A 121,896-nucleotide genomic window follows, 5' to 3' on the forward strand; every position below is an offset into this window, starting at 1 on the left:
ATTTTTAATTTCATTTATGAATTGTGAGGTGTTTTTCTGTTGTTTTTTTACTCTTTTTGTTTCATCAAATATACACTAAGAAAAGTTATGTATTGAAAATTATGAGAATACTGATTTCCATTATTTTGAACATTTAAATATATATATATAAACACATTTAATAATTGTTCGTTCACATGTACACAGCAGCTTCTACAAATTTCATTGTCTCATTTATTTATTTATGGTGAAGTCAGAATTAAAAGCCACTTGATAGGCCCTGGCCCTCAAAGGGCTGTTGTGCCATGGAGCTTAGCTACTTAATTTATGGTACAGAGGAACCTCAATATAAGTCAGACTAACCAATAGTGTGTACATTGAATATGTTCACCATCGGAAACATTTCTTTCCTTTATTTCAATTCATACATGCATACTGTATATAAAGTATACATTGAGGTAGGTTAATAACCCAATGAAAGTGTTAGAATTGTCCTGCTTTGTGTTTGTAAAAATTGTTTGTTTTAATGTGAATTTCATAGTATATTTCCTAAATATGATTTAGCAGTTACAATAAATGATACTATTATTGTACAATAAAATATATTGCACACCTATAAATTAATATATTTTAGTTTGTCTGGAACATATCTCTGTGATGTCCATTAAGCATAATTTTGTTATTTCATGCTTTTTAGAACAAAACTAGTACGTATCATGGACCCTGTACAAATTACATACCGTGTTTTGTACTTCACTGTGTACTCAAGCTGTAATGTATGTGTAGTTTTATACTTCCCTTTGCATGATTTCTATTTTACTATACGTAATCCCAAGTAATGACCTCAGTTTGTTTTATCCACTGCATTTAACCATAATGCCCTTTAAAAAATTGAGGTTTGGGTATAGAAATATTTGTGTAGGCTGAAACTTTTGTTATGTCAAAGGGATATTTTATTTGTTGTACATTAGCATTATTTTAGAGAAAAAAATCATTTTTTCTTATTTAATTTCTTTAGATATATATTAGGGATGGACTGATATGAAATTGTTGCCAATACTAATATAAAATATAAGAATATCGATAAGAGATATTTTACACAATCCAATATAAAATTGCAACTGTTCCATGAAGAACCTCCTTAATTAATGTGTGTAATGAGGTGAATTCATTGTATTTATCTTAGAAAGTCTGCTTATTGAGGCATTCATTTCACAATAGGTATGTGTATGTATGTATACCCCCCCCCCACACACACACAAAAGAACATATGAAGAATATCTGATGGGTAAAATTATTGGCAATTATACTGATATGTTGATGTGCCCATCATGGTCAATTTTGATATATATATTGATATGGTACCACCCTATATATATATATTATATATATATATATATATATATATATATATATATATATATATACACACACACACACACACACTTAGGATCAGAATGTGGCAAATAAAGCTTGTAAGAGAGATGAAAAATCAAAAGGTGGAATATCTTCAGTGATCTGAAAATACATTTGTAAGAATATAAATTTCAGATCAGTTTGTGCTTGATACTACATTTGAAAATCTGCCACATGAATTTCAGATACAAGCAGAAGGTAAATTTTGTTGAATCCATTGATATTCCCTGACTAACAAGCAGTTAAAATGCATACATACTCCGTATGTATGCTGAATTTATTTGTTCAAAGTATTATTTATTTTGGGGGGAGAGAAATAACTGAGAATCAAAAAAATAATAATTTTAGCTGCTGTCTCAAGAGTAGTGAATTGCATTTATTTGTTTGCAGTAGCCTATGTGCATTATTGAGCATAAGAAATGAATTGTTGTTTGCTGTGCATTTTCTCTCATAGAAATGAGTATGTGATATTACCTGGTTCCTTTGATTTGCTGTAGTGGGTCAACATAAATTATTAATACATATGTAAGTGAAAAACAAAGCAACTAACAGGTGTCTTAAGGAAGTGCACCAATTCCCCTAAATTGACTGCTGGTTGGTCATCTTTGATTGTTGGATGGTGTACTGAAAATAAAGAGAACAGTATTATATATATTTTAAAAGTTTGTAAATATTTGAAAGAATATATTTTCAGGTATAGAGAGGTAAGTTGAGCATATTCTATGTTAATAATACATGTGTTAATTGTTAGAAGTTTACATGCTGCGTGGATTGATAACGTGTTGTTATTTTTAAAAAAATGTGTGTACATACACTTTTTTTTCATAACATACATTGGAAATTATTTTGTACTTAGTTCTTCTTAAGTTGAAATATATATATATTTTTTCCTTATGGAACATGTACTGGATTTGAAAAGTGGGATATGTGAAGTTAATGGATTTACCATGCTGGAAATTGATATGTTTTTTGGTGGCTCTTTCAGTTGAGAAGTTGTGCTTGGCTCATTGTTGATGGGTATGCTGTTTTACTTTGTGCTCCCTTGTTCTCAGTAATTTTTGACAATTTGATGTTTAAAATGCAATATATGGAAAGAATTTCAAATAACCTGAACTTCTTAATATTTTGTATAATATGTGGAATGTGGTATAACACAGATCCCTATGGAGAGGTGCACCACACTTTGAATGCAAAACCCTGAGCATCGTCTAGAGTTTCTTCTTCTTCTTTTTTTTTTACTCCTTTGGGAACTCTCAAGCAACAGTGACTGAGCACATTAAGTAGTTGCTTTTCAATAAGTTCCCAGGCTCGAGTTGCAGCCTGGGCATGGGTGTTATTTATGAGTGTCATTTCATCAATTTCATCTAATCATCACTCATCTTCATCATTGTGGTTAGCCATAAGTGGCAGAAAATAATGCTAAATATAAAAAATACAAACAACACATGAGAGTCACTCACTCGCATGGCACTTGAGAATAAACCAATCAATAGCATCATTTCACACTGCAGTGACATAAGCCTAGATTCAATTGGTCAGTCTTCAAGTGATATGGGACATGTATCAGTGGCCCTTGATCATGATAATCCAGATGTCCATGTATTTTAATTTGCCACGTTGTCCACCAAATTAGCAAGAAAAGTGAAACACCCTGAAAAATCAAATCCTTTGCAGAACATGTAAAGTACAGTCACAGATACTTCTGGGTTGTAACAATTGTATTGAAGGTCTCAGGAGTTCAACATGGTAAGTGACATTTTGGTTATTGTTGAGTTCATTAAGCAGAAAGGTTATTAGAAGCTCCACTAGATAAATTGTGTTTACCAATTTCAGAAGGGTGCAATGAGTCCAATGCAAAATTGCATGATATGGCAATTACACATAACAATTTAAGGATGGATCCTTTTATTTTGTACCTCTGTAATTATCAAAATGTAACTTACCATGTTTTACTCCTGAGCTCTTCAATTCTATCCTTACAAACCAGAAGTGTCCGTGACTGTACAATGTGAATAAATAAACCTCAATGGTGTTGGATATCAAGTCTCGGTAATCATAGGTTAGCTGGATGTACAGTGGTGGAAAATAAGTTCTTACCCCACAAGGTTTCAGTGACTGTAAGTAATGCGGAAGGATAGGCAGCAACACATTGCACCTTTCAATAATTGGGTGATTCCGTCTGTCTTGATAGCAACTTGTCTTCCATGCAAAAGCCAACAGGACAGGGAATGTAGAAAGGTCACATGACTTATTGTCAAGTGTAGTGTTGTGCTTCTGAACAATGCCTGTTTCTAAGGATAAGTTTCAGAAGCAGCAAGAACTACACATGCTATATTCAAAAATTGTTGACTGAAAACATGTTGAACGAAATGCTAGGATAATTATTCCTTATTACCAAGGCTACGTCTCTATTTGGTCGTGACAGCACTTTCTTTCTACGTACTGACAATTTGTATACATTATAGATAGTTTTAACTTTCTCAAGAGTGAACATTCTAGCTATTTACACATGGAAGATGGTGGTGTTATAAATATTTCTGATGCCAGACAAAGGTTGATCATGAAGAAAAAGTCATGTAAGCGTAGCAGGCAATAACAAGGAGGTAGAAGTCAAAGGAAACCGAAATGAAAATGTTGGAAAAACGAGGTCACTGTAAGCAAAAACTGGAGACATTATCTCAAAATGTAGGTCAGGAATGCATTTGCAGTAAATATAATAGGTTACTAGGAGATGTTAGCAGATATCTTCATGTTTTCAGTACAGAAATTATTTTTAAATTAATTCTTGTGTAAGAAGTTCTGAAAGTACTAATCAACATAATCAATTGCACTGCCATATATTCAATTGGGGGGTATGCAGGACAACATTTTCGGTCTCAATGGGATAAGGTAGGGGGAAATCCAGACATTTGGTGACTGAAATGTTGAAGCTTTCCACACGCTGGGAAAATCCTGAATTCTGTGCACTATTTTGCAATTTCTGGAAAAACTGTCACTTCCAACAAATTGAAGTGTGTCAAATGAAGCATTTTTATTACATGATTATTCAAAATATCCCGACTTCAGGGTCATGAAAATTGAGAAGTGATTTTGAAGTCAGGATTGGGATGGACATTTTTTTTTTTCCTCCAGTAACAACCATGTGCACTCCGTAGTTTGAAGCATACTTCTGCAAAGAGTCACGTTTTGCCAGACTTCTGTCTGGTGAATATCATTTAATCAATTCAGAACCAAAAATGCACCCTGTATATGTCTGATACTACTTCATGCAGAATGAATGGAATGCCTGCACCTGCCTAGTCATTTGATTAATTGATTCCAAGTGAGTTTAATTAATAATAATAATAATTACATGTGGCGTAACAGCCTACCTACTGACTGCCGACCTCTCGCATCAGACGTGAGAGATCATCCAACCTGTTATGGAGTGATGTGATGTGTATGATGAACCAGTCAATCTTGTAGGTTTTCTATGATCGGGTTATGCTACTCATTCGTATCTCCCTAATGATGGTGGTGGCCACTGGTCTCATACAAAGACTGAAATCTCAGGAAAAGTTGTTTCGCTTCCCCCAGGAGACTCAAACCTGCATGTATCTTGTAGCCGGAGCCCAAAGCTGTCCTTTTTTTTTCAAATTTGTTAGCTTGTGATGATGATGTAAACCGTCATTTCAGTGAACCTTTTTGACATGGACTCTAACATTGGTCAATAAAACATTTCCTTACAAGGAGATCTTTTTAGAGAAACCAATTCCTGGAGTTTTTTCTTATGGTGGCCTCATAGTGCCCAGGTGTTGTTCTTTTGTGACTGAGCATAACTCATGCTATCAATCTTTTCTGAGAACCTAGGCCCTCCAGACAAATGAAAGTGATGATTTTGTTATTTGGGTAGACAACAGGCTTTGACACCCAGTGGAGTCACATAGTGGTTTGGATACCACTTTAAACTGTAGATCCAGCCTCGATTTGCCTTTCTGTGCATTTCTCAAAAACAACGCAAGTGCACTTCCAATCCATCAACAATGTGTTAAGTCATACCATTATATCTTAAGCTACTTTGATTGCAGAACTCGTAGTGTAGGATATGTTTCATAAATAGAAGAAGGTGGAATTTAAGAAATTGATACCAAGTGTTCACAGATATCTCCAAGCCTGAAATATAACCAAGGCTACATTTTTAGTTAAATGTAATATGGCAATACTCGCATAATAATAATCCAAAGTGAAGCATTGTGCAATTTAGATTCTATGGTACAAGTTATATTATGTAATACTATAGGATTTTTTCCTCATTTTAAATAATGGTGCTATGAAACAAAATGTCTGATATCGTTTGTTTATTTGTTTTCATTTTTCATAGTAAAAAAACTCATAAACAGGGTAAAAATATGTAAACATTTACAATATTAATTCATTTATCCTCTGTTGAAAATATAATTGTGGTATTTTTTGTGTTGTCAACTTTAAATGTGCACTGCAGTATAAGAAATGAACTGTGTAATAAAGAAAGAAAAATATGTAATAATTTTATTATTCTGCATTTATGTTTTCCTCAGGAATTTCATATTGCATTTTACATGCATGAGATTATATATGTAACCATAGATTTTGAAAAATTAAATGAGTCTCAGTGTAGCAGCTAAGCCTAAAACAAAATGGTAAAAATTGTTCCACAGAAGTTTACGCTCTTGAAAATGGGTGTAGAAGTGTTCCAGGTGAGAAAAGTAATTGAGGAATCCAGTTTATAGATGTAGACTGTAAATTGGAAAATCTCTTTAATATAGTAAATCTTTTAATGATTTATTGAGAAAAAATGCAGTGCATTGCTTTTTGTAGAAGTGAGATAATTACATATAGTTTGAAAGCAGGAAATGCCCAAAAAAAAGGAGTGTCTGAAGCATGGTGTGTGCATTAGAATGGGGGTATGTATAAGCCAAAGTTCAGATTCTACTCTGATATTTGCCTCAAGTGGTTGAATGAAGGAATGTGTCAGCATAGGTCAACTACTGTATAAACATTTTGAATGCAGTTGTGAATAGAAAAAAATTGAGCAAATTAATTAGTATATTCTATTTGATTGAGCAAAAGTAGGTCCAAAAGTCTCTCCCACTATTGAGATATATAAAACCATATTTAATTGCATTTATATGTCTTTCACTTCCTAGATGTGTAGCAAGTTACGATCCTGCGCTCCCATTTTCATCCCAGTGATGATAAAAACAGAGAGGCTAATTTTATATCTACACCAAATTAACCCTTTGTATCCTGAAAGGAGTTTTGCAATTGCAAATAAGGAATACAAGGCAACTATTTCCCATTAAGTAAGGTAGCTAATCATAAAAATCACCATCTATTTACTACCCAAGTTCACTTTCCATGATTAAGATAGCATGTGACACCTTGTATAAAAGCACAATTATAATTGATGATAAGTACTCTTTAGACAAGCTTAAGAATATATAGTGTGTTTATCTGTTGTAATTATCAAGATATGATAAAGATATAATCCTCAAAAGCTACAAAAATTGTGTCAGTTGTTGATGGATGATTTCTTAAAACTGGCATAGAATTACATGAATTGCAGCATTTTAATATATAACAAGCATGAAAAGATAAGACAAATCCAGATAAATAGATGCTGATCGTAATAGGTAGCTATTGAGGAAGTAGGTCTTATATTTCAAATACTCTTCAGATAACCCAGTTATAACTAACTTGAGGTTTCTAAACTGCAATTTCTAAAATCTATAGTTAATTTGAAAGCAAATATTGTACACTTCTCGCAAAAAGTTTGGAATATTGTTATATTAGACAGCTTTGGAATGCAACAACATATGGTATCTCTGTCTGCTGGACGTTCCTGTGTTTTTGCTGTTATGTCTCCATGCCTATCACCTATTGCCTAATGTAACAATATTCCAAATTTTTGTGCCTAATATAACAATATTCCAAACTTTTTGTGAGGAGTGTATATTAGGCACTCAAGTGGTGTATTTGTTTGTAAAATCGCAGCGCTGAACAACCATTACGAGGACAATTGGAGATTTGCTTGAATTTAATGCAGTGTACCCCCAGTCTAGAATGCCACATAAGGGAACAATTCCAGGGTGTTCAGAGAAATAAGTCACAACTGCGATTTTCTGTTGCTTTTAAGTCTCACCGACTCAATTAAAGAGCATGTTGTGAGTGTAGTTTTATATTGGGCACATGTAAAATTCTAAACAGTGATGATCCAACATGCATATCATGTCTACAATGTTTGCTATTAAAAGAGAAACCAAAAAAACTACCTACTATAAAATTGCATTTTCCCCGAACACCCTAGATTTCCTGTTGGTATGCCAGCCTTGCAAATTCCAATGAATAGCAGCTTTATATGGCTCTCAACTTCGACTTGTATCTTAGTTGTGCAATAAATTTAAGGGCCTGCCTAGTGGCATCTTGTATCATCTTGTAATCAAGGGGCCCAGGTTTGAAACCCGGTGGAGGCCCACAGTGATTTGTATCCCACTTTAAACTGTAGGTCCAGTCCTGATTAGCCTGTATGTGCATAAAGTGGACCTAAAATATATTTAATTGCTAATTAACGTAGCTACTTGCAGTTTGGAGAGAACGAAATATGTTGATGTGACCCTTAATAAGCAAGCATGCACTTGTGCCAAAAAATATTCTAAGGAAGATAGACTAGCAACAAATTTTATCTTGATTGCTGCTTTAATTTGCAGATCTGAAGTTTCTTCTATAGTTGATGGTGAGATGGGAATGTGTAATCTTACGCATTGTTCAAGCTCACCTATAAATTGGGTCATTCTTTCCCGTGTATTGAAATGGTTGATAGCATGATCACAAGTTAACACTAGGACCTCCCCGATTGTGTAGTGGTAATGCTGTTGGTGCCCTAGGGATCGATCACCAGTGGAGGAACATTGCACAGTGGTTTGGATCCCATTTTAAACTGTAGGTCCAATACCGAGCATAAAGTGGGCAAACCTCAACTTTTTGTTAAGTAACCATTTATTTCACAATACAGAGTTTAGAAAGAGAATTGTTATTGTTGTGTACAAATGCTCTCGCGTAAAATACTAATTGTTTAACTATTTGGGTTATGAATAACAAGGCTGTGAAAAAGAATGTTCTGTATTGCCAAAAGTGAAGTAGCTGCAACGTAAAGTGTGCAGTAGTGTGATCATTAATGAAGAACTTGTGTAGGTAGCAATGAGCACACAATGTGAAATATGATATGGTAAATGGAGGAGAAGATAGAATGTATCTTGTCTCTGGAAATGGTCAAAATAAATTTTCTTGAACTCTGATTGTCTTTCCTTTACAACATTTTTTAGTGATATGTGAAATTATCCCTTTACATCTAAAGTTTGTATACCAGGTGTTTCAGAATTAATTGAGGGGTTACAAAAATTTATTGCAAGTAAAGTAAAGTCTGGTGATCTTGGAGATCACCAGACCTTACACTGTGAATTCTTTTTGTGTACACTGTGAATTCTTTTTGTGGGGTGTCATCAAAGACAGGATGGTCATCTTACCAATGCCACATGATATCGCAGACCTAATGGAGAATATCATTGCAGTGATGGACATTATTGACAGGCCCATGTTGATGCGAGTGTGGCAAGAACTGACTATCATGTTGATGTGTGCCATGCAGTGATCAGAACGCTACATTTTTAAAAGTAGCTTCGCTACAGCTAAAGTTACTCTTCCAAAGTGTAGCTTCGCTACAGCTACAGCTACATTTACCAAAAAGTAGCTCGCTACGCTATTCCTGTTCGCTACTCGCTATTTCGCTACTTTTTGCGCTACTTCTGCATAAAAAAAAAAAAATCAACCATATGGGTATTAAAAATTCTCCTACTACTGGTAAATAGATTCTGTTATTTATTATCATGATTCCAGTCATTCAATAATTTTGATAGCAGTGTTATTCAGTTACTTATTTTTACTATAGTTTTTGAGAATACCATACCTATGCAAGTGGCATATCAATTCAAATTTGATATATGAATATTGCAATTAGGGTGTTACCCAAATTAATGATTACAACTATACACAAATCAAATTTATTTGGTAGGATTACGTATTTATGTTCACATCAACATATTTTTCTCGAGAATAAATATTTCATTTATTATAGACTGATATGAAGAAGCATTTTGAATGAAAAGTACCTGAAGCCCTTTGAGTACAAAAGGGCCCCAGGTTCGATTCCCAGCGGAGGCACATAGTGGTTCGGATCCAGTCTCGATCAGCTTATCTATGCATAAAATGGACTCAAAACAAAAACTAGGAAAGACACAAAGTTGGGAGGATTAGATCCTCCTGCTCCTCCATTCCCCACACTGCTCATCATTCATCATTCTTCCTTGTTCTCACAATTAGCCAAAAGTGGCAGAAAGCGACTATAGATAAGAGAATATTTAAATAAACCATTCATCCTCATTGTCATGATTGAGAGAAGTTGAAGAATAGATGAGGAGGTAAGCAGAAGAGGGAAAATGGGTGGTGGACTATATCAAAGCGTTCGAAGATTAATATGGAACAGGGATTTACCTATGAAACACATACTATATGCCAGTGGCGTCTCGTCCCTTGGGGCTTCCGGGGCTCAGCCCCTAAAGGAAAACGGACGTATTCACGTAATTATCAATCACCATAATGCATAACTATCACACAGTCTTTTAAAAGGCGATTTTTACCCACGTAAATTCATCGTCTGTTGCAATGGATACGACAGCGCTCCTAGCGGCATTGATGTCAATTATCGTTTTTCGGGGCACATCTCAAAGGAAGGCGTGGCCGACACCCACCTATGCTACAGTGAAGGTCACATGCTAGCAGAGATAGGAGGGGAGAGTGCAATGGATTTGAGTGCTGATTCGGGGCTAATTCCGGTGCGTCGCGTTCGATTTCGCATGTTGTTCTGTAGTGTTTTGGTGGCTTTCATTCGCTATGTTTGAGTGAGTTTGGCAGGGTTGATGTTCGAACACAAATTGATGAAGGACATAGGCTGTCAATTACAAGACACAATGAATTTGTCCTGAAAAATAGGCATATATTAAATAGAATTATCGATTGCTTAAAATTCTGTGGTCGACATGAACTTGCTCTACAAGGACATAATGAAAGAGAACAATCTTTAAACAGAGGCATCTTCCCAGATTTATTATCCCTTCATAGAAGAGGGAAAACTAAAGAGGGAACTTTGTGTTCTTTATTGTAGTGAAGAGTTGAAAAACATAAACTCTATCAGTAGATTACATTCATTTTTTATTTAAAATTATTTAGAGGGTACCTTTTCAGAAACAGTAAGAATGACAAACATAGTTTTAATAACTCCAGTGGCAACAGCTGAATCTGAACGATGTTTCAGCACATTGAAGCGTATTAAAACCTGCTTAAGCAATGCAATGGGACAAGACAGACCAAATGCCTTGGCACTTGCTTACAATAGAGATAGAATACATTTCAAACATAGAGGGCTTCAACGAAAAAGTAATAACAAAATTTGCTGAGCAGAAGAACAGATTGATTGATTTAGTTTATTTTACTTTGCGTTTTGTGCCTCTTGGCTAATTTGCGAAGATGGGGATGAGTGATGAAATGATGAAATTGATGAATGGACATTCACAAACAACCAAGCCCGACCGGGATTCGAACCCGGGACCCTTGACATCGTAGCACGATGTGCTAACCACTCGGCCACAGGGTCGTGCAAGCAGAAGAACAGGAGTCAACGTTCGTAGAAAGGTATGTTTCACAACAATACCTGTTTCTTTTGTAATCATGTGAATTGTCATTATATTTTAAATTCTTTAAAAAAATAAGTCCAGTTTTGTAGTTTAGAAGAAGATAAATACCCATTTTTTTGTAATTCATGTAATTTGTCATTACATTTTAAATTCTTTAAAAAAAGTAAGTCCAGTTTTGTAGTATAGAAGAAAAATATACCTATTTTTTGTAATTCATGTGAATTGTCATTATATTTTAAATTCTTTAAAAAATAAGCCCCGGCCAAATTTGAGGCCACGAGATGCCACTGCTATGTGCCAATAATTATGTAAGGAGCAGAGACTTTGACAATGACAGAGCGAGACAAAAGAAAGATGCAGGCAGTGGAGATAATTTTTTTAAGGAGTATATTGGGAAAGACTAGAAGGGATAGAATAAGGAATGAGGAGATCCAACAGACAGTGGGGGTGGTGAAGCTTCAGGACAGAATAGATCAGGCACAGATGAGATGGTTCGGACACATGAAGAGGATGGATGCAGAAAGACTACCAGTAAGAGCTTACCATACACAAGGAGTGGGAATAAGGTCAAGGGAGACCAAGATGTGGGTGGAAAGAGCAGATAGCAGAGAGTGTTAGGAGAAGAGGACAAGATTGGAACACTGTGGAAAGAGAGGAAGTGTGGAAGACCAGGAAAAAATGGAGAGGCTTGACTTGTATGCTGACCCAGCCAAAGGCAGGAAACGGCAAGGGATGATGATGATGTCATGATTAGCAAAAGTTACAGAAAAGTGACGCAAAAGTAGGAGAAATACATAAATTTGAAAACTATGTATACGTATTAACTAAAGAAAATTGTCGTTTCTGTAGGAAAGTCAATAACTCATACATACTTTTTGCAATATGATAAAATTATTGAGGAAACTGTCGTGTGAACCTGACTACTCTAAACATATTGTAATTTTAAAAGTTGTGAACAAATACTATCGCAAAAGTAATTGTAATTCCAGAAACTCTATCATTCTTGTAACAATAATTTCCTGCTGGTGAGATCCTATATACTGACGATGATCAATGCTGTTACTGTACTGAGCCATTTATTGCTGGCACTATTCCCTTGCAGTGGAAAATCCATCACTCGTTTTTGCACTGTGAGTTGTGTCTTACACAGCAATTAATGACATTTTGGTGTCTCTTACACCATGAATATCCACAGGATTTGTTCCAGGGGTGATACAAATAAGGCACTTTTTTCCAGTGGTGCAGCAAACGAGGCATGTTTCTTCCCAAAATAGTGATGCAGCTAAAAATACGTAGCTGTTAGCGTCAGTTAGTTATCTGGATATCTGAATTCTTCAGCTACTAATTAAATGAATTACTCAGATATCTATAATCTACAATCTAGATAATCTGTATTTCAATGTCTTTATGAACCTCCTGCAAAATTAAAGGTTATTGTCGATTTTTTCTGACGCTGTTACCACATTCAAAATTCACCTCAAAATGCTGAGAAGAAATGTAGCTGTAGCGAAATTTTCGCTACAACTACAGGAATTTTGTAGCTTCGCTACCGCTACAACTACAATTTTCAAAATGTAGCATCACTACAGCTACAAATTTTGTAGCTAGCTACAGTAGCAATGCTACAAGTAGTTCACTACTTCTGACCACTGGTGCCATGTCACCCATGGTGCAACATTTGTAGGTGTCAAAGAAAACCTGTTTGAGTTCCTCGTTTGTTCTGGACTGGTTTCATTAATGTAAGTTCAATACTTTACTTGCAATAAATTTTTGTAACCCCTCAATTAATTCTGAAACACCTGGTACATAGTCTATTTTAAATTCCATATTTCTGTATTGTATGATTAATCCAGGGTGGCTACTCTCCAGGAATTCCTTGAATTCCAGGAATTATGCATGAATTATTGACTGGGAATTATGCATGAATTCTGTGTGATTTTTTTCTCTGACGTGAAAAATTGCAACTTTATTATTCCAAATCCCATTGAATTTATACATATTTGTAAATGCAGTGGGGCAAGTTTTTCACAGTTTAGCTTTCAATTTTATCGAGGAAGCAAATGAAAGCTGTGTGGTAAATAAAACAGAATCCTCTCAGTCCATTAACTTGTTAGTGTCCTTTGCAGAACAATCTATCTGAGAGATGGAAGATTATTGCAAGATAAGACACCTTAAGGTTGATTAGGTAAATTTGAGTTTGAAATTCTCATATAATTAACAATTTTTTGTAGATTAGTATATCCCGTAACAATAGTGACTTGTGTTTGGAGATGTATTTCGAGTCTGTGTGTGTGAAATGCACCTTCAATTAAATATTTTAAATATATGTACCATTTAATTGAACTAAATTAGAATTTTTGGATAGATTGGCATCACACAGATCCTTTGTATTGTTAATATATTTGTGTGTGGGTGGTGAGAGGTGGTCAGGCCCGTAGCTAGAACTGATCTCCAGAGGGGGGCTCATGGGTTATCAGGTGGGGCTTTGTAAACCAAGTCCATTTTTCAAAGGTTTAACAGTATTAAATGAAGGTAAATTATGTGTGTTAATTTAAGATATAAAACGTAGAAATATCATATAAATACTACAGTTTTTTTCTATATCTTCCAGTGGCGTAGCGTGGACATTTCGGGTGGGAACGCCAAGTCCGAAGGAAGGGTCGGCCCTTTCTTGCTTAATAACTTACTTATGGTATTAGTCGCCACAGGTATTGTTTATTTGCCTGAAGTCAGCTGGGTTTTCAATAAAACATCATCCATGCATGTTTTAGCTAGACAATTAGATGCCTCACTATGCCACAAATGTTTTGAACTCTGGTGTTTTATACCTTTCTGCATGACGCAAGTCATTAGAAAACCTACCTGAATCACAAGCGCCTTTGAACAACAGCAGACGTCATTGTTGTGGTTGATCCAACTACTCATTGATTTGGTTTATTTTACTTCGCTTTTCTACCATTTTGGTTAATCGCGAATATGAATATGAGTGATGATATTGATGAAGGGACACTGACAAAGAACACCCGTGCTCACGCTGGAATTTGAACTAGGGACCTCTGTCGTCTTGGCACACTGTGCAAAGCAGAGTGGATGATCCAAATATCGTACACTCTACTGACGTAACAGTGCCGATTAGTAATTCAGACCACTGTTTATTACATCTTGAGAATGCTGATAAACATTTTAAAATAATTTTGTCCAGAGATCATTCGATGTTAAGAGTTTTCAAATGAATGCTAAACATTTCCATTGACACAATATTAAGCAGTTAGATAATAACGAAAAAATACAATAAAAAAAATTAATAGTTTTGCGGGTTAAGTGGTAGAGCAGCAACACGCTGAATTTCTACCACGAGGACTTCACCAACTTACTTCACAAAAACTGTGTTGATCTTTTAGTTTCTAATGCACATCGCTGTTCGTGCGATAAATCATACAATGCAGTGACCATTAAGAAGCAGTATATTTGAGATTGGTAAAGTTACGTCAGTCAATATTGCGTATTGTAGCATCACATAGCACGAGTTGCATGAGAGCAAAGAACCGGGTAGGTGCTACCGCTGTCGTCTGCTTCAGAAGGCAGGAAGGGTCACATGAACCAATCACGGTAGACCTCTCGTACGCCAGCGTAAGATAGCCCATTTACGCGCGTGCTGTAGAAATGGAAGCTTTCTCTCCATAAAGGCAGCAAGGAATGTAGAGTTCTGTACGCCGAACCTGCTCGGCGTCCAGCCGGGAAAGGCATTGAAAAGAGATGCTAGAACGAGTGTTGAGAGTGGAGCGTTGCAAGCGGATCGCGAAAAATAGCTATTATAATGCCATGAAGGTCAAACATATTTGAAATTAGTCACGTTTTACTTTATAATCACAGCATTTTAGCATTTTTGAAATTTTAAATCTGGAAACGCCGGGCGTACGGGCGTACTATAACGCTACGCCACTGATATCTTCTAAAACATCTCTTGAAGTGTTAATGATCTCTACTGACACCATCACTTAATACCTACTCCATACTATTTTTGATGATACAGATATTTATATCATACATGTTAAAATGTACGATATTCATTTCAATCATAGTGCTTATCGTACATTCTACCCCCAGCCGAAGCAATAAAACTCCCTTTCGTTCCCAAAACTTGGGAGCTGTTGACATTTGACGCAGATATGGAAGGAATGTGGATGACGACGTCAAAGTCACAGATTTCTGTCAAACGAGGCAGGGAAGGTACAGATAAAAAAGGCTCCCCATGAAGAACTTTCTAAAGTCTATAGAATCTTCTAAACACTTGCCGCTGCTTAGACTTCTGCTCATAAACAAGATCAACGAACTAAGTTGGGAACAAAATAATATATTCTGTCTACATTTTCACTCTTCACCTCAAACAAATTAGAATACAAAATAATTTTACCTAATGTCAAGAGAGCTGGCTGCAGTGTCAGGGGGGCTCAGCCCCCCCCCCCCCCCCCTGGCTACAATCCTGGAGGTGGTAATATGAAAGGTTGAAATAGAGAAAATATCTCTTGTGCTTGAATTTTTGGAAAATTCACCTTCCATATATATGTTTCTTCCCTCATATGGTCTAAATGTTTTCCAGTTGTTGTTTTTTTCAACAATTTGCTGCTGTTTTTCAGTTTTCTTCTTTAATATCCATATTTTGCATACATATGTAACATGATTTTTATTAAATAATTATAAGGTTTTTACTTCAAATTTGTAGTTCTTAATTTTCTAGCAGGTTTTTGTGTGTATAAAAGTCTGTTTCATACTGCTACTCTTTCTTTAATTTTGTCTTCCATTGTGTTACTTATATTTACTACAGAATCAAACTTTTTCAATTTTATTTCTTCTAATGCAAGATACTTTTCAACTGTATAATTTCTAGAAATTTTCATACATTTTCTTTAGTTGTGTTCATTATCAAGCTTCCTGAAGTTTCATTATTTATTCTTAACTGTATTTGTGATATGTAGGGTCATTTCAATTAGCTGAATTAATTCATTGGTAGCTTATGTGTTATTGAGCTGTGGTACGTGTAGCTCAGTTTTTAGGGAATTTGACTACCTTGCAAAAGACCCAGGTTCAATCTCTGGTGGGAGAGAACCAGGATTTTTTCAACCTGTTCAAGCGGCTCTGGTGCCCACCCAGCATCGTAAAAAGTGGGTACCTGGAGGAAAGTCGGGGGGGGTAAAGGTAGCCATGGGCATGGTGCTGATCACATCACCCCCACCTTTGGCTGTGATCAAGAAAGTGTGGGGCCCTAACTCCTCACCCCCTATATTATATATATATAATTATCGAGGCAAGACGGAGAATGTTCCGTAACCCTGTTATTGATAATAGATCCAAGATGGGGGCACAGGTGGCTCGACCCTCTCCACAGGAAATTTTTCAGTTTACGTTAGATAAAATTAGGTTTTTGGCTTCTTGAATAATGTGAAAATAGTGTAAGGAGAGAAATAATTATCGAGACAAGTCGAAGCATGTTTTATACCCCTGTTATTGTTAATAGCACGTATCCAAGGTGGGGATGAGGTGGCTCGAGCCCCCCCCCCAGGAAATTTTTCATTTTACACTAGATAAAATTATATTTTTGGCATCTTGAATAATGTGAAGATAATAAATTCATAAATCTGAGAGATATATTTATCGAGACAAGACGGAGAGTGTTCTATAAGATTATTATTGTCAATAGCACGTATCCAAGGTGGGAATCAGGAGGCTCGAGCCCCCTTCAGGAATTTTTTCTGATTACACTAGATAAAATTAGGATTTTGGCTTCTTGAATAATGTGATTATAATTTGGGAGAAATAATTATCGAGACAAGACTGAGAATGTTCTATAACCCTGTTATTGGTAATAGCATGTATCCAAGGTGGGGTTGAGTTGGCTCGAGGCCCCCCAGGATTTTTTTTTATTTTACACTAGATAAAATTAGGTTTTTGGCTTTTTGAATAATGTGACGATGATTTAAGGAGATAGACAATTATCGAGGCAAGACAGAGAAGCATTTGGAAGCTGCACACGTAGGGCAATTCGTTGTAATTTCTAATCTCTGGACAGCGGGAGAGGGTGTTCTTGAATGAGAGAAGGAGTCAACTACTGACAATATTAACAAATTGTTTTATCTGCGGAACGTTCTAGAATATAATGAGGATATAAATACGCGGATTCAATTTTTCGGTTGATCTGTACAAAGAATCGGTTAATGATATTTCAGAGGTAAGTGTGACAATTCATACAGTCGATTGGTGATCAGATCAGTCAGCGTCCTCTGGTTGCTTTATAAGATATAGTGATTCGAAAATTAAGACATTGACGACAGCAGAACTTCCGGGGCTTCTGTGTAGTGCTAGTTCTGCCCCCTCCCTCTCTCTCTCTCTCTCTCTCTCTCTCTCTCTCTCTCTCTCTCTCTCTCTCTCTCTCTCTCTCTGTCTGTCTGTCTGTCTCTAAAGTGAATATTTCAGCAGTACCGGATATTGGAGTGGTTTATTAAAACAGAAATAAGCTGCATAGATCAACTGAATATCAAAGTTTTGAGTGATGATTTAGTTTTGCCAGAACTAAATTTCGTATATGCATTCCGAGAATTTCATGGTATAAAATAGGGATGGCCAAACGGATCCGGATCCGAAAAATCCGGATCTATTCGGATCCGGATCCGGATCCAAAAGTTACGGATCTGGATCCGGATCCGAAAATTCCGGATCCGGGTCTGAAAGTTTCGGATCTGGACCCGGATCCGAGAGTTTCGTATCTCAATCCCATTATAATATTACCACACCTTAAAAGGTATTATGATCTTCGATTACAAAGAAATTTTTCGTTAGTCCTAGAAGAATTTTTTTCAAGTGTTGTTCCTAAAATACTTTGCTACGCATCGGCTAACACACTCGTGCACACATGTCAGAGGTGTAAATGCCTTTGAAACTAATATGTATTCATTCGAATGTATTGGAAATGAAAACACACATAAATGTGAGACATTCCATTCCAGGATGAAACCTTTAACATATATAACAAGATAGAAATGTTATACAAAAATTATACAATTGTTCTACAGTTACAGTTTTACAAACTAAAATAAAACATTATAATACAGGTATATGCAGTGTTAAATAATTACAAAGTGTAAGACTAACAAGGGAGGTTATCTAAGTGTCCCCCTCCGATTTCCATGAAATTTGGCAGTATAGTGGGGCCCAAAGGAAGAATTACGTGTTTTTTTTGTTTCAGCTAAAATACGGTTTTAGGGGGCAAAATCCCCTCAAATGTCAAGATGAGGACAAACTGAAGTGAGGATCTGACCCCTGTTTCCCCCTCTGATTTCCATGATACTTGGCAGGTGTGTGTATAAACGGGCCCAAATGAAGAAATAGTGTTTTTTTTTTGTTTCAGCTAAAAAAACGGTTTTATGGGGCAAAACCCCCTCAAATGTCAAGATGAGGACAAATTGAAGTGAGGATCTGACCCCTGTGTCCCTCCGATTTCCATAAAACTTGGCAGGTGTATAGTGGGGCCCAATGGAAGAAATGCGTGTTTTATTTTTTCAGCTAAAAAAAACTGTTTTAGGGGCAAAATCCACTCAAATGTCAAGATGAGGACAAATTGAAGTAAGAATCGGACCCCTGTGTCCCCCTCCGATTTCCATGATACTTGTGTTTTTTTGTTTCAGCTAAAAAACTGTTTTAGGGGCAACCCCCCCCCCCCCAAATGTCAATATGAGGACAAATTTAAGTGTGCATTTGACTTATGTGTCCCCCTCCGATTTCCATGAAACTTGGCAGATGTATAGTGGGGCCCAAATGAAGAAATACGTGTTTCTTTGTTTCGGCAAAAAAGTTGTTCTAGGGGGCAACCTCCTCTCAAATGTCAAGATGAGGACAAATTGAAGTGGGGATCTGACCCCTGTGTTCCCCTCCAATTTCCATGAAACGTGGCAGGTGTATAGAGGGGCCCAAAGGAAGAATTACATGTTTTTTTGTTTCAGCTAAAAACTGTTTTAGGGGGCAAAATCCCCGCAAATGTCAAGATGAGGACAAATTGAAGTAAGAATCTGACCCCTGTGTCCTCATCCGATTTTCATGAAACTTGGCAGGTGTATAGAGAGGCCCTATGCCCCCTGTTTCTTCCTATGCCATATTTACGTAGTTTCGGGGTCAGATCCCCACTTCAATTTCTCCTCATCTTGACATTTGAGGGTTGGGGCCTCTATACACCTGCCAAGTTTCATGGAAATCGGAGGGGGAGACTTAAGACCTCCATTGTAAGTGTATTAATTAATTACAAATCGCGCACGCGCGCGCACACTATATATATATATATATATATATATATATATGTGTGTATGTATTATATATATATATATATATATATATATATATATATATATATATTAGCAGGTAACAATAGGCCTATGTTATAAGCACATTCTTACTTTCCAAAGAAGCGCATGTGGGATGGCAAAACGGATCCGGATCCGGATCCAAAAGTACTGGATCCGGATCCGAAAGTACCGGATCCGGATCCGGTTCTGAAAATTCCGGATCCGCGGATCCGGATACGAAAAATGTTAGGATCCGGATCCTAAGGATCCGGAACCAACCGGATCCGGATCTGGCCATCCCTAGTATAAAAAATACTTTTGTTTAAGCCTACTGGGTTCGAAACACATTCAAACACTTAACTACCATAAAGAGACAGCCGAAAATGTTATGAATGTCGAGAAGAGAAAGCAAGAAGATGTTGCATATATAGACATTTTAGGCGGAAATTGCAGGCGGAATCAAAATCCGGGACCAAAATCAGGGCTCTACCAACTGAGCCACCTAGCCATCCTTGACTTCAACCGATTTTTCGTTAAAATGTCTACATAGTACATGTCCTGTGTATATCAAATCGTAAGGTGTTGCCTGTGTAGTGAACAAGCACAGAAAATATAGGAGAGAGAAGAAAACTAAGGAGCATTCCCACCGGTTGAGAAGTTTTTTTTCTGTGGTCAACAAGAGCTACTACTTCTAGGTGACAATGACAGTGACCTATTAAGGGAGATTTCACACCGTGTTGCCTGAAGATTAGGTTTGTGCAGCCTTTTGTGAAACGTTGCTGTTGATTGGCCCATTCCAATTGACATGTATTGTGTGTCCCTTCGGTCTGAAACCTTGAAAATCCAAGTCACAAGGATGGAAAATTAGGGCCTTGTTAAGGTTAGGTGTGAAGGCAGGCAGACGACAGCACCCTAAAGGATCATATCCAAACCTGCAGGAAGAACGCATGTTACTTCAGTAGTGGTGTTCAGGCTCGAATCAGAGATAAATATTCGATAGCTGTCTGCTTCCAGTTCGCAGCCCACAATTTGAATCTCGCGTTGTCAAGTGGATTTTCCATCCCGTGCATGTGTTACAGCTAAAAACACTCAAAGACACCATAGATGTTTTTATGCCTGATGAGAAGAAATGGACAAACACACATACTGAGGTGGTTCCGGCACACAATGTTAATGCATGGAAACAGAGGAGTTGAGTGGTAAAAAATGTTCCAATTTCACGTTCTGATAAAAATGGCAGCCTTACAGTGGCGACGATTTAAGGGATAGTTGCTCCCCATTTTTTTGGCTCAACATTATGGCCTCTTAATGTTAAGCCTTGTCTACCAAGAGAAAGTAAACTTTCCTTGCAACGCCCCCCCCCCCCCGTTTTGGAACCCAATTGCCACCACTGGTCTTGAACATACAGTTGTGAGGTTCTTACTATACCCCTTTAGAAAAATGGTGTTGAGCCCCCCCCCCCCGAAAGGAATTCCTGGATACGTGCCTGACTACACTCGTAATCTATATCAATTTTCTCCATGGATTTTTGCTCATACGAGTCAAACATGTCACGAAGAGAAGTTATAAAGTTCGCAAGTGATTCAAATAAATCATGTACTATTGTTAAATCTATGTTGACACTTTGTAATTTCACGGTGACACGCTGGAATCTCTGCAGTATATCCTTCCAAATAGTGATCATGAAAGCTGTCTCCAGCCTGTCAAGTTGATTCAAGAGGGATAAGGCCTCATTTCGAACTAGTGGTTTCTCAAAAGGATCATCACTTACATGAGTAAGGGCTTTCATTACACTATCCCAATTTTCGTATATACATGTACAAGCCTCCTCTCGTGCTGACCAACGTGTCTGTGATAAGGATTTTAGTGTTTTGCTTCCTGGATACATGAAAGAAGCAAGTAAGTTCCAGCATTTTGTTGAACTGGAAAAAGAAATTGTAAATATTTTGAAGCATAATGAAAAAAGAACATGCTTCCCTACAACTGCTTGCTGCACTACTTCCGACTAAATTTAAAGAATGAGCTGCGCAGGGCACATAATATGCTTTAGAATTTATTCCTTTAATTCGAGCCTGTAAACCTGTATATGCCCCCGACATATTGCTGGCATTGTCGTACGACTGACCTCTGCAATTAGTAAGGTCAATAGAATGTCTGGTCAAAATATCTATTACAGCTTCGGCTAGATTTTCAGACTTGTGACCTGGATTTGACAGAAACGAAAGAAACCTTTCAACAGGTTTACCATCTTCATTCACATATCTTAACACAAAAGCTAGCTGATCAGTATGCAAAATATCTGGAGTTGAATCAACAATTATGGAGAAATATTTGCTTTGTTTTATTTCATTAATAATTTCTTTTCTCACTCTATCAGCAAGCAGTTCAATAACTTCATCACAAATTGTAGAAGACAAGTAGCTTGTATGACCTTTCCCCGGATTTCCATACCATTCAATGTGTTCTGCAAGAAATGGACCAAACTCGGCAATAAGCTCTAGAGACATCATGTATTGCTCGTTGTGCAGAGAATGGAATTTTTCTTCGTGACCACGTAAGGGAAGCCTGCGACTTGTCAACTTCTTTACGACAGCAAAAATTCTTCTTAAGATACTGACCCAGTACGTAAGTTCCATCTGAATATGTGATTGAAAATGGTTCTCCAAGGTCCCAACAGATTTCTGCCTTGTTAAGAGGTTAAGAGTGCCAACTCGCAGTTTTTGTGTTCTTCAGAATTTTCGTGTGATGCTAGAATATTTGAAATGTTTTCCAGTCTGAAATGCCGTGAGTTGCGATGTTTGTCTTGCCCTTGAACAACCTGCATGATGCACAATAAACGGCACCAGTGCTGCACGAATATACCAAATAATTCCGCAAAATTGATTCACCATTTATAAGTTTACAAAAAAAAAAACACTATTATTTAAAAATCTTGTCTTACCTGCTATGAGTCTTTGCGATTTAGAAAAATAGTTTTCAGCATTCTGATTAATTCCACATCTTAGAAGAATGTCAATTGTAGACTCATTCAGACACCACTCGGCAGGATCGTCAGTAACGAAATTTGCACTCTCACTGTCACAATCAGGAACTCCTTCGAAATGAGGGGACACTACCTCAGGTGCACTTTCTTCCTCCACTAAACCCACAATATTTTCAACATTTTGTGTTTCACAGAGTTCACTCGATGTAGCTGCTTCCACTTCAATTTTTGAACTGCTTTTGGAAATCACTTGTTCCTTTCGCCTAAAAAACGTGTCCACTGTACCAAGCTTTTTCTGTAATGTTGCTTCTCTTTCACGCTTTTCGTTTGCAAGCTTACGATAAGCTGCCCCACTTAACTTTGTTCACTTCATGCTGCCTGTTGCATAAAAAAAAAACTCTGGCGTCCATACCCTGGGCCAATCGTTCATATTTCCATTTTCAGTGTATCACTGGAGAGTGTGATACATGAACGCTTTGAGATTTGAAGCTTCTGGGGAAGTTTGAAAATCTCACCTGCTGCTTTCCCTACCTTACGTAGTGCAATGACAGCCACTCGATTTTCATACTCGCCCCATTCCATCCTGCCCTGTATCACAATCACCTTATCCCATCCGCAGCTCACCACACAATGACTCTGGTCTTAACAGCCCCCTGTGGGCAGGTGCTGCCTTTGCCCTGAGGGTGTCCAGCCAGCCTCCAAAGCTGCGACAGTATTTATGATATGACTAGGTATATTTTCTGTACCCCAGCTACCAGCATGACTATTGAAAAGAATATAGAAGGCCCAGATGAAAGACTTGGTAGATATGATATTAGTAAGCATGTGGGGAAGTTCTAGGGGATATATTATAGGATGGGATCATTATCAGTCAAGAAATTTCCTGCAGGTATGGCAGTCAGGATTTTGGAAAGGTGCATGTGGGGGTACGCATGTAGTTCAGGCTTGTCAGTGCTATATTCCCCACCCTACCCTTTTTATTTGTAAATCCAATGTTAATTTTTTTATAGTATGAGAGGTCATTGTAGTTGATATAGTACCATGATTTTAGGGATGTACTAGATGTTCAGAAAGTTAATTGTTTGGTGGCTGTGGCCAAATCTAGAACTAACGATGATATGAGAAATTATTTGCAACATGTAACAATGCCAATTCGCATTTACAATACATGATATATGTCACATTAAAGTAGATGGGAGAGAATAAGTTACCACAGAAGCATAGTTTCAAGTTGCAGACCTCAAGTCTATCCCAGCTTGTAAAAATTAACTAGTGAGAAACAGTAGGTATGTTAACAAAGTTTGCAAGATTGCTGACGACTCTGAAGACAATATTTCAACTTGGTGTGATCGAGTGATAAAATGAGAAAGTGGTAAAGAGCCGACCTAGTTGTCTGGAGATCACAGGTTCAAATCTCTTGTAGAACAGACTATTATTTAGGATTATTACTTTTGGACATTTATAAGAATGAGAATATGAAAACTCTTCTTCTGTTAAATCTAATTACTGGTTGACACCACTTGGGATGTGTTTTTCCATGTAGCTTCTCGTGAACTAAATTACTTCCTACATGAAACAATAGGGTGGACAGAGATATTGGTGAAAATTTTAACCCTTTTTGGCCCAACTGCGAGGTAAAACATGAGTTGATTTTTTTAAAAAAATTAGAAACAACCATGACAACCCATATACCTCTTTTACAAATAACTGGGCACGCTGCTGCAAATCAACCAAGGATGACTTCAAACTGCTGAGAGAATCTTCACGTTGACTGAATTGTGGTCTCGGGCAGAGGTTACGAAGCTTGCCAATCTTATAACTGCACATGCTCAGCTCACAGTCTTCTGTAGGTAACACTGTTGAATCCTGCATGACATGGGCTACCATGTCTGTAACCAAATTCTAAATTCCCTCGTTTTCAATATTTAGAGTTAACAAGGAAACATTGTTTCGTAGTTTCGAAAAACACCAATTTAATTGTAATATTCTGTTTGAAATACTTTCTATGAATAGCAGATAAAATATTTCAATATGGTTTCAACATATGGGTAGGAGCATGTAAGCAATAGATCAAGAAGGACGGTGTGATCCAGTCACTATGATACTCACTTGCCACATGAAGAGTCCCCGGTTTGATTCTCCCCCACAGCTTTTTTTAAATGATAGAATGCCAACTAATGTAAGTCTGCAAATATATTCTTTCGTATTTCTAAAAATTAAAAATTCAAAAATATTTATTACTTACGTAAAATGAGTATTTTATACACCGACAACGTATTTGGGAACCACTGTTCTCTTCTTCAGGTCCTATATTTCAGCTATCCGAAAATTGCCATAGCCTCGTTGTCGGTGTACAAAATAGATACTCATTTTACGTATGTAATAAATATTTGTGTATTTGTAATTTTTAGAAATACGAAAGAATATATATAAAAGTGAGTAAGTCACACAAACCTGAAGTATGAAATAAATTGCAAATAGTTTTGAAACTGCTCAATACAAAACTACTTTAATAAAATTGAAACCATAAAATAAAACACAAATAAAATAAATGTAATAATAAAAACAATAAACAGCATATTATTTAAAACTATTGTTTGCTTGGAATTTATGGAACTATATTATTTGCTTAGGGCATCATTGGTTTACTGATGTAGCTATGCTATTAAATATTGCATCTGAATCCATACACAGATGCAAATGTCAATGCTGGAATTGTTAGTAACCCAGTGTCAAGCGGTCATTTCATAATATGATGTTTCTTGCAGTTTACCATATCACTGCACCAGAGGCGTGGCGTGGGATTTTTAAAAGTGTTACCGGTTATCAGTAGGGCATTAAAGGGAGGAGCCATAAGTCTTGGGCATCTCCCCACCTCATGCCCCCCCCCCCTACCATGTCTTCCAAGTAGCTCATATAATATTATTCTGGTAAGACTGCAATTCGATACTAGATTTTGGTAAAGTTATTAATCAGGAAAAAAAATGTTGGCTTAAGCACTGAAGTGAAATCTCAAACATTGGTTGTTGACATAATAAACATTAGCCTAATAAAGAAATACGTAATTTGATACTTACAGAAATATCTTCTATCGCACAATTACACACACTGTTCAGATAGGACGAACCCGCCACCTCGGAACTCTGAGCAAGCTCCATTCCGCTTGTTAATTACTTGATAATGCCCGAAAACAACACAAAGATGAAAACACCACTCACAAAACTCGCACTGCACAGTCCCTCCTGCCAACCGTTGTTTACTTCTGTAACACTTGAAGCACACCCCATCTTCCTTGCCCCCTCCCTTCTCAGCATCGGCGCTTCCCCAATAGCCAATATTTCCTTCGGAACCTTACACTGCAAGAAGTCCAGTTGTACTACTGTTGCCATTTTGGTTCTTTTGAAACCAGATTTGCCCAAATTCCGAAATTTTTCGTTTCAAATAAGACGTATGTAGAGTAGATGTAGTCTTCATCTGTTTCCTAACTACTCCCACTCCCAAGTTTCGCTATATCCACTACTATTTCATATATTTTACGTCCCTTGCTACCTTTCAGGCTTTCACTTTATAGGATAATCGTGACGATGAGTATGCATGGTGAATTATTGAAATAAAATTATTATTTCTTTGTGTATGTAATTATTAATTTTTATAATTATGTAAGTAAAATAATAACAACAAACATTGAAATAACCATTTCTTGCTGAGGATTCGAACCTGCGACACCTGACACTTCAGAGCGTGCTAAGATAACAATCGGGAGATTATGCTTGTAAGTAATGTTTTCACTCAAGAACAGTTCTGCTATCTCAAAAACATTGCTTCAATCCGAAATTATCGCATTATTGCGACAACGTATGTCAATCTCAATCGGCCCTTTAAACAGTTATCACAAATTCCTGTAACCGAAATAATAATATATGTGTGAAATATAGAATTTTAGGTTGACATTTTTAGAAGAACAGCGGCGGACCCCTTGACCATCCACATCCCTCTCCTCTCCTTCTCGCCCATGATGTCGAAAAAGGACAAAGTGGACTTTCGTAATCACTGATATTTAGTGTAAATACAAAATATCACTTGGTAGTTTGCTTTTCCCCAGTGTGATTAGACATTTTTTTAAATTTTGATTTGGTGTTTTAAGTCCACTTCATGCACAGTAAGGCTAATCGGGACTGGACCTACAGTTTAAAGTGGGATCCGAAACACTTGTGCCTCCACCGGGACCCCTTGATTACAAGGCAACAACGCTACCACTGCGCCATCGTTCCCCAGTGTGAGTGGATACCTTCAGAGTAAGATAGACCTGATTAGGCGACTTAGCTCTCTTCTGTCAATTGAATATGGCAACACTGATCTGTATCCGGTAAGGATCACCGGAAACTGTGGCGGAACAGGCATGGCAATAACCCGCCTCCTCCTCCTGCCGTAACAGTATTTGCCGTGACACAAAGTCTTCCTTGCGTGGGCTCAGGAGGGCCCTTTCCTCATGTTGCCTCATGAGGGTACCGGAACAGTCCTGCTCTTCGCTTTTGCCGGCGTCAGAGAAAAGTCAGTCTGCAATATTTACTTTACGACAATATTACCAGTTTATGTATGTAATAATATTTTAAGACAGGTTCTTCAATTCTTTATATTTTGCTGTTACCTGTGGTAACAGCGGTTACATGCACGCCACGCCTCTGCACTGCACTTATCAGTCCCTTATTACATACAAACATTCCTTAAAAACTAGGAGGACATCACCTACCCACTCCTCTTTATACAGCCATATCCCATGCCTACAAAATTACTTGTCTTCCCACTGTGCAGAGCATAGGCGCCGACTCCATGGGGCTTGGGGGGGCTCGAGTCCCCCCAATGTTAATGATGTGGGGGCAGAGCCCCCAAATAATTTTGCTTAAGAGGATCTAATGTATTATTTTGCTTCTCTTGTAGTTCACTCTGAATTGTGCCACATGAACTTAAATTTAAATACACATTTGAAATGTTCTACACAGGGGTTTCCAACTGGCGGCCCGCGGGCTGCATGCGGCCCGCGATGCCTTTTTTTGCGGCCCGCGAAGCCAGTTTGCAAAGTACATTAATTTTATGTATTTCTATTAAAATACGTTCTATTTTTACTGAAGAACAGTTTCAGAGTACGGACTTTCTTAAACAACTGGCATTTATAACAGATATCACAGGTCATCTGAACGAACTGAACTTGAAACTGCAGGAAAGAAACCAGCTGGTGTCAGATTTAATGGGAAACACAGATGGGTTTCGTAATAAACTGAAGATTTTCAACGTTACTTTGGAGAGGAATAACCTGGTCCATTTTCCAAGCTGTCGGCGGCTAGCAGGTGATGAAGAAACACTGGACATTTTTTAATTCAGTGCAAATATTAAAGAAATAATGGATGAGTTTGACTCCAGATTAAAGATTTTGAAGAACTTAAAGCAGCATCCAGCTATTTAGCAATCCTCTTGGCGTTAACATCGAAGAACAAGAAGCTTCTCTCCAACTTGAATTGTGTGATTTGCAAGGCGATATGTTCCTTCAAACTGGCCAAGAAAAGGGGCCAGAGTTTTTCAAATACCTTTCAAACGAACGCTTTCCAAACCTTCGTAGTTTTGGACAAAGAATGACATGTATGTTCGGCAGCACATACACGTGTGAAAGGGTTTTCTTTAATGAAGTTCATCAAGAACCGCTACAGAAATCGATTGGTAGATTCTTCACTGCTTCACCTTCTGAGACTTTCAAATACAGACATTGAAGTGGACATTCCAACTTTAATAAAAGAAGCAGATTTTCACATTGAACACTTACTATGAAGGATTCTTATTTGTATGGTGTGTTTTTCATTTCTTTCAATTCATCCATAAGTATTGGGTTTTTGTGAAATAAATTGTAATTATACAATTTTGATTTGTGATTCCATTGTTTTTAATGCCTCATTTTAGAAATTTAGGTCATGAGAAGTAAGTACTACATTCCCAGTTCAGTACTTACAATTTTTGTAATTTTTAATCCCCCGATCCCCCCCCACCCCCCCAAAAAAATGCTGCCCGCCAATCAACTGCTGGATATAATTTTGGCCCTCGGAAATTTTGAAGTTGGAAACCACTGTTCTAGACCATCAAATTTAGGGGCTGAGACCGCTAAACCATTAACTTTGGGGGAGGGGGGGATTATGAACGGAGACAGAAAAACACATGACTTATTACTATATACTAAGTATATAATTATGAGTATTGTTAACATTTTTACTAAAAAGAGTTTCAAAATAACGAGGTGATATGACAATTATACCAGTATGTTGTTTAGTGAATTTTCAACAATTTGAGGTCGAAAACACGACTTTCAGGCAATATTGATATGTACGATATTTAGTTATCCTCGAAATCTCTTCCTCTAGTCCAAAGAATAAGGGGAAAATAATTCTAAAATCTTTTAGTTTATTCAACACTGGCTTGCAGTAAAGTACGCAAGGAAAACTTATGAAAAGTATGTATTGCGAAAGTGGGAACGGCTATGATCAAAGGCATTATTGCTAAAGCATGGCGTGCTGTGTTTATTTATTATTGCAAAATTAAATTTAAAAAGCAAAATATTTTTGTTTCAAGAACAAGAAAGTAAAACTATTTGCCTGCAATTTGTGTTAGCATTTATGTAAATAATTAAATAAAACTTAAATATTGTAAATATTCGCTATTTTTATGGGTACGTCAACACTAAGGTTCTTTGCACCCGTCACATGTCCTTTCTTTACAAGTCTGTTGCGGACATTAAAACACACCCATGCCCTCACCGGGACTCGAACCCGAGACCTCCGGATCAAAGCGAGTTGAGCCGACCACCCAACATGCTCGGCTACTGAGGCAGGCATAAAACTGTTATGTTGACCTCTTAATGTAAATACATAGCCTATTTTTAAATAAAAATGTTAATTGTTATCTAAACAACAAATGGGCACACACGTTTTTCATGTTACATTTCATTTGCATGAGGAATATAATAGTTGTTTAAGAACTGCTATACGAAGACGTAATTTTTATTTTTAAAAAAGGGAGGGAGTGAGTCATTCATTCATTTATTTCAGTGATCAGAGCTACCCCAATAATTTTGACAAGTCGGCGCCCCTGGTGCAGAGGTTTCGTTAGTGGAACCACATGATTAAACTAAGGGGTGATGTCATATATTGTGGAGAGACTGTTGAGACAGAGAAGAACTAACTTCCTGTGAGACTTGTATCTGACAAAATAGGCTTTTCCTTGCATGATCCCCACTTCCCTACTCTTCCCTTTAATACTGAAATTTGCATGTTTGGTCGAAGAACAGATAGTGTTATATTTTTTTTTCTACGGAAGCTTAGTGGGCAAATAAAATGATCTGTGGCTTTGACATTGTAGTCAAGTTCGTTTGATAACTTCCTAACATACCAATGGTCCTGGGTTCGCTTATCATCAAAGGCAGACCTCTTATTTTTTTTTTACTGTACAGTGCCAACTAGTGTATACCTAGGATGAAATTAATTACACATGTAATGGCATTAATTTTTAATAAAAATTTAATTGCTTTGAGAGTAAATACTTGATATTAAACCTCTTATAAAATGTGGAAAGGCATGTGAACAAGACCTACAGTTCTTGCTTTTTATCACACAAGATCAAGAAAACAGTGGAATGTTAATATAGAAAACTTAACAACCATGTCAAAAATTCGAGTTATTGAAAACAATATTCAGTCATGAATAGAATTAACAGTGTATAGATTTTGATTTTTTAAATTAAAAATATAGTAGCTGAGAACATATTAGGTTATATATGTCAACTGAATTAGTACAGATCTTAGCATTATAATTGTGTTTTAAAATCTGTAGCTATACATAAGAATATCGAATATTATGTTCTGAAGACTGCATTTAGCACATAGTTTTTTTGGCCAATCAGTATTGTCTCGATACATATTTGTAGTATCCATATGCTGTGTAAAAGTATAAGCATCTGACTCATCCATATTCTAGGATTTCAGAACAATATCTCTTTTCATATAAACTAAACATATTTGTAGGTGACAATGCAAACTTGTGTCAACAAACTTGAAATCATCTTTACTTTAAAATATAGAGGCATGTAATTTGTAGTCCCAGTGAAAGTAGGCATGATCTGACAGCTCTATGTTTGGTCCACTTTGTTAAGAGGGTAAAATCTAAGGTGTTTCGAAATTAGCAGGTGAAATCTTGGATTAAAAATGCATGTGGTATGCACTTCCCATATCCCATGTATTGAAGAATCCACGGTTACACAAAAAAAAATTAAAAGTTTCACTGTTTAAATGCAGATTCGAGCACACTCACTTCCCTAACCACTTGAACATGCATCATTCAGAATGTGAAGCCATAACACTAACCATTCACCTACAGCTTCTACTTTTAGGTGATTATTTACTTATATCTTAGTTTTTAATTGTTTCAACACTGGCTATGCGTATTTCTTTCAAATGTAGTTTTTCCAGATCGCTACAATTTACCACCTTCTGTCACCCATGGTAGGCTCCCTACGGCCTATCCATCGTTGAGGAAGCTAGCTCATTGTTAAGAAATGAATGAACATCCAGGTGGCAGTGGTGGTGCTCCATCCTGTTGGAATATGAAAGGGAGCCTACCAATTTGGCTTCACACCATTGGCCACCGAGGTCGCCAGATCTCACTGTCTGTGATTTTTCTTGTGGCAGATTCATGAAAGACCCCGTATATGTCTCCCCCCTCCCTTTAAGAAGAGTGGATGAGCTGTGAAACCACATAACAACAGCAGTGACTGCAATAACGCCAGACATGCCCCCTCAAGTATGGGATGAATTTCACTATTGTGTGGTTGTATGCTGTGCATCCAGAGGTAGACATATAGAGCAATTGTAAACATTATGTAAATAAAACTTTATATTCCAACATGTATTTTACAATTTACAGCAAGGTTCTATGTTCATTGGTTTCCTAAATATAGCCTTTTGAAATCGGATGATTCTTTTTGATACACCCTGTATTATTGGGACGTAACTCCCAGAAAAGAGAATATATTGCTTCCAAACAATTTGAAGTGGGAATCTTGTGTTTAGTCACATATTTGAATTTTTGCTTGCAATGCCACCATCAACCGAGCATTTACTATCTGGACAAGTAATACATGCAATGAAAATACTAGGGCTGAGCCAATACGAATGCTGATTTATTGGTATTGGAAAATATATATAAAATGTCAGTTGGATTTTATTCACTGATACTGATACATTTACATACTTTTCCAGCATTTTGGTCTTTTTTAAAGGTAATTCTGGGAACCCAGGATGAAACGTCTCAGATAAAATTATTTTCCATCTACAAAAGTGGTTATGCAAACCTTTAAGAAGAACTGGACATGATGCAACAAAAACAGAAATTTGTTTGCTTGAAAGCTGATAAATTTAGAATGCGAAACTAGAATGGACATCTTCAATTTTTTTTTTTTTTTTTTTTTTTTTTACTATCCCTCCACTTCATAAGAACACCAAGTCAGTCCCTGACTGTAGCAGTTTCACAAAGTCACCAAGGGCCAAAGTAAAATAAGGATATGCAAAAGGATACATTCAATTAGTATGTAAATTTATCTTATTTCTTATTTCACATTTAAACATATCCATGAACATTTTTTCACATATTTTTTCACTACAAACTAAAATCACAGTAATATTAAGAATTAGCATACAAAAATAAGTAACCACATGTGTTTGACTACTTTAAAATTTGGACACATGTTAAAAACAGGTACATAAAACTTTGTATTTGAAATATATTTAATAATACTGCCATTTACATCAAAGATGCAATTACATCAGCCGCAACTGTATGGAACACTTAATAAAAAAAAACAACTTAAAATATCCATTTAGTTATAAAATACACACGATGTGTAAATATTACTTGTTGAAAATCAATAACAATGCCTTTCTGGAATAGTATAAAAATACAATTTAGTACTTTTTACATTCACAGTATTCCTCCTCATAGTTTGCAATTGTGGTGTTAAAAGAACAAGCACACTAATTAAAAGTAGTGGCTATAGCATAAAATTTCAATTATTTTTTTTCTGTTCATTCATGTCTTATGTAGTAATGACCTAACCATAATAGTAGTAAAAGCACTGGTGAGAATTCTGTTATGGTTCCTGCTGAGCTGCCAGTGGAAGTGTCTTGGCACATATTAATTGACGATCCAATACATGATGCATAAGCAACAACATAAGCTATGTGATTCTGTTCATAAACACCACTGAACAAATGAGAGTATGGACCTGAAATGAACAAATGAGAAATTAAAAAAACATTAAAAATAGAGAATTTTATTGTGCATTTTTCTATGCACTGTTGCATTGTAATTTCATGCGAGAGTTTGAGCACATACATTTGTTTTAGTTTACATGACATTGAATTTGATGCTGCCTGCCCAAGGAGTGGCACTACTCCTCCTTTCACCACATGCAGTCATGACAGTGCATTGCGCAGGAGATAATTTTACCACTAAGGCAGCTAAAATAACATTCGGTGACTTGATTCATTCTAGCAACAGATTATTTCCAAGAAAATTTATATTTATACTAGGGTTATACTGCGCGACATTTTCTTGGAGTCTCATTATTCTGAAAATGTTGCAAAATTCAAAGTTTCTTTTTATTTTGCACCAATTTTGCATGAAAAACTGTATTTTGCGATTACATCCCTGCTGGAAATTTCTACTGTTTTCAGTAGACAGAATCTACTGTTATCAACTGTACTCTACTGTGTGTCTTGGATATCTACTGAAACTCCATGGTTTCCTACTGTACAAGTTCAGTAGGCATACTGTACATGTACAGTAGAAGAAATACAAGTGAAATATTCTCTTCAGTATTACATGTAATGTTTATACAGTGTATGCAACTCTACATGTTGGCTGTAAATATAACTTTTCATTCCTCCAGATTTAAAATTTGTTTCTATATCTATTTGAAAATCTAAACACAGTAGATGTTTCAAAACACCTATAGATCTACTGAAAACAGTACAGTAGAGAAATTACAAGTGAAAATAACTTCTTCAGTATTATATTTAATATGTATGTAGTGTTTTTAGCTTAAAATGGTGGCTATAAGTATTACATTTCATTCATCCTTATTAACAATTTTTATTTATATCGGTTTGAAAATCTAAACACAGTAGATGTTTCAAAACACCTATAGATCACTGAAAACAGTAGACAAAATTTTCAGCAGGAATAACATCTAATTTAATATTCTGATGTAATTCTTGAACATTCTAAAGCAATTTCTTGGTTAATTGATGCATATAATTGGAGAAGAATATTTACATACCAACGTTGATCAATATTTTGAACAAATTTTAATTATTGTAATTTTCAAGTATCAGTATTGGTGGGAATCAGTAAGATCATCGATATCTGTTCAAAGTGGTATCAGCTCAGCCTTAATTTATACCATACTACAGTATGTTTGATGTGAAATACACAGCAAGTAATATTCAATGCACAATATCTACATCATCTCTGCTCTGCAGGTAATGTGGTGAAATTATTCAACGTAAAGTCAGATTCAGTTGCTCTGATGCTCTGTGGTAGAAACTGTGAATGTGATATGCCTCAGATTCAGGTTCAAGCACTCATCAAACCACATTTTCCACTCTGGGTTATTGAAAAGAGTTCCTTTAAAGTATGGAAATGGCTCATCACAGTTCATAACCAACACTTGAATCAAAGCAAGATCTTCAGCAAATTCTCTATGCTGTTGACTACAAATCATGATGCTGGTTTCAGGTTTATTAGCTCATCCACCAGTGTGTTGATTTACACATTCCAAAGTAGTTCCGATTTTGTTGTGAGTGTTTGCTGTTGAAATTTCCTCTATCTTTTTTTAGCGTTGTTTTTGGAAGGGACAATAATAATAATATTAATATTAATAATGTTAATAATAATAATATTAATAATAATAATATATCTTTATTGAGGGGGCAGGGTTCAGCGTACGCTGTTCTCCCACCTAACCCTTGTCAGAATACAGTCTACAGTTACAAACGGTATATATATATATATATATATATATATATATATATATATATATATATATATACAGGAATAGGGTTAGAAATGGTGCCAGAAGGGCGGATAAATACAAATAATGAAGGAGACAGTAAACACTTACCACACGAATAGAAATAATTCAATATTTCGCGATCTGAGTCGCATTTTCAAGACGGTAGATAAAAGATCGACGACACTTTGAGTAGAGGCACAGAATACTGAGCGTAGCGGTCAGTGTTGCCAGAAACAGTTGAAAGGAAACACGAAATACTTTAGCCAGTGTTTACTGTCAGGTGGGTGGGTAGTTTCGGGGAGGAGAGGAAAGAGTTACTGGTTGGCTAGGTTGAGTCCGGGGGGTATAGTGGCGTGCATGCCTGCTATATAGGCCCTTTCCCATCGCCTGCGGAAAGATGTGTCAGAGCGGGGGGGTAAAAGGTGGATGATGGCAACACGGAAGCAGTTATTGAAGGTGGTGTTATGGCTGTTGGTGTGGATGGCAACTGTGAAATCGGAGTTTTGGGTGGAGGAACGGTGATTATTTATCCTTAGATTCAAGGGGGTGGAGGTTTCGCCTAGGTAGAAGTTGCCGCAGATTTGACAGATGAGGGTGTAAATTAGGTTAGATGAGTGGCAGGTGCCCTTAGGGTGAAGGGTGAACTTACCTGCCTCTGTAGGAATCAGGAGGGTGGGGGAGGTGATGAGTATGGGGCAGGTCTTGCATCTGGGTTTATTGCACCTGTGGGCTGGGGGAAGGGGTGCGGAAGGGGTGGGGGTGTTTCGGACCAAGATGTTTTGGAGGTTGGGGGGGCGACGGAAGACGACCCTGGGTTTTTCCCGAAAGATGTCTCTGGTCTCGGGATCGCTGTGCAGGATGGGGAGGAGGGAGTGGAGGGTATGTCTGATTTTCGTAATGTGAGGGTGGTATTGGGTGATCAGAGTTGGAGGGTTGGTTTTGGGTTGTTTGGTGCGGTTGTGGGAGTTAGCTCTAGTGATTTGTTTGTTGATGAGGGTGGAGGGGTAGCCACGGTTGGTTAGGGCTTGGTGCAGGCGTAGGTTGTAGTTTTGGCGGGATGAGGGGGATGAGTTGAGGCGCTGGCCTCTGAGGGCTAGGGAAAATGGGATGGCTTTTTTGGTGTGGTAGGGGTGTGAGCTGGAGTAGTGGAGATACTGGAGGTGGTTGGTTGGTTTGATATGTATGGATGTTTCCAAGTGGTCTCCCACAATGTGGATGTCCACATCGAGGAAGGTCACTTGGTCTTTGGAGTGGAACCAGGTGAATTTGAGGGTGCTGAACTCATTGAGTCTGTTTAGGAATGTTGTGAGGGAGGGTTCGCCATGTGTCCAGAGGAGAAAAATGTCATCAATGAATCTTAGCCAGAGGAGTGGTTTCAGTTGCTGGGAGTCAAGGAATTCCTGTTCCAGCCTGCCCATGAACAGGTTGGCATAAGAGGGGGCCATGCGGGTACCCATAGCTGTGCCACGTATCTGCAGGTAATGTTGGTCACCGAAGCAGAAGTTGTTGCAGGTAAGTACAAGGTTGGCTAGTTGAATCAGGAAGTGAGTGCTGGGATTGTGGGGTTTGGGTCGGCTGTTAAGGAATGATTCCGTGGCACGGAGGCCATGGGCATGGGGAATATTGGTGTAAAGGGATGTGACATCAACTGTTGTGAGGATGGTGTTGGGTGGTAGGGATGGTAAGTTTTGGATGATGTTGAGGAGGTGGTTGGTGTCACGGAGGTAGGAGGGCAGGGCTTGGACGAGGGGTTGGAGGTGAGAGTCTAGGAAGGCTGAAATGCGTTCAGTGGGTGAATTGTAGCTGGACACAATGGGTCTCCCGGGGTTGTTAGGTTTGTGAATTTTCGGGAGGAGGTAGAAAGTGGGGGTGCGGGGGTTGTCAGGTATGAGTGAGGAGATGGTGGAATTGGATAGGCCTTCAGGGGGTCCTCGGGAGAGGACAAAATCCCGAATTTTGTCTAGGTGTGTGGTAGATGAATCAACCGTGGTGGGCTTGTAGGTCGATGAATCAGAGAGTTGACGGGAGGCTTCCGCCACGTAGTCAGAGGAGTTCATGACTACTGTGGTGGACCCTTTATCAGCGGGGAGGATTTTGATGTCTGGGTTGTTGCGGAGGGACCGGAGGGCTTGGTGCTGGGCTGGGGTTAGATTGTGGTGGGAAGAGGGGTTTTGGAGGTATGTACTGTCGGAAACATTGTTGACAACAGAGGTGATGTATCTTTCGAGGGGGTGGTTGTTGGGGAGGGAGGGGGGATCATGGGGGGAAGGGGGGCAGAATTGGAGGAGACTGGGATGTATGTCAGAAGGATTAGCTTTGGAGGGGGGATTCTTGGCCCAAAAGTATGTCCACCTAAGTCTGCGGGCGAAAGTTTGTATGTCAAATAATAGCCGGAAATTGTTAGGGGTGGAGGCTGGGGAGAAGGTAAGACCTTTGGAAAGTACGTCAATTTCGGTGGTGGTGAGGTTGTGGTTGGAAAGGTTCAAGATGGAGGTGCAGTCAGTGGGTGGTTGGGGGTGAGGAATGTCAGTATGCTGGGGGGATCTTTTGTCCGAGGACTGGTGCTCTGCTGTGGTGTGGTGGGAGGGAGGGGCAGGGTTAGAGATGGTAGGTTGGGGTGGAGTGGGTAGCGGCAAGGGTGGGTCTGGAAGTAAGTGTTCAGTGGGTGAATTGTAGCTGGACACAATGGGTCTCCCGGGGTTGTTAGGTTTGTGAATTTTCGGGAGGAGGTAGAAAGTGGGGGTGCGGGGGTTGTCAGGTATGAGTGAGGAGATGGTGGAATTGGATGGTTCAGTGGGTGAATTGTAGCTGGACACAATGGGTCTCCCGGGGTTGTTAGGTTTGTGAATTTTCGGGAGGAGGTAGAAAGTGGGGGTGCGGGGGTTGTCAGGTATGAGTGAGGAGATGTGCCTCTACTCAAAGTGTCGTCGATCTTTTATCTACCGTCTTGAAAATGCGACTCAGATCGCGAAATATTGAATTATTTCTATTCGTGTGGTAAGTGTTTACTGTCTCCTTCATTATTTGTATATATATATATATATATATATATATATATATATATATATATATATATATATATATATATATATATATATATATATATATATATATATATCCAATAAGAAAAAAGAAAAGAAAACAAAAATAATAATAATAATAATAGTAAATAAGTAAGAAAGATGAAAAAATGCATGAGCAATTTGAAATCAAATAAGAACTGTAAAGAGATACAATTCATGAGTATATGTATACACATAAAAATACATAAAACTAAATTCTAAATACAATTCTATATAGGCACACACACATGTACACATAAATGCATATTTGTTAATGTTTGATGGTGCAAGAATAGAAATATTTGACATTGAAGTAATATCAAATTTTTAATCAAAGTGACCACAATAAGAGCTCAATGAGCTTCAGTTTAACTTTTTCTGTTAGATAATTTTGAGACCTATATACATTTCTGAGAATGTAGAATGATTTTCTACACAGTCCATTGATGTGTTCTGTCCAAGTAAGAGAACTATCAGTCATGAAACCCAGGTTTTTAGATGTTGTTTTATGCGGTATGCACGTCCCACGTATCTTCAAGACTATGCCGTTCGTAATTGTTTGTCTGTTCGCCAGTAACATGTATGTGGATTTTTTGGGATTTAATATCAGTGCATTGGAGTCACACCAGGTGGAAATTCTTTTTAATTCATCGTTGAGGACCATAACATCACGTCTAACTGTAATTGGCGTGGTGGTAGGTATATCTGTGTGTCATCAGCATAGAAATGATATGTACATGTTTGTATTGCTCTCGATAAGTCTGCTGTGTATAAGTAAACAGTAGTGGCCCCAATATTGATGCCTGAGGCACCCCAGTTTTTATTGGCACAGATTTTGAAAATGATAGTGGAGTGCCAGGCATTTGTACTTTCTGGTGTCTGTCTGTAAGATACGAGTTGAACCACTTGATTGCTAATGAGCTGAAGTTATAATATCCGAGTTTAGCTAAAAGTAGATCATGCCGTACACTATCGAAGGCTTTGCTGAGGTCTAAGAGGACTAGTATGACTGCACTCCGTTCAACCATGAAATGAAGGAAGTCATCTACTACTTTGTGAGTGCAGTGGCTGTACTATGTTTACTGCGAAAACCTGACTGTAATTTTGGTAAAATATTGTTCGCATCAACAAATTTGGTGAGTTGCTGACATACTACTTTTTCAATAATTTTGGAGAAGCTTATTGGTCCGAGGTCATCAAGACTTTGAATATTCTTCTTCTTTGCTAGTGGGATTACATGAGCTTCCTTCTATATGGAGGGAAATTCTCCAGTGCAAATAGAGAAATTGATGATTTGTGTTAGTTAAAATGTTAAAGTTATCGCTTCCCTTTGTACTGCCTGCACTGTGATTTTATTAGCTCCAGCTGCATTTGAGTGTATACTATGTATTGCCTTATATATGTCAAGTTTTGTTATTGTTTTAATTGTGAAACATAAATCTGTGGTATTCTCATTCTTGTTTGTCTTTAAGTAATTGTACTGTTCTTGGATAAGTGTTTCAGAAAGGTTTGTAGTTTTATCAACAATACCTAAATCTTTTAATTTTTGCCAGGTACCACATGTGTTCATATTTCTGCTGTTTATATGGGATGTGAAATATGCTTTCTTTTCCTGCCTTGTAATTGATGTTGTGAAGTTACGGAGATCCTTGTATTGTAGCCAATCGTGTGGGTTATTTGTTCGTTTAAATTTACGTAAGGCATTATCCCTGAGTTTCATTACTAGTTTTACATTATCTGTGATCCATGGAGTATATTTTTTACCTACCCTTGCCATTTTAGTAGGTGCATGAATTTCAAAAATGCTGATGATTTTTGAATTAATAGTTTATTTTGTCTTCAATATCATGGATAGGTTTCAGCAATTCCCAATCTACGGCTTTCATATCATTTTCGAATTTATCACTATCAAAATTAGAAAAGTCACGATATGTAACATATTTCATCTGCTTTATGGGCTTCTCACAAATCAACGATACATATGTGAGACAGTGGTCAGAGGTACCTATAGGGTTTTCAATATTCGACCCGTGAACAAGCTCAGTATTATCTATTGCTATGAAGTCTAAGAGTGTCCTACTATTTGCTGTGATTCGAGTGGGTTTGTCGATTATTTGAGTCAGGCCAAATGTGTTAAAAATTGCGTTTAAATACATAGTGTCCGATTCGTGTTTTAAGAAGTCACAGTTTGCGTCACCCAGCAGCAAGAGGGTGTCTACACAAGGGTATAGCTCAGAGAGTAGATTTTCTACAATGGAGAGTTTTGTGTATGCTATGTGTGGTGCTCTATATATAATACACACACCTATTCTTTTACTATTATTATTTACAATAATACTGATATATTTAACATCACTGCCATTGTCCAAGTCGTTATAATCTACAATGCGAAAGTTCAGTTCTGTTTTCATGTAAATAGCAAAGCCCCCTCCGGTTGTATACATCTGATTATTTTTCACGATCTGATACCCTGGTAGGTTGATAGATGCCATTGGCGTGTAGGCATCAGTCCAGGTTTCAGAGATTGCGACAATATCAAAATCATGCAGTAATGTAACACACTGTAGTTCATCAATTTTTGGTACAAGAGACCGCACATTACAATGAGCGATACTAAAATTGCCACTTGGCTGCTTTAGACACACTGGATTTGTAGTTTTACCTTTTAGATTGAAGAAGCATTTGCTTTCTTTAGTAGTTTCTCTTTCACTTTTGTTACGACTTACCATAAAAAATCTTCATTCCATTTTTGGGGCACACTCTTTACCCTTTCTGAGGATCTTAATGTATGAGGTGTATTATCTTTGAACTCTGAATTTTTTCTACATCACTACCACCATTAACACTATTGCATGCATTTGGCACTTTATGATATATTTCCATATAACTATCATCACCACTGCCTGCATCTGGCATTTCTTGAAACATTTCTGTATCACTATCACCACTGTTGCATGTAATGCATGTAATTAGCACTGTGTTGTATTCCACGTTCACTGTAGAGGGGGTTTGTTTCCAAGGGAGAGGGATGGTAGAACAGTCTGTATGATCTTCATTAACTATATCCATGATCCTTTGACAAATGTGATTTTTTCCTCTTCTGTTAAAATGCAAGCCGTGCTGCGTGTGGAGTGCCCTGTCCATCGAGTTTAGATCCAAAAGTTTGATATTTTTGAAGGCTTTACATACTTTCTCTAATTTAGGGTTTACTTTGGTAATTTCTGAATTTACACACGAGCTTTTCATTAAGTCATGGCGGTGGGGAATATTTGCAATGATTATGTTAGTGTGATTTAGCCTTCGTAAAGTATTTAACAGATTTGGGATGATGGCATCTGCGTTGTTTCTTGAGACATCATTTGTACCACTTATTATGACCACATTATCCTTTGTACCCAGCGTTTTTGCATCTTCAACTACTGTTTTTGTGACCTCTTCAGTCCTTGCACTAGGTTTCACAATAGCAATGCAGCGCATGTTTGGTGTAAGTCCATGTATTTGTGGAGCTAAATTGCGCCCATGACTGTCTGCGTATATGACAATGTTCCTTATGTTGTTAGTATCATTGCCTTTCACACGTTTTGATCCATTGTTACATACTTGCACTTTGTAGCTGCATGCCCTCTTTGTGACTGATTTCTTTATTGCTCCAGATTCTTTGTCGTTGTTGGAAGTTTTTTCTTCTGTAAAGTCTTGTAACACTGAAAACTGATTTTTGTGTACCGGTATTTCATGTGGGAAATTTTTTCCACAATAAGTTCCGCTCGGCAGACAGGGGTTTTTGCAATGCGACGAACGTGATTTAACTACATCACTCCATTTTTCTTGATAAGCACACACTGTTTCTTCACACACTTAATTTTCTTTGAGCAGTAAGAGATCGGCTTCTAGAATCCTTATAATTTCGTTTTTGCTGGCAAGTTCAGCTTGCAGATCTTCGCAGTTTGTACATGGCAACATTTTTGCTATTTACTTTTCTTGCTTCAGTTTGCTGGGCTCTTCAAATATTTTATTACTTATCGCTGCTCTTCATATACCGTATATTCTATAAGATGATGATACTTTTAACCTTATTACCACTAAAACTACAAAATAATTACGAGCTCTCTAGGTAGACATCCAATATTTTTTCTAGCTGGGAGATAATATGCCCCGGAACACCCCCTCACTTCGAGCACTGCATACAACTCGTTTTTAGGGTGAAATATCTCTGTTATTTGTGGTTTCCGCGCCCTTGCACAAATTTTATGTTACATTGAAATCAATCGATTAAAACACTTGATGCAATTCTCGAGGGGTACAGTCGGTCAAAGGCCCTGGACACATTTTTATTTGTTGTGACAACTAAAAATTATTTATTGAGTTTATATAACAATATACCAGCCTCTGAATCAAAACAATTAGGTCTTGCCAAAGATTTCCAAACTTAGCCTGCTAAATTAAAAGCTCATTAACAACGTTGTTAATCAACCGTGATTTGAAAAATATACACTTGTACCCTTTTTGCCTAATAGAAATGTGGTTGTTGGTCGACTTTTACAGAAAACGCTATCATTTCAGCCCAACACAAACAGTGGTCTTTGTCTTATGCTGGTGTTGGCATGTACTGCCTGCACATATACTAGATCTTTTAGAAGTATATAAGAGTATAGCTTGCCCCTACACTGTCTGCAGGAGTAGAGACAATGTTTACGTTCCATTGACAACTTTTATGCCAGGATTTTCCACTAGAACGAAGAGCTGTATTACTAGTTCTAATAACATAACCCATGGTGCAACACCCCTTGAGGGCCAGAGCCTACGTACCGACTATCGGCCTCACTCCCACCAGAAGGGAGAGATCACCCAACCAGTTATGGGGTGATGTGTGGTCAGTACGACAAACCCCCAGTTGTTGTTGTAGGTTTTCCATGACAGGGTTATGCTACTCATTTGTAGCTCCCCAAACCAGGGGTGCCAGGTTCGAATCCCAGCCTGGGGATGGGTGTTTCTTGCGAGTGTCCCTTCATCAATTTCATCATGTCATCATTCATCCTCATTTTAACGATTAGCCAAAAGTGGCAGAAATGTGAAGTAAAATAAACCAAATCAATAAAACAATTGTAACTCCCAAATTTCTTCATGGTGGTGGGTTGACACTGGTCCCATACACTGGCCAAAATCTCGGGAGAAAAGTTGTTATGCTTCCTCCTAAGGAGACTCAAACCAGCTCACATCCCATAGCTCGACACCTGTGGCCATGGTGTGGGCCATGATCTCTAATAGTGTTCATGAAAAATCTACATTCATCAGATCTTATATTACAGTAAATTTTTTGTGCAAATATGAATGACATGAAATATCTGCAGATACCAAAAGTACCAATATAAAATTGTATGGTTCTTGAAGAACTTACTAGTTCCTTTTCCTCATTAATTATTGTATGTAATACAGAAGGTTGTTTGGAATATATCCGAACTACTTTGTGATGCCACTGCCATCTGTGGGATTGAGATGGAGTGACTGTGCACCTGCTGTTATCAGTCATGTGTCGCAGCTTGCAGATGCCAGAGGGTCATGTGCGTAGCTGTCAAATAGTGCCAAAAGTGAAGTACATCATGGCTCTTTTCCATGCACATTTCTAGTGTGACCAAATAGTAAAACAGTGTTGAGAGAATGGTTTGACAGCCAGGAAAACCACTGTGAAAGACAGTGTCCCGGTGCACACAGCAGGGACCCTTTGGTAAACATTCGCCCACAAAACGCATCCATAAGAGGACACCAGTGAAAATTTCCCCTGTTATGCTCAGAGAGATTCAGAGAATGGCATGCCAGGAAAATCCACCAACCCAACGTGCCATGCCACTCCTATGGATTTATCTGCATTCGAACTCTTGAAATGACATCTGAAATATTCCGATCCATGCACCCTCCCTGGTCTTTGGAAAGCCTGCAGAAAGAAATGGGATAGGATTCCCATACTAGTTCTCCAACATAGTTTGCTACAATGGAAACTCCGATGTAATATGATAGTCCACAATGCTGGTGGTCTGATAGAACATGACCTGTGGTGACGGCATGTCATTTCATGAGGTCAGTACACCTTGAAATTAGTTTGAGTATATCCTGAACAACCTTATGTAAGTTTTGTTTTATAAATAAAAAATTAAATATTACAAACAAAGATTATACAGGGTGTTTCAAAATGATCTGAATTGTAAAAACACGTTCCATGAGCAATACAACAATCACCAATCGAATATCCCATGAAATACAATCAAAGCCATCCTTAAGTTGTCTTTTTTGGAATGATCCCAGTAGTTCTAAATTCTGCCGCTAGGTGCCAGGCTGGCCAGTTGTAAAATGGCTGCCAGTAGTAAGGAGAAAACATTTTGCAAGAGTAGGTTAGTCGTGAGCAACGTCAGTTTCGTTCATCATTTCATAAAGATCCACCAGCAAAGAACTCTTATTAGATCCACCACATTAGCGCAGCGGTGCAAATTATTGATGAGAATATTCTGAAACATGGTGAAACATGTCTGGATGGAGCTAGATTACCGTATTGACATGTGCAGAGTAACAAAGGGTGCTCACACTGAGCATTTGTGAGCTAACTTCACTATAACCATTGCCACTTAAACTTGGACATGGGTGTTCTTTGTGAGTCAGTTCATCATGTCATCACTCAGTTAGCCAAAAGCAGCAAAAAAAAGCGAAGAAAAATAAACCAAACCAAACCAAAACATGGGATCACTCGAGCGCAAGCGAAGGTGAAGTGAGAGGAGAAAACAAATTGCTATCCACTTAAGTTTATGGGTTTGGATCAGCTCTAATTAATTTGTTAAAATTGTAAGCAGCGACATTAAAATATAAGTACTTACATTAATTTTAAATCTGCGATTCACCTTGTAATCAAGGGGTCCCAGGTTTGACACCAGATGGAGGCACATAGTTGTTCGGATCCCACTTTAAACTGTAGGTCTAGTCCTGATTAGCCTTTATGTGCATAAAGTGGACCAAATCAAAACAAAGTATAACCTTTCAACAACCTTTTGTGTAACACTTACCTTGAGCATACACAGCAACATCCTCACCTCCATGAGTTTCATAAGACAAAGGAATAGGTGAAAAATGCCTGTAGTTTATGGTTTTTGTTACTTCACTCAAATTTTTCCAAGTGACATTTGGTGACTCATTATCCAACACACGATGTTGATAGTAGGAAGGACCATTAGCATATGTTAATGTCTCATATGGCATATTCTGATCACTCATTCCTCCAAACCCTGAAAACAATAGGCACAATCTGAAGCAAATTTGTACAATGTCTGAACATAACTTGAACCATCAGAAATAATAGAAGAAAGTAAACAACTTCGCAACTTTCACTCATTACTTTGTTATTAAATTGAAGATACATTTGTTTCACCTTCATTACATATTCACTGTAAAATATAGATATACTTTGATAACATCAGTGTTAAGAAATATTGGAATAGCATTGAATATATTTACATAATCAGCTTTTATTTTGATCAGGGCTGAGCCAATACCACTTTGAACCAATAACAATGCCTATACTCTCACCAATCCGCACAAAAACCAATACTTGAAAATTGTAATATTAAGATCCACTCAGCCTTAGTTTTGATATGTAATCTTATGAATTAGATTGCATTCTAAATAATAAATATATTCCACAAACACTATATTTTGAGAGATTCACTCTATTCTATTCACTTGAAATAATTTATACTGATCATAAAGATTCATTAAGAAATTGACAAAAGTTGGATCATAGAAAGGGAGAAAACTACAGTAGATGGCATTTAATTAGGCTATACCTATTTATAAAATCAATTACTTCCATGTTTTGATAGAAAATACCTTGGAAGGTGAGCCTACTTTTAAACAGTGAGTCTTCCAACAATTAAATATTCATTCCAAGAATTCTAACTTCATATTTTTTCTATAATGGTATACACTTCTTTTACCTAAAATGTCGTTGCCTCGACTTGGATATCCATTGACTGTTAATGTGTGGGAATGATCAGCTGTAACAATTATAAGTGTGTCCTGAGGATTAGTCATTTCAGCTGCAGCCCCTACTGCTGAATCAAATTCAACTGCTTCTTGAAGGGCTAACTCTGCCAGGTTTTCATGATGGGCATGATCAATTCGACCACCCTCTACCTGAAAAAAGCAGTTTTATATATTTATTCAAATTTTCAAAATAAATGTTCCACAAGCATGCAGAAATCACAGGGCATGCCTTGGGGAATAGAACAGCATTACATGGATTTATTCTATGTAACATCTATCATACAGTATGAATATACCCAGGTTTCTAATGTGTGCATGCATATGTGTGTGAATATCTACAATCATTATATTTTATTAATTTTAACATTGATTGCTGAAGCAAGTATCTGACAAAATTTGGTGTTTGAAGAGTTAAAATGTTATAACACCAAAACAGGAAATTACAGTAGGTATATAAACAATTATTTTCATATACAGGGTGCACGAGTAGAATTGGTGCGAGTTTATACAGGAAATTACAGATAATACAAGATTTTTCTTGATCCATGTTTTCCATTCCAGATTATCAGTTATCAGTAAGACTTCAATGAATGCAGAATGAGTGGCCTGAGGGGTGGAGAAGGAAGGTGATAGTCTACTCTATCTGCACCGGGATGACCAACGATGACATCATAAACAATTTGAAGTTGCCATTGAGAACAATTCAGAGAACTAGGATGCAGTTGGTGGATTCAGACTTTGATGTGGAGGCCGTGGCTGTCAGAAAGACACAAAATCGAGCTGAACAGAGGGTGAGAAGTAACATTTTCATTTTAAATGTGCAGCAACTCAATGACAACGACCCCTTCATCTCAATCCAAGAGATTTCTCGACGTCTGGGCCGTTCTGAGAGCACTGTGAGACTATGTTTGAAAGAAGATCTTTGCTATAAGTCCTACAAGATGCTGAGTGGACAGCTTCTTACTGAAAAGATGAAAATAACACATCTCATGAAGAGCAAGAAACTTTTGCACAAATCAAGCATCCTCTGGAGCCAAACATGACTTTTTTGACCATGTTACCCCTGATATGTGACCTCCAAACTCACCTGACTGCAATCCTCTATTATGTGTAAGGTGCGGTTGAAAGTATCACTAATAAGACTGCCTGTAACAATAAAGGTGAGCTGAGGAAGATAATCTGCCAGGTATTTCAAGATTTGTCTCCTGAGGTTGTAAAATGTGCCTGTTCTCGCTTCTGGGGTTGTCTGGAGGCCATGATTGAAGCTGAAGATGGCTTCATTGAAAAAGTGCATCTATAAAGCATCACTTTGCTCTTGTTTCTGGAATTTTCAATAAATGTTTAAAATTGGAACTCTAAGAGGTGTTTTCCCCTTCATATATTTTCCACGCCAATTCTACTTGTGCATCCTGTATATGTTAAAAGTCTAATTGGAACAAAAACATGGAAATAGAATGAGGACAATAGCAAGAAGGGCGGATAAACAAAAATATGTATGTAGGAGACAGTAAACACCAAACACAGGAAGAAAAGTTATATATTTCATGGCCTGGCCACATGTTCACAGAAGAAAAAAAGAGATCTGTTTGTAAACAGAAAGTGTTTACTGTCTCCTACACACATTTTTGTTAAAATTCTAATTTATGCACAAGAATCATGTTGTAAAGTGGATATTTACAAATTGTGATTTTATTTTAAAGAACTTAGAAGAATTTATAAGAAAAGAAGAAGAACTTGGTAGATTGTCTGAATTACCAATGTATAGAAGAAATTAAATATTGTTATATTTTAGAGGAGTGCATTTCATGAATTAATGAAGGATAGAACATTATGATATGATATGAATAATACAAGGACATACATGATCATACGAGATTCCTGAACTTTGAATTTTACATAGACATGGTCCACAATTTTTAACATATCATTAATATAATACTTACCATAAGAACAAATCCTTTCTTATTCTTTTGTAACATTCTGATTGCCTGAGTTGTCATGTTGACCAGGGAGGGTTGTCCCATGGCACTTCTATTGCGCTGGGAATTGTATGGCATGTGCCCAGGGCTGAACAAACCTTGGAAAACAAGACATCTTTTTAGTAAATAAAAAATACAAAATTTGTGACTTAACATTCTAACTTGTGATATTCCATTAATTATGTATGAAGTTGCTTTTCTGAGATTAATAGCTTTATAAGTCTTACAACAAAACTTTCTTTCTAGATCCCTCTCTACATGTTATATGAAACCATATATTTCTCAATTATTTGTGTTAGATAAATAGAAATAATCCTTCATATTCAAGTTTACGAGTACAACATGTTTTACAAAAAAACTCCATTCACGAGGCAAAAGAGTAACTTATTGTATTAGTTTCTAATTTAATTTAAAAAACACATAAGAGAACCAATTTATTTTTTTCTGTTTTTTTTGCTTAAGACTTGTTCACAAGATTGTATGTTTTATGATACAATTAGAAATTATTCAAAAGGAGTGTATCAAATTGAATTAGGCTTTGTTCTTGGGTACAAAAAAATAAGTTCCAATATAGAATAAATACAATTGCATTCTGTAAGGAACATCTGTGGAGCATAAGTGATATTACTAATGAAACTCAAGTGGGTCCACTGCCCAATGTATATCTATAGAATTTAGCGTATGATCATGAAACTCTCCATGGACAGTCCACAAAAGCATCACTCAGTGGCAGCACTGCATGTGCGTGCAGAATTTGAAGTGAGGGAGACAAAGAATTAGAGTGGCAGATTGTGTGGGTTTGAGGGTTGTGTGTGTGAGAGAGAGAGAGAGAGAGGTAGGGAGAATGTGTGTTAATGAAACCCAATTTCATATCATTTATTTTTAGCTTACCAAGAAGGTATTCCACTTTCTTCGTGTCAACACTCATTAGTTCCACTGTTGAGTTGACATATTTGTAGGTGGATAACCTATTAACTTTGTCTTTCATCCAAATATCAACAAGGTTTCTGCCATCACTTCGGACACATGATGAATCCTTTGAACTTGAAGGAGCACCAAATTGCTGTTGGCCACCACCCAGTATTACCTTTAAAAATCAATGCAAGGTTACCACAAAATTTAAAAAAAATTAAGGTTGTTCATGTACATGAACGTAAATAAAATATTGAATAATAAACTAACTACTGCATTTGCAAGCATACTGCAAGCTCTTATTGAACCTGCCAATTTAAGTTTCTTTTACATCATTTTGTATGTAGGCTATCCATGGTTCCGTTTCTCCAATTTTTACAGATTGTTTTGCTTGAACTTTTATTTCTCAATCAATTCGCCAATTAGTATCACATCTGAAATTAGTCACATCACATACAGATATACCAGACATCCTCTTTTTCCTGGACATGCCCTACACCTTAGTCTTATGTCTGACATCCAGGATGAATTTTAAAAAAAGAATGTAAATATCTTATATTTTGAGCATCACTTAATTTTCATCTAGAGCATTCCCTGACATTCGCTACGAGACTCGGCGGCAAGCGCCCCGGCGTCAGCGCTTGTCTTTCCCGGTGAACGGGGTCCGCAACAGTCGCACGCTACAGTGTTTTTTTTTTTCGCTCTCCCTGCCTTCGCTCTCTCTCCCTTTCTGTTGACGTTGCAGACTGACGCCAGTATAATCCTCCCTCGGAAGATGTGTTTTGTTGTGTCGTGTCCGTGTGTTGAAGATTGTGGCTTAATATGGCACCACAAAAGATTACATTACAACAAAGGATTTATCTTGTCGAGTGTTACTTCGGGTTCGGAAAGAGGAATTGTGAAGTGCGACGACGTTTTGCAACGAAATTTCCTGGTGTTCCCGTTCCACATAGGACCACTATATTAAACCTCGTAAGAAAGTTTAGAGTAACAGGGTCAGTTCTGAATAAAAGTGGGAAGAAAAATGGAGAAATCTAAAAAAATAAAGTATACAAAGACAATCCGCACACCATCCGTGAGTTAAAAATTAGTATTGTACGAGAAATCGGGAGAATTACAGTAGACGAACTTGCACGTGTAAATGCCAATTTCCTTCGGAGATGCCAGGAATGTGTTGCAGCAGAGGGACATCATTTTCAACACCTTCTGTAGTCAAGGTTAGTACGCAATATGAAAACTGTAATTTTAATAGCCGACTCTAGCGACTGTCGCGGACCCGTTCACTGGGAAAGACAAGCGCTGATGCCGGACCGCTTGCCGCAGACTCTCGTAGCGAATGTCAGGGAATGCTCTTAAAAAATGTGTCTTTCTGTTGGACATTCAGAAAATCACAGGGGAATTGTTTATTTCCTGCGGACTTTGTAACTGTACTATAAATTTATTGAGTAAAAGTATCCAGGGACGTCGGAACTTATTTTGGCGTGGGGGGGGGGGGGGGGGGGGCTGGTTTTCAAATCCGTCAACCACAGATACAAACTCTCCCCCCTACCCCATTGTTCCGGGAGGAAGCTGCAATACTTTGGGAACTGGTAGTACGGGCGATTCTAAGCAAAAAAGTTCATATGAACATGGGTCCGATTTTGAACGATAACCGAGATATGAACAGAAATAAAAATGATGTAGGAAAACTTAAACAAAAACCGTAACAAGTAAAACATGGCAATGTAATGGTAATTGTGTAAGTAAATACGAGAAGGGACATGCTGATACTAATCTTTATTGCATGAATTTGTGGTGTAGCAGTAATTAGTACACGATAATTAAGTAATGAAGCAAGTAATAAATGTAGACCTTCTCATTCCAGTCGGTTGATCATTCAACATCTGAATTCCACCTACTCTAATCGATGGATTGGTCGTTGTCGTCGTCGTCGTAGTGGTCTGGTTTCGTGGCCACCTCGTTCTCCCGACCTAACCCCTCTTTATTTCTGTTTATGGGGGTGGATGAAGCAGGAGGTTTACCGGGAAAGGGTGAATGGTGTTCATATAAACTTTTTTGCTTAGAATCACCCATACTACCAGTTTCCAAAGTATTGCAGCTTCCTCCCGGAACACTATATGTGTGTGTGTCATATTATATATATTATAAAATTAGTTATTTACTATACGAATATCCACAGTGACTCATAGGAGATAAGAAGAGGTCGAGATGCCTTTATTAAGGATTATTTTATTACTTATAATTCCATTAAACTGTGCTTAATGCAAGAAAACAAATATTATGTCTTACGATAATTACCGCAAATTTCCATCTCTGCCTGGTACTTGATCTTCGCATGCAGTAAGGCATGATGGTATTTATTGATTTGATTTGTTGTTTTAAGTCCACTTTATGCACAGGGAGGCTAATCGGGACTGGACCTACAATTTAAAGTGGGATCCGAACCACTGTGTCAGGATATAGACCCTGGGACACCGTGATTACAAAGAGACAACGTTACCACCACGTCATCGGGGAGGCTCTTACATGATTGTATTGAGGCATTCCTTTAATGATTACTAACATAACTGAAAACATACTTTTTAAAGGGGATGAAGTACACGTGCAAACATATTGAGAAAATCCATGTTTCTGCAACTTTCTGATCGATGTGCTGCAAAGAAAGTTGCCCGTGTTCTCATTTACCATTTCATCATTTCATAAATCGTAGAATAATTTTAACTAAAACGTCGCATACTAAGGAAGAATTACATGATGAAGGAGTTAGAAAGAAATAATAGATTTAGTTTATTGTACTTCACTTTTCTGCCAGTTTTGGCTAATCGCGAAGGCAGTCTATGAGATTGAGGCAATATAGTACTGGGTGAGTCTGTTAAAAGAGGCCCCTTAGAAAATGTGATCCTTGCATGTAGGCAACCCTGGTACACCGAAGAGAAGAGCGGAGTAGAGAACAGATTAGGAAATCTGTGCCAAGCCGTTTCGACAACATGACATAGAGGGGGATTGAAAAGAACACAATGTCCAGTAGTGACATTGAGGCAGGCAGTGTGCAGGTCAGTTGAGTGCAGTTGAGCAGCGAGGAAAGTTGTGAGTGTGCTTCGGTGGGTCAGCATGGTGTTAACGGAGCAGCAGCGTATCTTTGTTGTCGAGACGTATGCACGCCTCGGTTCTTGGAAACAGTGTGTAGATTTTTTTACGACGGAGTTCGCGGTGAATGGACTTCCAGCGAAGGCCCCAACCAAATCAATAATGCAACAACTGATTGCGAAATGGCGGGAAACCGGGTCCGTGCTGAATAGGCAAAAAGTGCGTCCAAAGACAGTCCGCACTGAGGCAAAGGTGGGCGACGCAGCGCAGCTAATGATACGCAGTCCACGAAAATCATCTCTGCGTTTGGCACAACAGTTGCAGGTGTTCCAGTCAACCGCTATGCGGATCCTGAAGCAGGACTTGAACTTGCACGCATTCAAAGTTACCGTGATGCATCAGGTGCGGGATGTGGACTACGCAGCTCGCGTGCAGTTGTGCGAGTGGTTTCTGTCGAAAATTCCTCCGGAGGTTCAGAAGGATGGTTACTTGTTCATTTCCGATGAAGCATGGTTCCATATGTCAGGTTACATAAACTCCCAGAACACGCGACACTGGTCAGGTGAAAATCCACACGTGTTCATGGAGGTTCCACTGCACGCCCAGAAACTCAGTGTCTGGTGTGCCGTGTCGTCACGTGGCATCATCCCCGTGTTCATCCATGAGACTGAACTCGGCTCGTTACATCAGTAACATATTGAACGTGTTTGTTGAACAACTGACTCAGGATGAGCGAAGGAACGCGTACTTTCAGCAGGATGGAGCCACGGCGCATACAGCATGTGCAACGATCACGCGCATTGAGTCAGTGTTCCCGCCTGATCGCGTCATCAGCTATGGCACGAACCAACCTTGGCCACCTCCTTCTCCAGATTTATCACCCTGTGATTTCTTCTTGTGGGGAGCTCTAAAGGGACAGGTGCAGAGGCGTCTCGTGAACTCATGCGGTGCATGCTGCACATTCGTCAATTGTGGGAAAAAGGACAGCTTGCTCTGCGACGACATTCATGAGCATTTCTACATTCTAATTTCTTCATATAGGAGAAGTATTTTTTTTTTTTTTTGCACGAGAGCTCTGAACTAAGCTTATATTACATTTCTTGGATCTGAAGCGACTCATGCGTCAATTTTCGAAAAGAATTATTACTTTCTTTCACTTCAGATCCAAAAAAAATGTAATATAAGCTTAGTTGACCGCTCTCGTGTAAAGTAAATACTTCTATATGAAGAAATTAGAATGTACAAATGCTCATGAATGTCGTCGCAGAGCCAGCTGTCCTTTTCACCACAATTGACGCATGCGGAGCATGCACCGCATGCGTTCACGAGACGCCTCTGGACAGGTGTATAGCAACAACCCTCACACACTCGAATAACTCCAGAATTATCACAGCTATGCAGGCCATCCCGCAGGATGTCCTCGCCCGTGCTATTCAGAACATGTAGTATCGTCTGCACACGTACCTCGAGGTCAACGGAGGACATTTCCAGCACCTCCTCTAGGTAGGTTGTTGTCATACTGTACTGTATTTACAGAAAAAATGTTCCATTCATTTACGTTTATGTCAAGTTGTCTAAACTGTTTGGCACCGATATTCTGGACTGTTCTCTACCCCGCTCTTCTCTTCGGTGTGCCAGGGTTGCCTACATGCAAGGAGCACATTTTCCATGGTGCCTCTTTCAACAGACTCACCCAGTATATTTTATTTTGTAGGCGCTATATTTTTAAAATTTTAAAATATAAAAGATTTCTGCTTCTAAAAAGGCGTAAGAAATGGTGCAAGATGGCGAAAGAAAAACCTATTTGCAAATCTCAGACTGCTATTCAGAGGTTGAGATTAAAAAATGAAACTCTCAGTAATTTTAGAGCATTTGCTAGGCTAAAGTTTTCCAACGAAGACTTTCAAATGTAGTGCATGGTTGAAGAGTGCCGAGGTATCAAATATGGGTCTAAAATATCGATCATGCCACCTAAAGCTAAACAATTACTACTCCCAACGTAAAAATAAATCACCTGCTAACATAAGAATAAATGGTGTTACCTCTCTCTGAAGTCTAAAACTAAGTCATCAGTCCTGAACATGACGTTTAAAACAAACAGTAGCTAAACTTTTAATAAAAATGTCCAGGAATAAAAGATCCTCCCTTCACACGAGAGAAGGTGACTCATACACTCCAAAGTTTGCAGCGTTAAAACCGGAAAGGGCAGATGGTATATCGAGACTATACTTGTCTGTTTCTAGTCTCGTCTTTTTCTGCCCTTTCACACAGAAAATATAAATTAGTAAAAAAAACGTAAGGAGCGAAGTAAAACTTACAGGTGATTGATTAAGTGCAGTGCAGCGATCTTCCGACGCGACTTTGCAGTCGGTGTACTTTCTGCAAATGATTTACACGTATACATGTAGTTACATCGCTTGGTGCGGAAAGAAATCCAAACTACAATCTACTACAATTTTCAGAGTAAAATCCGAAACACGCCTTCTGCAGTTGTTCTACTCTGAACAATAACTGTGTCGTCTGACCAAGTCTAAATTTGGGAAGGGAAGCGGAGATTAGCGTAGACTTGAATTTCCAGGAACTTGTAAGGTGGACGTTTTCTATGGTCGATGACCTTATTGACAGCAAGCTCTTGTTCGGAAAGTGCATCGGAAGATTTAAAGTTAGCTGTCCTCTGTCCCTCTATTCCGATGCGATGCATTGTTATCTGCGAGCTTCAAAGCAAAACTGGAAACAGAAGCAGCGAATTCGTATGGGGATACTTGATTGCAGAGACCTGACCGCGATGTCACGTGCTTCTTGCTGTTAACGGAAACTTGAGTGCACGTTCACAAATCTAGTGCAAAAACATGTTTCCAAATATTCTTGAAAACCAAGATAAGTTTAAATAGATGTAGGTAGTCTCGTTTTTAGGAGTGACTGGGGGTGAGGGGTGTGGTGGGAAGGGGAGAAAAAATACAATCTTGCTCCTCCTCTGTGGTTTCATCACATCAGGCAATAACGAAAGCATGTGTGTGTAGAGGGGGAACAACCAAGGAAGGAACGTTTGTTTCTTGTCCATTTAGAGTTAATAAAAGTTTACTGTTTGTTTTAAACGTCACGTTCATTGCTGATGGCTTAGTTTTAGACCTCAGAGTAACTCCATTTATTCTTATGTTCACTTGTGAGTTTTTTTACTCGTGCATATAGCACCGTTCCATGAAGACAGATTTACGAAATGTGGGGGTAAGGCCCATACATTCTCGATCTCTGACATTTTGGAGGTGATTTGATCAGCACCACGCTCCAGCCGCCTTTACCCCCCCCCCTCAAGGTTGCTCCCAGGTACGCATTCCTTTAAGGCTGGGTGGGCCCCGGAGCCGCTTTATGATTGGAAAAAGGCTGAGAAAATTCCGACCTTAGATCATCCACCCCAGGAATTGAACCAGACTCTCCACGTGACAGTCTGCCCCCCCCCCCTTGTTGGGAGTCCTTGCATCCATGCAATATACTGTAGTTCAGTAGCGGCTCGTGCCTAAAATAACAGGTGAAGAAGTATATTTATAGGCAATGAAAAACAAATAGTAAGTGCCAGTGCCCCCCCCCCCAATTTAAAACGTCTTTTTTGTCTTCATCCGTCCATCTGGAAAATGGTGTCTGCAACAAATTACACACTAAGTCATTTACTGGGTTCATTGTAGAAACCACAGCTCAACACATGAACACAACACACAATAGGAAACGCGAAACACACACGCGGAACAAGATCTCGCGAGAACGCAAAGATTTTGCCACAACCGCTGGATGCAATGTTTTCTCCGACGAGAGAACTGCTTCATCTGAAGGCGACACTCGTTCAAGGCCAACGCTAGGTGACGTCACCATTGCCATGACAACCGCCTAAGTTTTCCGCACCCTGGCGGTGTTTGCTCTTGGGTTGGGACGAACTCTTCACGTGCGTAGCGCCGAGCGGCGTGTTATTTGAGTATTATCGTGTGCGTTCTGCTGGGAAATAGTTTAATTTAACAAGCAAATGAAAAATGTCAATATTAATTTGAAAATTAGGTGAAAACATCTGCACTTGTTGCACTTGGCCAGCCGCCACTGCTGTAGTTGTAGATTGAAAAGAATAGATTTAAAATTAAGCTGTTCTCTGAACCCCCCTCCCTTCTCATCGGGGTACGCTGGGTTTATTGTTTCACACCGACCGCACCTCATACAAAACCTGGCAGATACGAAGGAAAACTGGAAACCGAAGCTGCGAGTTCCTAGGTGGATAATTCCCCCTTATGCTTGATTTTCGGAAACGTGGCTGTGATTCTTATCTGCACGTAGATTTTTCTGTCACATACTTCTTGCTAGTAGCTAAAACGTTTATTTAACATGTGCATGTTTTCCCCATTTTTTCAAAACGAAACATAAGTTGGAAAAAGATAGTCACATTTTTAGCACGCGACAGTGGAGGCAAAACGACTATCTTGCCCCCCTCGATGATAAGTGGGGGACAAGTCCCCCCCGGTTCCGGCGTCCCTGAAAGTATCTATAGTAGGATAAAAACTATAATTTTCTTAATTTCTGTAAATGGTTTGATATTGGTTTGTAACAGTTTCAAAGATTTTTAGCCAATGAAAGTTTTGTAAATGCGTGGGTTGGAAATTTAATAGTGGCAACACTGCTGCATATACGACATGAAACTGAACCGGTGCTCCTCACTTATACCACCTAAGCTACCTCCCAGTAAATGGACTCTTCCTTCCAACACTAGGCGCATGCGCAGTGACGAGAGGAATAGAGTATCGTTGGAGTTGGCGGTCTAAAGTTGTGTAGTCAGAATCCTACTAACGTGAAAGTTCTGGTGTTTTTCGCCGTACCTCCTTGACAGACCGTCAATGCGCAGTATTACTGTTCATTTTTGGGACATAACCTGCGACCTGCATTGCGAAAGAGGGAATATTTTTTGCTGAATCCCCCCATCATTTTGCAGGACAATGCTCGGGTGCATGTAGTGCAACCTGTGGCTAATTTGTTAGCTCGATGGGGCTGGCAGATGCTCTACCAGCCCCTGTTGCTTTGATTTGATCCCTAAGATGAAGCTTCCGAACTGTTCCCGAGATTCTTCAGGCAATAGACCGCTCCATTCAAACCAACAGAACAGGCACTGCTACATGATTTGCTGTTTTAAGTCCACTTTATACACAGTAAGGCTAATCGGGACTGGACCTACAGTTTAAAGTGGAATCCGAACCATTATATGCCTCCATTGATTACAAGGCAACGACGCTACCACTGCACCATCCGGGAAGCCCAGGCACTGCTACAGAAATATTGGCAATAGGTTGTATACAATTCTGGTGACTACATCGAATGGCTGTAAAAGTTTCACAGTTCATATCATTTGAGGATAAATAGTTGCCACTATTAAATTTCCAACCCACGTATTTTTCACCAAAACTGAAATTATAAGAAAAATTGGCTTGGAAAATACACAGTCATGTTATTGATTCTAAATGTGAGAATGTAGTACAAGAGTTCATTTCAACATTCATTAATTTTTAAATTGAAAATGTGTAAATTTCACATTATTACGAGTATTTGATAACATTTTTTCCCAAGAAGGAGCAAAATAAGGCATTTCCCCTTTAAAAATACTTCTTCAGTTACTGCATTCCTGTAACGATCTGTAGCAATCCTACTTGTAATTAATTGTCAGTCCTTTATGATAATTAACGCAATGAAATAAAATAATACGTGTGAAATATATAATTTTAGACTGACATTCATTGTTCCAGGAGGGGCAACAGTCCGTCCACCCTTTAACACCCACTCTTTCGGACGCCAGTGAGTACTTTTCGTTTATATAAATCTGATAGCATTACATGTAAAGCAGGGCGAATATTTTGAATTGTACGAAGTACATGCAATAGTTATGTAGGCTTGACAGTGCATTAGACACTAACTTTGAATCTCTTCCCTGGCTCATCTTCGACTAGCTGCCTTGCGATGTCCTTGCATTTGGTTCTATATTGCTCCGGAATTTTACCGTCGCATTCCCAATCCCTGTTGTTGCTGTGGCAATACAAAGCACCTGGCGTGGCATGCGTCACCCTTGTTGTTGTAACCAAACCTAAAATGAAGTAAAATGTTATTCCATACAAGATACACTTTCGTTTGAAAAACACCAAATGTTAGAAGTTGGGTTACCCTCCAAACATACCATTGGGCTCGAGAAGCGCGAGACGCTGAAACAGTTACCAACCTGGGCATCAAAACGAGGATGACGATTCAGGGTCCACCCAGAATTAGAAGGGCCCAGCAAGGGGCCCAACATATTGAATACAATGTCCGATTCTTCTTTCTCTACCTCAAATTTTACAAATGCTTTGTAACGATTTTCGAAAAATTATCACCACGAACTTGGTAGAGCAATTATTTACTACATTAGCTATGAATGTCTGGAATGAAGGCTGCCCCCTGGATGGGTGACTTTTGAAACACACTGTACTTTTATAAAACACTGCATTAGCAAATAAAGGGTGGCGCAAAAGTAATCATCCTATTTGACCTGATCATTATTTTGACATCTTGTTTATATCAGTAGTGTATTGTCAGTTAAATAGAAGATAATCACGAAATTTATTGTGTGCGAAAATGAATAAGTATACCCCACAAGAACGTGGGGTATGGCCAGCCAGGTCCCCCGATTTGACCACTCCAGATTTTTTTCTATATTTGAAGTCATTGGTTTATGTGCACAAGCCAGAGACGTTACAGCAACTAAAGGACAATATTCAGCATGAAATTGAAAACATTTCCCCGCAGATTCACCATGGAAGACGCAATAAAAAGAGCCCAAATTTGCATCAATTCGAATGGTGGTCATTTATTGGATGTTATCTTTAAAAATTGAGGACATAAAACTTACAAGTATCAATAAGAGTTTAACACAAAAAAAACAACCTACTTTGTTTAATTTAAAAACCAAGCTATAGGCTAAGAAAATTCTTTTGCGCCACCTTGTATATGTATAGCTACATATTTTGGTACTGTGTTGGTTGTCGAATTATTTTGAACATAATTTCAGAAAAATATGTTCTTTCACTGGTTGATATTTATAAAATTTTATAGATGTCTTGACTTATTGTCACCTAACGCATTGACAGGTATGTGGGTTCGGTCATGAGAATGACTTCTACTCGATAAATGTTTATTGATACCAGATACAGAAACTTCTCCAATGAATTGCGTGAACTTGTCAGTGCTCAAAGTGGGAAACGCGGAAGGGCTAACACCCCCCCCCGTTAAATTTCCATAAATCTTCCCACTAAACTAGCATAATTTGCATGACCTACTACAATGTATTCATGCTGATCCATGCAAGCATCCCCTTACACGTATACCCAAACTCGACCAAGCATCCCCCAGCTAGGAATTTCCCCTTCGAGCTTAGTCTTGTAGCATAGTTTCTGTAAAACGTGAGCTTCCTCAAGTTATGTAAGAAGCAAAACGTACTTAACAGTGATTTAACAACAGAGAGCGCGTGCTGCTATTGACTAGCAAGTGCTGAAATCATTGCATTTTTCTAACTTCCATACCTTCTCTCTTGTTGATGATCCCGTATTTTTTTTCATTTCTAGTCCGAGTTTGTTCTTACGAGTTTGTTTCTTTAAGTTCACTGTATGCACAGAAAGGCTAATTGAGACTCGACCTATAGTTTAAAGTGAGATCCGAACCACGTTTTTGTACTTCCACCGGGAATTGAACCCGGGACTCCTTGATTACAAGGCGACGACGTTACCGCTACACTGTCGGAGAGGCCCATTCCTAGTCCCAAAGCCCTGATTATCGAGCTGTGGTGCCAGGCATAATTTCGCAGGTAAAATAAAAAAAACTTGAAATTCAATGTAATAATTGCACGTCCAAAAGATAATTCTTTATGTATTTAAATGAGAGAACAGATTCTTGTCGAATGCTCATGGACAACTTACGTGCTGCCATCTGCAATTAGGTTTGCCTGAACAGCCCCAATTTCCCTAAAGCCTCTTCCCCACCTATCCCCAAGGCTACTTCTACTGTATATCCTTCATTATGGTGAATTTTCTCAGCCTCACCTGTATCTTTGCCGGCCAGTTGTGCCCAGTCCATGATTGATGACAGTTTGCTTTGTTCATTAAGGGTAGAATCACACACATTGTAAAGTGCTTGAGCATCCAATCCAAGCATTGAGTACTTGTTCTTCACACCAGTAAACATTGCTGTTGCGGTTCCTGCTGAGTCTGGGACCTGCTTGTCAACGTTGTAAGTCTGCATGAAGATAGAACACATTACATTATCTACTACGTCATAGCATCTTAATATTAGACACACACAAACTAAACTAAATTTTTAAAAATGATTACATATTATCAACATAAAACTCAAAGCGGTTAAACCTCAGGTTATAAGAATATGAGAAAGATCAACATTTTTTACTTTTGAACAACTCAAAAAGACAAGTAAATGTTGTTGAACTGCTACCCATTCTTCCTGGTAGTCTATCTATAAAAAATGTCAACTTGACAAGTACTAAATTTAAGTTGGAAACTATTTTATTTTTTTGGTTAAATTTGATTCAATTTCAACATTAAAATTTTTTATAAGTAATTGTGCCAAATATCATCATATATTTGAAAATTAACGCAGTAAATTTACCCCTTTAAAATAAATAAATTTTTCGAAAAACATTTCAAAATATAGTGAAAAAATTGGTAAGATACATTTACTTGCATAATAAGGTCATTAAAAGTATGAATCTATGACCAAGGATTATAGATAGATTTGTTGTACACAGTAAAGTGTGACAGTCATATTTACGAAATACACGTATATGTACGAGTATGTATGTAAAAGAGTTGAAGCAGATCAGAAACATTGAAGAGAGAATTAAGAGACATTTATAAGGTGAACGCCTTCAAAAGATTAATTAACAAGAGAGAAATCACAAATTAGTATAACTGTAACTGCATTGCACCCGGAAAAAAAAATCCACCAGAGATCACCCTCCCGAGAATTTAATCCAGGTCTCCATGTAGCAACAATTGAAATAATGTACGTATATAAATATCGGGTTGGTAAACTATTGCAGATAAATCTTGCCTCGAGGGAGGGGAGGTGTTATAGGGTAGAAATTATGCAAATTTAATTTTTTCATTAGGTCTACTCGCATGAAAACCTGTACTTTTACATTGTAGGAAAATAACCTAGTCTTCTTTCTCTTCTTGTTAATTGTAGTGTTTACAACTTGCCCATATGCACGGCAGAGAATGGAAGATAACACCTTCCTACTATTCGGTAACCTTGAAATGCCTATTACAAATCGGGTTGTTGCGTTACCACTATATTTCGACACGAAAGTACGATACCATCAGAGACAAAAAAAAAAAAAAGAATGTCTAAACGGTAAGCTACAAGCAGAGCTTGCTTAACGTTGGCATTCAGTTCTTACATCCGGCATTTTGAACAGTGAGAGTTCAATTTTTGCTTTCGGAAGTGAACAAGGAGTTCAGAAATAAGTTCTCTCCTCTACGATTCAAAGGTTTCATTGCTCGCAATGAGCGGGTTTAATTACAGAATTTTAAGTGGCGTAGATAATTTTTGGGGGTGTAAATCACAGATTCAAAGCACCCATCAGGACTAACCCTGGCCCTTTATTACGAAGCGATAATAATGATTACACGATAAGACGACCATTATGTATTAAACTGTTGTATGCTGTTTTTCAGCAGTATAAGCCAATTACTTCAATAGCGAATTTAAAGGCTCGAGTGTGACATTTTGATCATCATTGAGTTTAATAAGCAGAAAGAAAGCTACACTGTAGTGTTCAGAACTGTTCAATGAGGCCAATGCAAATTGCTTGACATGGCAATTACATCCGAAAATTGAAGGATGGCTCTTTTTACTTTGTAATTAAAAATGACCAAAACCTCACCTTGTTTTACCCCCGAGCCCTTCATTTATAATAATAATAATAATAATAATACGCGAAATGTAGTACCGAAACCCGGTTATTTTCTTACGTAGAATCCGATTCTACAATACAAAATGGGGTTTCCATTTCAAATTTCACAGTTGTGAATATCTCTAGGGGGTGATATCATTGAATAGCTTTCTTTCACTTATTAAACACGTATATTTTAGTTTTCCGCTTCGATGTGTATTTCTCAGGATATTTGACCGTTCCGGGACTTTTGGACCACCCGGTATCGGTCAGACTTGGTCACATGCAACTAATATTTAGAGTCAAGTAATAAAAGTTTTCAAATATTTATTGCTACTATAAATATTTAAATTGTTACTAACCTTAAGCAAGCCTACATGAGGAAACTTTTCGAAGTTCAGATACCCCTCCTCCCCCGTGTGTCCCATTCGTTGCTCCTTGTAGATCCTGGAGGCCGTGATCGTCGTGATTCCCATGCCGTCCCCAACGAAGATTATTACATTGCGTGCATTTTTCACATTCACCTTCCTTTCCAGAGAATGGCGCAACTGACTCTCCCCGAGCGATCTCCAAAATTTGGCATCTGAAATTATAAACTTTCAAGAATCAAGAAGTATCAAATTAGAACATGCTTAGATTTTGATTAACCCGAGTGACCAACGTCGTTTTAGAGTTCTCTAGATGAAGTGACTTTTGTCATGACTTTTCATGTCTGCATTTGTGGATGTTCATGAAGCAATGGAGACAAACCCCTGAAAATATATATTACAAGTTAGTAGCAAGTCTTCTAAAATCTTTTGCCGGCCCCAGTGGCGGAGTGATTAGCACATTGCGCTACGAAGCCAGGGGTCCCGGGTTCGAATCCTGGCCTGGGCATTGGTATTTGTGAGTGTTCATTCATGAATTTCATCTTATCACTCATCCCCATCTTCGCAAATTAGCCAAAAGTGGCACAAAAAGCAACTCACTCACTCAAAAAATATTTTGTGGACGCAGAAACAAACTTAAAAAGAAACAAGCGATTAACCAAAAGTGGCTAAAAAAGTAACGCAAAAAGAGAAATGGAAATCTCGTAAATGCTCCTGAGATGTGTGTAGCTTCAGTGCTTCTAGTTTTAACGCAACCGAGTAATTTTTCACATAGAGGACAATCTGGGTGGTGACACAGCAGTTTTCCAGTCCTCGTGTACATGAAAATACACACTGGTTCTGCACACAGAAAACTAAATGAACCAAATCTATTTGATGCACTAAACAGTGGTTCTCAACCTTTTTCTCATTGTACCCTTTAGTCCCAACTAAACGACTAATATACCCTCATCATAGGTTTTCTCCGAATAGTGGATTTTGGGGAATTTTTGGAGCTGCCTGATTGGATATGTTGGAGGCATGTATCTGCAATAGGGCAAAATGGAATTCGGGCTGTATGTGGAAAGATTAAAAACAAATAAACACTAGAATCCTACGTATATTATTTTATTTGGTGTTCCTACCTTTACAATCTTTTTCATTGATTGCAAGAATAAAAATGTGAAACACATGTATGCAAAGATGTAAATAAAAAAATAATTTTCATAAATTTTTAGAGTTGTTGAAAAAAAGTAAAGAACACAAATAAGTTTGTAAACGAAGTGTGAAGCAAAATTTTGGAGTTTTTATTGTAAATCCTCAGAGTTTCTATTGAGAAGGATGTGCCTGCATAGCCTGACACAGCTTCTTGATGTCTTGTTGTGCACTTGAAACTTTCAAGCGGACATTCGGCTCCAAAACGAAATCAACCTTATTTTCCTGTTTAGTGTTAAAATGTTGCCGTGTGGGTATTCTCGACGTTTCTCTTCCGAGCTGATCGCGTACTCCATTCAATTCCTTCATGTACCCTGGGGGTCCGCGTACCACAGTTTGAGAACCAGACGAAGTGTGATTTTGGCCTTTGCCACGAATCAGGTTTACTGTTTGTGATGCAGTTGAGTTTTTCTATCGATGTCCAGCTGTATTTTAATGCATCGATTGATGTGGTTTTTGATGTACCTTTCTTCATCTTTCTCTATGATGCACTTAAAGGAAAGACATAAGGAGCGAGACATATGTATATATATTTTTGTTTCAAATAATGCATTTACTTTCGATCCCAGACTGTACAACTGTGTCTCTTTTTAGAACTACTTTTGAAAGGAGCATTTTATTGCCATAGCAACACATGCAACCAGCGCAAGAGTTATACTTATGAAATAGAGAAAAGCAGTCCGTCGGGTGCAAAGTTAGTGATAAAGCATGTTCTAAAGATGGCGTTACTTTACTAACAAGTCCTGTTCCATAATTCGTGACTTATTTCGACTTTGTGTCCAGATTACTAACACTGAACGAAGAGCCTGTGGCACCATTAACCTAGGTTCTTCCCCTTTAGTTCCAAGTTAAATAACCATTGTGGAGGTATGAATAGAAGTGTGTTGTAGTTGATAGAAAACTGGACTTTATTTTGAATTAACCATGCAACTCAGTGGCGTATTTTTAAAGTGTCTTTATCGAGCTTGAATCGACCTGGCCGCAATGTAATCGTCCAACAGCCACACAATGAAATATAAAAAAACGAATCAACATATTTTACATGCTAGGGTGTGTGTCACTGGCTATCAGCCTATCTCCGTGGTCCGCTTGACGCGCTGCGTAAGCAGAGGTTCCAGGTGGGAAAGAAACAGAGAGGGAGAAGTAAAGAGACAGAGGGGGAATGAGAAAGATAGAGAGACACTAGGAAATAGATAAAGGGACCGAGATAAAAGGAAAGACAGAAGGACCGAGATAAAGAAGGAAAGACAGAAGGACCGAGATAAAGAAGGAAAGACAGAAAGAATGAGATATAAAGAAGGAAAGGCATAAGGAATCAGATATAAAGGAGGAAAGGCATAAGGAGTGAGATATAAAGAAGGAAAGACAGAAGGAATGACAGAGAAAGAAGAAATGAGAGAAGAGGGAGAGTGAAGACAAGAAAGAGGAGAGAGAGAGAGAGAAGGGAAGAGAAAAAGCGAGAAGGAAGAGCAAGGATAACAATAAAGTGGAAACTTATGTGGCAAATTTACCCTATAACCCCGACACACACAATTTGGCTTCCACGACCGTTCCTTTGAACGAAACTTCTATTTCAGCTAGTAAATTGGCTGTTAATAGCTCAGAAACATGCTTCTGAAGGTGGAATTAAAATAATTATTAAGTCCGTGGAATATATGACTTGTGGGGTTTGCTATTATTGCAAGCTAGCAACTAATATAATTTTTATCTTACTCGACAAAATGAATAACATTAACCTGAGTAGTGTAAAATATATATGAAAATAAATGCAGGGCATAGCTACTTTCCAGTTCGTTATTAATAAGTAGCTATGCTGACTGGGCCTTTGATAAATATTTCCAGTCATGAAATATAAATTTCAGTTTAAATATTGCGAAGCAAAATAAGCAAATATTATGGGTATTATCCCCAAAGGTTCATCAAGCACCTATGACCATTGAAATTATCTATAAAGTTCTAATCCTACGTTCAAATAGTCCGGGATTTCTAATAAATTAACAATTTGGAAAATATTGGAGTGTAGTCGTCACATGTTTCATTGTACAACAGATTATCCCCCCCCAAAATACTTTCAAAAATCCGGAACCAAATTCCAAAATTTATATTCCATTTCACCACGGATCAACATTTCTTATGCAAAAATGTGCTTAATATTCTTTTTCAAGAGAGAATGCTGGTATGTCTCCAAGGCGAAGCAGCTCAAGATGTAAACAGGATTATTGCAGCAATGTTTTACGTTGAAAATCTTTGAAATCTTGAAAATTTGTGGAGTAAGGCCGCACATAATGATAAAGAAGTAAATAAAGTGAGTGGACGAAGCAAAGCAGTGCGCGCTGCTGCAAACGGTTGCAGCCGCGTTTTTGCCTCTCACGCGTTCATTACCAGAGACCTCTCGAGATACCGAGATACTACTTGCGCAGAGACTTGTTTTCGTTCGTTCGCTCCAGAGATTCCCGGGACAGAGTGTAGATGTCTAGCTAACCTACAAAAACTTAGCTTCAAAATAAGAGGACGAGACATGTGTTAGAAAAAAATGAAGAGGAAAGACAAGAGGTAGGAAAGGAGACAAGGGGAGAAAGAGTGAGGAGCAGGGCGAGAAAAATGCATTGAAAGAAATAGTAAGAGGAGGGGAGAGAGAGAGAGAGTGGGTGAGAGAGAGTGGGTGAGAGAGAGAGAGAGAGAGAGAGAGAGAGAGAGAGGGTGTGTGTGTGAGAGAGAGAGAGAGTGAGAGAGAGTGGGTGAGAGAGAGAGAGAGAGAGAGAGAGAGGGTGAGAGAGAGAGAGAGAGAGAGAGAGAGAGAGAGAGAGAGAGAGAGAGAGAGAGAGAGAGAGAGAGAGAGAGAGAAATAAATTAATGAGAAGATTGAATACAAAACAAAGTGAAGAGAAGTGAGTGAGAGGGGAGAGTGCTGTGCTTGACCATCGTCAACGGCGTCGCCATGTCTAAAATGAAGAAACATTTAAGAGTCCTCGCATGTTGTTTTCTTCAATATTGAAAGAAATAAAGCCAGAACAGTTTCCAGTTAGTTTGAGAAAGAAAGACGCAGCCCTTTAAGCTCTTAAATGGATACAGAAAATATTCGACTTGCAAAGTGAAAACAAGTTAGGAAATCCTGTCCTTTAGTTTTCAAGTGGCTGGTCGTGAGTAAAATTTGGAGGTTGGGAAGCTTCATCAAACATGTTTCAAAAGGTGACATAAATGCAATAATTAGTGTTAATTAGTTATATAATTTTCTTAAACTTGTAAATATTTCTGAATGAAACACTATTAAAACTATATCAAACATAGGCTTACCTTCCAGCCTTACGACGGGTGTTTGAGCAGCCACAAAGTGAAGAAAAAGTAAATGTGAAACGAGGACTGTGAAGAAGTGCATTGTAGTTCCTGAAATCAAGAAGGAAGATTAAATTGTTATTTTGCACTTATTTGAAGCAACAATATCATTTTATTAAATTATGCTTTTCAAATTACGTCTATTTCTAAGTTTCCACATTTAAAACATCTAAGTTGCTGACCAAGGCAATTTATTAAGATTTAAAAACAATTAACATGTAACGTTTCTACCCTGTATCAGGGTATATTTAGTCTAGTTCTTCGTCTGAGGAAGACCCTGATAAAGGGTAGATTTAAATAGTTTTTAAATCTTAATAAACTGCCTTGATAAGCAATTTCAGTGGTTTTTAATATGGAAACAAGGCTTATTATATTACTAAATCAAGTATTTCTAATGGTAACAGTATTTTAATATCCTACCAGAATATATATTTATCTAAGAAAATTTCCCATATCCTCATATATTACAATGCAAGATCACTAATTTACGAGGAAACTGGAGTATGCACTATTCTTCCATTTCCATCTTCTCTTGCCACTTCATCTTAACAGCTGTCAAATCATCCGTTACAAGAATACATCCATGCCTCAAACAGGGTTTGAACCTGGGACCTCTGGCTTCGCAGTGTTTTATGCTGACCACTCCACTACTTTTATGCACAGATAGGCTTATTGGGACTGGACCTACAGTTTAAAGTGGAATCCGAATCACTATGTGCCTCCACCGGGTATCGAACCCGGAACCCCTTGATTACAAGGCGACGGCCAGAAAATGAAGATGGTTGGGTTGCAACATTGAACCAAATGACTGCCAAACAGACAACACTGGAAACAGTGCGCGCCTCTTTAGCATGGAAAAAGTATAAATGGACAATGAGCTGGCTAATCACAAGAGAGGAGATATTTGGTTTTTACCGGATTATCTACTAACGACAGTTTTAATGACCTTAGGTACACTGCCTTCAGGCAGTTTTGATTGTACATTCTTTCCCACTGTTTTTTTTCAAGCTTGAAGGTCATGCTAAGTGATTTAACTTCGTAGGTGCCTTCTCAGCTTTTCTTTCTCTGTGTGTACTTTTCTATCTTTGCACACATTCTTCTCTCTACTACATTTATCTCTCACATGTATAGTTCTCATATGAATCCTGAGTAGAAATAACTGATGAGTTAGGCTCTAGAAACCACTTTAAATCCCACGCATGGCGACCCAGAATGAGAGATTTTCTGTGGTTGTCCTCGACTTTGAGTTTTTAAGTCCAGTCTATATACAGATAGACTAATCGGTCTAAAGTTTAAAGTGGGACCTGAACTACTATGTGCTCCCATTGAGTATCGAACCCGGGACCCCTTGACCCGACATTGTCACCATGCCATGGTGAAGCTCTAATTTTTCTAAAGCCACTGTGAAGGATTGGCTCTCCCTTGCCGTGGTTAACCTAAAGGTTTAAGCACAGATAAGGGTACTAATAATACCCTTACCTGTGGTATAAGTAAGCAGTGTTAAATTCAACACAAATACCCAAGGGGTCCTCTGATTCGATACTCTGTGAAGGCAAATAGTGGCCTTTCTGTGCATAAAGTGGACTTAAAAAACTAAAAACCGGCCAAACTCAACACTAATACCACCCTGTATGCTTTCAATTATCAACGTAATGCCGATATTTCGCGATGTATCGTGGGGAAACACTCCTCCATTCCCCGCACACATGCAAGGAAGAGCTGCATGTGGTTGGGAAAACTTCACTCATCTTCACTGCAAGGTGACAATCATTATTTAATTGCTTCAGATGCTTTGTCAACAAAACAGTTTCAAATGTTTTTAACATGAATTTCGTAAGCACCACCTCAGAGGTCCCCTCCACTCTGCTAACAATATAGTCAAGGACAAGTGCCCTTGAAAACTCTAGCCTGGAGATTCAGACAAGAGGAGAAAATCATGACGAAAGCATCCTTTGTTTGCCTCTTCCTCCACATGGCTGGTGAGAAGCGCAACTACGTCGAAGGGCAAAATTTATAGTCACGAATTTATTTGAAGCGGAAAGATCTTTGCTGCTCTGTATTCTACCATGCACTCTTCGCTGCAAAACTTAGGTTCTCTATTTTCAACAATGTTATTTCTAGAGTCCTTGTTATTATTGCATATTATGATGTTCCATTTCGTTCTTACCCTTAACTATACTTGTATTTTTTTCTAAAATTTCCGTCGCTTTTCTGGAACTTTTGGCTAAACGCGACGACGAGTTATTAGATGGAACTGATGCCACCCTCGCGAGAAAAAAAACGCACTTTGTCTCACAAGCGGCATTGTCTAATGTCCTTTTTACCCTAATTATATGTGCTGAATTCTCTTTTGCAAACCACAGTACACACTTTTTGTTCTCCACTTACATGATGATCTACATTTTGTGTATGCTTGAAAATTTGCACCGTCTTGTACAGTCACGGACACTTCTGTGTTGTAATGAATACATTGACTTTCAATGGAATAGTTACAACCCAGTAATGTTCGTGACTGTACATCAGTCCTTGGGTACCAGAGGGGAGGGGAATTTTCAACAGCTTGTTTTTCAACATAAGATTTCCAAGAATGACCTTTAAAGAAAAAATAAATATAGCTATTGAGCCTCTAGTAAGATTATCACCATTAGTAATAGCCTAATTCTTATCAATCAACACATTTATCTGGTATTACTATGTAGTGATTCATTCTATCTTCTACAGGATAAATTTTACAAATCGGCGTTTCCTTTCTTTCGTCTTTCTATCTGGCAATTCTATTTGTTGAAAAGTTTACCGTGTGTTTTCAATTCTTGTTTTGAAAAGTATCTCGTGTTGGATTGAAAATTTGTAAAATTACGATAATTGATAGTGTGTAGTAGCATTATGTTTTTCCCTAGAGTTTCTATATACCACAATCAATGCTACAGATACTTGTAATATGAAAATTTTGGTACTATTTAGTAGTTTTTATAAAGGAAGGGGAAGTTTTGCTTCTGTAACAGTCTTACGTTCAAAAGTTTTGGGTTCTAGGCAACTACAGTGTGTTTCAAAAGTCGCGCTACCCAAACTTTGAAAATTTATATCATGAAAACTGTAACAGATATTTACACCGAGTTTTCTGCATTATAAAGCCTCGTCCATTGAGATATTTTTCAATGCTTAACATTATCACTTTACTTCATACAAAAAATCGATAAATTAATAACTGGCTGAAGGCAGCGTTAATTGTTTTTCTAGGAATACAGTTTTGAGTGAGAAAAAGATAAGAAATTATCAAAGGGCCAGAAATTTTGACTTTTAAATGTGAATTTCTATGCACCTGGCAACCCTGTCATTCCAACACGGATGACAGCTTGTTACGAAATGGTAAGGGGGATTCATAAATGTGGAGCGAAGAGAATTCAAGGTAGCCAGGAGCAGCCTACGATACTCTCAAGAGTTCAATTTTGGTACAAAATCATGATTTATGATTTTTCATGCAAATGTAGAGCCAATAAAAGGAGCATATGTAGATGTGTACTGATACAGGACATAAAACTTTGAGTTCATCTATCTATTATTGTCAACAGTTTATTTGTATCTTCATTAGATTCTAATTTATTAATAATTGAAATGTTTTGATTGATTTGCTTTATTTTACTTCGTTTTGGCTAATTTGCGAAGCTGGGGACAAGTGATGACATGATGAAATTGATGAATGGACATTCACAAACATCCATGCCCAGGCTGGGATTCAAACCAGAGACCCCTGGCGTCGTAGCGTGATGTGCTAACCACTCCGCCACGGGTGCCGGCAATAATTGAAATGTGCCATGCACTTTGTGTACACCGTGTAGTACTTTACCCAGGACTCGAGTGTGGGACACAGATTCGTAGTGTACATGAAATAAGTACATTCCTAGTAACCACACAACCCTCTAAAAGAACAGATTCCAGCCAAATTGAAAAAAGAAATCATGGACAGGCGATGGCCTTGTGGATTTTTACGCACGATCTGTCAAAAGCTGCAATCGAGCGGGTTTGATCCCCCCCTTTTTTTTTTTGCTCAGTGACTTGGAACATGCAATGTGTGTCCACTGTCCAGGTAAAAACAGAACGTTACAAGTAATCTCAACATCGTCATTCTCGTAAGTGGATTCAGATTTTATTCAGAGGGCCATAGGATATGTTGCAAATACATGATAGGATGTAACATTACAAATTATCATTGTGTGTGTGCTAATTATTCCACATATTAAACGAGCCCCATTCCCACATACACACACACCACCTCTCTCTCTCTCTCTCTCACACACACACCCACACACTTACATACATAAAGAGCACTGTTTCATAAAGACAATTATAAAGACGAAACAAATTTTGCATCAACTAATAAGTTTCAATGAACGCAACCGTATTCAATTTTGGCAACCCTACATCTCTATGTATTCATAAGTATTCACATGCCCAAGCCGAGATTCGAACCCGGGAACTTCGGTGGCGAGATAAACGCGCTGGGCCAACGGCCGACCTCTACATACATCGTATTTTAAGGTGTTCATGTCAGAGTAACCGAAATTGTTGAGAGTAAACTACTTTAAGCACATCCGTCCCTGTCACCTATTAGTATCACAAAATCTGCTGCAGCTAGAAAAAGAATATTCGGTGGACAGATAGACCTATCAAAAATAATAGCTAAATGCAACATCATCCGAACTTCCATCCAGCTAGGAGAGGCAATAATCTGGCATGTTGATATCTAAAACTTAATATCTTCGCATTGGACACAGCCGTCTGTCATATGATCATTTGATGCAAGGACTGGATCCTTCAAAATGTCGTGTCTGTAATGTTCTTATATAAGTCATTATCGAATGTGCAGATTTAAATGTCCTCAGAAACTATTAATCTTCCCAACTTCTTATCATCCATGTTGGACCAATTACACTGTATCCGAGGAAGATTTCAGTGTCTCCTTTCCCTTTTAACGTGTTATGTATGTCCCTTTACAACTTTGCGCCTTTAACCTTGCGCTTTTTACACCCCCCTTTTATAACTTTCCTCATATACTTTGAAGGGTAAAAAATATCCACGTGTGCCAATATGTTCCAATTGATATATTGTGTGTGCTTGCGTGTGTGTGTGTGTGTGTGTTATCACTAGGGACCAGTATTTCGTGTAATTGAATTTGTACGTAGCGAAGTAAAAATCACACGTAGTCGAATCAGGAAGTATGGGATTATATACATGTTACATATTTTTACATATTTTGAGGTATATTACAGTTCCTTCCTAGAGTACATACTTTTACATAAAATTCTGTTTCCAAAGTGTATTGCAGAAATATTTGTGGCGAAAACATTCAAAATATGTTTAAAAAATTTGATAATTTTTATCTGATGTGAGAGACCAGTCACCTTACATTCACACAAGGAAATTAAGATTCCGTGTGTACTTTATTCTTCACTGCTGCCACATTTCGCAAACAATCCCTGCCCAATCCGGGAATAGTGGCTGCAGACAGGCAGGCAACAATACAACTAACTGCTCTCTTGGAATTCCAGAGAAATCCATTCCGACCTAAAAAGGACCCAAACTGTAAAAATAGAATCTAGGCCAATTTCAATGGCGGACAATTGCGATGAAGCCAAAATCACGGACAATTGCGATGATTTTGACGGTGAAGGTCTTTTACAAATTAATGGTAGGACAATTGCTACGATCAGGACCTAACCTAACCAAAGGCGCCACAGAACTAATAATGCTGTAGAAGGTTGGAACAAAATAAATAGGTGGCTTGTCTCAAGAGACAAGCAGAAGACACCAACATCAAGTACATGCGGATGGAACATAATCTAGGTCAAAAAAGGAAGAAGCGTGACATTAAAATCAACGACAGAGTCTGAAAGTGTGTTCGCACATATGAGGAAACGGGTCACTTCAAAAGGTATCTGTTGGCTCTAGCTCATGTTCAGAAATTTGATTGAACCAAATTCCCAGCCGAAAATATCAATATTTTACATAATTCTCTTGTAAGAGGTATTGTATTGTAGGGGGTGTTAAGTCACCCTTCAACTTAATACAAGATTTAAAATGTCATCGCAATTATTCGGCTACCGTAAAAATAGTACTTTATATTTTAATGTACTTACATATTTTTACATATTTACTGATTTATTCTGCATATTTATGTACATATTTAGCATTGTTCGGCTACATAAAAATCCGGGCCTTCGTGATCACAACTCTAAATTTCTTCTGGTCATTCACGTTCTTTATTAGTTTAGGGAGAAGCATTTAGTGATACCCTCGTAAAAGTATGATTAAAGGAACAGATATACTTTTTGTTTGTTCCTCCGTCAAAATGAAAATTCATAAAATTTCCACAAATTTTATTTAGCAGTAAAGGGAAGGTATATATATACAGGTGGTGTTGAAAATTTCTATATCGGGTCATAGCGCAGGTGATGTAATCAGCATCACGCTCCGGCGGTCTTTACCTTACAGGAAAATTCCCAGCCTGCTAACTCTTGTCTCCGGCGTGGCAGTTAGATGCCCTATACCGACAATTAGCTTCGGTGGGTTAGTGGTTTGCTCAAGACAGTGCTGGCTAGTACCCAGCTATATCTTTGTATTATGTATTCCATTATCCACTTTCATCGTCGAGTTTAACTGAGGACGAAGAGGTACGAATTAATTGCTGAATCACTGCCTTAGAGACAATACATACAGAATCACCAATGAAGCTTGTTTTTGTTAACTTTCAATGATAAATGTCGCTTCCGTGTCGATTAGTTTTTGACAAGAGGAAAACAATTTAATGTTAGGTTAACTTGAAAGGAACAAAGAAGTAACTAATCGTTATTTCCTTCAATGTCCTCGTTGCTTGTTCACGTAAGACTCAAGATTTACTCAAAGACAATTACATAATGTGAAAATCGAAACTGTGTGAAATTTTGAAACAATCTTCATATCTTCAACACCAAAAACCCTCAGATGACAAAATAATAGAGATTAATGGCTTCTAGGTTTTTTTAGAGCTTGAATCACTGGTAAATTCTTCAATATAATTAATTTCGTTGTGGGTTGCGAAATTATTCGCGAGGAATTTCAAAGATAAAATTAACTTTAACTTCTCGGCCTTGAGAATGTATTGCTCTAAAATGTTTTACAACTAACTTACATAATAGATTTTGGCTGGCCCGTACTTGTTCTAGGCAGAATACATAAAAAAAGCGCAAGCCTTCAAGAAATGAATGTTCAAAATCTTCGTGTTCTATGGTATGAAAAAATTGTAAAGAAATTAATTTTTAATCGGGACAGGACCTACTGAGATCAGAGCAACATCCATCGGGAATCGAACCCAAGATTCTAGGTTTCTATCTAATACATATTTTTTAATTTTCACAAAACTAGTCGGGAGTGCGTAGAAACTTTATGTTTACGAAAACTCCATTTGTACGTTATCAGTTTGTCGGTTTTACGTTACATATTTATAGTATATTAGCAAGTGCATCAACTTTTGAAAAACATTGGGTGGGCTCAAACACTAGTTATAAATTTACAAAAATATCTCGCAAATCTTCCCTTCCTAACACTAGGCGAGAGTATTCTTTGCGACACTGGGAGGTTTCATAGGAAGTGAATTTTCGTAAAGCATGTTTCCAGTTGGAAAAGCCAGAAGAAATTAAACAAGGGTCCCTTTGATGGATAAACTTAGTAGTTCTTTTATCATTAGCTTCCTTGCATGCTTTACATAACACCACTTTATTTATTTCATCGTAAAACATCCACAGATTTGCCCTGCCATGAATTTTGAAAATATCATCCATAATCATTCTTTTGTTTCCTGTTCACTTGTTACGACCCCAAGAACTATTTGAAGACGAAATCTAACACTGTCTGTCGGTTGATTAAGGATTACAAACTTGTCTATGATGAATAACACTAAGAAAACCACATCGCACCAATGTTCACGCAAACCGAAACTATACTATGTGTCCCCACCGGGTATCGAACCTGGGACCCCTTGATTGCAAGGCGACGACGATACCACTGCGCCATCGGGGAGGCCTTCCCCCCTCACCTAAGAAAATCGGCACTTCTTCAATGTTGCCGGGCGCCAGATCAACAGGGCCGACAGTCTCGCTTTTCGAAAACAAGCTACTTAGCTAGAAGTCTCTTTGGCGTACGCATATTATTTTTTTTCAGTGAGGTCTGGAATTGTAAAGGTACACTTCTCCAAATGTTACTTGACCGCCCTGAAAGATTTCTAAGTCCATAAATCGTTAATTTGGCAACATAGCTCTGGAGAACCAGCAGAGAGTAGCCAACTCTACTCCAGGTCCTTCTCCTAGGCAGGAAACCCTGTGGTGAAAGATTTACAGTCTTGTTTATAACAAGAAGTCTGAAACTATAGTCGCCCAACATATTAATAGAGAACAAAATTGAAAACTCAAGTATGAGGAATAATTTAAAAGAATACTTGCGATTCGGCATGTTAAAATTGGGATCAGAGAAACTGTTGAGAGGTTGGAAACACTGCACTCGCTCGTGCTCCACTTGAAGTAAATCGCTGTCAAGTTTGAACAAAAAAGGGCATAATTTCCAATAGTTTATGCAAATTGTATAACACCACCTTTGCAAAGTACTGTGCAATGAGCGAAAAGTAACAATTCTCGCAATTTCGAGTGAAAATATGTTCGTCGGATAGAAAAGTGGTAGTTTGAGCAGTCAACACGTTTAAAGGCATTTGCTACAAGCGAAGTTGTAGAGTGTTGGTAAAGTACTCCCGCCTCAGATATCTTTTTCCTAGAAATTAATGGTCGCGGGTTCAAATCCTGAACCCTCCATATTGTTTCAAACTTTTTTTTTTGTAAGTATGGTGGTATTCAGATACATTGAGTATGAAATTCAGTAGTTATATAATTCAGAGATGAGATTTATTTCAAAGCACTAAATTCCCACTCAATCTAGGCATGCTATATGTGAAAAGTCTGGCATTATTTTGAAAATATTTACATAACATATCCTCGATTTTTATTACCATTCATTTTAAGTAATTATTCTTATTATTCTTTGAAAAGCAATAGGAACATTCATCAATTTGGATGGAACAATACATAAACTGTTGTATTCCAACAGAAAGTATTTGGCCAAACAATGAATGTGCTGACTAGGGCTCGGAAGTTAATGAAGAATTCTGAGCCTTCGAAACAACGCTAAACCTGATATCAGTCAGTTTCCCTTCAGCTAGAACAAAAAAAAAAAACATTTATTTTGCCTTTTTCTTGCTTTTAGGTCATTTTCAATATTTGTTTGCTTTTTTGTTACATTTTTCTTAAGTTTAAACCTTATTTTTCTCTTTCCCTGTTGTTTCGTGAAGTTTAAATGCATTTGCTAGCATAACTTATAGACTTAAATTTCCTGATATGGTCCTTTTAGCAAGTTTACCATTAAACGAATATATGGTCAATGGAAAAGCACAACTGTTATATTCAAGTGAAATATTTGGCAATGCATTAAATAATTAATTGTGGTAAATTTATTTTTCCTGTAACAAACTTAAGATGCTTTGTGTGAAGCCTACTTTAAGATTCCCTTGCTAGCCTCTGTTATCGCTTTAATCTGTGCTTTAAAATTAGGCACAATATTAAAAAATATAGTATAATCTTATGTTCGTCAAACAAATTTATCGTGGAAGATTCATTATCAATGGAGGTGAATGATTTATACAAAAAAAGTTGCAGCGTATGTTATGTAACCTTGACTAAATTAACACATAACTGCTTTTATCCCTTTGCTTCAGTAGTTAGTTGTTTAAACCTCTAAACAGCGGGTTTTATCGAATTATTTAACGACTCTCTTATCATTTATTAAAAAAAATGAAGCTTTCATTTTCAGTGCGCAAAATATTTTAGACCATTGTAAATAAATTTTAAGGTTATTCTACAGTCATCAACTTCCGAGCACTAGCGATAACTAAGCTATGCTTCCTATGTGGTTTCTGCACCTGTCAAGTGCTATCAGAGTGTGCTTCAATTGAGATAGCTGTCTGGAATTTAAGGTTTCCAAGTCTTGGAAGAAATCAACGTTATATCCATGAATCTGAAGAAATATTTCGTCAAATGCTTCTCGCCTTCTGAAAAAATATCTGCTGTGGTTGGGGACCGATCTTACGACCCCTGTCACACACGTCGAGCACGATACCACTACACCACAGGTACCGCTTTCTTCTTGTGCTACTAGTACTAAACATGTAGTTTAAAAAATGACAGTACACTATTTAGGTCCTTTCATTTGACATCTCCTATCCGTATTTCTCAAATCACACAAAAAGAAATTGTAAATACCCAGCTGAGATTGTAAGGTGTATTTCTCTCTCTCTCTCTCTCTCTCTCTCTCTCTCTATATATATATATATATATATATATATATGGACATAATTTCACTTTTGCCACTTGGTCGTTCTTCTTTCTACAACATTTATCAGTACTTCGAACTTCTGAACACACGAACGCAGTAATTGCACATGTATGAGTAATTCCCCGCATGTTTCATATAACTAATGGTGAATACGAATAAGAGATTTTGTTAAAACTAAAAGATCTAAATAGTGGACTGTCACTTTTTAAACTATATGTTTAGTACTAGTGGCACCTGTGGGGGAGCGGTATTGTGCTTGACGTGTGTGAGGGGTCGTAAGACTTTTCACATGTTGCAGATATTTGATATGTAGCATGCCTAGATTGAGTGGAAAGTTAGTGCTTTGAAATAAATCTTATCTCTGAATTGTATACCTTACTGCAAAAAGAAAAACATGCTGGAAACATTCGTCAAATTCCAAACTGAATTACATTTTGCGAACATTCTGAAACTAAATTATTCAACTTAATTACTAAACTCCATACTCAATGTATCTGAATGCCATACTTAGAAGAAAAAAAAAAGTTTTTAAAAAATATGGAGGGTTCTGGATTTGAACCCGCGACCATTAATGTCTTGGGAAAAATATATCTTTACCAACACTCTACAACTTCGCTTGTAGCAAATGCCTTCAAACTTGTTGATGACTGCGCGAACTACCACTTTTCTATCCGACGAACACATTTTCACTCGAAATTGCGAGAATTGCTACTTTTCGCTCATTGCACAATACTTTGCAAAGGTGTTATACAATTTGCATAAACTATTGGAAATTATGCCCTTTTTTGTTCAAACTTGACAGCGATTTACTCCAGGTGGACCACGAGCGAGTGCAGTGTTTCCAACCTCACAACAGTTTCTCTGATCCCAATTTTAACATGCCGAATCGCAAGTATTCTTTTAAGTTATTCCTCATACTTGAGTTTTCAATCTTGTTCTCTATTAATATGTTGGGCGACTATAGTTTCTGACTTCTTGTTATAAACAATAATGTAAATCTTTCACACAGGGTTTCCTGCCTAGTAGAAGGACCTGCAGTAGAGTTGGCTATCCTCTGCTGGTTCTCCAGAGCTATGTTGCCAAATTAACGATTTCTGGACTTTGAATCCATTCAGGGCGGTCAAATAACATTTGGAGAAGTGTACATAGCTGCTTTTCACGGCACATACAACAAGTCATTTCGTATATTTAAAACTTTTCACTCCCTAAAATGGAAATCGGGGTTATTTTAAAGGGTTTTGTATATCCCACTCTGTCTTTTCCCGAATTCTTCACTGCTTTCATTCGAAAATTTTGTTTTCTCAAAATTTCGGAGATGGCTGTAGCCCCATCAGCACCCCTCTCTGCGTACGCCAGTGCTAGCAGTAGGAGTTTTTTTATTTAGTTTTTAAAAACACTAAGTTGCTGACCAAGGCAGTTTATTAAGATAAAAAACACTTAACAGGTAACGTTCCAACCCTGTTTCAGGGTCTTCCTCAGACGAAGAACTAAACTAAAATGAACTTGGTCAGCAACTTAGTGTTTTTAATATGGAAACAAGAATTAATTATATTAGTTTTTAAGTCCACTTTATGCATAGATAGGCTAATCGGGACTGGACTTGCAGGTTAAAGTGGGATTCCTTCATGCGAAAATGAAAATCTAAACTTTCCTAGATCTTGAACATGAATTGTGATAATGGTACATTGATCGTGCAAGTAGAAGTGTACAATAACTACACATTTGATCGAAGTGCCCTCTAGTTCAATACTGTGAATACATACTGCATGTGCTACCATTACACAAAACTTTTCCAATTAACTTGAGCACAAAGTAGTCATTAAGAGTACATTAATTTGTCATTTAACTCGTTGTCGCAGGAGAGAAGCCGTTATAGCCTGCAGTAAGAGATTTGTTCGTTCAGCGAAACGGAAGTTGTTCTTTAATAAGATTTGTAAAATGTCCGAAGAGAAAGAACTCCTAAACCTGTATCTTGAACTTGTCTTTGAACTTCTGCTCTGTGTTTGTTTACTTGTATTTTAAGAAATCTAATTAAGGTCGAACAGTTTTACCGGTAAATTAATCGGCATAAGAAAAGGGATAGGAAGGGAGATGCTACAGTAATTATTTAATCCATGCATTAGACTATCAAGTGTTTTAAAATAAAGAATTTTGAGAGGTAAATCAACTTCCTTTCCAAAATCTTGTGTTGATTACACCAAATACTCCAGCTATTTTTTTTTGGCAGTACATTTTCAATTAGTTGAACGGCATTAACAATGTATCTGCATATTTACGGATCAGTGATAGCACCAAAAGAAAAGTGAGTTGTAGGTGGGAGGGAGCGGTGGCAGTCACATTTTGTATGAATCTTAACACCATATAAAAATACAGTCCTAAAAAAATGTTGCATAATGTAATATTTACATAAGAGAATGGGGTTGCCAGGAAATTAGGCAGAAAGCCAAAAAATATTATTTGACGGTAAAGACGAAGTGTTTTACACAGGGTTGTTAAAGGTCCAGGAATTTTAAATAGATTCAATTGCGATCTAGGAGAAAATCAGCAAGCGTAAATGGGTTCTCGACCGTAAAGAATCTTTTTATCTATGAAGTATTTCAATTCGGTCGAGTAACCTTCTTCGGATCAATTTAAATACGGTCCAGGAACCTTTTTTCCGGATGAATTTAAATTCGATCCAGGAACTTTTTTCCGGAAGAATTTCAATTCGGTCCAGGAATTTTTTTTCCCGCATCAATTTAAATACGGTCCAGGAACTTTTTTTCAGGAACAATTAAAATACGGTCCAGGAACCTTTTTTCAATGTAACAATACGCAACTGGACCGAATTTAAATTGGGCGAGAAAAAAGGTTTTACATGAAACAAGGGGAGGAAAGTATACAGTAGCACTGTTACAAAACTAATCCAAACCGAGGTGTATAATCAGTGTTCAAATTAACGCGGGGGGATATCCCCCACAACATTTTTTATCCCCGGCAGAATATTTTTTTTAGTTCGCCAACGGCTTATGGCAACCACTCGCCTTTTTCTACCGGAATCTCGCCACCAAGCAGACTGAGTGGTCACCGTACTACCGCTGTATTGAAGAAATTCAGGTATTTATCCATTCACACACTTGTTAATGATGAACATGGATGAAACAATGCCGAAATGAGTGACAGAGAAAATGCCCCTCTTTGTCCAAACTTAGGGTTTAGGAATGTCAGAGTTGGTTGTCCAGGAATAGAACCTCTGAACACTAGAGTTTCAGAAACATATACAGCACGGAAGCTGGCATAGATCACGTCTATTCAAAGAAGAGTTAACTCCGGACCCATTACAGAAAGGTTTGAAGGCCTTTCGTTTAAGTGCCCCATAGACAATGGATCTCCTCGTAGGTAGAACAGATCCAGGGGAAGCTTCACATAATGAACGCTGAAGGTAAAACTGGTAACGATGCAATGACATACTTGAGAAGAACTTCACAATGTAAAAAGATTTTCAATAACTCGTGATAATTGTTGAGGCAATTTTTACGGCTTTGTGATGTGAAGCATTCCTCGCACTACATGCCTTGGGCTTGCCAGTGCTCGTTTGAAGATTAAAAGAACCTTACATCACCGTTTACAGGCACTAGCTAATAGCAGTTTTATGAATTAGTCAGAAGTCTTTCACTGCTCTTGGCAGCGTTATGAAACTTGCCAAGTTCACTCAGGCTCGTAGCCCCCCCCCCCCCCCCACCCTCAGCTTCTACGTTTGCCTATTAGAACATGAAATAAAGTGTTATATCATCTGTTCACTGATAGAGAATAATGAATAATTCAGATCCACATTATCATATAAGGAAGCCGGCCTTAAGGAGGGGCAACTCTGGCACTTATTATGCTACTAGTAATTATTATTAGTCATTGTGCTACTCTTTGCATAAATGTTTTATAAAAACCTAGAAGATAGCATTCGTCCATTGCTGAATATTTATTTTCAGTCTCTTCCCATGTCATTTTTGATGCAAGAAAGATTATCTTCAAATGTTAGATAACTTCTTTAAAACTTCAACAGTTAATTAAGAGGAAGAATAACAGTTTCACGTAAAAAAATAAAAAAAAAAAACAGTAACCGTATGGTCCATGATACCCAGAAATTAATGGATGAGCTATAAAGCTCCACGTGTGTTTTGTGGGCATACGTGCTAAATATCTGTATTTACAACAGACTTTCGGCTTGACGACAGAGTCCATTACATTATCACAGCATCTCGACTAGAATGTGTGTATCCTCAACACTCCTCTTGTATCTAAGTGTTACGATGGTAGACATAACAAAGATATCATCCTAGTGTTAATCTAGAGAAACTAAACCTAAAAATCAGAAAAGCCTTGATTTTGGTTTTTCGCTATTTAGCGTCGCTTTTCTGTCACTTTTGGCGACGATGAGGATGAGTGACGATATAATGGAATTAATGAAGGGACACTCACAAAGAACACCCATGCGCAGTACTGAATTCGAACGAGGACCTCTGACGTCATAACGCGCTGCTAACCACTCCACCACGAAGTCACGTCCACTCGAATGAACATCCAGTACACTACTGTAATCACTGGCGCAAGTTGTCAAATAATTAACAACTGTCTAAATGAACAGAAGGAAACAATCTTGCAGAATCACATTGCAAAATATTAGGTTAGTCAAAAAGTAAATGCAATGTTGTTTTTTTCTTCTGCGCTCGCAAGCCGATAGATAGTATCGTTATCTTCGCCTGTGGCAGGTTAGAGCGTCATCACTTCAGTTCGCTCTGCAGTGTTGCCAAGTAAACATGGCTGCGCCACTGTCCGTGTGCATCACAGAAGAACAGCGTTCTGTAATCCGTTTTTTGTGGTCTGAAGGTGTACCAGGAGCTGAAATCCAAAGAAGACTTTCAGCATAATACGGTGACAATGTTTTATCGCTGCTAAGTGTTTACCAGTGGATTGAAAAGTTCAAAAGCAGTCGAACAAGTGTGAAGGACGAGGAAAGAGCAGGTTGTCCAGCCACATCCACTACTGATGACAACATTGAGCAAGTCCGTGAGCTGGTTCTGAATAACCGACGAGTGACTGTTGATGAAGTGGCAAACCATATGCACATTAGTCATGGTTCTGCATATTAAATTTTTCATAACAGGTTCAACTTTCATAAAGTCTGTGCGAGATGGGTCCCTAAAGAACTCGCTGACGAGAACAAGCGAAATCGTGTGAGTATCTGTCAGCAATTATTGGACAGACATGCTAACGAAAGTGAAGCCTTTTTGAAACGAATCATCACTGGAGATGAAACATGGATCCATCACTTCGAACCTGAGAGCAAACGCCAGAGCATGGAATGGAAACACCCTGAATGTCCAGTGAAAAAAAAAGGTCAACACTCTGCAGGAAAAGTGATGCTCACACTTTTTTGGGACTCAGAAGGGGTAATTATGGAACATTATGTGGAAAAGGGGACAACAATAAACAGTAAACGATACAGTGATATGCTTTCGAACAAGTTGAAGCCTGCAATTCGAAGCAAACGACAAGGTCGGATTACCATCTGTTCGGTCCACTTAAATATGCTTTAAGAGCCGTCGATTCGACACAGATCAACAGGTGAAGGAAGCTGTGCATACGTGGCTTGCTGCTCAACCGAAAATTTTTTTTTCTCAGGGTATCGGAAAGCTTGTGGAACGTTGGACCAAGTGTATTGAAGTGCAGGGGGACTATGTTGGAAAATTATATCATTGTAAGTTTTCTATTTTTGCTGTGAAAAGTAAAAAAAAAGTGATTGCATTTACTTTTTGACTGACCTAATATATCATCAAGCAAAGGATAAAGGCAAAGCAATATCCTTCATTCATAAAGCCAACTTTATGCTCAGATAAGCTAATCGGGACTAGAGCTACAGTTTAAAGTGGGTACAGTAGCATGAAAGAGGAACATGAATTGCGAGTATTTGAAAATAAGATCCTTAGGAAAATATTTGGACCTAAAAGGGATGAGGAGACAGGTGAGAGGAGAAGGTTACATAATTTAGAACTGCATAATTTGTATTCATGTCCACATATTATTAGAATGATTAAATCAAGAAGACTTCGGTGGGCAGGCCATGTGTCACGAATGGGAGAGGACAGATGGAAGGCCTGTGTTGTTGCAGCCATGAACCTTTGGGTTCAAGAAGGTTAGAGAGTTAGTTTACAGAAGCATGAAGGCAATCTCTGTTATGTAAGTTTTTTTTATCAGCAATAAAGCTCCTATAGCTTGTCTCTGCAAGAGAGGCTGGGAGGGCTTCCGATCCGTTGATTGATTTTGTGTTTTAAGTCCACCTTATTCACAGTAAGGCTAATCGGGACTGGACCTACAGTTTAAAGTGGAATCCGAACCACTGTGACTCCACCGGGTCTCCGATCCGTTGAAACTGATGACAATTCTTGTACTTCACTCCCATGGTAGCCAGGCACCCTGCGGCTAATCATTAAGTGCATTGGCATGATATTTCCATATACACAACAAGACTATCCCTTACGTAAATCTTACCAACGTCATTGTCGCCTGCTCGAAGAGAAACCTGTTGTCAGATGGGGATTCCCTGCTGTGAAAGCTACATAACAGAGAGTTTGAATGAGGCGGGGAACAACCGAAGCAATGAGGAAATATCATATCCCACCCGCATGTTCCCGTGCAAGATTTCCTTACTTTCGTACTGATCAATTGAAACAAATTAACTTTAATCATGACAAAAGTTGCATTGAAAATTTGTCAAGGTATAGGAAATATTGAGAAATGGCCCCAGTGCGTTGGTGAGGAGGAAAAGTAGCAGATACTGTGTTACGTAAACTTGACAGCCAGTGACGTGTAAAGCATTTCCCTGTCAGGTGAAGGCCTTCGTGACCCAACGACTTCTTTCACTCGGATAAGTCAACGAAGATACGTCAGCTAAGTTGTCATTAGTTGCTGAGTAGCGTTGACAATTATTCATCACCAAGGCAGCCATGTTTTTTAAGAACAAGTAACTAGAGAGTATTTTTCGAAGAGCGTCCGCATATATTTTTTTCATCAAATAACACTTCTTTTGCACACATATAGAGTCAGCGAAGTTAGTAATCAGGTGTGTTTTATACAATGTATATTGATACACTTGTAGGTTGAATTGTATCTTCTGCAAATATGTTTTGCAAAGAAACATACTGCCGGAGTACTAAGTGAGGTGTGCATCTCAAAATTTCATGTATTTAGCACAAGGGTGAACATATTTCCTGCATTCCTAGGTATCATTATACTTGAGTTGACGAATTCAAACTAGGATGTTGGTTAATATGCAAAATAATTTCCCACCAGAAACTAACTGTACTAACATTTCTCATTCAATTTAATTGCGTTATTATAATTAGACACAAGTCATATTGCCTTATCGAAGTGGGTAACATATTAATCCACTTTCTTATTGATTCGTTAATTGATTGTTTCACATTGCCTCGCTCTTCTGCCACTTTTGACTAATTGCAAAGATGAAGATAAACAATGACGAGATGAAATGCACGAGGACAATCACACACACATATGGACAGGACAACACAAGCCTCACACAGGATTATAGTGGCTGAGAGTCAAGACGTCAGCCTCATTAGTCTGCAACAATGTAGTCCATGGTTAATCCACTTTTGAAAGTGCACAATACTCCTCTCCTCCGTAGTCCAACAGCCTTGCGAGATAAGAACTCATACGTGGCTTTCGTTGGGTATTTTCCGACTTTCGGGACCGAAGCCCACTACTGCTTCTTTTCAAGTAGCTCCCCAATTATCCTCACGATGCTGCGTTAACAATGCATTTTTGGAGGGATCCTACCGGTAATCGAACCCGGGACCGCTCGCACCAAAGGCGAGAGCGCTAATCGTTTGGCTACGCTGGAGCTTTAAAGTGCATAACAAAGTTACAGGAAAATATTCGTTATTCTTGCATTCAATCTGCACTTATTGAAGAAAGTGGCAGATCATTTGGAAAGTTTACGTTCATGGTAAATGGCATTCAATGGACAAACTTCGTGGGCAGAGAAAGATGTGGCCTTCATTGTCACTTGTTGAGACATTTCCAAGAAAAAGCAAGATCATGCAGCTACGTCCGCATTCGATAAACGTCAACTTCTAATTATCTGCTCGAGACACCGTGGAAATGAATGACGAAGCAGAAAGAAGTAAGAAGGTCGCCAATACATCCAGTTGTAAGGAGTATACAGTGGAACCTCAATTTTACGCTTTACGCCCAACGTTAGAAAACTTAAAATATGGGAAAATGTAAAATCTGAAAAAAATTGTTGCCATTTTGGCAGCCTGAAGATTGGATATAAATAAAGCGGGAAAATTTAAAATCCTGGAACCTTAGATACTTTATAGTTCTGCTCCAGTCCCAAATAGTATTCCCAATAGAAATATTTGGTTACAGCAGAGGCGATGTAAGTATTCAGAGGATCATACCTTTAACCCCTACTTCTTAAAACCAGATTTTTGTCGCATTAACAAGTCTTTCACCAGATCCCATAGGTAAGAACAATCTATTCTTAAGTAAGTCATTTTGGTACATTTTCTTGGTATATCATTTCGTCTTCGTCTTTGACAGGTTTCCCAACAAGCAGTGCTCGAAGTGCCAAGCTAGCAAAATTTTAGCAAAGCACCCCCTTGCCTTAGCTCCCTCATTGTCACGAAGTTAAACCATAGGAGCACACCCCCTTACCCCAGCTACCCCCATAGCTCGACCAAACATCCTCCAGCTAACATTTTCCACTTCAGACACTGCCAACACGAACACACTGCAAACTCCTCATTCTCTCGCCTGCATGCTACATTGTCTTGATTTGAATATGAACATAGAACTTGCAGCTCCAAATCATGTAACCTTCTTGGTCAACTGATTCGTCCCTTTTACCCTCAAATATGATCCTAAGGTTTCCATTAAAAAAAGAAAAACTCAACTCATATTACACCCATTCATCTGATAGGAGGCAAATACTCAAAGCATTTGAGGCTGACGTCACTTTCAAGTAAAGATTCTGAACATTGCATTCAAGATTGTGCGGTTGTGGTATTTGATACAAAAGAAACAGTCAGGTACACTCCTACCACCGATAAGGCTGTGCCTCTACTGTACTGATTATACAACGGCAATGACCGCAATCTTTGTTAGCAGGATGTGATGCCAATGCTGTACAGAGTCTAATAATTATGCCAAATTTCTTTCATAAAACTGCAAAAGTGAAGTTTGTTACAAAAAATATTCTCCTGAACTGAAAATATCATGCTATCTAACAGAACTTTTGCTATTTGATTGTGGCCTTCCAAGATGGGATATGAAAGAAAATATGGCACTATTAGAATTTGAAAGTTTTGCTATTCCAGCCAGTTAAATGTATGCTTTCAGAGGATCGAGCCCAGAATCATATACTCTATCCCTGGAATCTCTGGAACAAGCGAACGAGAACAAGATTACAAGACTCTACCCAAGTAGTGACTCGAGAGGGCTCGACCAATGAACGCGTGAGAGGGGAAGCGAGTGTATGAAGAGGAAAATGTGGCTGTGAAGCTACTATATGTTCCTATTCTGACAAGTTCCAGACTCATGACGCGCAACATGCGCCGGCGCCAGCAATTCGGAAGGAGCCTATAACTCCATATTGTCCACAAAAACACTCGCGAACAACTACACTCAAATAACAGGACGGTGTGTCGTGAGGCCGCTTCAGTCCGAACAGCGAGCACATGGTTGTAGTCAGCGTTGCCAGGTCAGATTTTCAAAAATCGGGAGATCGTGCCCTGAAAAATCAGGAGATCTGCTTAAAAAATCAGAAGAACTAATAATAGCGGATTATCAACGTTCTGGGGGGGGGGTAGAGTGGGAAAAGCTTTCCACTATCATTATTGAACGTTAATTATTAATTTTAGATGTCAAAGATAAATTTATTACTGTTATGTCAATAGAAATTTTATTATGAATTTGCACTTCAAAGGGTACGATCTGTGGGTATGATAACCCCACCCCCTTAATTGACCTAAGGTAAAGGTACAGTTTCCCCCAACCAGTGGCGACGATCGGGTACCAAAACTGAGGTGAGGTGCAAGGATTGCCCACCCCCTAATCGCCGGCATTGCCCCAACACTTTGCAAAAAGCTGTGACATTACTGGAAAAAATCCGACCTCCATTTTCTGTTCATTTCTCAGAAATATTCGAAAATAAATGGTTTTGACTGTGCGTGGATTTATGTACTTGACGTTTAAAACTTTATGGAAACATTTCGTGATTTTTGTGTTAACTAAGATTTAGAGCTTCAGCCACTACGCATTCGGGGATACATATTTTCAAATACTCTACCTGATAAAACCTTAGATTGCTTATATTTAAAACTAGCCAAAGTTACAGAATGTAATTTTTTTAACAACACATTCAAAGCATACTCACATTAATGGTAATGGAGGAGGGCTATCATGCCTGAACCCCCGAAATATCCTCGAATTAAAACTTTTATTTCAATCACGGAAGGTAACCAACCAGTATTGGACAGATTGGTTAATTGATTTGGTTCTATTTTACTTCGAATCTGCCACTTTCGTCTAATCGTAAAGATGTGAAATCGATGAAGGGACACTCACAAAGAGCTCCCATGCCCAGTCCGGGATTCGAACCCGTGTCCCAGTATTAGACAAGTCGCAGGTTTTTCTTCAACTTTTTCCCCAGTTACTCCAGTCAATGTAAATTTTAATTAAATCAGCTTTTTGCATTCGAGGATTACCTAGTATAAAATCGGGAAAGAGAATTTCTACCGTCACAGTATTGATTGTGTATAAAGGGACATAAGAGCAATTGTAGTGGTAGTTACGCTCAGAAATAGCAACGCTCTAAAAACATGAACTATTATTTCTAAGTTAAGAGATGATTAAGAAGAAATAAAACTGCGACATATAAGTTTGCAACAGCAGTTTACTAAGCCGACCTCCGTGGCTGAGTGGTTAACACAATGCTATGATATCAGGGATCCCGTCTCGGGATCGAATCTCGGCCTGGGCATGGTTGTCCCTTCATTAATTTCATCTTATCATCAGTCATCCTTGTCTTCGCGATTAGCCAAAAGTGTAAGAAATGCGCAGAAAAATAAACCAAATCAATCAATCGACAGTTTACTAAGAGCTCTTATAACCATAAACTTTGGCTGCATTTGTAATGTGGACTTCCTTTTTTATCAGAGTTAAAAAACTGAACCTGTATCTAGCATTTGCTTGCAATAAACACTACTATAAAACTGAATACTTGTTCGTATGTGTGGGTGGCAACATTGGCATTTAGTTGTAACCAGTTTTCAGTTGCCTCCCCTTTGACAAAAACCGCACCAGGGGGAAAGTTTGGACACCGTCTTCTTGGAGTCACAATGCACGAAGCCGTGCGTCTTTCCCAATATCATCAAGCCTGGTATGACCCTCCTGCCCAACCTCTCTTCCTCCCTCTCTCTCTCTCTCTCTCTCTATCTCTCTCTCTCTGCGGAATATTCATGGGTCTTTGCATTCCACCAGCTGAATATGTAAATTTTTAATCAACTTTCGATTTTTTTTAAATAATTGTTCATTATAAATATTTAAGAAAGCAAAAAATCAGGAGATTTCCACATTTTCTTGAAACTTGTCAGGAGATCAGTAGATCCTGCTGAAAATCAGGAAATCTCCTGCGAAATCAGTAGACCTGGCAACACTGGTTGTAGTCGCGTCGTCTGTTTCTACTCTTGTGCGCATGCCCGTGCCCCAGGAACATGCTGCAGGCTGTTTCCATTGTCCGCGGCGCATGACGCGACGCACGTTCTGCGTCAAAATCGTTTGGGGCAATTTTGTACCCGGCACTTGCGCCGTGGCATGTTGCAGACAGTTTCCATTTCAACAAATGCTTGGCACATGCCGCGCGTCATGTTGCGCGGCAAATTTGTGGTAATGGAAACGGGGCTTAAGGGGATGAGGGACAATTTCGCACCAGTTGTGCATTTATTTCCATATCGTCCGAATGGGTAATGCTACTGAAAAAAAGCTGGTGTTCAATAGATTATGAATTTCTCCACATGTTGCAAGTGAAAGTGTTTTTCAAAGTTCATTATTAAGCTAGATACGATATTTGAACAATATGATGAATAAGAATTTTCGGAATCCCATGTATTCCTTATGGGGAATCAACTTTAAAGTTCCGGCTAATCAAATTGAAGTTTCGACATTTCCGCCTGCAAATTACTACTTCAGTCTGTCCTTTTTCCGTTGATATATTTTTCTATGCCATCGGAAGTTTGATATTTCCAGAGAAATAAAAGTAACCTTCCATAAGAGCAATGTATTTCTCCTTACCTCCTACGGCCATCCTGGCAGTGTTGCCAAACCTGATGCACATAAAAGAGCTAAATTTCACAGTAAACTGAGTAAAAACTTTCAAGGAGCTAGATTTACGAAACTGGATAAAGTGCCTCCTGGGGTAATTTTAGGTGTCAAATGAGTGGGGGTGTGGGTGAGGGGCGCTGTTATTACCGTTAGCTTTAAAGTGATGGCAATTTATTCTTAGTTTTCACCGTCTAGATCCGGCGGCATCACCCATCTCAATAATCCACCGATGGTCGAATGAAATCGATAATATAGTATTCCCGGATAACAATATTACGTCCTCTTCACGTCAGCCAATGCGATATAAAGAAAAGTAGCTGGGGATTTAAGAGGGGGTGGGCGACGCAGCCAATATAACAATATCACGTCACGTATACTTATAAAATGTATACTTATGACAAAAGTTGTCTATGTAAGCCGGAACCAGTGATAGCATCATAGTGGAGCAGGGGGCGGGTGCCATAGTTCACAGCAAACGAGTGCACGAAAGAGCCAGATCTGGCTCCAAAACAGCGAAGCTGGCAACAGTGATAGGCAGCTGCCGAAGAGAGAAGTGCCCAGGGGAAATTGTCCCTCTCCCCCTTAACTACCATCTGTTAGGAGCTGGGTGTACTGATTCGCTCCACCCACTCGCTTTCTCCCCCTATATGCGCGGCTTTGCTCCACAGATTCCCGGGACAGAGTATAAGTATTCGTTATTAGAGATACCAAAATTTGAAAATGGCAAAAAATGTCAAAGCTTGTTTCAAATCAATCTGATTCTCGCAGAGTCTAATCGGGAATCTATCTCGCAACACACAAATTTGAAAATGAAGCAAGAATAATCAACTGCTGTAAGACAGACAATAGCAAATATTTGGAATGCCTTGATCTTAGTTATCTACCTAGTACCAGCATGGGAACACGGAAGTATACACCACCCTCATATAAGAACAAATGTATGGCGCTCTTTTAGCTATAGCACAAAAGACGTCAAGTGTAAGGGGAAAAAGATGTCATCCATTTTCCATACAAATTTTAATTCCTCGGCAATAAGTATCGATTTAAGCTTCAAAACATCCTCGAAACCCGGTTAGTGGTTTTCGAGGTTAAGTACAAGGACAGGCGGGCGGATATGACCAGCCTCACATGTGTTTATTTCCTGTTGTTGTTCAGGAAGGATTTGGCTCACATGGGAATACCATTAATTTTTTCAAAGCACTACTTCCCTTCTTGTACATGGACAACTTTGTACGACGTGCGTGTGACTGGAATATTCGATCCTGGCCAATGGTTATGTTCTCGGCTGATCATGTTAGACTCAAATCGCTCAAGCTTGAAGTTAAAATGCTTTCTTGAGGCAATTTTGTTTCGTTCCATGTTCTTCGCAGTGTGCTAAAAACTGAAAGCAGTTTCTGAAAGGGCTTTGTCGCTTCAAATATGTCCTGGTAAATATTACAGAAATTACCCGTTATGCCGACGTTTTTTTCTGTAGTTGACACAGTTTCTCACATGTTCCTTTAATGACAATTGCTACCTCAGTGGGCTAGTGGATATCCTATCTTACGAAGCTGTGACAATCACTTATTTATCTCGGGCACATATCTAGAAATATATTTCGCGGGAGAAGGGGGGTCCGATCCAAGTGTCTGAAATAATAACAACGTTTAAATTAAAATATTTACATTATAATTATATTAAACTAGTATGTAAACTAATTAATATTCTATTGTTATAGTTACATGAATAGGTTAAAAGACGGTAAAGGAATAGATATATAACAGTACGCATGCATTATCTAGTTTAGTGTAGTTTAGATAGCCAAAATTTGTATAAAAGCAACTGCCCTAGCAAGTAAATAATGTCAAAGAGACAAGGAATTGAATATTGCAATAAATGCTCAACAAGTAAATTTTCATTATATAATTTTAGTACTTAGTAAGACTTTTGGGGAAGATTGTCCGGACCTCTGGACCCCTCCCCTAAATACATCCTTGCCCAACACCCTCTAAAGTTTTAACAAAACTCAATTTCAGGTCATTTTGGTATGAAATTTAATTCTAAATAAAAGCCAGGCGATAATTAGAGCATCGAGTTTAGATTCTCTTTGGTAAAATGTTCTTATATCATTTTTTAGTGTATAGCTATCTGTTTCTAATCCTCGTAGCCAGCCTCGGTAGGGTAGTGGTTATCACAGCGTGCTAGGACACCAGTGATCCCGGGTTCGAATCCCGGCCTGGATATGAGTGTTCTTTGGGAGTTTCCCTTCATCAATTTCATCATATCATCACTCATCCTCATCTTCGCGATTAACCAAAAGTGTCAGAAAAGCAAAGTTTGATTGATTTATTGAATTAATTTTTTTGGGTGCATCAACATTTGGATTATTAGCACCCGTCACATACGAGGCACAGCCCCTTATCGTAACTAAAATAAAATTGTCTGAGAACAAGAATATCCTTATTTAGATTAAAAGCTGAGGCTTTAAAGGGGCACTCAGCACACATGACAAAACAAGTCCTACGGATTACAAGGACTGGCTGTAGGTCCAGACGCCAGAGCCTCGTTGGCCTGTAACATTGCAGTTACCGGGGTGTACTACGTGGAAGGGAGGTTGACATATGTGCCTTCTCAAAAAGGTCACCCCTTACACCCCAGAAAGCGAAGTAAAATAAACCAAATCACTCAATCCATTCTCGTACAATCACAATATGTACATCACTACCTTTCTTGTACTGCAGATTGGAACAGCCATATCAAATCAAAGTTATGCAAGTTTAATCTTGGGAAGGTCATATTTAAAATATTTTAAAAAGTCTTGCAGGGACAAGATGTTATGGTGCAAAGCCTATACACAATACACGGACAGCACAAAGGGAATTTGACTTTTGTCACACTGGTCTTGCCATAGTTAAGGCCTACTGACAAAAGTGACCTTCGTTTTCTCTGTATTTAATTATACAGTTAAGGGCAGCTAGTTGCATAAACAGGAAGAAATCCGTCAGTCATTGTTGCTATTGTAGAAAACGTGTGTCGATTCATATTTACACTCTGGTAGTCCTTTTCATTAATCTTCTCGTACTGTTTGCACGTGACCGTCAAAGGTTTGCTTGGTTTGCTTTAACCATTGATGGACGCCTATTGTAACTGAAGGCGTTACTTGTTATGCAATAGGAGCGAAAGGAAGTGCTGTTGCGTGTTTGACAGTTTACAGTACATTTGTATTATTATTGAGCATCCTATTACATATAAGTTCCTTAGTTCCAAGTATGGCGATGATACAAAACAACTAAATGCTGAATGCACCTATAGTGGCTCACCAAATTGAACCAACATCAACTTTATAACGTAACACAAAGGAACCACTAAGCAGCAAATGCATATTTTACCTAATAACAAGGTTTATAGAGTTGAGTTTTGTGTCAAGTCCATTTTATGTAGATAGGCTAATCGATTGATTGATTTGGTGGTTTAAGTCCACTTTATCCACAGTAAGGCTAATCGGGACTGGAGCTACAGTTTATAGTGGGATCCGAGCTACTATGTGCCTCCACCGGGTATCCCTGTACCCTTTGATTACAAGCCACTACGCCATCGGGTTGTGCAGATTGAATTAGCCTAGAACCACATTTTAACTTTTATACAAAACTAATCATAAGATAAAGCACGCAAAATTGAACAGAGTTGATAAAACTATAAAATGTGCTGATATATTAAAAAAAACATATGTAATAATAACAAATTGCTTTATTAAGCGGGCGAGGTTCAGCCTGTGGTTGTTCTGCCACCTAGCCCTTGTCAGTGTAATAGTACATATGTAAGCTGCACATAAAAGCTACATAAATTAACATACACACAACAATACACAAAATTATATGAGCTCATAAACTATTTAAATACAGATACAAAATATATTAAAATAATAAAATTCCACATAGGGCTTGTTGATATCTTCAGTATGTACCGTGACTCTGCATGTATAAACAACCCTAGACGTTTCAGAATACAAGTACAAGATTTACTGTTAATGGAACAATATCAATGCAGGTGATGCATTCCATGCTGTAGGCAGTGGTTGAATTTTGGGGTAAATCGAAATTATATCCCTTGCGGATAACACATGAATGGACGTCCTTTGGAGAATGCATTTTTATAAACTGTTACTGCGGTTTGCCTTCTGCTAATATACCGCGGATGAAACAGAGATAGTGCAACTTCCTTCTGTCTGCCATAGTAAGAATATGATTGATTGATTACCGTTTTAAACAGAACATGGTCAGACCTTTTATGTTGGAAAATGTATCTAATACATGCATTTTGCACCATTTGTATTATTTTACTGAACTTTTGCGACATTTTTAAGATCCATAAACACTATCATAACAGTAAAAGAATTACACAAAGTTCCATCCTTGCAGTGTAACTTCCAGTACACCTGCAGCGCAGAGAGTTGTGATTAGTGCCGAAAGTTTAATCAAAACGGCAAGAGATTAATTTTTCTTCTGAAAGTCAATTAATATTGAAAATGAAGCGTGGAGACTTCTAAAAAGTAGCTGTAACTCTTAGTTACTTTTTAAAATGAGTAACTGTAGCTAATTACTTTTAAAACCAACTAACTCGTTTACCTTTAAATAGTAACTTTCCTAACATTGATAACAAGGCCAAAATCTGAATATGTGTAACATACAAGGGTAAAGAAAATGCAAAGGTAATTTTTACAGGTAGCCAGTATGTTCAGAAACTGATGCAATGCTGCACGTGTATCAATTTGTACCGTGCAGCTCCACCGTTAGTTCAGTAGGGTCCCGCTTATCGCATACCCTATTGAACACCGTCGTCTACTGATGTCAGCGCGGAATGCCCTCGTTGTTAGGTTAAGTCTGTTACATTTAGTATAGTTACACTGCAGTTTTTGGTGGTTTCACCAAAAAGGCATTATTTATACTAAGAGCTCTAAACCTAACAACGTGACCATTTATCGTGACGTCAGTAGACAACGGTGTTCAATACGGTGTCCGATAAGTGAGATCCAGTACAGCCAAGAGGGCATTAACATGGATGCACCATCGAAGAACAACGTGCCGTAGTACACTTATCTTGAGCAGAGAGATTGAAACCAATGTGGGATGTAGGCTAAGTACGGGATGTTTAAAGTGGGTAGAACAAGTGCAACTTTAAAGGTCTATCTGGTTGCTCATCAATATCACACACACAAACCCACAGCGACAGGGCGGATGCCCTGATCAGAGAAGACTGGTAATGGTCTGGGTTTTCCAGAGTGCAGGATGACTTAGGGTTCTGTAGAATTTGCGCGTGATATCCTCCAAGCAACTTACTGATGTGCACGAGAAGCAAAGAGAAACTCAACGAACAGGAGGTTGCGGTCCAGTTTCCTGGACATTATACAGAGGATACGCATAATAGTGTTTTGGAGAGAATTGTCACCGGTGATGAGACATGGGTTCATCATTAGGAACCGGATAGCACGAGACAAACCAGATGTCGAAAAACCCGTCGAGGAAGTGGTGCAGACCTGACTTCAAGAGCAACCAAAAAACTTCTTCCCTGCAGGAATGCAGAAGCTAAATACAACTGCATTGTCCTTCATGGGGACTAGGTGAAATAGATATATATATTAATTTTCTCACAGTTACTTGTTATAAAAATGTTAAATGGATTTTGCCTTCGCTTCTTGATTCACCTAATATATTTCAAATTTTCCTCGTCTAAGATATGGGTTCCCAAAAACTGAAAATTCCAGAAGTAAAAAGCCAAAACACGGAAGGATAGACATACGCGTATCATGCCACTTTGTTGTAAACAGATTCCGAATTCTATTTCGAGAGGATTATTCTGTTGTTCAGGTCAAACCTTATACAGTGGACTAATTCGAACTTCGATAATTCGAATTACTGGGTATTTCGAACAGAAGTTTATTCCCCTTGAAACCATCTTGAATGACGTCATGTTTTTTGTTAATTCGAGTTTTGGATAATTCGAACTCTTTTTCGTGTCCCCTTAGAGTTCGAATTAACAAAGTCCACTGTACTTCAAATATATAGCCCCGAATACTAATTAGGTCTTGGGGTGTAAGGGGTGCTCCTTTCACGTAGTGCACCCAATAGTCAACCTCACTTCCACGTAGTACACCCTGGACTGCAGACTAACGAGGCTCTGGCGACTGGCCCCATGGCCATTATAATTTTGTTTGTGTTGTCCTGTGTTTAGTCCTTGTTTGTGTTGTCCTGTGTTTTGTCCTTGTTTGTGCTGAGTGTCCCTTTACAGCCTCAGCTTTTAACGAAAGTCAGAATATTTTATGATTTTAGTTATGCAACGTTTGAGTTGTTATGTGTAATGATAAGGGGCTGAACCCCGTATAATGTGACGGGTCCAAAATAGCCTTAGTGCTGACGCACCCAAAAATTTAAATTCAAATTCAAAATTCAACTAATTAGGTCTTATTAGGTACCATATCCTGCGCAACCTTCAGTTCGTATATTTCTTTTATTATTATTATTTTAAGGGGAGGAGATACAGTTACGCACCAATTGTGCGTTTATTTCAATATCGCCCTAAGGCACTGCTAGTAAAAGAAAAACCTGGGTGTATCCAAGAGTATGAATTATTCTCCATGTTGCAAGTGGAAGCGTTTTTTATGTTGATTATTAAGCTGGACACGATGTTTGAAAAATATGTTGAATAAGAATTTTCGGAATCCCATGTATTCCTTTTGGGGAATCAACTGCAACATCAAGTTACGGCTAATGAAATGGAAGTTTCGACTTTTTCGCTGGTGAAATGCATCTTCAAACTGTCCTCTTCCCGTTGACATCTTTTTCTATTCCATCGAAGTTTTATATTCCCAAGAGAACGAATCAAATCATACTCCCATATGATCAATGCTTCTCTCCTTGCCTTCTGGCAGTGTTGCCAAACCTGATGCGAATAAAAGAACTAAATTTCACCTTAAATGGAGTTAAAACTGACTTTCAAGGAGCTAGATTTACGAAGGCTGGATAAAGTGCCTCTTAGGGTAATGTTAGTTGTCAAGGGGACACTGCTATTATCGTTAACTCTAAATTGATGACAATTTATTCTTAGTTTTCAACTTCTAGATCCGGCGGTATCGTCCATCTCAATAATTCACCGATGGTCGTATGAAATCGAAACGTCAAAGACGGCGCTATATAGAAGTAGCTGGGGAGATAAGAGGGAGGGGGCGACGCAGCCAATATAATAATATCACGTCACGTGCAAAATGTATAATTATGACAAAAGTTGGTCTATGTGGGCCGGAACCAGTGATGGCATCATAGTGGAGCACGGGGGAGGGCGTCCCAGTTCACAGCCGAACGAGTGCACCAAAGAACCAGATCTGGCTCCAAGAGAGTTAAGTTGGCACACTGCCACGGACGGAAGAGCTTGGGAAGAGTCCCGTGGAGACTGTATCGCAGGACCGTAGCCAGGAATTCTTGGTAAGGGGGGGGGGGGGGCAAATTTTTAATATATCGTGTTGCATAGGCAGATATAGCGGGTACACAGAAGCACGAGTTCCCCCCTCCCCCCACACACAAAGCAACATGTAACCGACAAGGGATGATATAGTGAAACTCCAACGAACAACAAAAAAATCGAGTAACATCAAATAACAATAGAATTTAACAAATAGGCTAATCGGGACTGTATCTACTTGAAATGTGCCGCTACTGAAAATCGAATCTGAGGCATCTACATTGCAGGTCGATAATGTTAATAGGTGATTAATACGTACCAACAGTTTTGAGCCGCCCTGCAGAACTGTTTAAGGGAGTCCCTTATAAATTGTGCTTCATATTGTTCCCTCCAGTTTCCAGTATGCAAGATATTTGCGCATAAAGGAATCTAATGAGAATTCAATAACACCTATGTGTTGCGTTATGTAAGAATAATCTATTTAATTAAATAATAATGATTACATATTATCTACACTTTGATGAATACTGTAAATACACTTTGATGAATACTGTAAAAATGTGTAATACCTTTTTTGTACATTAAAACTTGGGCCTCTGTGTCTACCACGTATCCTATTTGCTTCAAAGGGGAGATTTACACTCACTAGTCACTACAGACAATGTTGGCTTACTGGTTACGTTAACCATTTTGCAAAATATTGTGCGAATTGCATTATTTTATTGTTGAAACACATTTCTTTGACACCCAACAAACGAATAGAAACCCCTTGATTGATCAATGAGATTACAGTGTCATCATTTAATATGTTCCATAGAGAAATTTTGTACCCTCCTTACATTAAAAAAAAATGCGTTCCCTGATGACTGTGTTACAAAACCAACTATATGAGGGGTCTCCTTCACCTTACTCCATCCTCTCAGCGTGAGGTATCTGGGGCACTTATCGCCACCACTGAGCAGAAACGTTCAAGCACCAACTATCAGGATTTTTATGCTGATACTGATTTCTGCTAGTCAGAGAATGGCTTAAGATGAAAAAAAAAAAATAGGTGAATCCACTTCACAGCAGAAGAGTTGATGGAATGTTTTGTCAAACAATAAGGTTGTAAAGAAAGAAAAAAGGTAAAGTTCCCCGTGCAGTGCATACAGCACCGTGCCATGAAGACACATTTAGGGGATGTGGTGGTAGATACACACACACACATATTCTAGATCTCGGCCAGATGTGATCAGAACCACGCTCCGGCTGCCTTTACCCCCCAGGCACCCATTGATTTGAGGCTGGTTGAGCCATCACCTCCTGGAACTAGTTCCAGAGGGTAATGTTTGAGCCCCGGAGACGCTTTATGCGGGACAAGGCTGGAAGAATTTCGACCTAAGATCACCCACCTGAGGAATCGAACCCGGGTCTCCCTCATTGCAGTTAGACGCCGTACTCACTAGACCACCACGGCGCTTAAAAATTAGGTTGTTGCTGAGCTATATTAACAGTCAACGTCTCTTACAGACACAGTGTAATATAAACATAAGAAAATATGTAGAATATAATTTGAGAGATTTTCAATCATTTATTTTCTGCAACTTTTTCTACTTGTCATTTTCTTGAACCTATACTATATATGCAGGGTGCCGCCCTATAACACTGACAATTTTCACAGTGTGTAGAGGACATGAAGGCGAACAACTTTTCTTAGTAACTATTTGCTGGTCCAATTCTTGTTTCGATGCTACAAGCCATCAAAAAATGGCATCTTCTATCCTTAATGTGTGCAATCCCAATTAGCTTCATGGTTGCAAATGGCATTTATTTTTACTGCTACTTAAAATTCTAAAAGAAATAGCTTGATATTGAAAATATATCATGCCAACAGTAAGGCAACACTCACCCTTTCCTTTATAAAATGCATTTATCATAACACACACCTACGTTGCTTATCATATTTAATGCGTTTGCATAAGAGAAATAATTCATAAGATTTGAAATTGACACAAAGGGTACTAGGAAAGTTTTCCAATATGGTGCAACCGAGGGTCGCACGTTGGGACAAGTTGAAGTGCGTTGAGGAAAATTGAACACCTCGCTACGTCAACAGCATCTTAACAGATTATGAAACCTGGCTTTGCTATTATGACATGCCCACGAAAGCCAACAAAAAATCTGGGTGACCGAAGATGAAAACACGCCCATGTCTGTGCCAAAATCCCGATCGGCCTTAGTTTTTCCATCATGACAACGCTACTGCCCACCGCTACAAAGTTTGCACCAAGCATTTGGCACATACTGGGCTGAAAGTGCTGGAGCATCCTTCCTACAGTCCAGACCTCGGTCCATGCGACTTAGCACTGTTCCCTCGTGTCATGAACAGGCTAAAATGAATAGGTTTTCCAATGAAGAGGCCCTTTTAAGGGCGTGGGATGACGAGTGTGCCCAGCTCCTTGAGGAAATATGGAAGAGTAGGTTCGATGACTGGTTTGGAAGGATGAAGCGTATTGTGTGTGGTGGAAAGTATTTTGAAAGACAGTGAAGATGAATGGTATATATTCAAAACTTTCCTAGTACCTTTTCTATTTACACTCCAAACGATGCCTAGTGTAACCCGCATCACACCACAATTTTTATTGCTTTCTAGCAGAAATAATAAATGTGGAACACTATCACATTTTCGTCATGTTTGATAATTGACCCAGTAAGCTGTCATACATCTTTCACTAGCCGACCTCCGTAGTGGGTGGTTACACAACACACTGCGACGATAGCCTGGGCATGGGTGTTGTTTGTGAGTCCCTAAATCAATTTCATATCATCACTCGTTCTCATCGTCGTGATTTACTAGAAGTGGCAGAAAAGCGACGTTAAGTAACAAAAATCAAATACGCACTCTCTCTCTCTCTCTCTCTCTCTCTCTCTACCACATGCATCACTATTACCAAAAGGTAGATGTGACAAACAAAAAAATTGAGTCTTTCAAACTTCATAGAAATCCAAGAAAACACATCCAAGCACATTACACACCTTTAATAATACAAGACCATTCAGAATTTCCCAACTGTTCTAGATACTGAAAATCTGGAAATCATTTTCAGAAATCTGGATCTGGAAAGGATTTTTTTTCCCAATCCTGGTTTAACAGTACGGAATCCACAACACCTTCCTTAATAAATCAATAAGTGTCTTTGTTGTGTGTTGCTAGAGCAATATAGGATATAAGAAGTGAGAATTCCGGATAAGAATGTGGGGTGGGGCAAAGCAGGGCAACTGCCCCCCCCCCTGCCCCGCTCTAGCTACTGGTCGCGTATTTACAAACCCTATAGTGCTGCAGAACCTCCAGCGATATGTGGCTTCTGATTGGCTCTCATTCCGGAAGTTAATCCAGTGTTCTCTCAAGGTAACTCTAGATGGCAGCGTTGAAATTGACAATGTTCATTTAAGAGATCCATCCCAACAAGATAAGAAAGCCCTTCAAACTGAGATTAATTTTGAGGTTTTTTCTTTAAAATTAAGGTTTTGAAAGACAGAAAATCAGAACTCTTCTAGAAGTTAATGGTTTTCTTATTTAAAGTCACATCAGTGCAAACATTGTAACTACTTATGCATATATTTTCTATGTCACGTCCATGGTTGATTATACAAAAATGGATTTATTTAGTATATTTCAAGATTCCAAGATATGAAATTTCTCCTTTAATGCAGTAATCACTTCGTATAAGCTACAAGCGCTTTCAGAGATATCAACATCATTATTCACGATGGCTTCATATTGATTTTTATCACCTGAAAACTATTCAAAAACATTTTTTAACATTTTTTTCCATACAAATATATATATATATCTTAATATAATTTAAACAATTTGATTACAAATGTTATTTCTAAATAATCACGAGTCTGATCTTTCCATACTTATCCTGTAAACAGACAAACAAGGGACGACGGACAAGGAACATAAACTCTTCCTGTGCGCACAGCCAATAAGACAGCGTTATGTACCTCTGGTTCTGCAGCACTAGGGTTTGTAAATAGGGCCTGCTGTATCGCATGCCCTTAAGAACTCGTTTTACGCGATTTTGTAATCTAACTTCAAGATACCTGGATTTGTCTAGTCCAAGTTTGGTTCAGCGGTTGATATCAACCGCCAGAAGCGGTTCAATTAAGGGAAAGTATAGAACAAATAATTCGTATATTGATCGATTAATTTATTTTACTTCGCTTTTCTGCCGCTTTCATCTGATCTCGAAGATAACCAATAAGATAGTTTAAGGAAGCAAGTAAAATTAGGTTATAATACTATTAACATTCAAAATAGGTTTGATTTTAATTTTCGTGGCCCAAAGTGGCTTTCTACAAAACCCTTAACGAGAAAAAGTAACCACAAGGTCATTGGAGCGTGAAGGAAGGTGGAGCTGCCGTTTCACATTCTAATTTTGTTGAAGGAAAAATTTCCAATGTGTACAGAGGATATTGACACCAAAATGCCACAGAGAAAGACCAAACAAAATGTTACCAAACGCTCCGTCACGAGACGATGTAAGACGATGTAACATTTTCAGCTCCTATGAAACAAGTGACAAACTGCCACAAAAGAAACTTTGTCCTCTATCCAATACCTTGCCGAAGATCAAGGATTATCTTATACCCTGTCCCGGGAATATGTGGAACAAGGCCGCGCTTAATGATAGAGAAAAGGAAAAAGCTAGTGGGCGGAGCGGGTCAGTACACGCTGCTACTAACAGCTGGTAGCTGCAGTCATATTTTCCTCCACATTGACTCACTTTCCCTCTCAGGCGTTCATTGGTCGAGCTTACTCGAGTCACTACTTGAGCAAATTGTTTTCGTTTGCTTGCTCCAGAGGTTTCCGGGATAGGATGTAGTGGTTTTCTAGCTCGATTTATGGAGCTGGGAGGGGGAGCAGGTGTTGTAGAGCTTTTCATTATAGTGGAACCCCCCCCCCAAAAAAAAGACTGCGCAGACCCCCGACTCCTGTGAACCGTACCCCCGCGCTGAGGGGAGGAAGAGAGTGAAGCATGCTTCCTTATGGCCCGAGCTGAACGGATCGAAGGGAAGATGCGCGAGGGATTTTAGCCGAAGGTTCTTTTGTTTGTGGACGCTCTATAGCATGTCGCCTATGTGTGAGGCTTGCGAATTGATCTCAATAAGAAGAGTGTTCATTGTTTAAGATAGAGAAAATATTGTCAGAATTTTACATAATGAATGTAATCACTGCTCTCTTCTTTCACTAAGCACATCCCTTTGTGCCCACCTACAACTATACCCTGTCCCATCTAACTGTGGAGCAAGACCGCGTATAGCGTCAGAAGCGAGGGAAATCTAGTGGCCAGAGCGAATTAGTACACGCTGCTGGGAAGGCTGGTAACTGCAGTCGCTTTCCCCCACTCCACGCAATTCAGTTCCTCTCACTTGTTCATTGGTGGAGCAGTCTCGCGTCACTACTTGCGCAGAGACTTGTTTTCGTTTGCCTGCTGCATAGTTAGCTGGGACAGAGTATAATATCAGTCCGTATTTATAAGTTGTCCTTTAGGAAACAGTGGGCCAGTTGCAGAATCTCTAACTCGTCTGTCGAGTTCTGAAAATTGATTGTTTCATCAATATCGCTTATTCATTAGGTAAAGGCCTTGAGTGTGAGTTTTTCGTTAAGTCAATCTCGTGCAAAGATAGGCTAATCGGGACTGGACCTACAGTTTAAAGTGGGATCCGAACCGTGCCTCCACTGGGTATTGAACACGGGATGACAGTTTCTATCGGGAACGGAAGACCTTGAGATTGTCTATTAACAGTGTAACTTGGTTTGTGTCAGAGTTCAGATTTATTTTTGGTGTTTTCATATTTAAAACTAAATTTTCTAAAGTTTGCCTTGTTGATAACTGAAATTGACAAGGCAAAAATAATAAAAATCTAATATGACAACAATAAATTCTAGTCAACTACGTAGTTACATGTTCATGTAATTTCCTTTCCAAGTATTGATTACTAGTCAGAAAGATAACAAGGACACGCATTGTGAAGAAAGTCAATAGCATACCATTAAGTACTGTAGAATGGCGCTCCGCAAATTTGAACTACATGGCAATTTCAAAAGCAACAACAAATCTTATATTTCGAACGTTTCTCCGAACATTTACAGCAATCTTTAAAAAGAAGATCACAGCTTGTTATTCATATCCTTCATATATTAAGAAATGAGCCTACGCAGTCTCAATTGGGATTGGACCTGTAATTTAAGTGGGTCCCGAACCACTGAAGTGTGCTTCCACCGGGGACCAATCCCAGAACCCCTTATCACATGTCCACAGCGTAACCTCAACGCTGTAGGGAAGGCCTTTGGTTAAAGACTGACACCGTTACAGGCACAGATGATATTTTTAATAAATCTAACAGTTGCTTTATTTCGGCTAACTTGTAACGAAGTCAATTATTTAACAGTTACTTTGCACTGCATTTCGGGTTAATATGAAAATAATTCAAATGCATATTTTTTTTTTAAAAAAATAAAGTGGCATTCTCCATTTTGTTTATTGTTTTGAAGAATCCGTATTAGGTTAATTACAAATTCTCCACTTCAGTTTAGGGGACGTTAACGCTCTTTTGGTGTTGAAAAATAATCTGATCTTTCACTGAATCGTATTGGTTCAACAATTGTCAAATTGTTATTCGAGGGGAATATTACGCCATCTCTGGAGTAAGGCCGATCGAGTAGGCAGAGCCAAGCAGTACACGCTATTGCGAAGGCTAGTAACTGCAGTCATGTCCCCCTCCATGCAATCCCATTCCCTCTCCCGTGTTCATTGGTGGAGCAGTCTCGCGTCACTACTTGCGCAGATACTAGTTTTCGTTCATTGTTTTCTTGATTCATCTTTCTCATAGCTGGGATTTTTTTTTTCGATATCAGCATTGTGTCATGTCGAAGCAACCAGGATTGGTTAATATTCTGCAGTGATTTTCACAATGGACTATACCATCAAATTGATGTGTCCGGTGAAGTAATTTTCAATCCAGGAACGGTATGTAAGATAGTTGTTCACCGTGGACAAAATACACAGTTGCATTTGTAATTGAAGTACGTAATGAAAAATTGTTGACGTTCTGCTTGTACAAAGGAACAAGTATGAGATATGACAACATAAAAACTTATAGTTTAATGATTTAATGTCCCGTACGCTTTTCCTGTGCGAATTGCTGTTACAAACTGTACAACTGTCGAATGTTTTAAGAAATTTAACGACTGTCTAAGTAGCGAGGAAAGAATTAACAAGACGCAAACTGTAACACGGACGAAGTTCGGTCAAAACAACAGGAACAGGTAGTCTTGAAGTCGTGTCACACATTCAAATACAGAAATCGTTTCATCGGATTGTTTCTACTCTGCTAGGAAACAATTTGTGTTTAAAATTCTCCCCAGGTTACAAGTGTATCGTAAGAAAGCCTCAACAGTAGGTCAATGTTCTCTACTGCACTTTCACACTCCTTACCATTAGGTGAGCTGATGCCCTAAGGCCAAGCAAACAGGTTCTTTTTTCTGCAATGTGTTCCCTGTTGAACAATGGAGCCAAAGCATGTCTCCCAACATCTCACAATTATTTTCCTGGAAAAGAATGTTAACTCGTATTTAAGTGAACTTGGTACTTCATTATTGTATGGGACAAGGGGAACAAAAATTATACTTCAAAGAGGCTGCAATGTCTTGTGCCAGGCACGTATTCAAGGAAGGGGGGGCCTTGGGGGGCTCGAGCCCCTCGAAAGTTTTCAGTTTACACTAGATAAAATGAGGTTTTTGGTTCCTTGTGGTGTGAAATAAAATAAAATGAAGATAATTTAAGGAGAGAAATAATTATCGAGGAAAGACTGAGAATGTTCTGAAACTCTATTATTGATAATAGCACGTATCCAAGTTGGGAATCAGGGGGATCGAGCCCCCTCCCCCAGGATTTTTTCAGTTTACACTAGATAAAATTAGGCTATTGGCTTCTTGAATGTGACGATAATTTAAGGAGATAAATAATTATCGAGGCAACACTGAGAATGTTCTGTAACCTTGTTATTGTTAATAGCACGTATCCAAGATGGGGATCAGGTGGCTCGAGCCCCCTTCAGGAAATTTTTCAGATTACGTTAGATAAAATTAGGTTATTGGTGCTTGAATAATATGATAATTTGAGAGTAATAATTATAGAGGCAAGACGGAGAATGTTCTATAACCTTATTATTGTTAATAGCATGTATCCAAGGTGGGGATCAGGGGGCTCAAACCGACCCTTCAGGAATTTTTTCAGTTTACACTGCATAAAATTATGTTTTTGTCTTCTTGAATAATGTGACGATAATTTGAGGAGATACATCATTATAAAGACAAGACTGAGAATGTTCTATAACCCTGTTATTGTCAATAGCATGTATCCAAGGTTTGGATCAGGGTGCTTGAGCCCCCCCCCCCCCCCACACACACACAAACAGGAAATTTTCAGTTTACACTACATAAAATTATGTTTTTGTCTTCTTGAATACTGTGACGATAATTTAAGGACATTCATAATTATAAAGACGGAGAATGTTCTATATAACCCTGTTGTTGATAATATTGCACGTAAACTTTTCTTGCGCTTTCTGTGTTGTCGCAGCGAACTTTTGGAAGCTGCACAACAAAGGTAGCGCCACAAGTAGGACGATTCGTTTTAAGTTTTAATCTCTGGAAAGCGCGAGAGGGAACGTTCTTCAATAAGAGGAGTCGAACTACTGGCAATATTAACGAATAGTTTTATCTGCGGAACGTTCTAGAATATAATGAGGATATAAATATGGCGGCTTCAATTTACCGGTTAATCTGTACAACAGAATCGGGTAATGAGACTTCAGAATTTTCAGAGTATGGCAATTCATACAGTCGATTAGTGATCTGTGAGTGTCCATTGCTTGCTTTGTAAGATCTAGTGATTCGAAAATAAGAAGGAATGAATATCGTAAAGTAACGAAGTCTACTAGTTCGGGTCCAAAGCTGAAGACATTGACGACAGCGGAACTTCTGGAGCCTCAGTGTAGTGCAGCTAGTTCAGGTCGATGGCCGAAGAGATCGAAGGTCTCTCTCTCTCTAAAGTGAATATTTCATCGGTTTATTGCAACAGAAATAAGCTTCACAGATCAACTGAAAATAAAAGTTTTGAGTGATGATTTAGTTGTGCCCGAACAAAGTTTCATGTATGCAGTCCGAGAATTTCATGGCATAAAATAAATAATTTTGTTTAAGCCCACTGGGTTCGCACACACAAATACTTAACTACCATGAAGGGACAGCCGAAAATGTTATGAATGTCGAGAAGATGTTGCATATGTATAGTGTTGCCCACGGGACGAGACGGGACAGGCTTTTAAAAATTCGAGACGAGACGAGATTGACCATGTGTCATAAGACAAACGAATATTTTCGAGACGAGACAGCATTTCCACGAGGCTCCACGAGACGAGACAGGCCAAAGTCTCGTCTCGTGGGCAACACTACATATGTAGTTATTTTAACGGAAATTGCATGCTCTACCAGGACCCGAATCAGGGCTCTGGCATGTACCATGCCATTCCTCTACAAACTGAGCCACCGAGCCAGCCTTGACTTCGACTGAGTTTGCGCTAAAATGTATAGGCTACATAGTACATGTTCTGTGTATGTCAAATTGTAAGATATTACCTGTTTTATTAACAAGCACAGAAAATAAAGGAGAAAGAAGAAAACTGAAGGTCATTCCCACCGATTTATACCACACTGAGGATGTCTCGATTCAGGATCTGTGGAAATTCCATTGAAAATTGTCTCGATTGGGGATGTGTTCTGTGAACAGGTTTGCTAAAGATTTGAGGTTGTCCTAACTCAGGATGTCTTCTTGACTGGAGCCCTAGAGTGGGAGTGCTCATAGGGTAGACATTCCACCGCTTGAACATGCACGTGCACGCGAGGTTCGCGTAGCAATGGTACGATATGATTCATAACCTAATTGTCTTTTCAAGGTGATTTGGACTATGATCTCCCCTTGCTCCTAAAGGTCGAAATTATCAAGAAACCGGTCTTAGCCCCTCCCTTCCCTTAGGCAATTAAAGGACATCCTCGATCCGGACAAATTCCACTGAGACATCAAATCTGTGATAAACACATCCCGAATGGATACACTTTTCAAAAAGATCCTAAATCAGGACATCCTGAATGTGGACATCACCTTCCCACCGCCCGCTTCGAGGTGACGATGACAGTCATGTATCGCGCATCACTTCGGTCTGAAATCTACTTAAGTCTTGAAGATCCAAGTCACAAGGATTGAAAATTCGGGTTGTGTTAAGGTTAGGTGCGAAGGCAGGCGAAAGCACGCTAAGGATAATATCCAAACCTGCAGGAAGAACGCATTTTACCTAAGTGTCGAATACGAAATGATAAAAACTTCTGGTGAGTTCATTTTAAAAAAATGTGTCCGAGATAAAGAATGGCGTGCCAGGATTATCTTTTCCTGTCTTTGACGTTCCTCTTTTAAGGAATACTGGATCACCTGGGGTTATGACCCCACCAATCCTCCCTTGGGCACGTCACTAGAAATAAATAAGCAAGCATTTGATCATATTGGAAGACGAAACATTAGATGTGTTGGGAACGGAAGAGTTTTCAGAGGCCTGAATATGAACAATTTAGTAGGTTTCGGCTTTTATAAGAGCTGCAAACATGGGAGGACAAGACATTAGTGGTGTTCAGGCTCAAATCAGATAAATATTCGAGAACTGTCTGCGTCCACCTCGCAGACCACAGTTTGAATCTCGCGTTGTCGAGTGGATTGTCTATCCTGTGCATGTGTAACAGCTTCATAAAAACACTCCGACACCATAGATGTGGTGATGCCTGATGAGAAGAATTGGACAAACACACACACTCAGATGGTTCTGGCACACAATGTTAATGCTTGGGGAGTCGAGTGATAAATAACGTTCCGATTTCATGTTCTGATTAAAATGGCAGCCTTAAACAGTGGCAACGATTTAGAGGATAGTTGCTCCCCATTTTTTGCCTCTTAATCCTAGGCCTTGTCTACCAAGAGAAAGTAAACTTTCTTTGCACCCCCCCCCCCCCCGTGTTGGAATCCAATCGCCACCACAGGCCTTAAATTTTGAGGTTTTATCTATACCCCTTAAAAGATGATGTTCAGCAACCGCCGAAAGGAATTCCTGGATACGTGCCTTGCTTGTGCTGTTACAAAACATGAAACAGATTTGAGGGTTCAAATTAATTATAGTAGCATGAAATAATTTATAACAGACGCCAGTTAATTATTTTCTAACACTGAGATTTATACACATAAGTAACAAAAATATTTACACCGAGCCATTTTATTAAATTATATAACAGTACTTCGTGTTGTTATAAATAACTGCAAGTAAGCAGGCCCGTAACTAGAATTGATCTCCAGGGGGGAGGCTCACGGGTTATCGGGAGGGGGGCTTTGTAAACCAATCCCATTTTGCAAAAGTTTAACAGTATTAAATGAAGGTAAATTATGTGTGTGGGGGAGAGGGAGTCATTAAGATTGATTGATTCATTTGATGTATTTTACTTCGCTTTTTGGCTAATTTGCGAAGATTGGGATGAGAGATGATATGATGAAATTGATGAATGGACACTCGCAAACATCCATGCCCAGGCCGGGATTCAAATCCGGGATCACTGCCGTCGTAGCGCGATGTGCTAACCACTCCGCCACAGGGCCGGCTCATTAAGTTAATATAAAATATAAAATTTACAAATATCATACAAATACTAGTTTCTTTTTCTATATCTTCTAAAACATCTCTAAGTATTAATTGACTGCTACTGACATCATCCCTTACTACACACTCCATACTGCTTTTGATGATACAGATATTTATATCATGCAAGAAAAAAATACACAATACTCAATAGTGCCTACCGTATATTCCACCCCAACCAAAAGCAAAGCAATAAAACTACCTTTCGTTCCCAAAACTTGGAAGCTGTTGACCTTGGGCGCAGATGTGGAAGGAATGTGGATGATTACATCAGTGTGACATATTTCCATCTAATAGAGACAGCATCGGTTCCCAAAGTGTGTGCCGGAGCTGGCTTACAGGGGTGCCGCGAAATGTTCCAATGTTTTTACTGAAATCTCACTTAATTGTTCCTCAATGACGATTGTTCCAAATATGTGCTTATTTAGTACTTTTTACATGTAAAATGTTTCTGAATTTAAAATGTGTGTTCATATTTTAAATTAAGGCAGGCTATCTAACCACACTCACTGAGCGTTGCAAGTGTTAAGTAGGCCTATATTCTGACTTGGGCACCGCGGAAAGATCTTAAAACACCGAGGTTTGAGAACCTCTGGTCTAAAGAATTTTGTAAATACTTGCCGCTACTTAGACTTCGGCTCATAAACAAGATGAACGAATGTAATATCTGCTGTTTATGTTCTGTGAATTTATCTTTCAAGTTGTGAACAAAATAATATCTGCTGTCTACATCTTCACTCTTCACTACAAACAAATTATACAAAATAATTTTACCTAATATCGAAGGGGCTGATGGCAGTGCCAGTGGGAGGGGGGGGGGATCAGCCTCCTGGCTCCTGCCTGGCTACGGGCCTGCAAGTAAGCTTGATATATGTCGGAAGATGGTCATAATTTCAAATTCAAACTATCTAGGAGAAAATTTCCTGCCATAGGAAAAACCCTGTGAACGTCCACGATCTTCTACAACTTATGGGGGCAACATCATTCGATATTTTCCCAAGTTATATTAGCAATTGTATGTTGTATCATGTAGCTTCAATTAAATAGGGGATTAATGCAAAGAACAACTGAGTTCAAAACACTTTCCTGACTACGGCATTTATTACAACTGAGAGAGTCGAATGAGGATACAAAATTAACATGAAATTCTAGATTTGAAAATAAATTTTACATCTACAGTGGCTTCTGATATGAATCTATTTAAAGCACTCCTTAGATATGCATGCGTTGGCTACTTACGGGTGGATGCTTAATGTACGAGATGAAACAATGAACATTGAACACCAACGAACATGTCTTATCCGAGTTTCGAACACAAGGTAGGCCAGGCAATTCGGTTTAGCTTGAGCTTTGGCCTTCAGCTGCGCAGAAGCCTGCCGTCAGCGCGACGATACGCGAGTTCCACTGAGAGCAGAGTTGCTAACTGCCTTAACAATTACCTATATCCATAATCTGACTTCAGAGTTTATTGGTAGGTGTGTTCGGTACTTACTGCATTTATTTATATAATTAAAAAAGCGACAGTTTGAGAAGGTGATAGATAGTTCAAGGACAAGAATGACAGATGGTTCTTTTTGTCAGTGAAACCCCCATTGATTAAGCCCCTCGGCGAAAGAGGTAACGAGTATATAAGGGAAATGTTTGATGACTAGATCATTAATTGACACGAATAGATTTTCAAATGTGTTTTTTACATAGTTAAGAAAGGCCTCCCCGGTGGGGCAGTGGTAGCGTCGTCGCCTTGTAATCAAGGGGTCCCAGTGGAGGCACATAGTGGTTCGGATCCCACGTTAAACTGTAGGTCCATTCCCGATTAGCCTATATATCGCCGATATCACGATACGGAAAAAGTATATCGTATTGTCTGTGACGATATTTTCTTGACGATAAATCGCGATATCAAATTTCCGATATCGTCCATCCATAGTGAAAACCGATATCCGAATATTTTGTCCACACACACACTGACATGGAACTGATCGTCAAGTATATTAATTCTATCTATCTTGATTCATGCACCGTATCTTCGTAAATATGAAGTTTAGGGTAACTATGTAGAGGTGCTTCTCTCTATATCATTTCACAAACATCCAATCATGGAAATACAGTGGACTCTCTTTAATTCGAACTCCAAGGGAAGACGAAAAAGTTCGAATTAACAAAAACATGTATCATTAAATATGATTTCAAGGGGAATAAACTTATGTTCGAATAACCGAATAATTCGAATTATACAAGTTCGAATTTAAGAGTGTCCACTGTATATTGCGCAATTTTTATTTATAACCTGCATACTCACTTGCATCAGTATTTTCTCAACCGAACTATTCAGGTGTACAAGAAACGCTTCTAGAGAAAACTTGTAGGGGTTTTGGATATTAATTTTTCCAATTCGGTTTACATTAGATAGGTGGCATGAGCTCTTACTTTCACACTGCATGTTTCCACTCCACAGGCTGCTTCGTAAAACGAGAAGTTGCAAGAAGTCTAGACCATGCAAAACCGGTTTTGTAATACATTGTGCAACATAGATAATGAATAGAAGTTCATGGTTATCGCAATAGCAACACCTCTTGCCGTGAAGAACAGCCCTCCTGCAAAGTTTCGCAAGTTTTTTGCAACAATTTAAGATTTTTCTAAATATTCACTCTAGGTTCTAAAATTCTTATAGTGTGTACAGGTAAACCGAACACAAACTCGTCAGTAATTTTCGAATAAAAAATATGTGTGTGTGTCTTCGTGACTTAATAGTTCAACGTGATGGAGCAAGAAGTCATATGTTCGAATATTCTATCACTTAATTTACCAGTCACAGTATTGATTAACAGATAAGAAATGCAAGCACGATACAAAGTATTTAAACAAATATCAAAGCACATATTCTAGATCAATTTTAAAAGCATTTAAAACTATTAAATCCATATAACTTTTCATAGATTACATGGATTTAATAAAGTGAAGAAAGGTCGGTCATGCTCTACCTTGGGTTCGAACTCGGGAACACAAAGTATGGGCCTCACTGTTGGTCTACTCAAGCAGCCAATTTATTAAAGTTTTACAGGAGATCGTGGATTATTGACAAAGACTCAAATACAGGTCACAATAATTACTAAACAATAGCAAGTTCCATTCTAGTGCATACGTTCTAGATTATAAAGTTATTAAAATTAAGGGAAGAGGAGTATTGACTGTTTTACATTCCAGAATCCTTTTTTCAGTTATGCAATCACCTCCAGGCAGAGGGCAGAGGGTCCAACAACCCCCCCTCTTTTAGCACAAATGTGCATGGTTTCTATAATTTAGGTAAAAATGGCTACGGAAAAAATTACAACGGTAGGAATAAAAATGGCAAATACAATAAATTACGATTTTACATGAAAATTGAGAAATTATGTGTCTTGCATTTCACAGTTTTAAATTAAAATTTAATATAATTTTGGTGTCTTAACATTAATTTGTCTTTGAATGGATACATTTTATTTGAGGTTTCCAAAAATAATGCAGTTTATTTCTTTATTTCTTTTGGCAAGAGTTACTGCCGCTATAGAATCACATGCTAATAAAAGGTAACCTTTGTAAATAATTTGAAGCATGAGTGATTGATGAAATTTAAGGGGGGTGCAGCATAGAATGGGTTTTCATCTTGACTGAAAACAAGTTTACACTTTGTGCGCACCTGCTGACCAGTCACACAGTAGGACTTCAAGTCAGCCCTTATCTAACCCCCCTCGCACTAAGAGGGACGAACTTGTTTACTTTTTTAAAATTAAAATTGTTAAATCTGGGAAAGCTGGAGATAAGCTCTTCTTTCTACAACAGTCTGATCTGAAGAATGTTATAAGGTGGAGGAACAATTTCAAGTGTCGAGGAATTCTAAAAACAATATTGACACAAAATCCTGTGTGTTCCTATGACCATAATCATTCACCTGATTATGATGCTGTGAAGATAGCCAAGTGTCCTAATTTTGGACGGTATAAGAGAACAGTGCATACAATATACTTGAAGGTAGCAGTGGCGTACGCAAGGGGGGGGGTTACGGGGTTTAAACCCCACCCTTGAGCTTTTAAAATATTATGAAAAATGCTGTGGAAAAAAAAATCTCTCGCGTGATTGTCAGACGCTCCACCGACCAGAACCGCAGCTCCTTGGATGAGTTCTATACTTTGTTTATTTTAATTTATTTTAATATATTTTCTTGTTTTTATGGATTTTCTTCACCCTTAAAATATCTCACCTCGTTGACCAGACAATTATTTCGTAACAAAGAAACAAAAAAATGCTCCCAGGATTTGATAAAAATCGAATGACTAGAAAGTAATTTCGTGCTATTGTTTTCTTAAATACTATATTTATGTAGATCTCTACTAAATAGTAGTAGTGGTATTAATAGTATTAGTAGTAATTCCGCTAATTATAAATATTATTAATTATGATTATTATTATTTAATTAAAGTATAATAAAACAATGGTAATATGAATTTGGAGAAAGTTTGAGAAATAACCCCTCCTTGATGAAATTATAGAAATTTTGTAACTATATTTTTATCTGAACTGTACTGAACCCTCCAAATACCAATGTATAGGTTTATATGGAGTAATGCAATTCAAATTCAAACATCCTACAGAGTAAAGACTGTAGGCTATATTGTGGAAGCTAATCAGATGCATCCAGCAACAAAATGCAGCAGTGAAAGCGATCATTCTGCACGCTGAGAGAGGACAACTGCCAAAGAAGAAAACTTGCCATTTTTACCGGACACCGGTTTCTACGGTGTTTAATGCGACTCCCCCCAGAAAATATTCATATTCTATCTCATATTTATCTGACTCCGCCACTAGTCGCTTACTTGTACTTTGAAGTCAAACGTGGTAATTGAATGAGTTTGAATTGATGTTTAAAGTCCACTTTATGCACAGAAAGGCTAATCGGGACTGAACTTACAGTTTAAAGTGGGATCCGAATCACTGTGCAATGCGCCTCGACCAGGACCCCTCGATTATAAGACGATGTTACTCAAACGTGTCAATTGAACGAACGAGTCATATATCACCTAAGGCTGTGTATTTAATTACCTCCTCAAAAGCAATCTTAGATCAAAACATCCCTCCCATTTCATGAAAATAGAAAACGTCCAGCAAATTTCATGTGTCAATAAGAATACTAAACCAAAAAGCAATTACAATATACGTAACAAAACCCACTTTCATTTAAATTTCAATTTCTATAGATAAAACCCTGTCCTAAACAGACTGTTCCAGAATCTTAGGGTACAGTTCTATTATAATATTATAATTATTATCTATGCTCTGCAGCTAAGATTGATCGAGTTTTTTTTACTTCGCTTTTCTGCGACTTTTCACTAGATGAATGGTGATAAGACGAAATGGATGAAAGGACAATCGCACAACAAGAACCCCACAGAGGATTATACTGGCCGTGAGTCCAGACGCCAGAGCCTCGTTAGTCTGCTAAATTTAGTCCAGGCTGCACACTACGTGGAAGGGAGGTTTTCATTAGGGTGTCATCAAACAAGGAAATAAAGAACTCTAAACGTGAAAACTTTAAAATCGCAAGGATCAACAGAATGTAGAGCAAAGCATGGGATAAACGCAGTTTTAGAATAGAAGGTAAACGTAAATTGTAGCGCACCCGTTTCGAACCAGCCGTTTTGCACGTGTACGTTAGGGGAAAAGGTAACGAGAGAGCTTTTACCATATTTCCTCGTTTAGCAATACGTCATAGTGCAGTGGCGAATGCAATTTCACGTGTTTGTAGAAAGTTACCCTGGGGCAGGATGCGACGGTCGGGCAAAATTGACAAAAGTAGGTTGAAATTGTAAAGCCTGGGTGTATCACGTGGGCAGGAAAAGTTGTACCTAATATTTTGCGGAGGTAGCGTATGAGCGGTGAAGTATAACACAGGGAAATTACATTAAATTAGCAAATCTACGTTTTGTTTCATGCACCAATTTAAAAGTAAAGAATTTCATTACATGGAAAGAAGTCTATTAAATTTGCCTCTAATAGCACTAATGTCAATATGGAATTATAATAGACGAAAAAGAAAGTGATAGCGTAGTGGTAACGCTCTCGCCTTGTAATCAAGGTGGTTACAAGGCGTGTAAGGTGTGGCCCTTTGTGAAGGCAACCAAATGTCAACTTCTCTTCCACGTAATACACCCTGGATTGCAGACTAACGAGGCTTTGGCGCCTAGACCTACAGTCAGTGTAATCCCCTGTGGAGGCAGTGTTGTGTGCTATTCATTTGCGTTTGTCCTTTCATCTTATTAACATTCATCATCGCGATTAGCCAACAGTGGCAGAAAAGCGGCGTGAAATGACCTAATTCTATCAATCAAGGGCTCTCTGGTTCCATTCTCGGTGGAGGCACATTATACAGTGCTTTGGATTCCACTAACTGTAGGTCCAGTCCCGATTAGACTATTAAGAGTACAAATTGGACTAAAAACAAACTTCGAAAAGGAAATAGCATTTCCTTATGAACAGAATATTATCAGCATCCTCTACGCAATTGTCCACAACGTCATGTCAACAAAGTAACATCGAGTTATCAGTCAAATTTAACATGCTCGCATAACGTTTACATACATCACTTTCGAAAAGGTACTACGAACAGTCAATGCAACATAGCAACGAGCGATGCCTATACTTAAGACTACACAGTAAAATGTTTTATCGTAAACATAAAAGAACATTGCTGTAACACGATTTTTGTATCTCACACCACGCTCACTCATGCCCAGTTAAGCCAGCCTACCTGTGCGATCGCAACGCCACCTGCGGACTCCGGTGAGCACACCAACCTAATGCCGAGTCCAGCGAGATTTATTCCTCTACTTCCCTGGATGGGCGGGGAGTCGATGACGTATTAAGGGGAAGTTCCCCTACTTTTTTCCCCCAGCCTGCTAACGGGATCAGGTGCTACAAAGTGGCATCATGGTGTTAGGTTGTCGTGTAGCGTCTTTTACTAATTCCTGTATTCAAAAGTGCAATTTCGGAATGTACAAGGGGACTTTTGACATGGCGTCCATTACTACAATCCCTTTACCGCGTTGTATTGTTGTAATTGTTATTTCTATTACACTATGTTTCAAACTTTATTTACAAGACAAAGTTTGTTCAAGTCCTCTTTATGCACAGATAGGCTAATCGGGAGTCGCCCGACAGTTTAAAGTGGGATCCGAACCACTATGCGCTCCGCAGGGCAACAAACTCGGAACCTCTTGATTACAAGGCGACGACGTTTCCACTATGCCGTTGGGGAGGCCTGTACTTCATTACAGTGTCCCAGAATAGGAACTATTTATTTTAAAATTTGAATTTGTGTATTTTGCGCTACTTTTCTATCACTTTATGTTAATCGGGACGATGGGAATGAATAAGAGGCAGGGACTCATTCCCAGGCAGGATTCGATTGCTTGATCTATTTTACTTCGCTGTTCTACCACTTTTAGCTAATGGCGAATATGCGAATAACAAATAACATCCATGCCCTGACTGAGTATCCATGTCCAGCTGGCGTCGCCGTGCACTGTGCTAACCACTCCTTCACGGAGGTCGGCAGTCAGGATTCGAATTAACTTTTAGTGGCGAAATCTTGAATCGTGTAATTAAAGGACTAGATCACTGAATTCACATCAGGGTAAGAGCCCCCTATGCGTAATAGAATGGTTAGGGTGCTTCAACACATAAGCAATTTTACATGTCATAAGTCAGCTTTATGCTCAGAAAGGCTAATCAGGACAGTTTAAAGGGAACCAAACCACTGTGCAATGTTTCTCCACTGGCATCGAACCCGGGACACCTTGATTAGAAGGCGATGGTGTTACTTTCGTTTTAGGTTAATAGGAAGAAGGGAACAGGTGGTTGAAGTAGGGTTGTTAAAGGTCTAGGAATTTTAAATAAATTCAATTCCGGTCCAGGAGAGAAAATCAGCAAGCGTAAATGGGTTCTGGACCGTAAAGAACCTTTTTATCTGTAAAGCATTTCAATTCGGTACAGGAACCTTTTTTCCGGATCAATTTAAATATGGTCCGGGAATTTTTTTTACAAATCAATTTAAATATGGTGCAGGAACCATTTTTCAGTGAAACAATACGCAACTTGGACCAAATTTAAATTGTGCGAGAGAAAAGTTTCTGGTCCTGTTGCGGAACTCAGTAGAACTCGTTAGAATTTATGGGTTCTTGGACCTTTAACAACCCTGGGTTGAAGATCGTGAGGTACACAGAAGACAGTCACAAGGCATCCATTTCCTCCTACCCAGATTTCGAAGCTAAAAACTCTAGACTCATGTCTAATTTTTTCGTATTTTACCTCGATATTCTACCTCAATAGGCTAATCACGACGATGAAGATGAATGATAATTTGATGAAATTGATGAAGGGACTATCATAAAACAACGTCCGTACCCAATACAGGACTCGAATCTAAAATCTTGAATAACAAGATCGTTGAGTCGAGTACCCAAACGGGATTGGAACCCGGGACCCCTATCGTTGTAGAGCGCTGTGTTAACCTCTCCGCTACGGAGGTTGGCTAAGAACAGATTGCGTTGAAAATTATGTTACAGTAGAGTCGAGGTGGACGGGATCTGCACTTACTCAAATTACAAAAATTACAAAAAACTCAGACTACACAGAAAAAACCTAGGTAAAATCGGAAGAAGGCAAAAGAAAAATAATAAAACAAAAAACTACGGTATGTGACGAATAGGATGGGCAGTGTTAATATGAATATTGTTCTTACATTGCTCAGTACAGTCACAGATAAAGGTATATAAGCAGATATGGAAAGAGGCAGGAAATCCGGCGCACTGACCTCCTGCTGAGAATCGCCACTCCCAAGAAGTTTTGAAATAATCCGTTGAGAGGCGCTGAAGGTACCACTCGCACTCTTGCTTCCACTTATTCTGCCAGAAAGAATATTATATACCTTTATCTGTGGTACAGTAGTAAAAGATATGTTAGGAAAAATAGTTAAACAATATTAAGCTTATACTATAAACAAATGGTCAAGTATCTTCTGCTTCAGAACGTCGTATCGTTTTCGTTCACCATCTCGCTTTTCTGGGCACTTATCAGAAGAAAGCTCGGATTTCTTTTGCCTCGGATTATCGAAACTTTACTGTCTATTTATTGAAAATCTCTTCCGCCAATAACTACGACTATTGTACGTACTTGCATCTAGTATGAAATGTGCTTGGTTTTTGTGATGAATGAGCCTGTTTTGATCAAAAATTTTCTCAAATCTTAATGTTAATTCGTCCATTGTTTGTGGACGTTAGATGTTCGTTGACTTTCAGAAGATCAATGGATATTTACGTCACTATTCTGAACCGATAAACCAAACTGCATTTCCTGCATAAGAGGATCGTCACCGTACGACAAATACGTCCAAATACATCCTTGGACATAATTACAATTGAAAATCGGTGACTACATACCTTCCTGAATAACACACGTAATGTCCCCCCAAATATCATGTCTGCGTCGACCCAAAATGGCGGCCCTCTTTATATAGGGTGATATACTAAAGTGTAATCGTTACCTTACGCCTAGAAACATGGATCCAACAACAGTAGAAGGTGAAAAGGCATTGATGTTTCTTTTGCCGGTTTTACTGTATAAGCAGGAATGTTCATTCGCAAATTCACATTTTTTAAACTCTTGTCAAGAATTTTTCCAAATAACTCTGTCAATATGTGTACTATCAAAAACAAGGATATTAAAAAAATCACATATAAGCCTTTCTAGTAGTTTCCAAGCTATTTGAATAAATTATATTTCATAGTACGGGAGTTACGTCATAAAATATGCACATAAAATGAATAATTATAATTTCGTCAATTTTATGCTAATACCATAATTGTCTAAATGTTGGTGACAGTAGTCTTGGATTAGCTTTTAATCATAGAACGAGGACCATAATGCCTTCTGCTCCCACTCATCAACTTTGACTCCTCCACCCTTATCCCCTACCTCAAATAGACGAGTAGAATCTTGGTGATTAAACGAAGTTTTACTTTAAATATGCATTTCATTTGTTTTATTTAGAAGCATTATAAATATGACAGCACCGTATTGTCGTCCCCATAACACTCATTTTGTTCTTACTCACAGACCTCCGTGACGGAGTGGTTATCACAGCCGCTGCAACGCCAGAAGTCCAGGTTCGAATCCCGGTCTGGCCATGGATTTTATTTGTGGATCCCTTCATCAATTTCCCCATATTATCCCCATCGTCGCGATTAGCCAAAAGTGGCAGAAATGCAACGTAAAATAACCTAATTCAATCAGTCAATCAATAATTGGTTGTTAGTCACCTTATTAACCTATGTAGAATACTGGTTATAGACATGAAGCCTGTAGCTATTAACGGACAACTAATTGCATGTACGTACCTCTAATGCAGTATTCTTTCGTGATATTATTCAGGAAGCGATAGGGAATACCTCGCTTTCGGGAGTAGTTAAAGTAAAAAAAATATATATATATCATGTTCATTGAATAGTGTGATGAAGACGCATATTGAGAGTGAAACTAGGAATTCACACATTCTCGAACTCGGTCATACTGGAGATTGTGTGGTTAATATCAAATTGAACTTGCCGGTATAGACGTTTTTTGCATAAACATCGAGGGTCGTATTGAATATTTCAAACTATGTTTGTTATACGACTATTTTGGCAGCTTTGTTGATTACAGGGCCCTTGGATACATGAGATTTGATACTAAATATACCAATCTTACTCCATTAGATATTTTATTTTGGTCAATTTTAATTTTGGGGGAGAGTTATTTTCTTCAAAAATATTAATGTTAAATCAAATATTAAAGCTGATATTTTAACTAGTTCTATTAAATTCAGAGCCATCGAAAATGTAGGAAAGGACACGTTGGATTCCATGGCGGTCTTTAAAATTGTATTAAAATTATACACCACGTTGGCTGCCATATTTGTCCGCCATATTGAATAACTCACACCAGTGGCGTCGCAATGCTATTTTAGCAGTTTTTCTTGTCTTTTTTTTCACCTTTTAAGTGAGACGTGTCGCTTGCCACTTGAGTGTGAAATCTACCTTGAATTTTAATTACATTTTTTGACTCCAAAACGGGACAATTCCAAGGTCAGTTTACCCCTCTCCTGAAAAAATCTCTTGTACCTAATTGTACAATTAATGTAATTATTAACATATTATTATTTATTATATGAATTGAAATATGATCTCCAATTGTCAAAAGATATTAATTATTATAATCTCGGTATAGCTTACATACTGTTTCTGGTCCCTTCTGATCAGCCTTTGATGTTAGTCCAACGCTGAAGTTGAGGAATGCCAAAAGTATTTATCATATTTCTGCATTTCTTCTAGAAAACAGCTATATTCTTCACCAACTGTTCATAAAACTTCCCGAAAAACTTACCCCACATATCTTGGTCATTTGAGTTTCTGTCAAGACCCAGGAATTAAAATTCTTGTTACAGGTTCGTATTGAAACTACGTGTACACTTCTTGACTATGCATGCTTATTAAAATAACGGAACACACACAAAACAATACAACCCGCGACACGAGCTAACTTACTGCAAACAGCAAACTGCTGTCTATTCGAATGTTCCCAATGAAAATGGAACATTTTGATTGCGATGATGTGCTTACCACAGTGTTGCAACGAACGCTAGTTTAAAAATTACATCAACATTTTTTTTAGCATGAAATGTCTCTCAAATTTAGACTCTTGTTTTCAAGATAACTGATAGACATTTATAAATCGGGACAAATAGTGTTGTCTTGTTTGTTTTTTTAATAATAATATCGACGGGACGAACTGCACATGCCTCTGAAACGGTACTGTCCCTGTCAAAACGGGACATATAGTCATCCAACTTTTAAGGAAAGCTGGACAAAGAGATGTCCCCTCAACCATAGGCGTGCGCAGACCCTGTGATTAGGAGGGGCAAAGGCATTGATAAAAGTTCAGTTGTTAAAGAAGAACATAATTTTATCTCACTGTTTTAGTTTTATTGCATTGATGGGTGTGTGTATATACCCCCCCCCCCCCCCACACGCGACCGTTTAGCAGTAGTACTTAGTTGTTCTTACTTATCTCCCTGGTAATTTACAATGCAGTACAGAAAAGAAATTGCAAGCGAAGCGAGCAAGAAAATTTTCAGATCCAAATTTTTGCAAAATGAAAACAGTATTGATTTAATATGACGCAAAAACTTTCATGGAGCGCCATGGCATTCTCTTTTACATTTTTTTTTCATTTCGACCGTTCGGCGTCCAGGACCAACTCCGGCCGACCCCTAGCTACGACCCTGAACTTGACAAGACTGCAAGAAAAGCATATATTGCTAGCGAAGCAAGCAAGAAAATTTTACCAAATGTATTTTCATTCGTATAAAATTTAAAATGGGGGGGGGGGGGGCAATTTGCAGCTCTGTGCCTCCCTCCAGATGCTCTTGGCCGTCTGGAAGAAATAATGCAAGATAGACGTGAAAACTAATTCCACCTTGAGTATTCATTTGTCCTGCTACTCTTAGAATCTGCTAGTCTTGCTTTCCTTTACTTCCATGTTTGCCCCCCTAAAATTGATTTCCGTCCAAGGTTAGGGGGCAATGCACCCTACCCCCCTGTGGTTGTGCCACTCCACCCCCTTTCCCCGTAGTTGCTTTGAACTTTCATCGGTTTGAAAATACTTCTTTTTCTTTAAGAGTATAATATCTTTTAATAACGGCGATAAGATTCCTCTATCCTAAATTTCTAGGTAAAAATTTAATAATATAGGGTCATGGACGTCTGGAAGGGGGGCAAGGATGGCCACATCTCCCCCTCTGAAATCGAATGTCAACCTAAAAGTACATTTTCACACTATGATTTGATTTGTCATAGTAATTTACATTAATTATTATAATGGGGATGCAGGAATGCGATAATTTCAAATCAAGAGGTGTTTTTTGAGGGGGTAACACTATAATAGGGGTAATATGCCTCATGGAATAATACCTTGCTTGTCCCTCCGTAGAAAAAAATCTGCGGACATCCATGAATAGCGGGTGCATTTGCCCCCCCTCCCCTTGCGCACGCCTATGCCCACAACCCCCACCTGGGTAAGCCACTGAAAGCCAAGAGCGAGGAGCAGCGTCGAGCAATTACGGAGTCATTTTCACACGTGAATCTACAATGACCCTGTAGTTAGTGCTCCCGCTTGAAGGCCATGCTAATCAGCCGAGTACGTGGGAAGGGTTTACGGTGCAACTCCTCCTTCACACAAACTAATGCTACTACCACGATATGATATACCAGTGACCCGAATTGCAACACACTCTACCATGTGAATTAGCACCCTACATCTCCCATGCATAAAAATATT

General features: G+C 38.4%; 1 protein-coding gene across 1 annotated transcript; it reads right to left on the reverse strand.

Moving 5' to 3' along the window:
• Window positions 1-32,271: 32,271 nt before the first annotated feature.
• Window positions 32,272-115,352, reverse strand: LOC145984189 (alkaline phosphatase 4-like). Its single transcript, XM_083117705.1, has 10 exons — window positions 115,274-115,352; window positions 66,451-66,540; window positions 61,957-62,177; window positions 59,727-59,919; window positions 57,576-57,742; window positions 48,532-48,727; window positions 47,605-47,738; window positions 45,613-45,811; window positions 44,686-44,904; window positions 32,272-32,786 (listed from the first exon to the last, which is right to left on the reverse strand). The coding sequence occupies exons 2-10, from the start codon at window positions 66,530-66,532 to the stop codon at window positions 32,587-32,589; spliced, it is 1,611 nt and encodes a 536-aa protein (XP_082973831.1). The 5' UTR covers window positions 66,533-66,540; window positions 115,274-115,352; the 3' UTR covers window positions 32,272-32,586.
• Window positions 115,353-121,896: the final 6,544 nt, after the last annotated feature.

The sequence above is a fragment of the Lepisma saccharinum genome, chromosome 2, assembly GCF_977018435.1.
Source record: "Lepisma saccharinum chromosome 2, izLepSacc3.1, whole genome shotgun sequence".
Taxonomy (NCBI): domain Eukaryota; kingdom Metazoa; phylum Arthropoda; class Insecta; order Zygentoma; family Lepismatidae; genus Lepisma; species Lepisma saccharinum.

What these genes read in the sequence shown, in the direction of transcription:
- LOC145984189 (XM_083117705.1), bottom strand. Translation starts at nt 66,532, where the DNA reads ATGCACTTCTTCACAGTCCTCGTTTCACATTTACTTTTTCTTCACTTT. An exon ending in CTCATGTAGGCTTGCTTAAG is followed by an intron (nt 59,920 to 61,956) that starts GTTAGTAACAAT and finishes ATCTTCATGCAG; the next exon opens with ACTTACAACGTTGACAAGCA. An exon ending in TCGAGGCAACGACATTTTAG is followed by an intron (nt 44,905 to 45,612) that starts GTAAAAGAAGTG and finishes TATTGTTTTCAG; the next exon opens with GGTTTGGAGGAATGAGTGAT.